The sequence below is a fragment of the Schistocerca cancellata genome, chromosome 6 (genome assembly GCF_023864275.1).
Source record: "Schistocerca cancellata isolate TAMUIC-IGC-003103 chromosome 6, iqSchCanc2.1, whole genome shotgun sequence".
NCBI classification, from domain to species: Eukaryota; Metazoa; Arthropoda; class Insecta; order Orthoptera; family Acrididae; genus Schistocerca; species Schistocerca cancellata.
In genome coordinates, this window is record NC_064631.1 from 175,082,577 (window position 1) to 175,226,755 (window position 144,179).

General features: G+C 41.2%; 1 protein-coding gene across 1 annotated transcript; it reads right to left on the reverse strand.

The window, feature by feature from the left end:
- Positions 1-41,154: 41,154 nt before the first annotated feature.
- LOC126191512 (probable cytochrome P450 6a14) lies at positions 41,155-108,208 on the reverse strand. The gene is made up of 8 exons (XM_049932407.1): positions 108,111-108,208; positions 75,840-76,069; positions 66,496-66,734; positions 60,905-61,167; positions 56,520-56,707; positions 51,373-51,594; positions 43,310-43,561; positions 41,155-41,407 (listed from the first exon to the last, which is right to left on the reverse strand). The coding sequence occupies exons 1-8, from the start codon at positions 108,176-108,178 to the stop codon at positions 41,235-41,237; spliced, it is 1,635 nt and encodes a 544-aa protein (XP_049788364.1). The 5' UTR covers positions 108,179-108,208; the 3' UTR covers positions 41,155-41,234.
- Positions 108,209-144,179: the final 35,971 nt, after the last annotated feature.

Below are 144,179 nucleotides of genomic sequence, written 5' to 3' on the forward strand. Positions count from 1 at the left end.
TATGTTTCCTTACTTTTGTTTCCTCAGGTGAAATTTTATGCAATGCAAATCCATTTTTGCAAGAAATAAAGCCTCAACACTTTCAGTATTATTGGTATAATCACCATCTTCCAGGTTCGAAATATCCTATAAGTCGTGCGCATCACTTACGTCACGTACAGCATTTACATGATCGTCTTCCCCATCTTTATCATTTCGTATGTAGTCCGAATATTTGTTACTGAAATCGCTGAGATCATCAGATTATTCCAATACTTGAAGAATTTCTTCTTTTGGCAACTTTCTCTTAGGTATGTTGTAAGTCTAGCGGCTAATACGTTTTTTAGCCACCAAATATCGTTCAACGGCGGGGCATTATATTGCAGAAACGTAAAGTCAACACTGAACTATAACTGCAGCAAAGAAATAAAAAAAATTTTAATGCTTCTGAGAAATGCATGAAGATTTTTAAAGATCAGTTTCAGTATTAAAAAAGAATATGAAATTTTAATACTTATCATTTATAGGAACAAAGCATAACGCTAGGAGAATGGCCAAGTGATGAAATCGCAGTACAAATAATTAAGGCTAAAAAAAAGAAAATAGAACATAATGAGCCTCGGAGACTCACCTTCTGTTTTCTACGGTTAAATCGTTTCCCCAATGCAGAATCTGTATCAGCTTGCCTTTTTGCAGCAACGGCAGACTGCTGCAGTTATTTCATCAAGATGTTAACAAAACCTGGCGAGATTTCTTGTATCCTATGTTAGGAACAGCTGGATTAAGGACTGAAACTGAGAATAGTGCCTCATTAATATCTCTATTAGGTAACGGTAAGACACTGTCTAAGTATTGTTCTTTTACTTTTCAACACTATGTTTGTTGTGGATGATAGCAATAAATTTGAAAATTAAAAGTAATATGGAATATATGTCATGCTGTGTGTGTGTATGTGTGTTCTTTGCTTGGAATTTTCCCACTTTTTCCTGCCATTGTTGCACATTACATCTGGGTCATAAAATTTAACCATCTGTACTGAGTATACAATGCCCATCTCCTGTTCGCCAGGGCAGCCATCAATTTTGGAAATGTATATAATAGAACGTATTTGTTGCCTGTTTCCATTCACTGTATTCTTCATCAGATAGCAACTGGAGAACTTTGAGAAGTATTACACGCTCCAGCTGCCGCGTATGTTTGTCTGTCTCCTGGTCCTCGTTAGGCAGAAAGGAAGGAAGGAAGATTGGGGTTTAACGTCTCGTAGACGACGGGGCCGTTAGAGACAGAGCACAGTCTCCCGATTGGAGAAGTTTGTGGACGAAATCGGTCATGTATTTGTCAAAGTAACGTTTAAGGAGACCACGGAAAGCCGGAATCTCGGTTGCTGGACGTGGATTTTAGTCTCTGGCCTCCGGAATATGAATCCAGCTCGTCTCGGTGGCTCTCGGTAGCGACTGATTACAACAGAAACAAGAATTGCCAGATGCCGATATCTACCAAACGTCCATCGTCAAGTCTCATTCCAGCATGTGAATACCAGAGGTTTGATCACTTGCGTGAAAATGAGTCTGCAGCGCAAGCAACAGATCTGATGCCTCATGCATCTGTTTTTCTTAACACGACATTGCATTCAGTCGTAAAGACAAGTTGCAGAGAATCATTGTGACAATGGAACGGTGGATATCCCATGCCTCAACAGATGAAACTCACTCCAGTGGTCGTATATTATAGGTCAACACCTGCTTGATATGTGCTGATGATGGTGGTGCTATTGTAGGTTTGTTGCTGCCTCGCAACGCTCCAGAAAGCTACGTATCACGTAAGCATTACCGCTAACTACTTCACTTCGTCTTGTGTTACAGAACAAGAGGTAGCTGTTAGATATCAGCACACAGAATTACGTCACTTTGATAAAGGTGTTTACAGAAGACTGTTGTCAAGAACTGTGACCCAGCACTTTATTTTGTATGAAATACCAGTGGCACTGATAACGACTAGACTCAGTCACTCGATAAAGAGGAGGAAGTGTTCGAGCAAACTTAATACGTAAAACATGCGTTGTTTTAAGCTGAAGTGAAGTGCAACAGTTGGTCAAAATATTAGGGACACAGTTTCTGTTTTATATTCAGAGATTTAAGGTGCCAGTTGTTTTGATCTTGCAAATTGTATAGCTTGAAGCATCCTGAAATGCAGGCGTAGGAGTTGTAAGCTTATACTGGGCTTGAAAATCAGTTCGTGCTCTACATTCACGAATGGGTGATAAATGACGTCGTGCCACTAATTAGATAAATGCTCCATCTCCTTCCCCTTACAACCTCCACCACTACCTGATCTAAAATTCAAATTTTGCCGGGGGTTTAAATTGCAGACTGCACAATAGGAAGAAAATCATTTCTGAAAAAGAGTAATTTATTAATCTCTAATATAAATTTAAACTTTAGGAAGTCTTTTTCTGGAGGTATTTCTCTGGAGTGTAGCGCTGAACGCCAATGAAACGTTGTCAATAAGCAGTTCATACAAGAAGGGATAGGAGATTTTGAAATATGATACTACAAAAGAATACTGAAGATTACATAGTGAGATCAAATAACAAAAGGAGAAGTACTGAATCACACCGGAGGGAAAAGAAGTTTATGCCGCAACTTGTCTAAAAAATGGTTCAAATGGCTCTGAGCACTATGGGACTTAACATCTGAGGTCATCAGTCCCCTAGAACTTAGAACTACTTAAACCTAACTAACCTAAGCACAGCACACACATCCATGCCCGAGGCAGCATTCGAAACTGTGACCGTAGCAGCAGCGCGGTTCCGGACTAAAGCGCCTACAACCGCTCGGCCACAACGGCCGGCAAGAAAGCACAGATCACATACATCTACAAGAAGATTAGCAGAGATGACCAACAAAACTACCAACAGTTTCCATGTTAACTGATCCTTCCGTTGTTTCTTGGCAGAACAACACAGTTATAAATAAAAAAACAATACTTTGGCTGTTCTACAGAGTTACAACAGTATTGTGTTTTTCATTTATATAGGTCAACGGTGGCTAATATGAGCCACATAAGCTAAAATTGGAATAAAAACTTTATTGTTGTTTCGAAATAAGCTATAACTGCATAAAATCTTTACTTGGATATTTGTTTTGGTGTAAATAGCGAAAAAATGATGTCTAAGTAGAATGACACACACCAACGAATGGTTTTCTAATACTTACAGTTCGGGATGTTAACAGAAGTGTCAGGTACTATGGACTATAAAACAAAATATAAGTATTTAAATAAAAAAGGTGTTTTAGTGGTTCACAAAACAGATAAATCTGTTTATAATTACGTGAAAAGTTCAAGATAATAAAGAACTGTTTGAGAGGCACCCACATGCCTTGCTCATACTGTGGCATCAAGCAGTCAGGCCTGCAAGATGAGTGGTCTGCCAAACGAGTGGACTCATTCTTATTTATCGAGTAACATGAACTCTAGTACTCACAAGTAAGTTACAAGTTATTCTCCTGTTGAATATTACGCAACGGAAACGGAAACGCACATCTGACTATTAGTAATTTACACAACTCTGACTGTTCACTACGCACTGGCAATACCACATTTTCTTTCTTATTTAACGGCTTTGATCAACACGTGGCCATCGCACTGAATATGAATAGCGCACACGTTATAAATCCTGGGTATCATGACAACATACCATTCGAAGGAAAAGGCCACCAATCTTTTTCTTTTCACTATCTTATTTATTCCGATAAATTCTATAACCTAAACACACAAATTCTATAACCTACAACAACAACACATGAGAAATTCCGCCCAGTGGACATGGCTTTACATTGGTGATCGTCTATCTTATGGTCTCGTAATTATTTAACGCTACAGTGCACTTTCTGGATAGGATGGTGGATCTTTTGCTATATCTCACACTTCGACTCTCACACCCATCATCACGAAAATTTCCTCCAAACCGAGTGGTACAAAAAGGAACATGCATAACCCACAGCCTCTGAAACTACCTTGCTACTCTCCCATGCCAACCACTCATACTTAAATTTCATGAAATACATCACACTGGCAACATACAATACAAAGAACAGTCACAACGTTATAATCACATCACTGTCAGCTTCCCACTTCAATTAGTATTTATCCTAGTTTCACACGACACTGCCCCACTTCGTAACTTTTCTTTCCTACTATGAACTCTGGAGGATATATGCACGTCTTCGTGTGAAATGCAAGCCAAGTGGCGTTGCTGGATAGACGGCTGACTCACCTTACTTCTCTCTCAGAGTATTATAGTTTGAATCAAGCGTCACACGGAAACGTAACACGCAAAGTAATATTAAGAACATATTCATCACACACGCGAGTGCTCAACTGATACCATGGACGAGTACTTCTCTTTATCCTTTGTCTCATACACAGATTGAGACTCACGCAGTACGCACCATGTGGAAGTACTCGTCTCTAATTTGAAGTCCTGCACACGCCATTTCTTAAATATTTCCAACTTATAGTACACACGCCAGTAATTCAGCTTAAGCACTCGGAAGTATTTCAACTTATTGCTACACGTGGTTTCATTGTGACCGTTTGTCACTTCCAAAGATTACTACGATCCCCTTAATACTACCTGCCTGACATTTAATTCTCCCCACAAAAGTTCCTGAAATAGAGAAATTATTATTCCAAACTACTCTTAAGTATTTCACATGCATACCATGTCTCCACTCTTTTGTCTTTACGGAGCACACCTAAGACAGGTCTTACCAACACTAGATCCAGCGGCTGAGTGCTGAAAAAATGACTGTTCTTCAGGTCAGCTGGCACCTCCGTCGAGGTGGGGGCGCACCATGTTACCGTATTGGTCAGCCACATTTCAGGCGCTCAAAGCTCAGGTAAATTTCATCTCTTTGGTTCCACCAAAGGTGACCAAGGGACCAATTCAGAGATGATCATACTGTATATTGCACATTCACTATCTGTGGTTAGCAGACGACCATACATTAATTCATTTCGCAGATCTCACCAAATTGGATGTAGGGATTTATTCTGTGGGAGTGCACATGTGATCAAGTCTTTCCTACACTGGTATCCGGCTTCGGTGTATTAAGTGAAATTGAGTTATTATTACAAAAAAATATGTTGTTATGACAAGAATAACGAAGAATATTGTACCTATTTTCAATGTCGGGCGGTACTGTACCCTTTCACCACCGGCTACCCATGCTGAAAAAAAATGGCACGGTACTATCCTTGCAATGCGAGGGTAGTTCCGAACATTTTTTTTAAGAAAAACTGTATTCGAACAAACGTAGCAAGTCATCATAATAACCAGGAGGTGACCTTAGCCCCTGGTGACCTCAAATAGACGACCAAATATTGTTACTTTACCAAATTATTGACACAGTTATTGCATTATTGTACTCTCCACAATCCATAGTAACGTACACATACAAATTTACAACAATCCACATGACAAATAAAACATTACATCATACAAATAAAAAATAATGTTGAGATAAAAATTTGCTTAGTTAACGGGATCTTTGTTATTTTTAAGAGTAATCCAAACTTCACTAATTCCATAACAAATCTTAAGCCATCTTTTGTAACTTAACCTTAGCTAGCGGCATTAACCTGCCATTTCTTCGTAACATTCATGAAATTTTGATTTGAAAAAAGCACATCTTAGGTGCCATAGATCTCTCCTGATTCTCTACAATTATATTACTGCCCTTTGCAAAATAGTTCTGGGAATATTAAAGCTATCGACAGCAATCCTTTCGGCTATTTCACCTTCCAAAACACCTGAAACAGATTGCTTCATTCCAGTCACGGACCTCTACCTTTTTTCGAACCTCACCGGTACGTTTCTTATACAACAAAACAAAAAAGTTAGCCTACTAACGTAGCGCACACCATCCCACTTTGATGTGGTCTATACTTCCCGGCTGATCTTCTTCTTCATGTGCCGTCTCCTCTAAGAAGGTTGGCAGTCATCATGGCAATTTCTGATCTTGATTTGGCTGATCTAAGGAGTTCTGACGTGGAGCAGTTGTACCAATTTTTTAAATTGTCAATCCAGGATGTCCGTCTTCTACCCCTCGTTCTCTTCCCACAAATTTTCCCTTCTAGTATTATTTGCAATATTTTGTAATTTACTCCCCTAATAACATGGCCTAAATATTGTAGCTTCCTTACTTTAATAGTTTTAATTAATTCTTTTTCCTTTCCCATTCTTCTTAGGACATCTTGATTAGTAATCCTCGACACCCAACTAATTCTAAGTATTCTTCTATATGCCCACATTTCAAAAGCTTCTAAACTGTTCATGTCCTTCTTTTTCAATGTCCACGCTTCCATTCCGTATAGTAATTTTGAGAATACATAGCATCTTAGCAACCTCATTTTTGTGTTTAAACAAATGTCTCTCGAACAGAATGCATTTTTCATCTTATTAAAGATACTTCTGGCCTGTCCTATTCTCGATTTAATTTCTTCTGAGCTTTCAATCTCCTCATTTACAATTGTTCCGAGATATTTAAATTTACGTACTTGATCGACTCTTTCCCTATTGATTGTAAGATTTTCTTGTTGGTGTGTTTTAGATATCACCATGAACTTAGTCTTGCTTACGTTAAGAGTCAAGCCAAATTCTTCACTTTTTTCTGCGACTTTGTCAAGAAGTAATTGTAGATCTTTGAGGTTTCCAGCTAGTAGTGCAGTGTCATCAGCAAACCTAACATTGTTAATGTTTAGCCCATTCACTTTAATGCCAGCTATTTCATCTGATAGAGCTGCCTGGAATATGTCTTCTGAATACATATTAAACAATAAGGGTGAGAGAACGCAACCTTGTCTCACACCCCTCTTTATTTCTATATCATTCGATAACTCATTTTCTACCTTCACGGTTGCGGTTTGATTGTAGTAGAGGTTATATATAATGCGGATGTCTTTCTTATCAAGTGTTTTCTTTTCTAACAATTCTATGAGATGATCATGACGAACTTTGTCAAATGCTTTATTATAATCCAGGAAGCACACATATAGTGGCTGATTAACCTCCATACATCGTTGCGCTAATATGTTAAAAGCAAACAATGCTTCTCTTGTACCGAGGGAACTTCTAAAACCGAATTGTGTTTCACTTATACCTTCTTCTACTTTTTTGTATATTCGTTGGTGTATAACTTTTAGAAATATCTTTAAGGTGTGACTCATTAAGCTTATTGTACGGTGATCATTACAAGTTTTGGCATTAGCCTTTTTGGGTAATGTAACAAAGGTAGATGTCAACCAATCCCTAGGAATAATTCCCGAATTATAAATATCATTAAACAATCCTGGCTGATATTGCATATTAAAACACCATAGGAAAAAACTGGACTGACTGAAAAAATGTCATTACTAGGATAAAATTTACGTTACACTACTTAAATATTAATGCTAGTATGATAATATTACATCTTACCTCTAAAAGTATAAACCGATGGTAAAAATTACACCGATCACCTGCTTCTACACTGAAAAACGAATAAAATTTACTTGTGACACAAACTCAGCAGCTGCAACACTCATGTTCAAGCAAATTTTGATGTCTGCGCATTATTCCAAGCCCTGCGTGTTCGTTGTTTTGTGGCAAACCCGAGAAACGAACAAGTGGTCCATACTATCCGCCGGTCCATAACAATTGACGTTTCCCTACCGACAATTTCATTGAAGTCCTCCCGTTGTAGAATCTCACAACATACTCTGAGCTCAAACATGTCTTTGTTGTTGTTGTGGTCTTCAGTCCAGAGACTGGTTTGATGCAGTTCTCCATGCTACTCTATTCTATGCAAGCTTCCTCATCTCCGAGTAACTACTGCAACCTACATCTTTCTGATCTGCTTAGTGTATTCATCTCTTGGTCTCCCTCTACGATTTTTACCCTCCACGCTTCCCTCCAATACTAAACTGGTGATCCCTTGATGCCTCAGAATGTGTCCTACCAACCGACCCCTTCTTCTAGTCAAGTTGTGCCACAAATTCCTCTTCTCCCCAGTTGTTTTCACTACCTTCTCATTAGTTACCTGATCTACCCATCTATTCATCAGCATTCTTCTGTAGCACCACATTTTGAAAGCCTCTGTTCCCTTCTAGTCTAAACCATTTATCGTCCATGTTTCACTTCCATTCATGCACAGACACAGACGTACATACAACAGAGCAAACGTGCTGCAATTGTAGAATATGCGGTTGGAGGTGACTGGATGCATTCGAGTTCAGTGCTATACTGTGCCGTCCGACCAGTAAAATTGTGTATTTGCGGTAGGTGTTGTCAGCTGTATTACATTTACAGGCAATTTTAGAACACGGAACGAGAAGCGATGTCGTGATCGCATGAATAGAAGTGAATAAAATCGATAGACTCACGGAAAATACGTATAAATTGAGGGAAAATGCGCGGAAATGCAGGGAAATTGAGGGAGTATTTGCACGTCTTCTGATTGGTGCAGAACAATTCTTATACGTGGGAACCAATATATGACAGCAGGAGGAATATGACAAAAAGTTGAGATGGAAGCACCGGGAACTGGGGAAACAATCTTTAATTTTTCGTCGAAGCAGCATTCTTCTGTATGTCTATTGAGGTAACAGTGCCACGCGCGAGTTGACTGCTGTCTTTGATGCTTTCCTGAAAAAAAGAGAAGCATCTGCCTCTAAATTTACTTACATCTGCGTTAAAGGATGACAAAGAGTGAATGGAGTGATCGGTTGAGATGGAGTTGTAACGAGGTAGAATTTAATTGTAGGCTGATGCATTCTGGAGAGAGATGGACATGTCGCTAGTAGGTCATCTGACCATTTTTTTTCGTTGTTCTGTCGGGATGCATCAGTTGTGTGACATAACCTGCCTTCGACTCGCGTTCAACTAATGACACCAGACACTAGAACAATACTTTAGAATTGATAGCGCAGTTGATTTACGTGAAATGCAGTAAACGTCGTCCGTCTGAATCTTCACCATGCATAAAAACCACCCTTTTCTTGTTCTTAACCGCCTGTTATATCATCACAACAGATTCATATCTACTATACACTGATAAGAAATGCTAACCTCCTCGCCACTCGCGCATCTGGAGAAATCTTGTGCTCTTGGATGGGTGTGGGATAGCATTTACAGCCTCAGTTTGCACTGTTCCTATACGAAACGTGTAATGTAGCGGTCTACTTCTGGTCAGCTGCAGATTAAATCGGTGCCAGTGCTACAGGGAGCTTTGGTCAAAGACAATGAGAGATCTTTAGGTCTCTAACTTTATCCTAAGAATGCGAGGATGCCCTGTGACAGCCATCCACATAGAGAAAGATCGTAAATTGTGCACTACGATCGAAGTACTTGAGAGATGTAGGTCGCTGACTGGCATACTTTGGTGTGTATGTTCGAGAATTAACAATGAATGAACGTACCGCACAGTCATCTACTTACTTTCGCGATGGTACTCGCAAAGTAGTGGAGGGGCTGTTTAGAGATGATACATAAACTGCTAAGCATGCTCCCACATCATTGATCGTGTTGAAATTACGATTAAAATGCTAAAATTGACCGCACTATCAACTATTATGCTTATTGTTATAGTATATAGACGGTGTCTTTTCCATCCCAATAGTCCACTAGTACACTGTTGGGTACCACATAATGATTGACAGACATCGCTTGTTTGAGATGAAGAAAGAGTCTTGGTGGAGGAGGCAACACCTTCCAGGGATGGCTACACCGAAACAGTGGTCGCGTGCCTGGCAGCAGTATGAGGAATCAATCAAATGGAACACAGCACCATCAGCTATCCCGTCACTGTGAATGATGAGTTCAAATGTAGAGGTCGTCAGTCACCTTCGGCAGCAGTTTGAAAACGTTCCACAATGCCTCAAAAGTCTTGCAGTTTCCTTATGTTGTGACTGTCTTTTATTTCAATCACCCAGTGTGTGGGTGTGTTGTGGAATCAGCAGCACCATCGTGATTTACACCATGTGATGTCTAGTTTTCTGGGGACCCAACGGACCAAAACGTGTTAGTGTCAGTTTAGAATCTGACATAGACGTTGAAGTCATGAAGGAAGAAAAAAATCAAAATGTGTGGCAGTGTACTTAGCATGTGTCAGCAGAAAAAGCGGTGTATCAAACAAAGAAACAGGGGCCCTCTGGGAGATGGTTCTCGTACAGTACAGGCGATGAAACTTTACACCGGTCTGTGCAAGCGACATCGATCACTGGTCACCTGCCCCACTGGATAAATACCTGTATATTTAATAGGATCGCTGAATACGCTCAATGCCGGCGCGCAGACGATATTCGTTTTCAATTTATCGGAAGGGAGAGATGCGGTAAAAATCTATCGGATGAATTTAGCGGTGCTTTTATATTTCATAATTTTTCTCAGTTGGATGGTACAGAATAACGATGGCAGAATGTTTGGGTGATAGACACGAGTGGAGGTGGACCTGCTTCGGACTGCAGTACCTGTATGATGTTGAGTCTTCCTAATTTTCCCGATAAGAAACACCACCGTAACTTTTCGTACTGTCTTTTACAGTACGTCGTGTTGCAGGAGCAGGTTTCGTGTGGCACTGACCTTACACATCATTCATGGGTGGCGGAGCTGTGACAACATGTTCCCATTTCCACCAAGTGGTCGAAACACGGTCCTATACCATTAACTCAGCTCACTCTGTTTCTACACAGGTTGCATAATGTGGTAGATATAGCTCTCTCAAAATTCTGGGTAAAATCGATCTCGCTGTCAACTGCGATGTGTATTACAGTACATTGTTCCATATCAACGGTGTCTTTCTCATCCCGTCCATCCACTGAGTACACTGCATAGTGATTGACTGACACCACTCATCTGAGACGGAGGAAGCCTTGGAAGAACACCAGATACATGCCACTTGTCGCTGTGGAGCATGGGATTAAATGTACAGGTCACCTTCTCCATACAGTTGTTTGGTAGCGTTCCTAAATGCTATAGACTGGTCCTATTTCCATATGCTGCGATGCCCTCCACATGTTCTTTTTGTCACCAAGAAGGTGAAAGTATCTCTTTTATTTGTACCACCCCATTCGTGTTGTGAACAGCACCTTCTGGAGATGGTCAACACCAGAACAGTAATCATATACATGACTGCAAAAAGAAGGAAAAATGCTTTTTGAAATGGAAAAACCGAAACATCCGCTACCTTGTCGATGGGGAAGATGAGGTCATCACGTTCGAATAGCTGTTGGAAGCGCTCTACAATACCGCAAACTCTTCCAGTTTCCATATGTTGCGATGTCTTCCATCGTTTGTCAATGAGAAATGTCGCCTCTGTGTTTCATTTCTATTAGAATGTGTTGTGGTTAAAAAATGTTTAAATGTGTGTGAAATCTTACGGGACGTAACTTCTAAGGTCATCAGTCCCTAAGCTTACACACTACTTAACCTAAATTATCCTAAGGACAAACACACACACCCATGCCCGAGGGAGGACTCGAACCTCCGCCGGGACCTGTGTTGTGGTAGCTGTACAGTTTATGCCATACCATATTCAGCATTCTGTGAGAGTCAGAGGATCGAAATGTGTTAATGTCGGTTTAGCAGCAGGTGACACGAATCTCTAAGTCGTGGGAGAGAAAACAAAGTGTATGGCAGTGTGCACTGAAAGGTGTGTTACAACCGAAAAAAACAATGTGTTAAACTGCTTATGAAGGAACAATACAGGAACGCTTTTGTGTGATTGTTGGATATAGTCATCCTACAGTACGGGTGATGAAACTTTACACCGGTAGAAGCGACTTGGATCACGACCAAGATGCAGAGGGACTGTCTATGTAAGAAATAGCGCTGGAGTTTTTGCTGTATGGGATCCTTTGCAGATAGGTTCGAAAAAGGTGACTCGTTTCGAGATAAGCCTGTGGCATGAATATGATTCAACAGTGGCTGTAATCTTTAAAAGACATCTCTATAGGATCCAATCCAAGTACGTGGTATAATGGATAGACTTGATTCCAAATCGCAGACAGCATTTCTACCCAAAAGCGTAACACCATCAGCGACTCGTGTGTGTGCCTGTAGACTCAAGACCGCTTTTTATGCAGGGTGACACTAACATAGTCGCTACGATCGTGTTTTTAATAGCGTAGTTCTTATGCGAAATGTATGGTGTGGGCTGTAAAATCCCTCTTCAGTCAGCTTCAAATGTCGGTTCTCAATAGTGTTCCTCGAAAGGAACATTGCCTTCCCTCCACAGATTCCCATTTGACCTACCTGGTGAGTGTAATGCGACTACTGCAAAAAAAGAAAAAAAGGAGAGAAAAAATTACTCACCATGATCAATTTTTAGCCTATCAAATTGATAACAAAGATATGCCAGCTGGTGTGTGGAGGAGATGGCTAGTGCACCACGTAATAGTTCTTGACAGACGTTTCTTTCTTTTTTTTTTCGTTGCGGCGATATCTTTTAACGAAATTTCAATCTCCCACTTACACAGGGTGAGACAGGCACTCACTATTTGTTTCGTAAACGCTAGTATAATATAGCATTGGACTGGTAAAAGGGGACCTGTCATAGTGTCTACAGCTACATTCTCTTTCATTATAGCTTGTTGTTGTCGAAAGTAAAAAGAATATGGTTTTTTTTCCAACATGTGAAACAATGGCTTAAAAAATTATCTGAAATGTTTGTAATACACACATGGATGACGGTTTATTTACACTGCACGCAAGAGGTGCTCTCAGGTCATTTAATTTGTTCACCAAACTGAAAGAAATTGCTTAATAAGGATTTTTTTCTTTGGAGTTTATGTTCTCGCTTTTCCTTTACTCCAGTGACGGTTTCGAGATAACGAAAACAATCTGCGGTGATCGGTAATTTTCGCAGCAAAATAGTCGAAGTTTTTTTTCCCTTGATTTTACACATGGTGGACATGTCTCCGCTGATCATTTGTGATTGGTGTCGGTGCGCTTTGTTGAACGTCACAAAATGATGAGATGCGAATTGTATCCTGCAGTCGAACCTAAAAACTATAGCGATTTTGCTCATAAAACTAAAATAAAGTGGACTTTGCCTATTTTCATGGAAAGAGGACATTTATTATCGTCGCAGTTGTGTTTTACTCTTTTTTTAACAGATTGTAGGAAAGAGTTGTTGAGGTTAAATAAAGGTGTTTTCCATTGTAGAACGAGAGGCCTATTGGAGACGTTGGGGGCCTGCTTAGTCAGTGTCAGGTGGCCGCTGCAGGTGCACTGCCTAACCTTTAGGGGCGGCCATGTCACTACTCTTTAGACCAGGGGTCTCCAAACGTTTTAGTCCGCGGGCCACATTGACTCCTCCACGATGTCATAAGGGCCAAGATCTGCCTACTGGGATTAAAGCACCTTAGCACTCCATGATCACCGTAATGAAAGGCTAAAGGAAAGATAAAATCGCAAAAATCTAAGGTTGTGGGAATAGCTAGCACTGAAACGAACTACGATTTTTATTTAATTACATAATTTTGATTGGTGGACGTACCTGACCGAAATTCTGGCGTATTTTATTCTGGAGAATTTCACCGACAAAAAAGTATGTCACTGCACATTCTTCCCGAAAGCGTCCTGCAAAGTTAAGGAAATCTCAAAATCATTGTTAGCAACACTATTACTGCAAGACGTAACAGAGGTAGAGTATGTCAACGCATTGTTATTTCAAGCGGCGCAACAATAAGTTTAGTTATGTAGTCTTGTAGTGAGTAGCAGAGCCAATGTCGCGGTGTATTGGTCGCGATAGGCCTCGATACTCAATTGTTGGCAGTATAGGTACCACCTCAAATATTCATACGCCGCTCCCAACGCTGTTTCCACTCCCGGAAGCAGTCTTGATACGCCTCTAGCTCGATCTCACGAAGCGCCCTCTGCGAATTTTCTTTTATCTCGCCTATCGTTACAAATCTTCGTCCTTTCAACGGGGTTTTGAACTTTGGAAATAAAAAAAATCCGCATGGACCAGGTCTGGGGAATACGGAGGACGAGGCAGCACAGTTATTTCGTTTTTTGTGCAATATTCAAGCGCCAGTAGGGATCAATGTGCGGGTGTGTTATCGTGATACAAAACCTTGAATATTGTCTCACCACATATCAGGCCGTTTCCTTCTCACATTTTCTGGCAGATGTTGCAACACGTCCCGATAGTACCATCGATTAACAATTTGTCCCTGTGGCACGAATTCATGATGAATTAATCCTTCAAAGTTAAAGAATGCCGGCGTCGCTTTGACATTTGACCTGATCTGACGAACTTTCTTTGGTCTTGGAGAACCTTTCCCGACCCACTGTAAAGACTGAACCTTGTCCTCAACATCATAACCGTAGACACACGTTTCATGACCAGTTATGATTCTCTTAAGGAACATTTCGTTCTCATTTGCGTGATCCAATAGCACTTCACAGATTTCGACGCGAGGTCTTGACTCATGAGCCGTGGCACGAACTTGGCAGCAACACGATGCATTCCAAGATGCTGTGTCAGGATTTCATGAAAAGAACCAACTGAAATGTTGAATTCTTCTGCAATCTCTCGGACAGTCAGTCTTCGATTGGCACGCACGTAGACGTCGAAGGGCGTCTTGAACGAGGGTCATCTTTAACTTCCGGGAACCATTCGTAACACCGAGTACGGCTTAAGCTCTTATTAGCGTACGCTTCCTGCAGCTTTTCGTGTGTCTCTGTAAAGATTTTCTTGAGTTTCACGCAAAATTTAATGCAGACGGGTTGCTCCTCTAGCTCTGCCCTATTGAAATTCGCAAACTGTGCAACACAACGTTCTACGCAATACAGCACTGAACAGTAGCTAACAGACAAACAGCAATGAAACCTCCATCAGTTACACATTAAACACGGGCGTGTGCAGGTATGCCAACCGTACTTCGCACCAACACAACACTGGCGCGAAATTATGCACGTTTCGAAATTTTTTGAACATACCTCGTATATCATTATTCACCATCACCTTTCGGATACTGCCGTTATCAAAACAAAAACTATGTATGAAGTCACTTTAAATTATGTTGTGATAATAGGCCACACCTAAACGCATAAACAAAAAAATTTCTGCAATAAGCAGACTGTTAGCTACCGAATAAAGCAGTGACAAAGAAGATGTGCTCATTATTAACTGCTACGAGAATAACCTGTGAATATAGTGTGTCGATATCGTTCACTCATTGTTGACTAATAATCTGGTTGACTACGAACACTGTTAATGCATCGTGGTATTTTAACATATTATTGCTATAGCTACTGGATGGTCTGTTCACAGAATGACACCGTCTGCCCGTCTACACTGTCGCATTCTTATCTTCTTATATTGCCGTGAGTCACTGACTGTAAACGCCACACCATCCTACTTATTTAATTTCTATTTATTTAAGAACTTGCTATCATTGAGTCCTGTAGTAGAAAGAACACTAATTATTTACCTATTTAAACTTGATTTATCAGTCATTCTAACAATTACTCCTCGGTAATCCTCACCAATATTTTGATAAACTACAGACTAAAACAGAAATAAAATAATGATGTCTATGAAGACGAAAGCCATCTATGTATTCCATTTCCGCTGCTACTGATATATGTTATTTCTGAGCAGTTACACACTTTGGCTTACACCTTCCGTATTCAGATATTTGTCAATTTACGAGATGCTTCCGCTGCGTCTTTGAAGAACAAGCCTTCCTCTTGGATCGCTAGCTTGCTGAAGAAATTCATCAGGTGTGGAAACGTATTCCTCCCTGTTGCGATGACGGTTAGGACTTGGCAACAGTAGGTTAACTCTGGCAATCCTATGATAGTCGAGATACTTCCTGGAGTGATATAGAATTTATCCTGCTAAATTCCTTTGATATTGTCTACGTATTGGAAATAAACATTCTCAACGATCATATGTATGTTTTTAGTTCTGGGAGGTCATGCCACTACAGCTCATATCGTCTTCATTGTGATCATATCTCTTAGCCATGACTAGCACTATCAGGGATTGATCCGTGCTGCAGCAGATCGCTAGGTCAGTCGAAACGACGTCGCCCCCGAATACCGAAGCTGCGGTAGGTCTAGGTTCTAATATCCCAGGAAATTAACATTTTAACTCTTATGTGAGAGATTCAGAGAGGTTCCGGTTGCTGAACATGGCAAATAATTCATGTTACAATCGTCCTACATGCCTAGAGAAAGCTACTATTCGACTTCACTTCTTCAATAACATTCATCCCGCACAGGGCACTGATGTTCAAATTTCCTGCCTTCGTCTTTCTGTTAAATCCAAAATTGCCACGAACCATTGCACCAGTCTCCTTGTTCATGGTAATTTTGCCCACTGTGGTAGATTACATACTTAGTATTCTTCATGTCATATGCTGTGAGAATACTGGTTACAACGTTGTTGTACACACTGTTTATAGAAAATATTACACGCTGAAGACGAAACTACAATTTTAAACAATCTCATGTTTGCCAGTGTGAGTGTGCAAACGTTCGTTGTGGATCATAGACTCTGGGTGCGATCCGTCGCCATCACTTGGGCTGCCGCCATGTCGCGTCACGTGACCTTACGTCGGCGGGGGATCAAGACAGGCAGCTGCGAGCTGTTCGTGGAAAGGTTTTTCCGAGGTTTTGATGTTGCTGATGAGTTATAAAATGAAGTAAATTATTTCTGAGCTTCCAACAGAATAATACTGTTAGCAGACCGATGAGTTGTAGTGTACTAAATTACGGAAGTATCGAGTTTAACATTGCCGGAACGGTAGCTCAGCGCGTTCGGTCGGAGAGCTGGTTGGTCTCTGTAATAAAAAACTGAGTGAAGAGGCCATTAACGAACTTCAACGCTTGTTTAGTACCTGTAGGCTTCAGGCAAACGTTTTAATAGGCACTAGCAGATCCTACTTACCCCTGATTGCGCCAAATGAAGAACATATTATTGCACCGTAGTCCAAGTTACACATTAAAAGTGATCTCCTCTCGCTACCGAATATACGTTAGGTTGGTCCGTGACGGAGGCTTAAGTGGCAACGTGTACGAACTCTGTCACCAGTAACCTTTCTTACATTACTATTTTTTATTTTAGTTACAGAGTCAAACACCATGCAACGTCACAGGGCACTTATTCTATGTTTTATTTCAGCTTCAGATGTTGAATACATAGGTTCTGGGTTCACGGTATTTGATCCTGCCTTTACGACATTGTTGTTGTTGTGGTCTTCAGTCCTGAGACTGGTTTGATGCAGCTGTCCATGCTACTCTATCCTGTGCAAGCTTCTTCATCTCCCAGTACCTACTGCAACCTACATCCTTCTGAATCTGCTTAGTGTATTCATCTCTTGGTCTCCCCCTACGATTTTTACCCTCCACGCTGCCCTCCAATACTAAATTGGTGATCCCTTGATGCCTCAGAACATGTCCTACCAACCGATCCCTTCTTCTGTTCAAGTTGTGCCACAAACTTCTCTTCTCCCCAATCCTATTCAATACTTCCTCATTAGTTATGTGATCTACCCATCTAATCTTCAGCATTCTTCTGTAGCACCACATTTCGAAAGCTTCTATTCTCTTCTTGTCCAAACTATTTACCGTCCATGTTTCACTTCCATACAAGGCTACACTCCATACAAATACTTTCAGAAATGACTTCCTGACACTTAAATCTATACTTGATGTTAACAAATTTCTCTTCTTCAGAAACGCTTTCCTTGCCATTGCCAGTCTACATTTTATATCCTCTCTACTTCGACCATCATCAGTTATTTTGCTCCCCAAATAGCAAAACTCCTTTACTACTTTCAGTGTCTCATTTCCTAATCTAATACCCTCAACATCACCCGACTTAATTCGACTACATTCCATTATTCTCGTTTTGTTTTTGTTGATGTTCATCTTATATCCTCCCTTCAAGACACCATCCATTCCGTTCAATTGCTCTTCCAAGTCCTTTGCTGTCTCTGACAGAATTACAATGTCATCGGCGAACCTCAAAGTTTTTATTTCTTCTCCATGGATTTTAATACCTACCCCGAATTTTTCTTTTGTTTCCTTTACTGCTTGCTCAATATACAGATTGAATAACATCTGGGAGAGGCTACAACCCTGTCTTACTCCCTTCCCAACCACTGCTTCCCTTTCATGTCCCTCGACTCTTATAACTGCCATCTGGTTTCTGTACAAATTGTAAATAGCCTTTCGCTCCCTGTATTTTACCCCTGCCACCTTTAGAATTTGAAAGAGAGTATTCCAGTCAACATTGTCAAAAGCTTTCTCTAAGTCTACAAATGCTAGAAACGTAGGTTTGCCTTTCCTTAATCTTTCTTCTAAGATAAGTCGTAAGGTCAGTATTGCCTCACGTGTTCCAGTATTTCTACGGAATCCAAACTGATCTTCCCCGAGTTCGGCTTCTACTAGTTTTTCCATTCGTCTGTAAAGAATTCGTGTTAGTATTTTGCAGCTGTGGCTTATTAAACTGATTGTTCGGTAATTTTCATATTTGTCAACACCTGCTTTCTTTGGTATTGGAATTATTATATTCTTCTTGAAGTCTGAGGGTATTTCACCTTTCTCATACATCTTGCTCACCAGATGGTAGAGTTTTGTCAGGACTGGTTCTCCCAAGGCCGTCAGTAGTTCGAATGGAATGTTGTCTACTCCGGGGGCCTTGTTTCGACTCAGGTCTTTCAGTGCTCTGTCAAACTCTTCACGCAGTATCGTATCTCCCATTTCATCTTCATCTACATCCTCTTCCATTTCCATAATATTGTCCTCAAGTGCATCGCCCTTGTATAGACCTTCTATATACTCCTTCCACCTTTCTGCTTTCCCTTCTTTGCTTAGAACTGGGATTCCATCTGAGCTCTTGATGTTCATACAAGTGGTTCTCTTATCTCCAAAAGTCTCTTTAATTTTCCTGTAGGCAGTATCTATCTTACCCCTAGTGAGATACGCCTCTACATCCTTACATTTGTCCTCTAGCCATCCCTGCTTAGCCATTTTGCACTTCCTGTCGATCTCATTTTTGAGACGTTTGTATTCCTTTTTGCCTGCTTCATTTACAGCATTTTTATATTTTCTCCTTTCATCAATTAAATTCAATATTTCTTCTGTTACCCAAGGATTTCTACTAGCCCTCGTCTTTTTACCTAAGTGCTCCTCTGCTGCCTTCACTACTTCATCCCTCAAAGCTACCCATTCTTCTTCTACTGTATTTCTCTCCCCCATTCCTGTCAATTGTTCCTTTATGCTCTCCCTGAAACTCTGTACAACCTCTGGTTCTTTCAGTTTATCCAGGTCCCATCTCCTTAAATTCCCACCTTTTTGCAGTTTCTTCAGTTTTAATCTACAGGTCATAACCAATAGATTGTGGTAAGAGTCCACATCTGCCCCTGGAAAGGTCTTGCAATTTAAAACCTGGTTTCTAAATCTCTGTCTTACCATTATATAGTCTATCTGATACCTTTTAGTGTCTCCAGGGTTCTTCCATGTATACAACCTTCTATCATGATTCTTAAACCAAGTGTTAGTTTACGACATAGTGGTATCAATTCGTTATTGTGGACTGGAAGACGTTCGTCAGCGAAGGTTACTTTTACCCTCAGAAAGAGGAAATGAGCTGTCTGCGGCCAGTGAACGTATACACGTCTTAGGTGTTAAAACTCCTCCCGAACAGACCATGAAGGCCCAAGGTACCGACCGGCCGCCGTTTCATCCTCAGCCCATAGGAATCAATGGAAGTGGATATGGAGGGGCATGTGGTCAGCACATCGCTCTCCCGGTTCGTATTTCAGTTTCAGAGACCGGTCTAAATTGTTAAATTCGGTATATGACATAAATGATCTGTAATCTTACATTTGAGAGCCTCAGGCGTATGGAACTGATTCGAAGAGTGCCGCATTGTTTGCGGGTTAATAGTTCACATTAACGAAGAAATATTTTGTTCACCTTTATTTACGTATATCATCTGCATTGTGACGACAGCTATGAAATGTGTCAGCTTATGCAAAGTATTAGCTCTCTAGGGCTTAACAGCATTTAAGCAATATCTTCTGCGTGTTATTGAAATTATCGCTTTGTTTATCATCGCGTTATTATAGTGATACGTAATGCACCTACAATAAATACTACATCACTTTCTTATCGAAATCGAGAGAGATATCGCGGGATATAGTATGTCGCCAGAGAGACTATGATAGCGTTTCCTCTGGCACGTTTATCGAATCAGTTGTTGTCTGGCATATTATAATACGGATTTTCAAATTCTGTATTTGCATCATTTTATGACCACGTAGCTTTTGTTCGTCCTGTCTGGTATGAGGAATATCGTAAGCAAATTAACATCGTCGAGGATAGGATTCTGAGAACAAAAATGTCAATATGGATTAATAATGTACGGACGACTCTGAGCAAACTATAATTCTTACCTTCGATTTATTATTTATGTTTCCTTGCAAGTGTCTGACTCGACTGTGCGGCTGGTCCCGGCGGAGGTTCGAGTGCTCCCTCGGGCATGTGTGTGTGTTTTTGTCCTTAGAATAATTTAAGTTAAGTGGTGTGTAAGCTTGGGGACTGATGCCCTTAGCACATAAGTCCCATAAGATTTCACACACATCTGAACATTTTTTGTGTGACTCGATACTAATAATTTATTCTAAATATTAATATTTACAGATTCTGTATTATCCACAAATTTAGATTTAATGGTGGATTATAGTTTCCATTCACTAAACTACCATTAATGGCGGATGAATAAATGAATGTTTCTTATTTGTTTAAATGACGTACTACAACAATCTTCATTCACTGTCTTCCTCTTCAAACGATGAAAGAAAAGGAATCAACACATGAATTATTATTCTTATGGTTGTCTCATGCCATCGCTAATAGCGCTACGTACTTCAACCAAGGGAAAACTACGTGATGAGCTACAGTAAACTTAAATGTCTGGCGATACAAAGTGTCCTCCAGAACAAATTTTAAATGAACGGTTCGAGTTAAGTCAGAATCAATATTTTAAATTTTTTAAGGAGGTGCATTAGTGATATGACATTTTGACGTCGTTTTTTACTATGTGGTGCATTAGCATACAGAAACTAAAGTGATTCTGACACTTACCGTCTCGTGTGAAACCAAGGAGGCAGTGAAATCGCTTCCGCCAGTCCTATCTGCACTTGCCCATGGCACATCAGCGACCGAAAACAGCAAGCAGTCATGGCGCACCGCTGCGAGGCTATAATAAACTCATCAGCGCGGCAATGTTTCCTCTCTCTGTCTCTCTTTTTGTACCTGGCAGTTCTTTCGTTAAATTACTTCGTACTTCACGTAATTGTGCGCACAGTTGTGTGGTTAAATAGTAGAAACAGAGAGTAGTTACTACTATAAAACGATTTAACGATAGCACACACAGTAGTTTTAATGACGTAGTACGTGTTTATGCCAAATGTGCTGAATTATTGTAACGAAATTTTAATGGCATGTTCTGTGACACTTTCTTCTGTTTCTCTATACGGTACAAATAGTTTTTTTTCTTTTTTTTGTCTGTTTGATAACTGAAGATGATTGCTTTAGCCGTCTAAACCAGTCATAAATTTATAAATGTGGGGTTAAGAAAATAAATTTTACATTGCTAATAGCTCTATTTATTTCAAAATTACTAATAACTATGTCATACGTGGAAAATAAAAAGATGTTATGTTGCCCCAACGTAGCTATAAATTATTCATTCTAGAATAATTTCTGCATACATTCTTATCTTCGTTTTCTCATTACACATTATTTTTCTTTGCTAAGACAGATATATGAAACTGAGACGTACATGAAGCGAAACTAGTAAATGTTATTTAAGAACTACTTTAAGCTTGTCATGCTTGCTTTTTTTACAGTACTATTTAAAATAGAAAGTCTCTTTACTACCTACTTCACTATTCAGATTTTCAAAGAAAAAATGTGAATTGTTAGGACATACTTTGACAAACACAAACAAAAAGAAACCTATCAGTACCAAGACGAAATGGAGAATATTATGACGTGAACATACATGTACAATGGAAACATTTGTGAAAAAATTCATTTCATGTCAGTAAATTACGAAATAAATAATTTAACAAATAAAATACTGAATTCAGATGGGCAGAAAGGGAATGTTGTGCAACAGATAAGTTCATTGCAGCCTCCAGGTGCCTCTTTTGATAGGATGGCGTTTCTTTTTGTATCTTGCATTTTGTTTGTTAAATTACTTTGTAATTTACTAAAGAGTATTTTCCATTATCAATAAAAAGCGTGCTTATTATAATTATTGTTTTATCTTCTTATATACTCTGCCTACATTTTATGGATTTCAGTTGTTGAAGTCTGCTACTACTATAAGTTAACCTGCCAGTATTCTCCTGTATATTGTTTAACTTTATTCAGTGACACTCATATTTCTTTCAGAACTACAGACAAGAACATCCATTTTTTAATCATTGTTAAATTTCTTTTACTGACAGTGTCAGGTATTTTCTTTATTTTTTGGGGTAAGGTTGTTGGAATTCTTGCTAGTCCTCATACTGTTATTTACTGTGTACTTACCGGAAAACAATCTAAAATAAACAACTGAGCAGCATCTGGAATCCTTCTTGCATCTCGATACATTGTTTTCAATATATCTTGTCCACCTCCATAGCTAAGTGATCAGCACAGTAGCATGCCATGAGAGGGTCCTGGGTCCGATTCCCAGCTGGGTTGGACATTTTCTCTGGTCAGGGGCTGAGTGTTGTGTTGTCTTCATCATCATTTCATCCTCATCGACATGCAAGTCACTGAAGTGGTGTCAGCTAAAAAGAATTGCATCAGGCAAACAGTCTTCCTGATGGGAGGCACTTGTCACATGACATTTCATTTCATTTCAACACATCTTTGTTATCAGACATCTCAGATGTCCTGATAACAGAAATTTGATGACAGTAGCAGTGGTGACAACAGCAATAGGATGCTCACAAGAATGTAGGTCTACTTTTCCAGCATTGGTCTTGTGCTGTAGCTCGGAGCAAGAACAGGTAACATATTGTATTTTACACAATAGTTCAATCATTTCAATTAGGATAATGATCCCAGAAACTTCTACGGGATGGATTCTGAAGCAAAGAAACATTTAGTACAGGAAGGGGAGAGAAGGTAAAAACATCCGAACTTAAAATCAGTAAGTTTAACCTACAGACATATATTATTCTGCCAAACTTCAGGAGGATACAAATATTTTAACAAGGCTTTTCATAGTCTCTTTATTTCACATACCAATTTTCATATATGTCTTTGGCCATGTAATACAAATTAAATATATTTTCTTGTTTCATTTTGAAATAACAGCACACTCTTCTTATGCGCAACAGTCCTCTTTTGAAATTATAAAATTACCCTATAAAGTAGCGTTTTTTCAAATACAGAAAACCGTTCCAATATATAAAATAGTTGTGTACATGGGAATAAGTATTCTGTTAATATTTAAAAGTTTTACAAACTATAAAATCTTGACAGAATTGTATGTGTCATATCTTAACTTTACTACACACCAATAATCAGGGAGTGAAACCAAATTAAGCAGAATTGTTATCTTACAAGTCAAAAATATTTTGAAACAGAAGCTATTAGCAAGTAACATAAATTTTCATTTTCAGGAAAGGGAAAATTGTTAGGAAACTGAAGAAAGTTCATTTGCAAACATCACATGTTCTATAGTATGTAATATATCTTCTTCCATTTCATGGTACAAGATGGTTCATGACTGAAGAAGTATAGCTTAACCACCCATATATTATTTTGTGGTCTGGCAAGACAGCCAATCCACTAGGAGGAAGCCGAAAAGCACGCGTTTAAGCTCATGCAGGCTGGCGTGAGGTCTGGAACAGGACAAGGAATTTATAGTAGCAAAAATAGTACATAGCTGCTGGAATACTTAACTTTAATCCATAATTGGTGAACATCGCTCTTGACGGTACATGTTTTACAGCATCAATAGTAACTGGTAATGGCGCCTTGCTAGGTCGTAGCAAATGACGTAGCTGAAGGCTATGCTAACTATCGTCTCGGCAAATGAGAGCGTAATTTGTCAGTGAACCATCGCTAGCAAAGTCGGCTGTACAACTGGGGCGAGTGCTAGGAAGTGTCTATAGACCTGCCGTGTGGCGGCGCTCGGTCTGCAATCACTGATAGTGGCGACACGCGGGTCCGACGTATACTAACGGACCGCGGCCGATTTAAAGGCTACCACCTAGCAAGTGTGGTGTCTGGCGGTGACACCACATATTATGTACCTAACTTACTGTACCAACCCAAGCTATGGCTCAGTCGACTTAAATGGCAAAGAAGCAAAAGAGAAAGCACACGTTTTTAATATGTTTGTGAGTTGGATATGCATCCGGATCTCTTTCTCTCCCCTGTCTCTGCCCGTCTCCAACTCCCTCTTTCTCTGCCCATCTTCTCCTACCCCCTATTTCTCCATCTCTTTCCCCTCTCTCTACCTCTCTCTCTGTCCATCACCTCCTCCCCTCTTCCTCTGTCATCTTCTTGCAAATTCATGTCCAGTGTTAGTATTCTTATCATAAACCAGTTAAGCCATAATTTCAACTTCCCTGTTTGCTAACAATGTTTCACTGTTGTATATTTGTAGATATATTTAAATATTAAGCAGTAGATAGTTTATATCTGTCTAATCATTTGTTACAGTAATTTATAAAAATTCGAATGAATTGGAAAGGTACATTTTGAGATTTCTGATGACAATGTTAGAGTTCAACATTGTGTCAAAATTTCAAAGTAATTGGTCAAGAAGTTTCGCAGATTAACTATTTAGAACAAGCCAACATTTTCCCTTTTATTATAAGTGTATTGTGTATATACCAGATGGCGTTCCAACAGTTATATAAAAGCACATGAGTATTCAAATGCAATGTTGTGTCAGAATTTGAAAGCAATCCATGAAGAACTTTCAGGGGTTTGAGGTTCTGAAGAAATAAACATCAACATTTGTACTTATATAGAAAGTGTAAATGTTATTAATCCCAAATCTCTGAAAGTTTTCCAATTACTCTGAAATTTCGACTCAATACTCTATTGGTATACACATTTTTTATTTATCTGCTTTCAAACATATATAATATATAAATGTTTGTATATTTTATAACAGGGAAATGTTATTACAAAAAAAGCTGAAAAAGTTACATCGACATATATTATACACCATATATTAAAGAATTAGGTACCTAAAGACAGGCCAGCATTAGAATTCAGTGGTGTGTCAAAATTTCAAAGAAATCTGTCAAGAATTTTCGGAGATTAGTGATTCTGAACTAACCAACAACTACATTTTTATGATGACTCACCTTTTATTACATATACTTCAAATGGCACTCCAATAGGTACAAAAAACATGTTTGTATTTGAATGCAATTTTCAACGAAATCTGTGAAGAATTTTAATAGATTTGAGATTTTGAAGAAATGAACATCTACATTTGTATTTATACAGGAACTGTAAACAACGTTTCTAATGGCAAATCTCCGAAAGTTTTTATAATTTTTCGTAAATGAAATAATAAGGTAACGTTTTAGAATATATATATATATATATATATATATATATATATATATATAAAATACATTTTTGGTTTGGTTTGTGATCCTACATATCCTTTGCTGTATCAGTATCATTGGATGCTCATCTGCCATATTGGGGTTGCATAATCCTGATGGAATATGTGTCATGTGAAGGAAAGGCGGAAATTTTCTGAGGTAGCTTACATAAACTAGGAAACGAATGCACCACACTGCAGAGGGCGAATGACTTCTGTGGGAAATATGTCAATGTATCAGTAGTGTACAGAGTCACGAAGTGGATAATTTTCCACAGACAGCTGAGTATTGTGTGAAGATCTTGAGCTGGAAATGTACGTTTTTAATAATGATGTTCGAATACATACTGCTAGTGGGAAGGAGATGTGGTACTGGTATTTTATTCGAGATAACCTCATCGCTTATTTAGGCTGGCTGTGGCAGCAGACACCTCTGCCTCTGGATTGCCGTGTAAGGGGGACGGGGGAGGGGAGCGATGGGCAGTAGGCGGTGGTGATGCAGCCAGTCCCAGCTGGTCGCACAAAGCGTCTCTGCTGCGTGCAGAGGGGTGGGGGAGGGCATTGCTCCTGTGGGTGACCATTGATCAAGCATCTCATTACATGCAAGCGCTCTGGCACTTGCGGTGCAATAAGAGACACTGGGTGAAGTATGGAAATAATTAATGACTTTCAGAGCAGTGCAGAGCTCGCCTATTCTTCCCCAGGTGGAAGGGGCGCAAGAATGCAGCATGATAGCGAAGAATATAGCTTTCTCTGCAAAAATGTTCCCGCTGTTATTTTTTTAACAAAGCGCAGTATAGTGATGTAGTGTTAGGGGATCTGATAGTTACGTGACACATTATAAATGCAGGTGGGAAGTTCGTTTTAATTGAAACGGAGAGTTGGTGTGTATATTGTTGTCAAATAAGAATTATTCAACGCTTAATATCCGAGTAATTTCTTAGATTACTGCAATATTTATAAGTGTGTATCCCTGAAGGAAAAAAAATGTAGCTCTTACTGGATGAAATCGATAAGATTTTGACGAAAAATCCAAAATTACTTGTGTCGTCTTAAAAAGTCGGTAAAATTTAGGTATTTGTGGAATAATTGCGAAAATCGATAAAATTTACACAAAAATTATAAATAGTGTCATATGTTTTTGATGGAGTAAGTCAATAAACATTTAAAGCTATGTATGTACGAGAGTTCCCTGAAAATCGATAAAATAGCACTGAAATTCGTATTTATGTGTGTTGCCACAAAATAAATCGGTACAATTAATCATGAAGCCCATATTTACGTGTAGCTTCCCAGAATATGGGGGAAAATAGCAACAAAACCCATACTTACATATATCCTCGTAACAAATGGGGGAAACCAGTAAATTACGAATGAAATATGCATCTCCTTAAAAAAATCAGCAAAATTTAACCATGAAACTATAAATAATTTCATATGTTGCATGAAATAGCGTGGATGTCATACATTTGCAGAAACTAGCCCAATACTACTGAGTGCTATTCTATGCTGGAGATTTGCAATATCACTCGAATTTACTGATGCTGCTGCTCCAGTGAGCTACACATTAAGAATGATAGTCTTAGGATGCTCGGAGGACACCAAGGAGTTTGGGGGGGGGGGGGGTGCCCAATAGCAGGGCAGTGGGGAAGTTGCTGTGTCATTTCTTTTGTTCATAAATTAAAATCATTGAAAGTGGTAGTTTTCACTTTAAGCTAAAAGTGTTAAACACCTAAGTGAACATGCTGACATGTTGCGCATACAGTATGGTAACTGTCATGACAGTTATTGACCATTAATTGGCATTATCATGACAGCTACTGCCCACTAATTATTAGCAAAACATGCACCTAAGTGAACAGTTTGTTTACTTAAGAGCCGTTAAATGAGGCTAATGCAAGTGGCTGGTTTGTTTACTTAAGACAATAACCCCTTTGTCAGAGGAATGGTATATCCTTCTTGTTAAAGAAAACCCGTCTGGTATTCTGAGAGTTTCTTTTGAGTAAATAGCAGTTGGTAACAAATCTGAATAATAATTACTCATTATCTTTGACATTCAAAGATTATGTTATCCTTGTGCTATACATTATGACCAACTGACAAGGTAACTTAGTTGTGATTCTGACATAGTGTTTATATGGGATAGGAATTCGAAAGCAAAAGATATTCATATATATATATATAATTTTTAACGACTTCTAAGAAAAGGAAGAAAGAAAGAGAGAGATTTATTGACAATTCACGGCTATTGCTATACATTATTACAGACAATTAATATCTCAATTGCAGCATACTCTTTGTCGTGAGGAAATTTATCGCATTGGATTAATGATAGTAATTGATTACGATACTTCAGATGAATTTCTGAAGATATCGTTTTAGAGTAAATTTTCGCCTAAGCTAAAGCGAGGTTAAGATTTTCACAGGTTAATTACAATTTTACATAACTTATTTCGGTTGCGAGTAGAATTTTTGTATCAGTTGAGGTTCCAATATGAAGCATTAAGCTGTAATATGTCTCGCTAGATACTGTAAGATCTTGAGTTTCGGAAAGCCTATTTCTTGTTATATGCTGCACAGAAACGGTACTTATCTTTGCTATTAGTGAAAAAGTAGAAAATATTTGTCTATGTGTAGGTTGGTGTCGTACTTTGTTCCACTCATTCGACTTTGAAAAATAGGCTGAAAACGGCCCTGAAACTTTCTGAGACTAGTTTTACGTTACAAATGAATAACTTCTACTTCAGTGTACGCACATTTAATCGTTTCTGCTGTGCTGGATGGCAAGTATGCTCACGCGTTAGCGCAACAGGAAGTCCAGTAGAAGGCACTGTGACGCCAGCACAGCGAGTCAGTCTGTCTTGCTATCCAAAAGTGAATAGTATTCGGGTTAACAATGTATAATTGGATGCAAATCCGTAGACGTGACACGCATGTACAGGTAAACAAATACTTATAATTTCAGAAATGCTGGATAATTATTTCAAGAGGTAGAACTTAACAAAGTAAGATAGGTAGATTGGTCTATCTGTTGCACTTACGCAAGCAGTTATTCGGCTTGGCATTGAGTCATACAGTTATTGGATATCCTCCTGAGGGATATCGCCAAATTCTTTCCAACTGGCTTGTTACATCGTCAAAATCCCTAGCTGGTGGAGGCCCCAGAGCACAATGCTTCAAATGTTTCCAATTGGGGAGAGATTCAGTGACCTTGTTGGCCAAGGCAAGTCTTGGGACCACGAAGACAAGCATTATAAACTCTCGTTACCTGCGGGTGGGCATTATATTGCTGAAACGTAAGCCCAGGATAGCTTGCCATGGTGAGAAACAAAACAGGGTGTAGAACATCGTCGACATACCACAGTGCAATAATGGTACTATCAATAGAAATGGCACCCCAAACCATCACACCTGGTTGTTGGGTCGTATGGCAGGTGACAGTCAGGTTGGTATGTCACAAATGTCTGAGGTGTCTTCAGACACAACTTGGGTCTGGAATTAAAAACTTTCTCTGTGTGCGGATGCGCATTATTTTGCTGAAATGTAAGGTGAGGACGGGTTACCATTAAGAGCAAAGAAACAGGCCGTACAATATCATCAATGTACCGTTGTGCTGTAAGAGTGCTTTGAAAATAATGGCATCCCAGACCTTCACTCCTGTTTGTAGGACCAAACGGCATACAACATTCATGCTGATATCCCTCTGTTATCTGAAGCGTCTCGAGACACGTCTTCGACCTGGAATCTCATTATATTGGAGAATAATTTTCTTCAGTGATGAGTCCCGCTTAGAAATGCGCCCAAGTTACAAGTGAAGACCTTTCTGGAGATACCCCCGGCTGCAGTGGGATACAACTTGACTGTCGCCCGACACATGGCTCGAAAACAACGGGTGATGGTCGAGGAGACCACTTCTTTTCGTAGCCGGACCCCTTTGGTTGTCATTCATGGTACCATTACGGCAGAGAGCACGCCGTCGATATTCTTCACCCTGTCTTATTGCTCTCCATGGCAAGCCATCCTGGGCTTATATTTCAGCAAGATGATGCTCCGTCCGCACAAGGCGAGAGTTTCTACTGCTTGCCTTTGTACTTGCCAAACCCTAACTTGGCCAGCAAGGTCTCCAGGTCAGGTCAGATTACTTCGTAGATAATACCAGCCACTATTTGCGCTTCAATTGATAGTACTGACAACGCAGATAGTCTTTCTTGGTACATCGTGCTTCTTAAATATGTCTTAATCAATTTTAACTTTGAGAAACTTCTCTCGGCAGAAGCTGTACTAACCGAAACTGTAAGCATTGTTCTGGTTGTTATGTACAGCTTTGGATATTCTCCTCCCAAATTAATTTCTAATATGAACTGAATAACTTGTTTTGCGTCTTTGATTCAGTCCTGTAGGTTGGATTTTAAAACTAGGAGTTCCTCATAATTCATATTCTAAATTAAACCAAATCGTTCAAAGCATTCGTTGAGCGCTTTGAATTGACATTCAGTGTCGACTATTATAGTGTCTATCATTTTGTTAAAAAAGCTAACTCTGTATTGCATTTCAGCTGATTGCATAGTTTCAATTTCTTCATAACAAAACATTCGTATTTGCTGTGCTATTCTTTTTTTTTTTAACTGAGACTCAATTTCGTAACTACTTTTTTCTACAGCTTCTGCAACGCTTGTTTCAAATCCTGTGTTACGGAATTCTTGGATCCAGGCACGAAATTAACGTAAAGTATCAATAGCGACTTCCAAGTTCACCTGAACGAATTGCCATAGTTTAGTCATATTGTTGACACATAGTAAAATCTCATACCACACGTGTATTGCAACAATAAACTCAAAAGTTAAAATTTCCTTGAAGACAGTTTCCTTTCCTTTCCTTACAGTCGCTAAGAGTTTCGGAATCATCGCTTCTATTTTTCCAGTCACTCACACTTTCGATGACATCATCAAACCAAAATAAAAAATATCGCTTTTACAGCTCCGATTCTACGTTGACATCGTGTTTCAAACAGAGGTTTCATTGTCAATTTCAATTTAGTTTTTATAAGATTCCTTGCTTGATTTTATAAAAATTTTATAAAAATTGATGAAGCCGAAGAACGTTTTAGCTATTGCGTGTTAGCGGCATCTAACAAAAGCAAATTCCAACAGTGACATCCACACGGCGTGAGTAAAACTCAAGGATTAATGTTGAGTATTCTTGTAACATGTTTATTAATGCCAACCATATCAGCACCGTTATCATATACCTGTCCTCGACAGTTCTGGATGTCAAGGCCATTATCTTCTAGTTCCTTTAAAATGGCATTTTTTAAATACTGTCTCATTGCTTCTGCGATGGGAATAAGCCATATGAAATGTTCTCCTATCTCTCCAGTTGAGGAATTACAAAATCTTCATGCTATTGACGTTTGTTCCACACAGCTCGAATCCTTGGTACAATCGAACATGTAGGCATAATATTTTGCTTGATTGACTCTATTTATAATTTCGTTATTAACAGATTTGGACATTAATGTAATTAATACATTTTGTATGTCGTGGCTCAGATAATGCTGACAAAGTTGCTTTTCTTTACCATGTTGCAAGTGCTCTTTTAGTGTTACATCATATCTGGATAACAATTGAAGAAAGTCTATAAAATGTTCGCTATTTCCGCTATCATTCAGGTTAAGGGATTCCCGATGCCATCTAAACGCTAGATTGTGTGAAGCTAAGTATTTTTTAATATCGATCAGTCTTTGAACATGTTATAGCAATACTTTTGTGGTTCCCCAATCGGTCTCTCGTTTTCCTTATCTATTGTTTTTCCGTATTTGATTCCTTTACAGAATTCTATCCATCTAATCATGCACTCCATGTGTCTTTGACTTTGTTCATGCCTTTGCAACATCCTACTCACATCTTTCCTGTCACAACATCCTTCTTCTACCATCTACCTGCAAATCTGAAAAAAGTGGAATGGAAAGCAATAAACTTCGTCTTAAGATATGGAGTTAGCTAAACATCTGCGATGTCGCTTTTCACTGTTATCCAATTTTCTCATAAAATGAAATTTAGTAAAATGTCTTTTTTGCATTTTTGGGGTAACTTTCATCAGGTTTCTCTAGGTTTTGTTGCGAACAATTTTGAATTAAATGATGATGCTGCGAGTCTCTTACTGGAAATACCCAGTTTCCCCGATGAAATTCTATAAATGACTCTTTTATATGAACGGTTCGCTCTTGATTACCACTTTTGAAGTCTTTATTGAGCTCACAATCTCGGATCACAGCAGTTTCACTCAACTCTGATGCTGTATCAGAAAGGGTAACTGATTCACTCGATCCTGCAGCTGGTTCTGTTTCAGAAACTAAAGACACCTGGATGGGAGCTTCATCAGAGGCCTCTGGAGCAGTTACACCTGCAGTTTTCTTAAGAAATTTCATCGTACTCGACCTCATAGCTCGGTTGGATATAATCGTCTCAGCCTTTCTTTCTCTTTTTGATGCACCGGATTGCCATTTTCTCCCTACGTCTGTCTCTTGAGGGTCCTCCAGAGATGATGATGTAAAAACCATTTTGTGTTAAGTACGTTGGTAAGTACAGTAGGTTACTTTTAAGTACTCAGTGTCATATTATAGAGCGAATAGGCTGTGCGATTATCATACATGGCAGAATTTTTTTTTATTCTATGGTGTACGATAGCAGCAAAATAAATACGCCAAGAAATGTATTTGTATACTGACTTACCATAGGTTGGGGTTTCTTTAGTATGTATGGCTGAAGTTGGTACAACCACACCTTCAGAGGTAAGATTTGTTCACTTGTACCAGTTCAATAACTTGAAAAAAGTGAAGTGTCACTTGGTAGGAGTGGTTTCAGAGACTGGAATTAGTAGCCAAGATAATGTTCATGCCTGTCTTGTCTCTTCCACAGAGCATTGTTGCATTTGCTTATTGTTGGATCGAAGCGTCACTTCGGAAAAACTCTGCGTACCAAGTGGGCCGCGAATATGGTATAAACAAATGTGTATTTTTAGTTTAGCATGCATCTTTCATTAATATGGCGCTCAACTTCCTCTCTAAGTATATAATTTACTAATTTATTTTACAATTCTTTTAGCCTGTATGAACGACTTTATACGAGAAAACAGTCACCTTCGAGTTCCATGCGCTACTGCCGTCTAGTGCGCATGCGCTGATTCGCGACAAGCATATCCCGCGCCAATTTTGTAAAGGCGGGTCCCGTTTTGTGCAGCGCGGCGCGCTCAGTGTGGACCCGCCTTAAGGCTAGGCGCAAATTGAGACGCGTATAGCGCGTGTGGCGCGACGCAGCGCAGCGCGCGTTTTTGTAACATCACAGGTTCAAATGGGACCGCGCAAATTGCGACGCGACGCGACTGGGACGCGACACGCGCCTGCGGCAGGTCGCGCGGCGTTGTGGTTGAGGCACAGTATCTCGCGCCGCGCGTCGCGCTTGCCTCGCTAGCATCGTGGGAAATTTGAGGAGGGGAGCGGAAAAGTAGCCCAGCCATATGCTCACATCGGAACGGCGCATATCAGCAGTGGTAGTATTGCCAATACGATAAATTTTGCCTTACTCTGTACTGTATGTTATTGCCTTTGGGTAGTGTTTCGTTTTTCGCCATTTAACCACTCCAGCTTTCTTCCTTAGCACGTTATACTTTTCTGTTATTTATATCTGCATAATTTTGTTTTGTTTTTCTTCTGTCAAGAACAATGTATACTTCAGTAACCGATAAGCCATTGGCCGCTGGAATTGCACCATATGCCTCCGTGATGTTTTCAGATCGCAAGAAGGGACAGAGGGTAATGAATAAGGAAAATAATGACGAGCGTTCCTTCAGGCGGAATGATAGGCACATGCCAGATACTGTTTACTCACCTAGGGCTTGCCAAACTGACAATGCGTGATCGCGAATAAAATGTTGTTATTGAGGAAAATAAACAATTGATCTGTCGCACAACACAATGGTCGGTGTATTGTCAGCAGCGAAGGAGCGACAGGTTAGCCATTTGTGCCTTGTGAGATGGAGTTCGAAAAACATTGTCATGAAAGTAGATCTGCCTTTGTCAGCAGCACATTTCAACAAATTAAATATATCTAATCATAACACTCTTTTAGGATATTCCTACTTTCGTAATATAATACCGACCATTTTCTTCATTTGTGTAGCCTGTTGTTGTATAATTAGTTTATTAATGCTGATAATGTCCATGCAACAATTGAAATGCTTTTTCTCATCACGGCGAATCAATTAAAACGTTGTTATTTGTGACTGCTTTTCGACTGTTTCTAGCTTGCAGTGGAAATATGTTGTTCACATGCATGTAGTACAGTGTGTCATATTACATTATTACATCCATATGGGACCTGGATAAACTGAAAGAACCAGAGGTTGTAGACAGTTTCAGGGAGAGCATTAGGGAACAATTGACAGGAATGGGGGAAAGAAATACAGAAGAAGAAGAATGGGTAGCTCTGAGGGATGTAGTGGTGAAGGCAGCAGACGATCAAGTAGGTAAAAAGACGTGGGCTAATAGAAATCCTTGGGTAACAGAAGAAATATTGAATTTAATTGATGAAAGGAGAAAATATAAAAATGCAGTGAATGAAGCAGGCAAAAAGGAATATAAACGTCTCAAAAATGAAATCGACAGGAAGTGCAAAATGGCTAAGCAGGGATGGCTAGAGGACAAATGTAAGGATGTAGAGGCTTGTCTCACTAGGGGTAAGATAGATACTGCCTACAGGAAAGTTAAAGAGACCTTTGGAGAGAAGAGAACCACTTGTATGAATATCAAGAGCTCAGATGGCAACCCAGTTCTAAGCAAAGAAGGGAAAGCAGAAAGGTGGAAGGAGTATATAGAGGGTTTATACAAGGGCGATGTACTTGAGGACAATATTATGGAAATGGAAGAGGATGTAGATGAAGATGAAATGGGAGATAAGATACTGCGTGAAGAGTTTGACAGAGCACTGAAAGACCTGAGTCAAAACAAGGCCCTGGGAGTAGACAACATTCCATTAGAACTACTGATGGCCTCAGGAGAGCCAGTCATGAGAAAACTCTACCATCTGGTGAGCAAGATGTATGAGACAGGCGAAATACCCTCAGACTTTAAGAAGAATATAATAATTCCAATCCCAAAGAAAGCAGGTGTTGACAGATGTGAAAGTTACCGAACTATCAGTTTAATAAGTCACAGCTGCAAAATACTAACGCGAAATCTTTACAGACGAATGGAAAAACTGGTAGAAGCCGACCTCGGGGAAGATCAGTTTGGATTCCGTAGAAATGTTGGAACACGTGAGGCAATACTGACCTTACGACTTATCTTGGAAGAAAGATTAAGAAAAGGCAAACCTACGTTTCTAGCGTTTGTAGACTTAGAGAAAGCTTTTGACAATGTTGACTGGAATACTCTCTTTCAAATTCTGAAGGTGGCAGGGGTAAAATACAGGGAGCGAAAGGCTATTTTCAATTTGTACAGAAACCAGATGGCAGTTATAAGAGTCGAGGGGCATGAAAGGGAAGCAGTGGTTGGGAAAGGAGTGAGACAGGGTTGTAGCCTCTCCCCGATGTTATTCAATCTGTATATTGAGCAAGCAGTAAAGGAAACAAAAGAAAAATTCGGAGTAGGTATTAAAATCCATGGAGAAGAAGTAAAAACTTTGAGGTTCGCCGATGACATTGTAATTCCGTCAGAGACAGCAAAGGACTTGGAAGAGCAGTTGAACGGAATGGACAGTGGCTTGAAAGGAGGATATAAGATGAACATCAACAAAAGCAAAACGAGGATAATGGAATGTAGTCAAATTAAGTCGGGTGATGCTGAGGGAATTAGATTAGGAAATGAGACATTTAAAGTAGTAAAGGAGTTTTGCTATTTAGGGAGTAAAATAACCGATGATGGTCGAAGTAGAGAGGATATAAAATGTAGACTGGCAATGGCAAGGAAAGCGTTTCTCAAGAAGAGAAATTTGTTAACATCGAATATAGATTTAGGTGTCAGGAAGTCGTTTCTGAAAGTATTTGAATGGAGTGTAGCCATGTATGGAAGTGAGACATGGACGATAACTAGTTTGGACAAGAAGAGAATAGAAGCTTTCGAAATGTGGTGCTACAGAAGAATGCTGAAGATAAGGTGGGTAGATCATGTAACTAATGAGGAGGTATTGAATAGGATTGGGGAGAAGAGAAGTTTGTGGCACAACTTGACTAGAAGAAGGGATCGGTTGGTAGGACATGTTCTGAGGCATCGAGGGATCACTAATTTAGCATTGGAGGGCAGCGTGGAGGGTAAAAATCGTAGAGGGAGACCAAGAGATCAATACACTAAGCAGATTCAGAAGGATGTAGGTTGCAGTAGGTACTGGGAGATGAAGAAGCTTGCACAGGATAGAGTAGCATGGAGAGCTGCATCAAACCAGCCTCAGGACTGAAGACCACAACAACAACAACATCCATATCAGAGTAATCACAGTGAAACTTCTATACTTCAGATCTTGGACGCTTTTTACCACAAGCACAAAGGGATCACACCTGTGGAGATTATCCCTTTCTAAATTTTTGTAACAGATCGTACAGATATGCTAGGTTACTAGGCAGCGAGAATATAACCTTGCTTTACTTTCCTGCCTTGATTCTTAATCACATGATTTTATAATATTCCTTGCTTCTTTATTCACTACCCTCTGTCCCTTCGATCTGAAAACATCACGGAGGCATATGGTGCAATTCCAGCGGCCAATGGCTCATCAGTTACTGAAGTATGCATTTTTCTTGACAGAAGAAAAGACAAAACAAAACTATGCAGATATAAATCACAGAAAAGTATAACGTGCTAACGAAGAAAGCTGGAGCGTTCAAATGGCGAAAAACGAAACACTACCCAAAGGCAATAAAGTTCAGTACACAGTAAGGCAAAATTTATCGTATTGGCAATACTACCACTGCTGATATGCGCTGTTCCGATGTGAGCATATGGCCGGGCTACTTTTCCGCTCCCCGCCTCAAATTTCCCACGGTGCTAGCAAGGCAAGCGTGATGTGCGGCGCGAGAAACTGTGCCTCAACTAGAGATGGGCAAAACTGTTCTTTTCAGAGATTGGATCAGAACTGTGCACTCTCTGAAATGAATTAGCTCTTTTTCATGACTCACCACTCATTTACAATAGAAAATAAATGGAAGGCACATTGCCCTTTAAACTTGGTTTATTCCAGTACTATACCTGTATTTTGATCTTATTTGATCCTATTTTGAAGTAACACAGATAATGAGTAAGAATTTTGTATTGTTTATTGAAATTTCCACGATATGACAAAGTTTTTGATTATTGATTTATTTTGCACTATCGTGGTTTTTTGGGTGATTGGAAAATGTTGTAACTTGAGATTTACATTAACAATATATTTGGCTATAATGTATTAAAATTTCATTAACCTCATACAAATACATCGCAAGCCATATATTATTAAAGTGAACGTTTCCTTCCGAAGACACCTAAAATCGCAAAATCCGTACCAGAATAAGAAAAAAAATATAAATTTGACTGTAAAACGAAATTGCTGCATATAGCCTTACGCATAATAAAACAAGGAAAATATTGGTGTATCACATTTTGCGATACGTTTATCGGTTCGCTCGTAATTAAAGCGTAAATTCGAGTGTCCATAATAAAAATCCTATAGTAAGAGGAGTCATCAGGAACCTAATCTAATCAGTTTAAACAAATAAAAATAAAATAAAAACAATTGATGTATACATAACATAATAATGTAATATACATAGCGGTATTACTACGAAGAACAATATCCAGTAGGGACGAACTCCGATGCAGAGGCGCTGAGTCGAGCAGGTCGAGCCGCGAGCTGTATTACTGCGTGAGCTGAGACTGCAGAGACCACAGTGACACCTGAGTCGCTTTGCTCAACACTCTGGCTAGAGTCGAGACAGTGGGGTGAGCGTTGAGCGGGCGAGTTCCGAGGGTGGGGGTGCGGTGAACTCACCCGCTCCAAGACAAATCGTCCGTTCCCTTGCGAGCAGGTTGTTGCAAGTAGTTCCTATGTTATCCGCTAGGTGGCTCTCTGTCCTGCTGCTCGCATCAACTGCCCAGAGGGCAGGACGTGCGACTGAAACGATCGCCGACAGAGTGCGATGCGAAGTTAAGCTGCGCCAGACACTGCGCGCGGCAGACGACGCACAGAGACGGCACGGCATATGTGGAACACAAAATCCAATGGGGCACTGCACAATGCAGGCAGCCAAGGTAGAAGCAGGGCAGAGGCCGGCGCTGGCTGTGTTGTGCGAGGTGCTGCTGATATGCTCTGTCTCTCTCTCTCTCTCTCTCTCTCTCTCTCTCACTCACTCTCTCTCTCTGCCGTGGGAAACGTTTGGAGCTACCGTTCTTTTTTTCTGAATCACTGATTGTTCACTCCTTTGAAAGATTCAACTCTATGAATTAGTTCAAGAGCGGATCCCCCATCTCTAGCCTCAACCACAACGCCGCGCGACCTGGCGCAGGCGCGTGTTTCGTTCCAGTCGCGTCGCGTCGCAAATTGCGCGGTCCCATTTGAACCTGTGATGTTATACGCGTCTCAATTTGCGCCTCTCGGCACGGACACGTTCTGGACATGTGTGTCCCGGCCTTTAATGTATACAGGCCTACAATAACTAGTCTGCGATCCCAAAAGTGTGCACCTTACATGCTGCAGCAAAAGTGTACCCGTCAGGTGCATCTTGTGATGGTGTTTAACTGTCATACTGTTGCCAGACGACCCTAGATAAATACTGCTACATTCCTACGGAAATAGAGACGGACAACTAAGTAGCTAGAATTTTAACAGCTTCAACAACTCTTTTGCGATGCCCCCACAAGTCGGGGCCGTCAGTCGTCATGTGTCCCACTCAATAATTTATTTCCCTGAGTTCACAGGAATATGAAAGTCCCATGTCTGTGAGGTGCTACGATCTAGCGTTGAATGTATCAACTGTTTGGAGCCAACAGACTTATTTTTTGGCACCTTACGCGTGATCTACCGCTTAATTGTTTCAGTTGCCCCTTGAGTGACTCGCGTTTTGGCGGTTATATGTAATTTTTTCCCTGCCTGCGATATATAAGTGCATTATTGTCTTTTCATATTATTTGCTTGAAATATATTGTTTTGTGAACGTATTTATTTATAAAACACTTTTAAATTCGTTTAATAATTATGGCCAGTGGTCGTAGAGAATTTTTACTTGCCCCTTTTGTTCACATTTACACATAAATCTTTACATTTATAGATTTTATTCGGTAATGTAATTGTATTTTATCTCCCTTGATTTCATAGGAAACGGCATACTCCGAAAACTCCCGGTTTGTTTTCCTTCTCTTTGTATTTCCCCCAGCTAAAAGTTGCCTTACAAGAGCAAGATGAAAAGAAAGTTGCACACATTTTCCTCCATTATTACAGGTACATATGATGAAACTGTCTTAGCATTGCAATGTCCAAAGGAAAATTGAAAGAGGCGAAGCCACCATTTGAGTGACCTTCTGCCAGTAGCATATCTTTCTCTCCTCTGGTTGAACCGCTCTGCATTTCCCATTACAGCTGTGTACTCTGCTACGGATGCAGGGCAATATATAATTGATGTTGCACAATCCCTATTTTTACTTGTGACGGATCTTATATCTTTCAAATGCTGAGCAGCTAACAAAACTGTAACTGGCTTATTATCTTGCCATTTTACTGCAAATACATAGCGTCTTGTATGGTGAGGATATACGCTTCTATACAGTTGGATAACATTTTCCAGCAAGGAACTCAAGAAGACGACTCAGGCAATGCAGCACGTGGAAACAAGAGATTAGGACTAATTTCATATGTAGCTATTGCAAAGTACCACCATTTATTCAGCCATATCTTCACAAAAATGTAAATAAGTACATTTTTGACATAGTGGTGCTTATTCTCTTCTTTTTACATATCCTAAGCCCTAGTAAGAAAATTATTTTAAGTGGAACGTATGTCCCACTGGACTCGAGGAGGAATAAGTTTAGGAAACAGTTTATTCCTCCTCATGTCCCATTTCAAAGAATTATAAAACTAAAATGTAAATATAAATGTCGTGTGATTGGGGCCTCCCGTCGGGTACACCGTTCGCCGGGTGCAACTCTTTCGATTTGACGCAACTTCGGTGATTTGCGCGTCGATGGGGATGAAATTATGATGATTAGGACAACACAGCACCCAGTCCCTGAGCGGAGAAAATCTCCGACCCAGCCGGGAATCGAACTCGGGCCCTTAGGATTATAAAACTGTAAACAACAATCGAAATTTAAAATCGTGGCCTGTCTCAGTATCCATTCCTAAAACAGAAATACAAGAAATTTTCATTAATTTTGTCATGAAATGGATGCTGCTGGAGGATCATGCTTTGTGCACAGGTAGATGACTTGTTATAGCTCATTTTTTTTAAAGTTAACGAAAACCGCTCCAGTGTTTAGCTGGCTGTCCGACATATGATGTTTCCTCGTAAAAACCTTGTTTACATCCAAATGCTAGTTTTCCTTTTCTGGTACTGATAACTTGAGATGATCAGTTTAAAAGTACTCTTTACAACACTACTTATTTGAGGAATTGAGAGATCTATCCCTGAAATTGTTAAAGAGTGACAGCAGCACGAAATCCGGGGATTTATGCTCGTCATAAAAGACGGTCTACTGATCGACATATTTGGTTACATTTTTGTGGCTTACGATTCAAGACGTTCTGTTTCAAGATAGTACTGTACCTTAGCAATAAGTGAAGCTGTTGAGCTCGCTTATTGGAAACGGCTAAATATACCACAGTGGTCAGTGTATGACCGGCAGGACGATCGGCACAAAATGTAGTTTGCTGACAAGTTCAGCATGCTTTTCCTATACAGAGCTCTACCGATTAGCCAGAGAGCCTACGTAGCCATATAGGAATGGTATTCGATTCAGCCTTGTTCCAAACAACACGACAATAGTGCTGCTTTGGTGTCACTGATCAGATCGATGTTTTGTTGTAGTCGGTAGGCGATTATATTCCACGTTGCGACCCTACGTGATTTTCAAGGTAATAGCGTAATGCGTGTTACGAATGTGTCATGTACAAAATGTCCTTACTGCTAGCGAGGTACATTGTCTAACCAAAAGCTACTTAATGTCTGAATAAGGAAAAATAAAACACACGCTTGAAGGAGAATACATTCTTAGACTATGGTCTTAAAAACTATGATACCATACACAAATATCATGCAACAGTGTTTTATTCTTATTAAGCTTAGGTATAATTACAAATCGTCGCACCTATATGCACCGTCCGTTGTACGGATTGTGAAGGAAAAGGCCGTTGAATTTCTACATGGCATGTTTTATATGGAACACTTACTGCCAGTGCCATACAGACACATTAAGCGACGACAGTCACTGTAAATGGCTTCTGCCCATTGAGTTGTGGAAATTATGGAAACTATTACCAGCAGGTGGACATCTTCAGCACAAACAATGAACCAGGTGCAATATCTTTATTACTTGAGGTACAATTATAATAATTTTAAGGCATTGTCTTTTATAAAGCGTCCAATAATACGTAACAAGCACTATACTTTGTTTCTCTTGCTCAGTCTCAACTGTATACCACTTTCAGGTGTGAGGATGATAGATCTGGGTTCAAAGGACAAATGGCGAACGGTCTTCTCACATGGTTCTGCCTTATAGTTTGAGAGTATGTTCGTAAGGCCGACCTTCGTTTGTAACAATCCAAATCGCATACCTGGAACAATAACAAAATATTAATCTATCACAAAGCGAAAAAGTGTCCAACTAAAACATCCATATTTCTTTACGTACTACACGAATATGTAACAAAAAATGGGGGTTCCTACTTAAATAAACGCAGTTGATATCCGTTTGACCCATGGCAGCGCCATCTAGCGGGCCAGCCATAGCGCCATCTGGTTTCCCCCTTCAAGCTAGACGAGTTACGTTCTTTGTAGTTTTTTCGTTTGACGCTTACTTCGTTAGATATTTGGCCCAGTCACTATCAATGGACCACCCTGTATATGTATGCTTCTATGTACTCGTATCTATTTAAAACATAGAAAAGAATCGATTCAAATGTGTCTGCGTGCTAAACCGAGTATCAATTATATCATAATCCCGTTTTCGTTGCATTGCACAACTGGCTGAAAGTGGTGAAATAGGTTTTTGAAGCGGTGAAATATTCAATTTCCTGAGTAAAATATTAGGCTAGTCAGAGGAAATCCATTATAGAAATATTGTCTTCACTTTGTGTTTTATAAACTGGAATGCTTTTTCCTAGCTGCAATTTACGTTTACTTATGGTCCAGGTGCGTTTTGCGTTTTACTTTAAGACAGCCCGGTGTTCAGCTAGTCGGTCGTGGGGAACAACCTAAAAACCACAGGCTGACTGGCTGACACACCGGCCTTCGTCGTTAATTCACCGGGCGGTTTTGATCCTTGAGCGGCGCGTCTCCTTGATTCCCTGCAACGGCGTACTAAGGCGCGCCGCTCTCTGGGCGGGTCGAGAGGAGAGAAGGAATAATGGAGAAAAACGGTTAAACCTTTCAGAAATACGAAACAGGGTCAGTCATGCTGTATGATACAATCGCAAATAACAGACTATTCGGACCTACGGTGTAAGAAATTAAGCTTCGGAGGGAATAACCAGATCTGCTAGGGAATCGTATGCACATGTAGCGAGCATCATGGTAGTAATCTGGAGTAAACAAAAAATCTTGAATGGAAAATTTTGTGTGAAGAAAAAAAGCATCCTTTGAAAGCTTCTTCAGTATTCCAAAAAAATGGTTCAAATGGCTGTGAGCACTATGCGACTTAACTTCTGAGGTCATCAGTCGCCTAGAACTTAGAACTAATTAAACCTAACTAACCTAAGGACATCACACACATCCATGCCCGAGGCAGGATTCGAACCTGCGACCGTAGCGGTCACGCGGTTCCAGACTGAAGCGCCTTTAACCGCACGGCCACACCGGCCGGCTTCAGTATTCCAAATACAAATCAACACATACGAGAGGTGAAGGGCCGCTTAATTACATGTCTTTCCACAAATGCGACCTCAGATTACCTATTCATTACAAACTGGACCTGTGTGAGAGGTGCTTGGGTCTATCTCAGACAGAATATTCCGAACCAGTAAAAATTGCCATCGACCCGGGAAATGCAGTACAGCAGTACTGGGAGAGACTGACTTGCAACTGCAGGACCCACCAGTAGGTAACAGCGAGGAACGTGACGTGAGGTACGAGAGTTTCGCTGCCACAGCGTAGAAGTGCCGTCAGCTGGGGTTGCGACTACAGTAGGCGCTTGGATTCAGATCCCCCAGTGCTGACATGTTCGTATAACGCGTAGCCCCTACAGTCGTAAATTTCCTCCAATTTCTTAAACGTATTCCGTCTACCCTTTCCACGGATATTTGCTCATCTACAGATCAAGTGAACATGACAGGGCAAGGGAAATTCCAAACGTCGCTCCTTTCGATGTAAGACGTCTTTCTCCCTCTGGCACATATTGTGACGCAAACAACAACCGAATCGTTTGTGTGTCGTGTATCGCAAGTTTTGGATGGCGTAACGGAGTTGGGATTCAGTGCACTGCAGCCAGGTTGCAGAGTGCAACCTGTTGCAGGACCCACCTATGCAGTTCCGTGGGCCGTCTCCGAACGGCAGGTAGACGTAGGGGTGCCTCTGGGCCTTCTGCTCCTCTGAGAACCTCTCGGGGTCGAAGCGCTCGGGGTCCGGGTAAAACTCGGGGTCGTGGTGCAGGTCGTACACAGGTATCGTGACAGCGATCCCTTTGTCCAGGACTACCTCGCTGTCGGGGATCTTGTACTCAGCATTACATTCTCTGACCAGCCCTGCAATTGGCGGATATAATCTCAGGGTCTCTGTAACAGAAACAACACAGTAAATTAGCAGTTATTTTTATCAGTGTCTCAAGAAACAGACATTGGTGGCGATATTGCAGCTGTGGTAAATTCATAACATCTGTTCGCGATTGAGGAGTCTTGCTGACATTATCTGCATTAGGTACGAAGACATCTCCTCTACTGATGATACTTGAAAAAATTTTTGGCGTGTGACTCAAACGCGGATTTCCCATTTGTTACGAGCAATCGCCTGAAAGACTTTGACTTTCCAAGCACGCTTCCACGATCGTCCCAAACTTTCATATTGTCTTCGAGCCCATCGGTGTTAAGTTAGATTTCCGCCACAGTGTTTTAAGGAAACAAACGCATTCAGTGTTAATATTACGAATGTCATTTTTCCTAACGAGGCAAGTAATACTAATTTTTAGCAATGTCTGACGAATCAGAAATTGGTGACGATCTTGCAGCTGTACTGAAGATTTCAAAATTGCATATAAATTTAATAATTTAGTATAGCTACAAGATCGCCAGCAGTCTCTGTTTCTTCAGACACTGTGAGGAATAGGTATACAAGCCTCAATGGCCAAAATTAAGATCATGATACTAATTTTGAATGCGTTTGTCTCCTTCAAACACTGTGCCGGGAATCCAAGTACAGTTGCGACCTATGAGGTCGTAGAAAGTTTGAGATACGGAAGTTTGAGCCTGGAAGCATGCTCAGATAGCTGAAGTACTTAAGGCGACCACTCACGACAAGAAGGAAATCTGGCTTCGAGTTCCGGTCTGGCAGAAATTTTCGTGTGTCATCACAATCTTCGTACCTAACGCAGCTGATGTCAGAAAGATTCCGCAGTTGCAAATAAATTTCAAAAATAACATAAAGCAGATTGCTGTATATTATGAACCAAAGTTTCTGACATTAGCGACACGAAGAAATGAAACTCTGCAACTTCAAGTTCCATCCCTGGACCGCTGAGACAAGATACTGCGTGTTTACCAAATTATCGAGCAATCTGTCAGCATTCCTGTAACTGTCGTGTATAACACTGATGAGTTTGATACCACACATGAGAAAAGCGTTATTGTTGGAGGTCTCAAAGGGATGTAAATTGTCCTGTCATTATCATGTTTCTTATCCTAGGTGTATCTGTTCTTCTATGTGACAGCAAGATGGATTTAAGCAGACAAACGGCTACACTCAGAAATATATGTTGATCGGAAGGAACTGTACACTTTTAGGAGGTAGTATTAAAAATTAATTCGAATAAAACGTTCCATATAACATGTGTCCAGTTTTCCTTGATTACAGATACTCAGTCGTTTGACTGTAGCTCAATCATATATTCACAGAAGACGTTAACCATGAACAAATAATTGAATTCGGTGTTGATTTCCATAATTACTAATTTAGAGTTTCCATGACGATGCCACACGTAGCTCTATCGATGTCGTCTTGGCATTCTTTTATGGTGGCAGGAGTTCTATTATTTACGGAGTATTGCCACACTGCCACTGATTCCTTTGATTATAAAATCAGTAATGACTCCATTTTTAAAGATAGAGGAGGACTCTGCATATTTAAAAAAAAAAACAATGCATTTAGTATTGCTGCGTAGTTTCTATGCAAGATACAGTGTCACATTTGTATTTTGCAAAGGTTATAGAAATCTACTGAAAACCTAAGCTGTTTGAACCAAGATTTTACTAGCAAAACTACGAGAATTAGAGAATTGTCAGGTAGGCGACGGTTAGTGTTATTGGAGGTAATTCAACACTGCACTGTTGCTTGTCACTGTTTAATACACTTGGTCTTCCACAGTATTAAAGAAACATCCATCTGCATTTCTATTCCTCGCAGATTATTATTGTTAAAAGATTGAGGCCAGTACTACACAGTTCAATATTATCACTAAACAAGTGACTTGCAATGTGGTATATTCCAAATACATCCTTCTGTATACAAGTATTTATTCTATGCAGAGCAATATTGTTGAAACATTTAAGCAATTAATACTACAGATCAATATCATCTTTAAACAAGTGCCTTGCAATATGCAATGTTCCAAATACATGTAAGTCACACCTCAATGGTACAGACTAACAACATTAAAGCATTCAGAACATAATTAAAGCAATCAGAAAGAGCCAACTTTAGGTGACAAATGACACACCACTAACCCAACATCATTAACAAAACGTTTCAAGGGATATAGGACTTAATATGATGTATACTATGGAAAATATAGAAATTCTTTACCACACTGCCTGTAAGCAACCCTAAGTAACACATAAATTATAATTCTGTGGCTTCGATAGGCAGCATTCCTTCCTACGACTCCTAGTGCATAGTAATGCTGTAATAATGTCCGTTATGACTCCTAGTAAAAGTGTAAGAACTCTGGAATTAATTCGACTGTCAGTCAGTGATGACTTGCGCCACCCCCATTGAGTTTGTAATGTCCTTGCTTCAGCGATAATTAAATTCTCCTACGTAAACAAAACGTTGATAAATGTTTAAATAAATAGTCCATGCAATATGCAGCTGTTTAAAACTCGTCAGTAATCGTTTGAAACCTGGTTTTATCTTATTTCAGCCCGTTTTACATTTAGCATAATTGGCTATACTCACTGCTACATCATACATTTGGCGGAAATTTTTAGGAACAATTTGGGGTGACCTTCAAGGCTAGTTCTACCATTTTGGACCAACATCTTTGCGGAAATCTGACAACCATGTAGGCTGTGTCTTTATCCCCCAACCAATAGGATAACTGCCCCTGAACTTTCCGCCAACAGGGGAAGCGGCCTAGTGAGGTGGCGGCGGGGGGTGGATTATCATGGGGGGGAGGGGGGGTGGTACTGATGAGGAGATCTGGCAACAACGCAGGCTGCACTCATAATGGTAAAACCCCATTACTGATAAATCTCATTAATGTTTACAGACTCGAACAGTTGGCACAACTTACCAGCAAGACACTTACATGAGTTACAGCGCTTACTTTGTACATTTCATTTACTTAATTAGTGACGTTTCAGTTTTTGAAAGGAAAACAGCAACTAGTTTTTGACTGTAGTGAGTAATTTTATGTTCTACACATATCACTGTATTTCCTCATGAGTAACTTTGACCAGCAAGTACAGCAAAGGAATTCAACCACTGCGGGATTTTCATAAAAACATGGACTACTATCTGCAAACAGCTGGAATCTCCATTGGCAACAGTTGGACAACTTCATATGAGTAGACGTCAATGTCACTGGTGGTCTAGTGACCGGTTGTCCCCGCTTCTCACAGACATTTTACGAAGTTTTCCAGTTGTATTGCCACCACTGATCGCAGATAACCCCTAGCAGGCACCTAATGGTCATCTGGTGGCAGGTGGCAGATCACACCCATACACGGACCAGATCTGTGAGAAAAGTCGTACGTGGCAGACGACCGACAGGTTGGACCCATACTTCCAGTGCTGTGATTAAAGCACTTCCTTTGGCTGATAATAATATAGTATCAAAGGTGCCTTCCTCACATGATCGAGCCATGATTTTTCCATTGTTGAGTTTTGGGTACTCACAGTGTCTGCTAAAGTGTAAGCAGCTCGAACGTTAGCGACGTGATCGTGCTCTTAAGCCTCATTTACACTTGAGGCAATTGGAAGTGAATACAAGCGAACGAGCATTCACAGACAATTCAAAGGTGTTTGCTACTGTTCGCTTGTAGTTGTGAACCAGCGTTTACACTGGAAGGGAACGAAGGGAAATGGGCGTGCCGTCCCGTCCCTACGAAGTACATCTTTTCTCACGCCAATAACCGTCATGCAGGTTTCACTTGATTCAACACTAGCTATAGCCACGGTGCAAACCTGTAACATTCAGGTGAGATCATTTTGCGCAGCGAGAACGCTGTTTTTGAAGAAGCGTGCAAAGTGACGTAGTAAAAAAGGATTTACATGTCTTAATTTATACATAAGCTTGAAACACGGAATTCCAGCTCCAGCGTTTCTTAGGTTTATTCCAGATCTTTCCGCTTGCTTCTGATTATATCAGAGGAGGAGATTTGAAATCAGAACACTAATTACCGGCGAGCAACGTAACCTGGAGAAACACTAGCATTTACTGGCATTTATTGGCAAATGCAGCTATTTACATTAGTAATTGTTTCACACTTCAGTAGCTGTTGGATATCAGATAGTTGCTGATGTCTGCAGTGACGTATGTGAAGCACTTCTAAGGAGTATAGAGTTAATACACCATGATTAATGAAATATGAAACATACATACAGTGTGTCACACAGAGTTCCTGTTAAAATTTCTTATACAGTTTGTTAGAGCGTGATCACAGGAAAACGATTTTTATTTATTGGATTATTATGTCAAAAACCTCTAAAATAATAGTGATACATTAATCATGTAATTACAGTTCCTGTGCACACAAACAATACGAATGCTCAGATACTTTCTGTTCTTTTATTTTTAATGAGCATAATAGATTCATATTCGTATTTATTTACTTTCAGTGAATCTTATTGTGCTGTTCCTTTTTAATGAAAAGAGCTACAAAGTTCGTGCTTATTCACTCTGTTCCCACCTGATGGAAGCGTCTAGTGAACCTTCGAGTTCTTCTGTAATTTTCGATCAGTCATATCTCGTCCTCTTCTTCGATATGTGTGCTGTAGACATCTTGGGTCCCATTAGCTTACAGCGCGTTTGTTTTAGCTTGAGACAACTATCTCGAAAACGTCGTATCGTAGATAAAAATGTTGTAGATGAAAAGTAAATATTACTAAAGGGGAAACATCTTTCTGTAGTACAATTGGGCACCTCCTGACCACCCCTTCTGCGTGGGCGGGGTCAAGTTTGTAACAGTACTTTCAAGTGGGAGTCACCCATTTTTACTGCATATTCGGATTCTAAACCCAAAAATACGAACGATTTTATCAATCCATTGTTTTTCATTCGTGTTAGATGGCGCTGTAATCGACGATTCTACATTTTATTTAGGTGTAAATGTGTTCTAACGGTTGATATATATGTTCAAAATTTACTTACAAATTAATTGTACAGTACGTTGTGGTTAGCCGTGTTAATGTCTGGTTAGAAACTAAGTTTAGTGAGATCGAGCAACAATAGTTTCCTGCTCCCATCGGGATGCTTAATATCCTTGGAAAGAGCAATCTGACCGCGAATATTTGGTGGTGCACTGTGGCTTAGAGTTGGTCGTCAGTGAAGAGGAGTAGATCTGATGAAAACTGCTACTGTCCTCATTACTGAATTCATCGATTTTTTTTCCACATGTGAATTATTAACCCACACTGGAACACCGCATACAGCAGTAGACTAGACAAGTTCTAAGAGATAACATCGTAATGTTCTAGCGTACCATAAGGTACCACTCAGTTCCTGCACGAGGTTATTGCACAATCTCAGCTCTCCTTCGGCGTTTTTTGTGTCGTTCTTGTAGCACAAGGTTCCCTCGAGAGTTGCTCACAGATATTTTGGGACGTTGGTGGTGGAGGAATCGACCGTTAAAGGTGAGATTTAGCTTTACATTGGCCAGAAGATGAAAACAGCTAACTTCCGTCTTCGTTGGATTTGATGTTAATCTCCATTGTTTGAAATACTCTTGCACTGTACTTAGGTGTGAAGAGAGTATCTCTTCACAAGCTTCAAGACTTCTCTATTGGGTGGCCAAAGCCAGATCGTAAGCATAAATAAACTTCCTCAACTCCGTCCCAGAGAGATCAGATGTCCATAAGTCTAACCGAACTGGTGCCAAAACAGTACCCTGGGGAAAATTATTACTAAGATTCTTCTGTCTGCTTAATCGATTGGCGAGCACTACTTGGAAGTATGTCTCAGATAATACGCTGTTTGTTAGGCTAATTTAAGTTCGGCAGTGTACAGCACTTGCGTGCTTGTACAGGAGAAATTGGTTTCATACTGTATCATAGGCAGCCGTAAGATCAGTAAAAGCCATTGCTGTTGTAAATATTTGTTGGAACCCAGTTTCTATGTATGAGGTTAAGCTGAGTACTTCGTCTGTTAGATCTGAATCATGCTTGTTTAATGGGGACAATTTCATGGATCTGTGGAACGGTTCTGTTAAGGATGAGTCTTTCTAAAACGTTGCAGCAGTAGCTAGAGAGGACGTAATGGAAGATAGCTACAAACTTTATGTGCTGCTTTAACATGTATCAGTATAGCTATGATTTTTGTTGTTTTGAGGCTTTTGGAAAGTTAGCCAATAGCATGATCAAATTCTGGAGCTTTGCCTCTTTTTATTTCTTTGAGTGCTACATTAATCTCATCTAAGGTGACGTCTCTGGAATACTCTGATTTGTCTAGTATCTTCCGCTTCAGGTTGCTAAGATCTTTCACAACAATTCTTGTGTGTGGCTTATACGGAAGTGCTCTGGAGAGTTATTCTATTTGCAGACTGATCTGGTGTTACTTCAGGATCTTTATGGGTAGATGGTCGACTTCCTCCTAGTTTTCTTAAGAGACTCCCTGCCGTACTGCTTGACCTGTTAAAATCTAGACTGTCTGTTTTTTGCTTTCAGTATTCTTTACTAGCTTTCTCGAGATGTTCTAGCAATTCCATAGCAGTTTCACAATCGTTGGTGGTTAAATAAGATGGATGCAGTCCTTCACGGTCATTTCCCCAGCCTGGCATATAGTCTTTTCGGAATCTACATCTACATCCTCTGGGCTTGCACTTTTTTGCTGTTCATAAAACTGTTCAACGAATCTGCCATAATTTTTACTTAATGGTGCAATCCAGCTGATCGCTTTATCAAGTTCTCTGAAGAGTTTATTCTAGTCAACTTTTCTGGACTTCCATCTTGGTCTAGAGACTGATCTAATTACAGAAATTTGTATTCTTACGTCAAGAATTACTGGTCAGTGTTGGCTATTTAGGAAGCCTCCAAGGACTATCCTTACTGCTCTGAGAGGTTGTTCCTGCGAACCCTGGTTACAATGCATACATAAAAGTTGAAATTCTCCTTCCATGCTGCAGATTTAAATGTTCCCTTGTACTTTGAGTTAGAAACTAATGTAACGTTATAATGTTCAGCCCTATTTACCTAGTTCTCAAAATCTGCGTACTGTTATTGTATTTCCACTTACAATGATGACTGCTGAAATCGCCAATGTACGGTATATACTTGGATGTGAGGAAACGGGAAAAATCTGATCTGGCCAGTTATCTATTGGAGACTTATAGACATTTACTACGGTAACATTCTCAACTTTATCTGAGGTAGTCTCAATATTTGTGCACGACATTTACAGATTTCACATATGTATTTTTAATATTGTTGCATATGTAAGTAACACAGTCCTAGGCCAAATGATATTTAACTCCCAGGACTTTGTAACCAGCTTTACAACGTACTAAATACAAGCTCCCCTCAGTACCTACGTATGTCCCTTGAATGACTGCCATATCCTCATTGACATCAGGTAGCACGCGAATGAAGCGTAGGGATTTAGACTAGCTAAGCCATTCAACGTTAGTCTTTAACATTCGAATGTTATGACCCAGATTTGTGGTTGATTTGTCCCGAGAACAGCTGTTGTGATGTAGTTGCACATTCAGGTTTAAGCCAGGAAATCTTTAACAGACAGGTCTAGCTGCCTGTTCTGATACTCATTTAGCGTTTTATTCCAATAAACAAGTAATAATGTCACTTCATGTTGATTGTGCCTGAGGGATGAAACTAAAACAGGGAGATATTTTTCTTCTCTACAGGAAGTGTGGAATTATTCACAGCTCTGCAGCACATTTAAATTATGTCGAACTTTTGAGAGAACATATACGCTCATACATACCTGCGACTACTTTGTCGAGGTAGGACATACTGTTGATTGCTTCGTAGGTGACTTGGCCATCGTGCTGCTTAAGGACTGAGTCAATCTCCTCCTGCAGACGCGCTTGGATGTCCGGATGGTGAGCCAGCTCGTGAAGGGCGAAGCTCATGGTGGTTGACGAGGTCTCGAAACCCGCGATGAAAAACACGAACGCCTGGGCTGCGACGTCGTCAATCGATAACTCTGAAAGAGAACGGTAAGTTTTACGTTCATCCCTCTATTTGTAAACGTTTTCAGAACCAAAGTATGAAATTAGTATTTATGAACTCCAGTAAATGTGGGGACGTCTGCTACTAAACTGTTCACATCAGAAAGGAACTACTGCGTATTCCCTTTTATATTTCCATGTCCGAACATCTGTAGCTGTTGTTTGCCACTTCAATTGCAATCGATTTGGAAACCACAAGGCTTCACTTTCAGGCACATAATCCGGGATTGAATGCGTCATATCTGTTGATTAATGGGCCAGCCGTTGTGGCCGAGCGGTTCTAGACGCTTCAGTCTGGAACCGCGCGACCGCTACGGTCGCAGGTTCGAATCCTGCCTCGGGCATGGATGTGTCTGATGTTCTTAGGTTACTTAGGTTTAAGTAGTTCTAAGTTCTAGGGGACTGATGACCTCAGATGTTAAGTCTCCTAGTTCTCAGAGCCATTTGAACCTTTTTTTTTATATTAATGGATGAGCTGCCTCGCGTTCACGTGATACATGTTTGCTTCTCATAATTCTTTTACAAGATGACTGTTTTTCACAGGTGACTTCCTCTTTCTCTGGACATATGGTAGCGAACTTTGGATGTTTAAGTAACATGAGATTAGTAGTCAACATTTTTGTTTGTGCCGCATTAGAGAGAAACAGAAGCTATGTCTGTTAAGTTTGTTAATACTGATCAAATTTCATATTAATGGGACTGAATTAATATGAGATAATCATTAAATTATAAAGATATACTAATGAGAAACTAATATTCTTTTATTTTAATTCTATCTTTCTGCAATCTCTGACATAAATGATTGGAACTGTTTGTTGTGTTACATTCACATATGAATAGGTAGAATTACAAAGTTTACTGTTAAACAAATTTTTACATGTCGTTTGGAGAACCATTTACATGTGACAGAGGGGTGTCAGGGTCTCTACTGATGTTCCGACTGCAAATTTCATTTATTCAACTGAGTGTAAGCAATATTACTTTGGATTTAATGTACATCCTACTGTGGGACTTAGAGTTCAAAACTTCATTGCTGAATGACTGAAGTTGTATTTGTGCAATCGAGTACTCATCTGGTTATACAATATATTTTTTACCAGTTGGTGAGTTTTGTATCATTAATGATGTTCACTACTGATGTTGCCTTGCGCTGTCGCAACGGGTGTTTGGCTACAATAGAGTACAGGGGGGTAACCTCATCAATTCCACAGTTCTATAAGCTATTGTGTAGCGTAACTGAATATATATTTCTTATAATAATGGCGTGTGACGAGGGCCTCCCGTCGGGTAGACCGCTCGCCTGGTGCAAGTCTTTCGATTTGACACCACTTCGGCGACTTGCGCGTCGATGGGGATGAAATGATGATGATTAGGAGAACACAATACCCAGTCCTTGAGCGGAGAAAATTTCCGACCCAGCCGGGAATAGAACCCGGGCCGTTAGGATTGACAGTCTGTCGCGCTGACCTCTCAGCTACCGGAGGCGAACTATATTTCTTATGTAACATATGTAATACGATAAGCTACTGTGTAGCATACCTATCTTTTTAAAATTTCTGTATTTATATGTAAGATTTTTCCTCGCCTCTTATTGTGTGTTTAAATGAAAATATAAACACGAGAGTTATGGGTCGTTTAGTTAGATGGGTAACTTGACAAGTTAGAGTAATGTCTTGGAGGCGTAATAGGTAGACTTTTTAGTCCTTATAATCGTACAATAACGATTAAATACAGTTATATAGGTCGGACTTGCAACAATGTAGCAAAAGTAGTAAGTAAAGGCCTCATTTAACCTCTGGGTAATTCCCTTGAAGAGGAAAACGGGCAATAACAGACCGATAGTTAAAGTGAATAAGTTTCGCTCGTCTTATTTTTATAGTTCGTTTTTTTGTTATCTCAGGATTAATTACGTTGACGTGTAATTTATTGTGCTTTACGTTGGGAATGCAGCATTCCTTATGACAAACACACGTCTGGGCCTCGCAATGTTTACTTATGTAGCATTCATCGTAATGTCATGTGGGTGAGCATCTGCAAATTGTGCCGCCAATAGAAAAGTGATTTATGCTTATCTTGTAAAGGACGACCTGAACTGTCTGCAGTCACAGCGGCAGTGAATTATACACTGAAGCGCCAAAGAAACTGGTATAGGCATGCGTATTCAAATACAGAGATATGTAAACAGGAAGAATTCGGCACTGCGGTTGGCAACCGCTGTATAAGACAAGTGTCTGGTGCGGTTGTTAGTTCGGTTACTGCTGCTACAACGGCAGGTTATTAAGATTTAAGTGTGTTTGAACGTGGTGTTACAGCTGGCGCACGAGCGATGGGCCGCAGCATCTCCGAGGCAGCGATGAAGTGGGGATTTCCTGTACCGTTTCAAGAGTGTACCGTGAATATCAGGAATCCGATAAAACATCAAATCTCCGGCATCGCAGCGGCTGAAAAAAGATCCTGCAAGAACGGGACCGACGACGACTGAAGACAATCGTTCAACGTGACAGAAGTGCAACCCTTCTGCAAAGTGCACCTGATTTCAATGCTGGGCCATCAACAAATGTCATCGTGCGAACCATTCAACGAAAAATTGTCGATATGGGCTTTCGAAACCGAAGGCCTACTCGTGTACCCTTGATGACTGCACGACACTAAGTTTTACGCCTCATCTGGGCCTGTCAACACCGACATTGGGCTGTTGATGACTGGAAGCATGTTGCCTGGTCGGACCAGTGTCGTTTCAGATTGTATCAAGCAGATGGGCGCGTACGGGCATGGAGACAACCTCATGAATCCATAGTCTCTGCATGTCAGCAGTGGACTGTTCAAGCTGTAATGGCGTTGGGCGTGTGCAGTTGGAGTGATATGGACCTCTGATACGTCTAGATACCACTCTGACAGGTGACACGTATGTAAGCATCTTGTCTGATCACCTGCATCCATTAAAGTCCATTGTGCATTCCGATGGACTTGGGCTATTCCAGGAGGACAATGCGACACGACATGCTTCCAGAATGGCTACAGAGTTGCACAGGAACACTCTTCTGAGTTTAAACACTTCTGTTGCCCACCAAACTCTCCGGATATGAACATTATTGAGCAAATCTGGGATACCTTGCAACTTGCTGTTCAAAAGAGATCTCCACCTCCACGTAGTCTGATGGATTTATGGACAATCCTGTAGGATTCATGGCGTCAGTTCCCTCCAGCACTATTTCAGACATCAGATGAGTCCATGCCAAGTCGCGTTGCGGCACTTCTGCTTACTCGCGGGGGCCCTACACGATATTATGCAGATGTACCAGTTTCTTTGGGTCTTCACTGTAGGTAAGTCAGCATATGAGCTGTAAGGTACTGGTTGAGCAGTTTAACCCATTCCTGAGATGCTACAGATTCTATACCCTGTGACCTAGAGCGATAGAAGCTCGCCACAAGGTCACGCGAATAAAAGGAAAACAAGGTCGCGAATAAAGAACAGCTTACTTAATGAAAATTACTAGGAGTGGTCCAGCTAAGCATGAAAGTATGGGTACCGCACCTCACACTGACATATTGATAACAAGAGTCACCAAATTATGAAAGGAAACCAACAGTCACTGCAACAGTCAAACTTAGTACTAAAAGACATCAAAAATATTTTACCCACCGAATCAGGAATACAGCCAGTTATTAAGTGAACAAGGGTTTAAAAATATGTACTACAGTCTCGGCCCAGGTGGATGGATGCATGAAAGAAACTATATAAAACTGCATCTTGAAAATATCCAGTGACTGCAAAAAAATTAAAGAGTTAAAGAACGATCGTGGAAAAGTGTGAATTAACACCAATTCTTTCGTCAAAGTGCATGGTAAGTGCAGCTAGCTGTCTGTGAAAATTAGATCAGCACAACAAAACCCTGATGCGAAGTAAAAGACATTGCGCTCACGTGCAAATACGGACCATGCTTTCCATTCTATAGGTGTAGGAGAGCAGAAGACGGCTGCAGTGGTGGCTGAGAAGTTCAGACTTATTAAAAAAATAAATAAAAATAAAAAATCCTCCAAAGAGCAGCAGTAGAAAAGTAGAGGCCTTTTCACACCTAATCACCATGAACAGGTGTTGTGTGTATCACTGTGACCCCAAGACAAAAGAGCAAAGGGTGCAGTGGAAACGTGTGGATTTATCATCGCAGAAGAAGGCGAAAAGCTAACCCTCAATAGGCAAGGTTATGCTGAGTGTTTGGAACTGCCATGATGTGGTGCTAACAGGCTACGCTCATGGGGACAAATTGTCACATGAGTTTATGGGAGGCTATGACTACGATGCGTCACGGTAAGCATTGTTTCTGAATGACAACGCCTTAACTCAATCTGTGCAGGATGCAGTCGGACATGTTGCTCCTTTGGGGTATCAAATTTTTCATGTATGTACGTAGACGTCCGCAACAAGGGGCGGGGGGGGGGAGGGGGTGGAGCAACAGGCAACAGGAGGCACGTAACCACCCCACCCCCCCTCCTTTTCTCCTCTCTGAAATCTGGAGTACATAATTTTCAGTCCCCTGGAATATAAGAAGTTTTTTGTGTCATCTATAAATTTTAGTTCATGCCATATCTCGAAAATGACCAACTGTTTTGTATAAGAAAATGGCAATTTTAGAGCCATGACTCCTCTGGAAAAATTTCTGCCAATGCCCATTTGCATGTATGTCTTCCGCTCGGTTGTGCTTTGTACTGAGTAGTTACCAAAGTAGAATGACGTCAATGTTATATAAAAGAGAGTGTGAGGGCTGGACAGATTTCCCAGGTCAAAGCGAAAATACTTCTTCTTAGTCAACGTCAACACAATGTTCCAACATTTGTTTACATTACAGCACATAGAGGTACAATGGACTGAATAAATGAACAAGCAGAAGTCGTTACTTACTCCAGGCATCTGCTTCCGCATCCTTCAGCTCTCCCCCCTTGTTGCCGTCGATGCTTCCCTTATTCTTGAGCTGGATCATCAGTTGCATGAAGTCGTTCCTCGTTATGTTGTTCTCCTCCCTGTACTTCACTGTCTCTCTCACCATACTACGGAAGTACTCCGAGACGAGTGAAGAACTACTTTTCATCCTGCGGAAATAGTAAACGACTTCCAGTTAAGGACCTACTCGTCACCACTAAATAACTGATCAGGTTTCCTAGAGTGACTGTGAGATTACAACATATGAACAGCAAATAGCCCACATGCTTCTGAATTTTTATTTCTATGGTGTGCGTCACGCGTAAAGGCGCGTCTGAGAGCAGCAAGAACGACAGAGAAAGAGCAATAGGATAGAATGGCGAGGATGTTTGCTTGCGCATAGTGGCAATGGCCTTCATTGTTGCCACGTCTTACAAACGTTTGACGTAGACAACGATGGACAAAAGTGCGGCGCCACTAATGTACGGCCGCCTCGCACTCTGGGAAAACATTTACCGCCATACAGCGCTGTCATGGCAACGTGTCCCAAGAGCTGCTACGTCTCATTGGTTACCAGAGGTTAATACAGGGAGATGCACAGATCTGTTCAAACTGTGGCAACCTGCAGCGTGAGGTACACTAGTCACTATACTCTTTCAGAGACAAACTCCATTACTCCAGCAAGAATCTTTCACTTTCTAGCGCACTGCGTGCTTTTGCGAAACGTCCTGGCAGATTAAAACTGTGTGCAAGACCAGGACTTCAGCACTGAACATCGTCTTCCCAGGCAATGCTTTTACCGCCTGAGCTACATACCACTCACGGGCCGCCCCAATGACTTCACTTCCGGCAATATTCTCTAATTCACAGACGCTCTCCAGCACGGCTTGCTGGACCAGCACTCTCAGAAGTGAAATTTCAAGTTTGAATGCCTGTTCAGCACACAGACTCAATCTGCCAGACAGTTTTAAAGACACATTATCAAAAAATGGCTCTGAGCACCGTGGGACTTAACTTCTGTGGTCATCAGTCCCCTAGAACTTAGAACTACTTAAACCTAACTAACCTAAGGACATCACACACATCCATGAACGAGGCAGGAGTCGAACCTGCGACCGTAGCGGTCACACGGTTCCAGACTGAAGCGCCTAGAACCGTACGGCCACACCGGGCGGCTGACACATTACCCCTCAACCTCTTAGCATCACCGACAAAGTGCGAACTATGGTGCAGGACGGTCTACTAAAGGTACATAAAGTTGCCATCCTGTGGGCATATCAGACGAATTAGTGCAGTGACGTTTACTTGGAGAGTTAATACTACATGACAAACTCGCCTGGATTCGAATTAGATTCCTGGCCTGGTAGGGGATTCTGTCCGCCCTGGGACTTGGTGCTTCCGTTGTCCTCATCATTTCATCATCATTCGGGAAAGTGGCGGGACTGGACAGTGGAAAGATTGGGAATTTGTATGGGCGCTGATAACCAAGCAGTTGAGCGCCCCACAAACCAAATATCAACAACAACAAAAAAAAAAAAAACTCCCGACATGCACAGCGACGCGAGAAGTGTGGTGAGAGGGCATGGGGAGAGGGCCACGATGGGCTGTCAGACTTTGGCCTGATCACTTGTTTGCTTGGACTGCCAGTCTGCACTGGTGTTAAGACCCATTTCCGCGGGCGACTTTCAGTTCTCGATCTATTACTCCTGGAAGTTGAGTCTACAGCAGCGCCCCCATACGTTTTATTCCCGAGCTGAGTCTCGCCCGTCACGAGTGGTCGTTCTTGCTTTACAAGCCAGTGGCAAATTTACATGTTCTGTGACAGCTGCACTGTGTGCAGTTCGACATCTGAACGGCGCAAATGAGGTTATGAGGAACCACCCTTCTTAAGAAAAATCGAAGTATAGTAATAATTGCCGTCTGAAAGCAGTGGGAAACTACAACCGTTAATTTCCCTGAAGACGTGAAGGCACAGAGAGCTGCATGAAACCAGCCTGCAGCACAGCAGACCTCTCAGTGATGCACAATGGCTGTTCTGTAGCGCCTGCCAATGGAGTTTGAAGAGCATCTCTGTAATGCTCTCGTCGTTACTAAAGAAACCCGTGAGTAAACACTCTGCGGCTCTAAAGAGAACGATTCATGTTTTGATGTACAGTTTGCTAGTAGCGTTTTGGAATTGAACCAGCGGAACATGTGCGCTCTAGGCGAAGATGACCAAGCCTGATGGACAATCTAACATTGCAACATATTCACTGTTTTGGTATAGCGAGAGCTTAGTTCACTTGGTAGTCTCGCCCATAGTTAACGGCTATTGTGAATTGTATGAGTTTATTTTTTTGTGTGTGTTTTGTTCTTGGAACTGCTGTGGCCGCGCTATGTGGTAATAAATCGAGCATCATACAGAGGTTAATTATTATTTCTGTAGAATACAGTTATACCAAGCCTACACAATGACTTTCGTGTTAATGGTATCTATTCTCCTCCGACAGCGACTGCTGGCTTCGGTTTATAAAGACGCGTCAGTGATGTAGGCACATCTAACTACTGTGGTTGCTGGGGATTATGATTCTTGTTGGAGGTGACACATCTCACCCGACACTAGGCTATAGTACAGTTGCATCTCGCAACGCGTCATGTACCTACACTGACGGAATCGGAGTACGTTACACCATCAATACCTTGGCTATAAAGCTACCAAAATGATAATTCAGCAGTTCACTGACTGTGGAATAAGTTGATTAAAATTTCATCCGTGTGTGAGCTTATTTTCAGTACAAAAAAGCAGTTCCTATAGACGAAGAACGGTGTAAGTACATGTTAGCTCTTGAGGGTGGCCAGGGCCGCATCTGTAGTGGAGCAGCGTGGCAGGAACAGAACAGCGCCATATGGCGAGCGGAGCAGCGCTGGCGACACAAACCAGTGCTGTCCAGTGCTCGTGATTATAGTGGCGCTGCAGGCAGAGCGGCGCTAAGCAAGTTGGACATGCTTGTTTCTGACACTTGCCACCAGGGCATTCGTGTGACTCCGGCGCCGTTAGTGGCAACAAAGGCAGCAGTCAAGGTAGCTAGACATAAAAGGTAGGCCATTCTGGCAGTGTCCGCTAACAATTTACCCACAGTACCCTTCGCGCTGTGACGTCACCGGGCAGAGAGCATTGAGTACAGCAGCAGTGTGTTAATTATACATAGACTTACTAAATAAAAACTAGACCGCGCATTGGCGCTAGTGTCGCGTCTCCACATTGAAACCGAGCGAGGTGGCGCAGTGGGTAGCACACTGGACTCGCATTCGGGAGGACGACGGTTCAATCCCGTCTCCGGCCATCCTGATTTAGGTTTTCCGTGATTTCCCTAAATCGCATCAGGCAAATGCCGGGATGGTTCCTTTGAAAGGGCACGGCCGATTTCCTTCCCCATCCTTCCCTCACCCGAGCTTGCGCTCCGTCTCTAATGACCTCGTTGTCGACGGGACGTTAAACACTGATCTCCTCCCCTCCCCTCCTCCACATTGAACGTGATAGAAGGCGCCATTTGCAGGGAAACATTGCGTAAACATGGTTCGTTCGTGTGCTAGTTTTAATTGTAACAGTAAGAATGGAGGCAAAGACGAAGACGGAAACAATGTTACATTTCACAGGACAGTCATTTCTGGTTGTTTGTTACTGTCTATTACTTGTATATAGTATTTTCATGGAGAAATAATACATCGTGAGCGTTTGTTTTTGTTTAGGTTTCCCCTTACAAATGATTTTCTAAATCGGAAATGGATAGTTGCTACTCGGAGAGAGAACTTCCAACCGACAGGAAATCATTTGCTGTGCTCTCTTCATTTTGAAGAGAATTGTTACATGGAAAATTATGTAAATAGACGTCAACTGAAGGACGATGCTATACCGACAGTACCTGGATTACCAAATCATTTGTAAATGGTCTGAAGTGCCATTTCTTTTCATAGCAGGAGCCGTTTTGTTGTCATCCGCGGCATCCGTACAGCACAGCGGTACGTCGACGATATTCTATAGGACACATTCTGAGGCATCAAGGGATCACCAATTTAGTATTGGAGGGCAGTGTGGAGGGTAAAAATCGTAGAGGGAGACCAAGAGATGAATACACTAAGCAGATTCAGAAGGATGTAGGCTGCAGTACGTGCTGGGAGATGAAGCAGCTTGAGTGCATTCATCCCCATGAGGGTCACGCCTCACACTGATTCTGACGATGGGCAGCAGTTCTGAATGAAATGGACGTTTAATCATTTAATACTCTTCATGCGATGAGTTTGACAAACATCGAACAGAGAGCACTTACCTGTTCAGTCAGTGCATAATCAATGGATCTGGTATGGGTCGCAGCCGTTCTGGTGATTACCTTAGTAAAGTCGGCAGTTTTGGATGTATGGAGGAGACGATTATGGCGAGGACGTCCAGCACACCCTGCGAGAAGATGCGCCGCCCCCACTGGCGGAACTCGTTCTCCGGGTCCCGCTGGCAGCTGACTTGTATGCCGAAGGCGACGGAGGCGATGACGTCGGTGGTGTAGCGGGCGCTCAGCTCCCGCATCTCCAGCGCCTCCCCGCGGGAAGCCGGACCCTCCAGCACCTCCGCCATCTCGCGGCCGCAGTCCGCCATCGTCTGCGAAGGCATGGGTGTACGTCTTAGCTGACATCGACTTATGTGCCTCTGGCCGTCAGCAGAAATTTCTCCAAGATACGAAAGTTGCCATTTTTCATACCACCGAATCGCTGCATTTGAAGATGAAATGTGCTCCAGTCACTAAATTTGACGAAATGTACACAAAACGTACTGTATACTAAACTGTTGTCGGTCATCACTTCAATATACAGGGTGATTCAAAAAGAATACCACAACTTTAGGAATTTAAAACTCTGCAACGACAAAAGGCAGAGCTAAGCTCTATCTGTCGGCGAATTAAGGGAGCTATAAAGTTCCATTTAGTTGTACATTTGTTCGCCATTTCAGCCAATAAAGTTTTTGGTCCCTTTTTCTTCGAAGGTGCTACTGTAACTGGACTACAGTATCTGGAGATGTTAGAGAATTGGCTGTTCCCTCAACTCGAAAAAGAAGCACAACAATTCATATTTCAGCAGGATGGAGCGCCACCACATTGGCATTTATCTGTCCGTAACTACCTGAACGTCAACTACCCGAGGCGATGGATCGGCCGCCAGGCAGCCCGTGACAGATCACTTCATCACTGGCCTCCAAGAAGCCCTGATCCTACCCCCTGCGATTTTTTCTTATGGGGGTATGTTAAGGATATGGTGTTTCGGCCACCTCTCCCAGCCACCATTGATGATTTGAAACGAGAAATAACAGCAGCTATCCAAACTGTTACGCCTGATATGCTACAGAGAGTGCGGAACGAGTTGGAGTATCGGGTTGATATTGCTCGAGTGTCTGGAGGGGGCCATATTGAACATCTCTGAACTTGTTTTTGAGTGAAAAAAAACCTTTTTAAATACTCTTTGTAATGATGTATAACAGAAGGTTATATTATGTTTCTTTCATTAAATACACATTTTTAAAGTTGTGGTATTCTTTTTGAATCACCCCGTATTTTTTAAGGTAGATTACTTTTATCCGCAATGCCAAGCCTGTTTCACCAGGAGGCCTATACAGGGTCAATAAGAACTCCATCAACCCTTATTCAGGGATACCTTCTGAGTATTTTGGTGTTAGGAACCATCGTCTCCAGTGGGTTGTTACATGGTTACTGCATTTCGCTTGGTTTGGGTATGCACTGTGCGTCTTGTTCGCTGACAGTACCTACTGTTGACAACAATAGTGATCTCTTTAAGTCATTGCCCTCACGTCTCCATTCAGTACTACAGCAGATCCTCGTTATTTTGAAATCGGAAAGACTGAAAACTTGGTTAATCCACTGCAAACGACAAATATGAAGAAAATAGATCTTGAAACATCTTAAGAATTGTCGAATAATTACCTACTTGTGTAGTACAGTCACGAAATTCATACTTTGTGTTTGACAATCTAGCATATTCTGATTATTCTCTAATCTAGTAGGTTCTTTGTTGCTGATGATCTGTATCTGCTCCGCCATGTTAAGGGTAAGCTCGCATCGGCGGCATCGGTAGATTTCCGTCATCAGTGAGCAAGTTCTGCTAACTGAAGTTAGTATAGCTGCGAACATTTTAAAAATCTGATCAGCAGTAGTTCTACGCTGATATTTATCCACTTACGCTTCAAACAATACGACATATGGTTAGTAACGTCTCACTTCAAAATTATCAGCTCAACAATCCAGTGCCAGCGATTCTCTCCCGTCTCCAGAGAGTCTAATTTGTTTATTCGACCTAAAATCTCACAGAAGAAGTGATATGTCTTTAGTATTCAGACTATTGCTTATTTGATTGAAATAATTCTGGACTACATCATAAAATAGATACGACAGGTAGCACATCTTAACTCTTCGTTGCCTCTTGGTACTCCTAAATACCACCTCTTTCAATCCTTATTTTCTCAGGATGCACACGTATTTCCCGTACCCTTGGGTGAAGTAAGGTTTAAGTTCATGTTTTTCTTGAGTCGGCAAAATTTCACTGCCTTCTAGATCTTATTTGCTGTCCAAAAAGTGTAATTATGTAGACTGCAGAAGATTCCCATTGGAGAGAGAGTATTTCTTATTTATAATGTCGTTCAGTTCTTTGTACTTTTTATGTTTATCAGTATAGATATGATGAAGATTGGCTTCTGTATTCTTCTTGTGCACCTCTTTTGTTAAATCTGTAATTTTTATCTACGACGTAAGCAAAAAATCGTGTGGTACTTTGAAGTACCGTCTGGCCACTTGGGCATATTTCGCATACTGCTGCATAAGCGTAGCTTATTGCTTTCTTTTACGTTTTTCGTTGTATTTTACTAGTTTTGTAGAGGTATTTGCGTAAAGATCAGACTACTTTTTAGTGGTCGCATGATTATAATTTTTGTAATTTTTTTCAGAGAAGTGCCATTTTTCGAACACCGAAAATAATAAGAGATGACGAAATTCTTCTCTTGCCAGGAGATAATCATGTTACAGATAGAGAGGATGATGAAGGCTTTTATACTGATGCAAGTGGCTTTAATAATTCGACTGTTTTAGGTTCTGGTGCGATTTCTGAAATTTTTTTAGGTTTTAGAGCGATTTTTAAAGATTTAGTAGACTGTGGAGCAGTGGTTTTTGAAATCAGTTTATCTGAAATTGTAAAGGATTCTGAAACTCAAGGGATAATTGGTTGCTTGCATGAAAACCCGTGAAAAAGTGAAAAGATATCTGAGCGCGAAATTGACAGGAGGTAGAGACAACGATCAGTTGATACTAACACCCCAGTCCACAGTAGCCCTGATGGTAAGTAGTTTTATGGCAGTTGATGTTTCTGTAGATTTAATTCTGGAAATAATGCTCATGTATTTTTCTTTCTGGACCCAATGGAGGAAACCTGGGAGCGTGTGAAACAGTTACAGATGTGATGCTAGTCCTTCTTTAGCCATTCTTAGGGGATGTAGTGTACCAGAGTAACCTCCATGTAACTCATAAGAACAAAATTTTGAGCCTCAAGAAGAAAGAGCTGATATCTTTCATTAGAAGAAATTTTTTCATGGGGTACCATAAATTTCCATAATGGAAACACTGTTGGTCGTCTAGTGATGACCTTGCTGTTCAATTGGTAAAGAAACACAATGACTTGTGACGAGTTCGATACAGTGATCTCTAATTTACATTGGAATGATATCTCCCCTGCATTGCCCCAAATAATACTGACAAAGCTAATAAAGTGCGTCCTATGATTTGTTTTACAAATAATCGTTCCGCAACATTGTATGACGGAACAGAAGCATTGAGTGTAGATGAGTCAATTACTTTCTTCAGAGGGAGAGTCCGACGAATCACTCCAACCCACTGAAGCCAGTGAAACGCAGTTAAAACTGTGGTGTGTTGCAGACCAGAAAGACTACATTCTTGCCGTTGATATTTATCAAGAGAGAAATGCAGCTCTGGAGAGATAATTTGAAAATTATGAATTAGGAGAAAGGGTAGTTTCAGGATTATCAAAATAGTTTTCGAGAAAAAACAGGAGACAGTACTTTGAACACATTTTACTTCCATTGCGCTGCTTGAAAGGCTAAAGCTAGAGAAAACTTCGGCTTATGGGACGATGAGGATCAATAGAAAAGGTTTCCCATCAGGCCTTTCGATTTCTAAGGAAATGAAAAGAGGTGACTTTGATTACAAGGTGTCAACCTCTGGAATTGAGGTATTTTGTGTAAAGACAACAAAGCTGTGTGTTTGGCTTGCAATTACCATGGTAGTGAAGTAATATTCGTGCCCAGAAATCAAAAGTATGGCACCAAAATCAACATTCAGTGCCTAATTGTAGTAAGGGACTACAATAATTGTTACAAAGGAGGTGTGGACCATTCCGAAAAAACTGTTTTGCTGAATTCCATTTAGTAACAGTGTAACTACCTTCTTAATATTCATAAATCTGTAGCCTTTGTGCATACTAACACATTCTGTTTTGTTAGTTACAATACGTGCTATACTGGGAACTGTAGATCAGTGAGTCACTGGACGGCCAGTTGGTACTTGGTGAAATAATAAAAAAATTAAGATAAAATTTTTAAAATTAATCTCTGTTATTTTATTACTACTTGCTGCTGTGTTCAATAAAAAACTGAAAATATATGTGTTTTTGATAGTTCAGGACACTAAGGGTTAAGAGGCTTAACTATTGCAACAGCAGGTTGTCCGTGCAACGTGTGTTGTTACTCGGAGTGTTACCTGATATGCCTGCTGATAGCTTTCCTTTGAAAGCCTAGCACCAGCACATGGTGCCTAGTGAAAACAATTGCAGATTGCGCTTCGTGCATCTCAAGCAAACTCATACTACCTCCACTAAGTAAGTGATCGATTATTTTTCCCTCATGAGTAATTGGCTGCTCACTAGACTTCATCACTGAAATAAATTTCATCATTTCCAGTTTCGCATACTACAAATCCATTGCGAAATGTCACAACTGCAATATCTACATACATGGAGGCTTGGAAATACAATAAAGTACAGTAAAACACTCCGAAGCCTTTATTTTCGTATCTTTGCATTAATCTTTCAAAGTTTACGTCCCAAAAAAATTTGCGTAAATTAGGAAACTATTTATTGGATGTTCTAGTAAGACTGCATTTGATTCTCGGTTTTGTGTAATATGAAACATGCGTATTGACGAGCCTAAACTCACTCACAAATCATGCGCAGCTGTCCAAATTTTGTCAGGTCAGTGAAATACGAAATTTATGCAGTGACTCGCAAACTTGTCTGAGGAAAGAACACATGCATTTTTTACAGAGCATACTCTTTCCTGTCGGAGCATGTTGGCAATTGATGCCTCAGCAAAAAAACAATGTATAAATACCAGACAACTACCAGCAGAAAGTAGGTGATCGTGTTGCTGCTGTCCTTTGTGTGTGTGTGTGTGTGTGTGTGTGTGTGTGTGTGTGTGTGTGTGCGCGCATGTTTTTAAATTTACCACCCACCATCTTTCATTCTTTTGCTTTCCTACCCATTTAACAAATACCATACATTCATCTCTTCATGATGTCTTAATGAATGGGGTGTGGCTCGTGATGTCATCAGTATGACTTCTTTGAAAAAGGGATGTGGCTTATGACGCCATCAAAAGTCAATGACCTCATCTCAAGATCAAAGACCTATGTCACGTGACTTCACAAATGTAAACAAAATGCACCATAGTTCTCATAGCCCTACTAACAGTTACTGTGGACAATAGCCTCTGGCAGCACAAACACAGGAGTGCAACGCCAGCTGCTGAACATGCCTCCTGAGGAAGATTAGGACTTTCAGTCAAATAGCATGGAAGCCACCTCGCGTCAACGTTTCTGTACTGTTGAACACAGAATATGAAAACTGCCAGCTGACTCACCTGGAACATCATCTTCATTTTCCCAGATGTAAATGTGGGCGTCAGCTTCACTCGTAGCCTCCGCCATTTGTCCCCACGTAACACGAAAAGATGGTGGTTCAGGGGCTCATTTTCATTTACTGGCACTGCTCTGTCTTGGAAGGTCCAGAAATCTTTGACGAGGATGCTGCGGATCAAATCTGGGTCCATTACCACCAGGCCTGGACGGTGGAAGAAGTACGTTCCGAAGAAACGATTGCCTGGAAAAAAAAAAAAAAAACTACATCTACATGGATACTGTGCAAATCACATTTAAGTGCCTGGCAGAGGGTTCATCGAACCACTTTTACAATTCTCTATTCTTCCAATCTCGTATAGCGCGCGGAAAGAATGAACACCTATATCTTTTCATACGAGCTCTGTTTTCTCTTATTTTATCGTGGTGATCGTTCCTCCGTATGTAGGTCGGTGTCAACAAAATATTTTCACATTCGGAGGAGAAAGTTGGTGATTGGAATTTCGTGAGACGATTCCGTCGTAACGAAAAACGCCTTTCTTGTAATGATGTCCATCCCAAATCCTGTATCATTTCTGTGACTCTCTTTCCCATATTTCGCGATAATACAAAACGTGCTGCCTTTTTTCAACTTTTTCGATGTACTCAGTCAGTCCTATCTGGTAAGGATCCCACACAGAGCAGCAGTATTCTAAATGAGGACGACAAGCGTAGTGTAGGCCTGTTACATTTTCTATGTGTTCCTTCCAATTTAAGTTGTTTGTAATTGTAGTACCTAGGTATTTAGTTGAATTTACGGCTTTTAGATTACACTGATTTATCGTATAACCGAAGTCTAACGAGTTCGTTTTAGCACTCATGTGGATGACCTCACACTTTTCGTTATTTAGGGTCAACTGCCACTTGTCGCGCCACTCAGACATTTTTTCTAAATCGTTTTGCAGTTTCAAATAACAGACTACATTGCTTCTAAAAGGAATATCTGTCATACTTTAGTATCTCCGCCTACCGCAAGTATCGATCATGACACAGACAGGCCACTGCCTCCGGCCGCAATAGGCATATCACGTTCGCCGCGCCACTCGTTCAGATACGAGGCCGGCCGGGCACCCAGCAATGACTCGTTCTGCTCTGTTCAGTCTCTGGTTTATTTTTCTAACACTATTAGTTGTACGTTATCTGTGATACACGGCACTCGGGATAGGTTTTCTGATTATGAGTAGGTCAACATACACCATGTGCATGGGTTCACTGAATGCAATAAAAGGAAAACACAGTGCAATGCTGACCTGTTCCGAAAGCAACTGAAGCTTTCGTATTACTTCTGAGGGTTGTTTCATTAGTGTGTGTTACATATTACAGACCTCTTTATTGATGTGGAGGTATTTTGACAGAGACGAAAGATGTTCTTTTTGTGGGCACATGGCACATAGGGCATACAATAAAGATCAGCAGTCATGTAGGAACCAGGGATCGCAAATGATACGAAAGGGGGCTATAGTCAGAAGAGAGCGTTGTTATACGAACACGAGTGGAGCGCATGCAGACCATCACCATTCACGCCGTGTAAGCGTTGGAAGTATGTATAGCGAATTGGCTGGGATGGGTTTGATTTATGCCGCGACCAACTGCAATGAACAAGAAGCTGTGCAATTGTATCATGCGAAACATCCCGAAAGAGAGATGCTGTGATACGCATTATTCGCCATTACTGCATCGCCGATTGTCTGAAACCGACTCGTTCGGTGTGCTCAAGCCGGATGCTGGTCGCCAACGAATAACACGGACAGTTACAGTGAAACAAAACATTCTAGAGTGTGTAATGGTTCTTTTATTTACGTGACCATTACGGTACTCCAACCCTAGTTCTCGATACCAGTAATATCGTACTACTTTTCTGCGAAGTAACAAACATATTTTTGTGACAATATTCACATGTGGTTTTATTAATGTATAGGTACTCCGATGTATCGATATATTACAGCGATATTGTGTGTTTTCATTTCTGTGAGACTTCCATAATCTTTGACTTACTTGTAACAGTTTTGGCGCGAATACGCACAGAGCAGTCTTTGTTTCACTTTGCAGAAGTTAAGTTGTTACTTCATCAGAAGTAAAAAATCTAAAATTACATCATGCAGTGGAGATTAATAAAACAATTGTGCCAAAGGCGTCGTCAATAATTAAGACATCTTCTCCATTTGTACAACATGACTATGGGCACAGGGTCAGTGCGAACAGTTTAGCACCAGTACTTCGCCTATGAAGTGGAAATTAAATATATGAAGATTGATACAAAACTCTTTTCTTGATGATGTGACAATTAAGAAGTATATGTGAATTTACGAGAAGTTTAATAAAAATGTGGATCGTGAACACCAAGTCAAAAATCATTTCTACCATACCACTGTGCTGATCTGGGATTGTTTGATCATTAAGAATTTCCTGAAAAACGCATTTGTTAGGTCTTCAAATATTGCTAAAATACAGATCTGGACCTTCTAGCAGTCAAAGTGGAATCACCCTAGAATCAACAAGATGAGCCATAGCAACTTCGACGAAATCTACGTGGGAATCCATTCAAGATAAGTGCCAAAATTAATGACTTTTTTATAGTGACTTCATTATTTCCATTCTGACGATACTATCCACAGTCAATAACTTTGTTGTTGCCCGATAAAGCGAACATATGCTGCGTGAGCAACATTATTAATCTGATTTCTAACCTATTTTGCAAGTGGTGATATTGTTAGAGGTGGGTGCAGCATACACCGTCACTAAGTACATGAGGTATATACCACGCCACTGATATCCTCATCCCCTCCGTCTGGCGCATTGTACACGACGAAGGACTGCATCCCTTTCATTTGCAATGTATCGGGACATTGCGACCGGGAGACTACAACGAACGCGTGGAATTTCCGTTATGGTTTATGCAGAACTCTGCTGCAGACCGATGGTTCACAGTGAGTGTCCTCTTCACTGATGAAGCTGCGTTCTCACTTGACAGTGTGATGAACGTTCAAAACCTGCATACATGAGCGGATGTGAATCCACATGTAGCACTTAAGCATGCCTCACAACGCAAATTCAGTGTTGACGTGTGGGCTGCCATCGTCGGAGATTGTTTAATTGGGCCGTACATTCTAGTGGCCGACTTCACGGTTGCACGTATCTCATACTCCTGCGAGAGGTAATGCCGTATACGCTGAAAGATGTTCCCATGGCTCTTGATCGCTGCATTCGATTTCAGCACGTCGGAGGCCACACGCACTTCAGCAGACAAGTGAGCGCACATCTGCAGGCAACTGTTCCCGACCACTGGATTGGTTGTGGTGGGCCGGTCTCATGACCGCCACGATCAGCCGATCTGTCCCCAACCGATTTTTTTTCTGTGGGGTATCTGAAGGGCCTTGTGTATGAAACAGTTGTTACATTGCCAGAGGACCTAGTGGGCATGATTGTTGTGGCAGCAGCATGTCTTCGAGATACACCAGGTAGCTGTGAGAGGGTGCGCCGTTCAATGCAGAGCCGACGTCAGGCGTGTGTCGATGCATCTGAACAAAACTTTGAGCATCTCCTATAGTGGGTGTCCATTTGTAACATGTGACTAAATAACTTCACCACCACGTAGTAGCCGCAGTTGGCCTTTGTGATCCCGGTTCCTATGTGTTACTGATCCTTGTTGTAAACCCAATATGCCACGTCAGCTTGTAAACATTTACTGAATCGCCCTTTGTAACACTCCCTTGTCGCACCCCCCGCCACGCGCACACAAATATCCTTGCTTCTATTACAAAAGTGACGATAATTTGATGCCTCAGGATAAAGTCTATCAACCATTCTCTTCTTTCAGACAAGCTGTGTTGAATGTTGGACGTCTATTACTCTGGTGTGTGCATACACAAGCTCTAATGAGTCTGAGATATTATTATCGCTAGTATTAGCGAGCGAGCAGTTGTCGAGGGGAGTCGGAAGTGTTCGGACGCAGGGTGCGGTGGAGTGAAGCTGCGAGGTCGCAGCCTGCCGTGATCGTTCTAGTAGTTCCGGAGGAGAGTTTGGTATTAATAGAAGGTTGTTTTTATTTTTGGTAATCTGCCTTTCCGCTGCTCGCAGTTGTTGGTTGCTTCGATACTGGAGAGAGTTTGTCAGATTTATGCATGCATACACTCAAAGTATTATTCGTATATTTGTTGTGGCCAGAAATGTTTTTATTGAGTATTTAGTATTGTGCAGTAATTAAAAGACATTTTGAGGTTTCTCAGCTTTTAAATCATCAATTTTCTGAGTATAGGAAAATTAAAAGTTTTTATCGGTTTCTTTCATTTTTCTTTACATCGCTTAAGTTGACCAAACCCCTCCTGATCGTTCAGTTTCTGTGTATAAAAATATGGCAGTATTTATTGTAATTAGTCATGCATGGCACCCTAAATGGCTCGCAGTATCGCTATTTGAAATATTTTTTTCATGTTTCTGATCACACAGTTGCCGCGGCAAGGCGAGGTAAATGTCTGTTGCGTATAAGAGCTTTGCAGAAATGTTGTTAGGAGATGTTAGAGGATATTTTAAAACTCGCAGACAGATGGTTGAGAATTGATTTCTTTATACCTCGTGACAGGAATAGTTTTCATACTGATCAATTATCTGTTTTATTGGTTCAGTCTCAGGATGGTATCGTTGTCAAAGACGGAACTTCGCACACAGAACTCCGTACAACTATTAAAATAATTACGTGCGCGTTTCAGTGTCACAAACCTGTTTTCACCCTAATTTGATTCAGAATAATTAATTACATGATCCCCTCATCTCATTTTCATCATTGTTCTTAGCTTTTGGGTCACCAATTAATATATTGGGTGCAGCCATGTAAAAATTCAGACACCTTCCTTTGCGACGAATGAAGCAAAATCAAATTAGCGAAGCGGAATTTCGACAAGGGGAGACCGCTGATAACCGCAAATACACTCCTGGAAATTGAAATAAGAACACCGTGAATTCATTGTCCCAAGAAGGGGAAACTTTATTGACACATTCCTGGGGTCAGATACATCACATGATCACACTGACAGAACCACAGGCACATAGACACAGGCAACAGAGCATGCACAATGTCGGCACTAGTACAGTGTATATCCACCTTTCGCAGCAATGCAGGCTGCTATTCTCCCATGGAGACGATCGTAGAGATGCTGGATGTAGTCCTGTGGAACGGCTTGCCATGCCATTTACACCTGGCGCCTCAGTTGGACCAGCTTTCGTGCTGGAGGTGCAGACCGCGTGAGACGACGCTTCATCCAGTCCCAAACATGCTCAATGGGGGACAGATCCGGAGATCTTGCTGGCCAGGGTAGTTGACTTACACCTTCTAGAGCACGTTGGGTGGCACGGGATACATGCGGACGTGCATTGTGCTGTTGGAACAGCAAGTTCCCTTGCCGGTCTAGGAATGGTAGAACGATGGGTTCGATGACGGTTTGGATGTACCGTGCACTATTCAGTGTCCCCTCGACGATCACCAGTGGTGTACGGCCAGTGTAGGAGATCGCTCCCCACACCATGATGCCGGGTCTTGGCCCTGTGTGCCTCGGTCGTATGCAGTCCTGATTGTGACGCTCACCTGCACGGCGCCAAACACGCATACGACCATCATAGGCACCAAGGCAGAAGCGACTCTCATCGTTGAAGACGACACGTCTCCATTCGTCCCTCCATTCACGCCTGTCGCGACACCACTGGAGGCGGGCTGCACGATATTGGGGCGTGAGCGGAAGACGGCCTAACGGTGTGCGGGACCGTAGCCCAGCTTCATGGAGACGGTTGCGAATGGTCCTCGCCGATACCCCAGGAGCAACAGTGTCCCTAATTTGCTGGGAAGTGGCGGTGCGGTCCCCTACGGCACTGCGTAGGATCCTTCGGTCTTGGCGTGCATCCGTGCGTCGCTGCGGTCCGGTCCCAGGTCGACGGGCACGTGCACCTTCCGCCGACCACTGGCGACAACATCGATGTACTGTGGAGACCTCACGGCCCACGTGTTGAGCAATTCGGCGGTACGTCCACCCGGCCTCCCGCATGCCCACTATACGCCCTCGCTCAAAGTCCGTCAACTGCACATACGGTTCACGTCCACGCTGTCGCGGCATGCTACCAGTGTTAAAGACTGCGATGGAGCTCCGTATGCCACGGCAAACTGGCTGACACTGACGGCGGCGGTGCACAAATGCTGCGCAGCTAGCGCCATTCGACGGCCAACACCGCGGTTCCTGGTGTGTCCGCTGTGCCGTGCGTGTGATCATTGCTTGTACAGCCCTCTCGCAGTGTCCGGAGCAAGCATGGTGGGTCTGACACACCGGTGTCAATGTGTTCTTTTTTCCATTTCCAGGAGTGTATTACAGGCGCATCACTAGCCAGTTATCTCACACCATAGCCCAGCTGGGCAACCTGAAGTGCGAAATCACGAATGCGGCATATCGATTGAACAGCTACGACTAAGATGGTCCAATTTCACCATATCCAGGCCGCAGCAATGTTCTGACTTGGGGCGTAGAATTTAGTATGGCGGCACAACAAGCACAAGTTAGTCACGTATAAATATTGCTCGTTTTTCAGTGGAGGTATTTTAGTGTGCAGCCGAGCAGCCTGGAGAGGGGCCCTATGTCGGACTCCCATCTGCTTCTCTGGCTGTTCTATGGAACAGGGAGTTCTACCTTGGGGCCTTGGACGCAGCACCACCATCCGTGCTCAGTCTGGTGAGGAGCAATTAGACGCATTCGAAAATCTGGTAATCTGGTGGGGTACCTTATGGGTTCACATATGCTGTGCAGGGCGTGCAGTCGCTCACCCACCATCACCTGTGCAGGCAAATTCCCCGCTGCCTACCCCTGCTGTGGGTAAACTCTGCTGTCGGGAGTTGACACTTCTGCTCAGGGTCTCTAGCATGATCAACCCCGCCATTGCAGTCTTTGGTCGGGGTTGCTGTGGCATTACTGGATTTGGTGCCATAAGATCTCATCCCAAGCTTTACTTCATAGTTTGGGTGAAACTGCATTAGCTGAGGTATAAGGGAGTCCACGTCTGGGAACAAGGGGAGCCATAAACCCCTTCCCCTTCAGGGAAAGGAAAAAATATAGTGTAGCCATGATTTAAAAGCTGGTATTACGTAGTTTTTTAACTGGGTCGTAGCTGAAACTTTCTTACGGATACTTACATGTCACCATTCACCTTCAGAAAAGTTAAAAACACCCAACACTCACAGGTTACCCGTCCCACCCTCCACAAACTATTGTTTGGGTGATCTTGGTGAGGAATACACAGTGAAAAATAGTGTTCACAACTCACAGTATTCTCTTTGTCAATAAAACTGAGTTCATTCATTGTTTCTTTAACACTGTGTCAGCTTAGTAATTGTTTATTATGGAATCAAAGTGCCACGGTGTGACAGCTCAAAGCGAACGATAACAGTAGCTCATGCTAAGTAATGCGTAAACCTCTAGTAAAAATGAAAGTAAATCAAAGTTCATTCAGTGTAAGTTTTAAATTAATGTTCCACACAACGCAGTTTTGTGACTGAAGTCAGCAGAGCTGTTCCGAGCATCATCATCGTCAGTTGCATAGTGCATTACCTGAAGACGGTCTACTACTAGAGGCCAAAACCGGTGACATTTTAATACATGAATGTGCAATCCAGACTATTTTTTTTACTAAATTTACTTTACTGATATCTAGCTGATCCAAACAATGCCATCTAAAATAATGCATAAATTTTGATTTAGATAAAATGGTTTTATGAGTTTTTTTCCCAAAATAGTACTTGCTTTCCGGATATGCCTCGCATTTTATTAATTGTTTACCTGTAGATCCACATTTTTATCTGGAGAATGCATATTATATGATGTATTTTTAAATATATCATGTTTACTAAAAATCTGCCATTACATTCCAATAGTATTCAATAAAACCTATCTGTATACATTTAGTTTGTGAAAATCGCACAAGGCGTTGTCGAGATACTAATTTTCAGAGTTCAGTATAGTTACAAAAGCTTTGAAATTCAATAACTTAAGAACTCCTTTTCAGACCGAAGGCGCGTTTTCACCTACATACCCGTCTTGTTTTTCTCTTTATAACTGTGTTATTAACTTTTCTATAGCTTGCTCGTTCAGTTTTCTTTGAAATTTGTTTTATTTCATACTTATGCTGGTCACTCAGGTCAGCCAAGGAGGTTGCCCTCTCCACGTTCTCCGCCAATGGCAGGAGCGCCTGGGTTCTTCCGACCATGTGTCAGAACATGGGCTTAGCTGCCCTCTCTTCTGTGGACGTGGTATTTCTAGTACTCACAGTGTCTGCCAGTCACTGAGACCCAACGGTGCCACCATCTACAGATAACACCTCAACACCAGAGTGGGGACCGCTCTGATCTCGGCCCACGTAGCCTCCATACCTCTGTAGCTGCAAACCATAATCAAACGTTATAGGGAAAACTTTTCAAAGTCACCTACAGAAATATTGTAGTACAATATGAAGGACTCCTGGCATCTTTATAGGATACTAGGCGGACCTGCAAGCCAGTGAATACCGCTGCACTCGAAACAATGGTCACAAGCAGTTGTTTATAAAATGTCATAGCACTAAACTATAGGACTCAAGGACTTAGCCACATATTAATGTATTAAAATTCATGACTTGTTTCAGCTTTGCAACCATCAACGCATCCAATGAGTACAGCAGTGATGTATATGAGTACAATCATAGTCAATACAGAACACTTTATTAACATAAAACGTGTAGTGGCTATATGCCATTGTGTCATTGAATCTAATGAAGGCTGCAAAACCAAAATCAGCCATAAAGTTTTTTCAACTAACGCATGACCTAGATATCGATTTCTACGATGCAATCCATTACAAAGGTCACATGCCTGCTCTCTCCAGTGGCCTCATTCCATGAAATGCTCAAGCACTATCAACTTTATACGAGTACAACCGTTATCATAGTGAGGTGAAGCAGAAATAGCTTCTCAAACATCCGTCGTAGTTGCAACACCTGGGAGGAGAAGTGTTACCATTTAGCCCTCCTCCACCTCTCCTAACCTAAAATACTGCTTGGGGTTAAGAAATTTTCGTCCGTCAAGTGGACTGACTGTGATATAAATGACTGTTATAGAGATGTTTTTTAAATAATAAGAGTCGCACTTTTGTTGGATCAAATGATACTATGTTACAGAGCATTTCCGGTAAAGACGAATGACGAATACCTGTTCCGTGGTGGGATTTAACTCAAAGGAAATACATTACCTCAATGACTTATCATGGAGATCACAATGGATTTAAGAAATGTTTTCATTTCATCTTACCTTTGAATTGCCGGTATAAGTCAGACGAGCCCACTGCGAACGACCGCTTGCCCAAAATAATATCTTTGGCAGTGCCAAAAGGGAACTGCGGTTCCTGGTAAGGTGCGCCCTTCTTCTTCCAGTACTTGTACGAGTGGGAGAACCACACGTACACTGCCACCACCACCAGCGACAGGCCTACCAACAGCTCGGTGAGCCACGACTCAGCGTAGAAGGCCATGCTGAAAACTCTGAAACAAAAGTAGCTGAATTGAGTTTTCTTGCTTGTCTGTCTAATCGCACCGCTCTTTCTTTTTCTATGAAGCAAAACAAACAGTCGCTGTCGACCAATAGACGTATGTCAAATGAGCGTGTGTGGTAAAGAAATAAAATTGGTGTTCGTAGGCATTAAGGCCATTGCTGCCATGTGTGAAAGAAGTTTTTACCGCTGTTGTAAAAATAAACGTCACCATCATCATCTTTCTACCAGATTAAAACTGTGTGTCGGACCGAGACTCAAACACGGGGCCTTTGCCTTTCGCGGGCAGGTGCTCTACCAACTGAGCTACCTACCGAAGCACGACTCACGACCCGCCCTCACAGCTTCACTTCTGCCACTATCTCGTCTCCTACCTTCCAAACTTCACAGGGCGGGTCGTGAGTCGTGCTTGGGTAGCTGAGTTGGTAGAGCACTTGCCCGCCAAAGGCAAAGGTCCCGAGTTCGAGTCTTGGTCCGGCACACAGTTTTAATCTGTCAGGAAGTTTCATATCAGCGCAAACTCCGCTGCAGAGTGAAAATCTCATTCTGGAATCTTTCTACCAAATAGCATGTTATCTTTTAATGTCCCCCTGCTCCTGCTAAGTTGGTAGAAAAATAAGCTCACTGGACGAATTATGTGTCACCCTCTTAAATAAACACACTTGTCTCTTTGGATCGCTGCTGGCGGTCTACAACTGGCACCAGACGATCATACGACCCGACATCAGTGACAGAAATCATGGCAGTGAAGTGGCGTACATGTCTGTCAGTGTACAGAATCAGCGCAGTGAGATAAGCCAAGTGGAGACAAGGCAGAAACGTGATATAGTGTTTGGAGGGGTCCATAACCTCATGATGAGTGCAACTGGCCGATTTCTTGATGGTCAAAGCATATTGTTAAACGTATCGAGAAAGAATGGTGTATTAATGCGGCTATGAAACTTGGCGTAGTAAGAGGAGCCTTCCTGACACGGACCAGAGATAAGTGCGACACTCTCTCAGTGACAATCGTTTCTAACGCAGCAGGGATTGCCCCTGTCATTGAAGGTAGGTGCATCACAATCAGCTTCCATGCGAAGATTGCGAAGTTGGAGTCAGGTACCTCGCAAAAGGCCATTCATTGTTCATGGCGGTAGCTAAAGCTACTTGAGGTCAATGAGTCGACAGCACAGAAATTGGACGGTAGCTAGTAGGAGACGTGTAGTTTGGTCCGATGAGTCGGGCTTTTACCCATTACCAAGTGATGCAGGACTACGAGTGCCTCAATGGCCCAACGAGGCTTATAACACCAAGTATGGGGAGAGTGTAGTTCAGGCCAGAGTTTGTTCTGTGATCTTTTCGGCTTGTGTTCCCTACAGTGGCTTGGCAACACTCATTCAAGTTACGATGAACACGAACTGGGATGTTTACTTCAACGTCCTCATGGACCAAATGTTGCCCTTTCTTCTACACTGATGAGACAAAAGTCGTGTAATACCTCCTAATATCGTGTCGGACCTCCATTTGCCCGGCGTAGTGCAGCAACTCAACATGGCGTTGCTGGAAGTCCCTTGAAGAAGCATTGAGCCACGCTGCCTCTACAGCCGTCCACAACAGAGAAAGTGTTGCCGGTGCAGGCGCTGACCTTTCGATTATGCTCCATAAATGTCCGATGGGATTCATGTCTGGTTATCTAAGTTGCGAAATCATTCGCTCGAATTGTCCAAAATTTTCTTCAAACAAATCGTGAGCAACTGTGGCGCAATGACATGGCGCATTGTCATCCATAAGAATTCCATAGTTGTTTGGGAACATGAAGTCTATGAATTGCTGCAAATGGTATCCAAGTAACCGATCAGAACTACGAGGGCGGTTCATAAAGTAACCTCCGATCGGTCCCAGTGCGGATTGTGGGGGGAGTAGCGACGTCATCTGTGCGTTCACGCACTCAACAGGTCAGTCGGCATCAAGCCGTGGTCGAGTGAACGTCGTACCTGCGCTAATTTTGTTTTTGTGGCAGTTTGAAATGTGTGCTGCAATAGAAAACACCGCCAAATGTGAAGTGCGTGCTGTCATAAGGTTTTTTACAGCCAAAGGATATTCTGCAGCAGCTATTCATCGTGAGCTTTGTGCCGTGTACGGACCAAGAGTTATGAGTGAAGGAGTTGTCCGTGAATGGGTACGTTTATTTAAAACTGGACGAGAAAACGTTCATGATGAAGAGAGGAGTGGTAGACCATCATTGGTGACTGACGAACTCGTTCAGACAGCTGATGCAAAAGTTCGTGAAAATCGACGTTTCTCAATGTCGGAGTTGTCTACTGGTTTTCCACAGATTTCTAAGACTCTCTTGTACGAGATAGTGACAGCAAGATTGGGTTACCGTAAGTTCTGTGCACGATGGGTGCCCAAAATTCTTACCGACCACCACAAAACTCAAAGAATGGCTTCTGCATTAGACTTTCTGTCACGTTATGAGGACGAAGGAGAACCATTGTTAAACAGAATCGTGACCGGTGACGAAACCTGGATTAAGTACGTGAACCCTGAGACAAAAGAACAATCAAAGATGTGGGCACATTCAAATTCGCCTACCAAACCAAGAAAAGCCTCGCAAGATTTTTCTGCCAGAAAACTGATGGCAACGGTGTTTTGGGATGCCAAAGGGGTGTTGTTGGTTGAATTCATGGAACGTGGTACGACCATTAATCAAGACGTGTACTGTGAAACAATAAAAAAGTTACGACGGGCTATACAGAACAAACGCCGTGGTATGCTGACTTCCGGTATCGTTTTTTTGCACGATAACGCCCGTCCTCACTCTGCTCGCAGAACAACGGCCCTTCTTGAGTCCTTCAAGTGGGACGTTATCAACCATCCACCTTACAGCCCAGACCTGGCGCCAAGTGATTATCACCTCTTCATGCATTTGAAGAAATGGCTCGGGTCGCAGCGGTTTGATGACGACGAAGAGCTCAAAGATGCGGTCACAGGCTGGCTCCAGGCACAAGCGGGTGATTTTTATGCAGAAGGAATTTCAAAGCTTGTGAAGAGATACGATAAGTGCCTCAATCGCTATGGAGACTATGTAGAAAAATAGTGCAAAGATGTAGTTGTAAGATGTATATATTAAAATATTTTTATTTAACTTCGTGTATTTTTTTAAATCATCCGGAGGTTACTTTCTGAACGGCCCTCGTATTTCCGTCAGTGAACGGTGCAATTGGACAAGAGGACCCAGTCAATTCCACGTAATAAACACAGCCCACACCATTACGCAGGCACCACTAGCTTGCGTTGTGCCTCGTTGACGGTTTGGATTCACGGTTTCGTGGGCTCAGCGCCACGCTCGAACCCTACCATCAGCTCTTATCAATTGAAATCGGGACTCATCTGAGCAATCCACTGTCTTCACGTTGTTTAGAGTCAACAGATATGGTCACGAGCCCAGGAGAGGCACTGCAGGCGATGTGATATCGGTAGCGAAGGCACTCGCTTCGTTCGTCTACTACCATAGCCCATCGACCTCGAATTTCGCCGCACTGTTCTAACGTATACGTTCGTCGCACGTCCCAGATTGATTTCTGCCGTTATTTCATGCAGTCTTCCTTGTTTGTTAGCACTGGCAACTCTACGCAAAACGCCGTTGTGATCGGTCGTTAAGTAACGGCCGTCTGCCACTTCGCTGTCCGTGGTGAATTCCCTAACGATTACCGAAATGGAATCTCCCATGCGTCTAGCTGCAACTGTCATTCCGCATTCAGAGTATATTAATTTCCGTCGTGCAGCCCTTATCGTGCCGTAAACCTTTTTACACGAATCGCCTGAATACAAAATGACAGCTCCGCCAATTCACTACCCTTTTGTACTTTGTGTGCGCAATACTACCGCCATCTGTATATTTGCATAAAGCTATCCCGTGACTGTTGTTACCTCAGTGTATATCTTCTCCGTGAGTATGCTGTGAATATTACCATCTTCCAAGATGACAACAGCCCTGTTTACAGGACTGCACGTATATATTCCTAGCTTGCTGAACACTCGTGCACTCTGTTGGGCGCTAATGGCCCGCTAAAGCATCCCAACTTAATCCGGCAGAAAGTGCGTCGGACTTTTTTGGATAGTGAGTGCAAAGTCGCAATCTACATCCCCATAATTTGGTACCTCTACCAGATTTCACTAGGAAGGCGTCAGTTTATGGTATACCTGAAGAAAGGTATGGACACTCCTACTCGCCGAATGGGGGCCATTGCCAGGGGTAGAAGCGTTAAATCCACATCTTCTTCTATACTCCGCAAGCCACTTCACGATATGTGGCGGAGGGTATTTTGTGGACCATTATCATTTACCATTTACCTGTTCCAGTCGCGAATGGCTCATGGGAAGAACGACTGCTAGTAAGTGTTTGTATGAGCTCTAAACTCTGTAATCTTATCATCATGGTCCTTCCGAGTGATATACACAGGAGCACTTAGTGTAACTGTTGGCTCTTCCAGGAACTTACGTTCTTGGAACTTTAGCAGGAGACCACACTGTGGCGCAGAAAGTCTCTCTAGCAGCGTCTTCCACTGAAGTTTGCTCAGTACATCCGTGACGCTTTCGCGCTTACTGAATGAAACTGTAGTGAAACGTGCTACTCTTCCTCGAATCTTCTTTATTTCCTCAAAAATGGTTCAAATGGCTCTGAGCACTATGGGACTTAACATCTATGGCCATCAGTCCCCTAGAACTTAGAACTACTTAAACCTAACTAACCCAAGGACAGCACACAACACCCAGCCATCACGAGGCAGAGAAAATCCCTGACCCCGCCGGGAATCGAACCCGGGAACCCGGGCGTGGGAAGCGAGAACGCTACCGCACGACCACGAGATGCGGACTTTATTTCCTCTATCAATGCTACCTGATATGGATCCCAGACTGACGAGCAACATTCACATATTAGTTGAACGAGTGTTTCGTAAGCCATTTATGGATGGACTACATTTCGTGAACGTTCTTCATATGAAACTCAGTCTGCTGTCTGCTTACCCGCGAGGCCTTGTTACACGATATTTAACTGGATGCCTACTGGGGGCTACCGGTTTTTCGCCGAGTGTGCTTACTTGTTAGTGAACACAGGTTGATGTCTTGGGCACAAAATTTGCGTGATGTCAACCCAGTGGAACATATATGGGACGTTATTTGCCTGCAGGTCAGCGACCACAAACCTCTGGTCCAAAAAAACTGGAACTGCGTGACATGTGCGTAGGAAACTGTTGCTACCCTAAAAATTCCATGAACATTCTCCAAAAGAAACATGGAAAGAAGTATTGAGAGATGCAAATAAATCATTTTTAAAAACTGTGATAATTTTAAAATAAAGAGTGTATGTGAAATTAATGTTTAAATCTGGCACTCTCATGGGTTGTGCGTTGGTTATCATCAGATACGTAGAAGAGCATACGTTTTAACCTAGCAGGAACTTTTAAATTAGTACACACTCAGCTGCAGGTGGCAAGATGGAGTCTGCAATCAATCCCCTAGCCGGTGACTAAGCCATTTCTCCGCAGTATCCAATTTTTCAGAGGCGCTGACTCCGCAAGATATGTAGAAGAACCTCTGTGAAGTTCGGAAAGTAAGACAGGCGTTCTGGGAGATCTGAAATCGTGAAGAGAGTAAAAGTAAAGGATCTGCTTTCGTGTCCAGGTGCAGTACATGGCTCTAATCTTGCAAGAAAAGTACGGCAGCGCACACACTACTGTCAGCCGACGGCTTCCGTCTGGAATCAACCCGCAGACTTTGGTTAGGCCAATCCTGAGTGTTGTAACTCTGTACGTTATTGATGGTATAACACAATAAATCGGCTAGCATATGCTAATGACGTTATTGTAATCAGTGGCACCAAAGAGGACTTGCAGCTCATAACAAGTTCCTACAGACCTATTGCAAGGAAAGTAGATTACATATTAATGAGGAGAAAAATGAGTATGCTCGTGAGTCTGTGGCCCATATATGTCACTCTCTGTTTTGTACTGATAATATCACACAGTTAAGTACGAAAGAACTGTTGCCGGTGTTAAGCAACTGAAGTACAAAAAATATCCGGAAATGCAAAAATAACAGATAACTTTTAACACACAAAATTTTCTTGCTGCTACCCGAGACTCTTTCCTCTGTACACTGAAAGTGGCAAAGAATAGGAACAGCAAACAGTTCAGTTAAGATGCCTGTTCATAACAGAGACTGAGGAAACTACAGAAGGAATGTCGAGTTTATGTAAAATTTATTGAAAAGGCACTTAAAATAATAGCTGAAGTCATCTGGTAGATGATATGAAATGTTTTGGAAAATAATGATGCTGTTCAGATAATGCTTTTATATATGACCAAAGTACACAAAATTCAGGATAGAGACTTAATGTCCATTCATCAGATTTTAAAAAACTTCGAGTGAGAATCCGTGAAGAATCTGTAGTGGAAGAAAAAAGATATCCAAGGCGTTCGATAACTTCAGAAGCCTGTATAGACTCACAAACATCAAAATTTAGTTCGCGCCAGTTGCAAGCCATAAAAACAGTCGAGGATTGAGCCTATGCTGCTGATTTTCTCCGACGTTATGTAACATTTATAATGAAAACGTACTCAAGGAGAGAAATAGTCAAGCAAGACAGGCCATTAAATTCGGTTATAATCGAAATGACGTCGTGCTAGTCTAACAACATGGTGTCCCCGCTGCGTCGCTGTTTCATGTATCTCTGTATATTCGGTATGCTGGCCAGAAATTCCGAAATGGTGTTTAACCAGTAACATGGTGTTTCGTTAGAGGTCAATGGCGCAATGATGTCTGAGCTTTTAGTATTAGTGGTAGAGGCGTTCGTCGTTTGCACAATGTGAATGCTAATGTAATCCATGACAGTAACTGAACACACAGGGAGAAACTGCAGTACAGTTTTTCAAAGCATCGTTTACACACCGTTGCTCCCGACGTAGATGATAAATGTGATCGTCGAACACGAAGAGCAGTAAGTCGATCACGTTTTCTGACCGAAACGCTCAGTGCACCACATTCCCCATTCATAGCTTAGTTGTACGTAACTTTTATCAGCGTAATAGATTCGAGATGTGTGCTTGATAAGTTGCATTGCTCTCAAAAATACAGCTCTAGCAGTTAAAATCTCACCAAGTTCCACAAGTACACTCCTGGAAATGGAAAAAAGAACACATTGACACCGGTGTGTCAGACCCACCATACTTGCTCCGGACACTGCGAGAGGGCTGTACAAGCAATGATCACACGCACGGCACAGCGGACACACCAGGAACCGCGGTGTTGGCCGTCGAATGGCGCTAGCTGCGCAGCATTTGTGCACCGCCGCCGTCAGTGTCAGCCAGTTTGCCGTGGCATACGGAGCTCCATCGCAGTCTTTAACACTGGTAGCATGCCGCGACAGCGTGGACGTGAACCGTATGTGCAGTTGACGGACTTTGAGCGAGGGCGTATAGTGGGCATGCGGGAGGCCGGGTGGACGTACCGCCGAATTGCTCAACACGTGGGGCGTGAGGTCTCCACAGTACATCGATGTTGTCGCCAGTGGTCGGCGGAAGGTGCACGTGCCCGTCGACCTGGGACCGGACCGCAGCGACGCACGGATGCACGCCAAGACCGTAGGATCCTACGCAGTGCCGTAGGGGACCGCACCGCCACTTCCCAGCAAATTAGGGACACTGTTGCTCCTGGGGTATCGGCGAGGACCATTCGCAACAGTCTCCATGAAGCTGGGCTACGGTCCCGCACACCGTTAGGCCGTCTTCCGCTCACGCCCCAACATCGTGCAGCCCGCCTCCAGTGGTGTCGCGACAGGCGTGAATGGAGGGACGAATGGAGACGTGTCGTCTTCAGCGATGAGCTGCCTTGGTGCCAATGATGGTCGTATGCGTGTTTGGCGCCGTGCAGGTGAGCGCCACAATCAGGACTGCATACGAGCGAAGCACACAGGGCCAACACCCGGCATCATGGTGTGGGGAGCGATCTCCTACACTGGCCGTACACCACTGGTGATCGTCGAGGAGACACTGAATAGTGCACGGTACATCCAAACCGTCATCGAACCCATCGTTCTACCATTCCTAGACCGGCAAGGGAACTTGCTGTTCCAACAGGACAATGCACGTCCGCATGTATCCCGTGCCACCCAACGTGCTCTAGAAGGTGTAAGTCAACTACCCTGGCCAGCAAGATCTCCGGATCTGTCCCCCATTGAGCATGTTTGGGACTGGATGAAGCGTCGTCTCACGCGGTCTGCACGTCCAGCACGAACGCTGGTCCAACTGAGGCGCCAGGTGGAAATGGCATGGCAAGCCGTTCCACAGGACTACATCCAGCATCTCTACGATCGTCTCCATGGGAGAATAGCAGCCTGCATTGCTGCGAAAGGTGGATATACACTGTACTAGTGCCGACATTGTGCATGCTCTGTTGCCTGTGTCTATGTGCCTGTGGTTCTGTCAGTGTGATCATGTGATGTATCTGACCCCAGGAATGTGTCAATAAAGTTTCCCCTTCCTGGGACAATGAATTCACGGTGTTCTTATTTCAATTTCCAGGAGTGTAGATTGCAACCGTCTTTCGTTTCCTGATAACCCCGGCTTACGTTTTTGGGAACTCCATTTGTTTCCGTAAATTTATATTCCTATCATACACAAAACTAATTTTGCTGTCGGATGCAGACCTGCAGCACACGTGGTGAATATCTTGCGCGATGTCACCGACTTCTTTTATGTGAGTGTTGTCTGGATGGTGACTTTAAAACAGCCGAGTCACCAACTTCAATGGACGCATTATATCCCATAGAAATTCTTTGCGCAATAATGATGACTTCCCGGTCGTCAGCAAAGTTTCTGTTTCCGTTTGCGCACAGTGTTTCGACGACCAATTCACTCCTCTTCTTGAGGTGTTCCGAGTTGTGTGTGCTGTTACGTGTATTCGCTGACTCGACTCCAACCATGCGTGATCTATTTGTTGGTGTCGTCTTGCTTAAGCTGAGACATTCCTTCCCGGTTTATTAGGTTCTGCGACATCTTTCTTTCGACAGACTGCTTAATTACTTAGTCCCAGAAAAATTGGCGTTTGAATCGCGATGTTTCATTACATGATACTATTCGAGTCAGTGCTCGGCGACAGATGATGTGCTTCGTTGTTATAGTCGGATATGTCGCCGATGTTCCTTCCATCTTTCCTCGGCTGTTCTAATAGTCTGTCCCACGCGAGACATACCACATTCGCAAGGAATACGGTAAGCACCCGGCTTTTGAAGACCTATACCGTCTTTTACATGACGCAGTACATGTTTTAGTTTTCTTGACGGGAGCGAAATACTTTATGAATCATTATAATTGAAGAGCCTATTGAAATGTGATAAAGAGGGACGAAAGGTTTCAGTTGAAACAGGGCTTGAGGTCTGGCAGTTACTTTATTAAGATCTGGCAGGTCACCACATCCAGAGCAGGGGAACGCTGAGAGAATGTGCGTTTCACAGAATATCACTGCGAGATCTGGACGTCAAAAGAGCCTCAAAGGGCATAGCGGGCGTCCGCAGTAGAGCTAACAATCCGCTATTAACATCGGCGCGAAGCCAGCGATAGTTCACAATCTGCTTGGAATCAAGGCGGCGATTACACGTATTTGCATATTCTGGAATATTCGATGTGTGTACAAACAGCTGCGCTCTCCATCCAGGAGTTCAGTTCTGTTCTGGCTGTACGCTGGTGTTCGTAGTAATTGTGCTCTCAGTTTTAAATGTGCTTCATTGACGGCTCTACTCCCGGATTTGGGCTTGAATGTGGCTACAGAGGTACGAGACAGTGCGAGAATGGAAATTCAAACTCGACTGAACACCTTGAGGTACACCACTAATCAATCACGCCGAGAAGTAATGAGAGATGAATTTTTGTGAAGTTTTAAATTCACCACCATATCGTCCCCAATTCTTCTCCTGGCTATTGGAAACGCAGGGACAGGAGCTTTTTGCCTCATGAGTTCCATATTATGTCTGTGTTCGGAGAATTAATACATGAGGATCACTATTCCCTTTACTTAATATTAGAATATAATAATTTCTGTTTTAGTATTAGAAGAAGTTAAATATTTTAACTAAGTAAAATGTGACATTACCTATGGATTTGATAGAGATGCGGAAAAGAAATTAGCAAAACTCTCAAATGTATGAGAATGAATGAATAGGTGCTTGAACAATAAAACGGATGTCTGAGATACGTTTGAAATTTTGAAACAGCATTACTGTTTCTACTTTAGTGTATGAAAGTGAGTTGTGGGTCGCAGTAAACAAGAGAGTGCACTACTGGCCTTAAAATTGCTACACCAAGAAGAAATGCAGATGATAAACGGGTATTCATTGGACAAATATACTAGAACTGACATGTGATTACATTTTCAGGCAATTTGGGTGCATAGATCCTGAGAAATCAGTACCCAGAACAACCACCTCTGGCCGTAATAACGGTCTTGATACGCCTGGGCATTGAGTCAAACAGAGCTTGGATGGCGTGTATAGGTACATGCAGCTTCAACACGATACCACAGTTCATCAAGAGTAGTGACTGGCGTATTGTGACGAGCCAGTTGCTCGGCCACCATTGACTAGACGTTTTCAGTTGGTGAGAGATCTGAAGAATGTGCTGGCCAGGGCAGCAGTCGAACAATTTCTGTATGCAGAAAGGCCCATACAGGACCTGCAACGTGCGGTAGTGCATTATCCTGCTGAAATGTAGGGTTTCGCAGGGATCGAATGAAGGGCAGAGCCACGGGTCGTAACACATCTGAAATGTAACGTCCACTGTTCAAAGTGCCGTCAATGCGAACAAGAGGTGACCGAGACATGTAACCAATGACACCCCATACCATCACGTCGGGTGATACGCCAGTATGGCGATGACGAATACACGCTTCAAATGTGCGTTCACCGCGATGTCGCCAAAGACGGATGCGACCATCATGATACTGTAAACACAACCTGGATTCATCCGAAAAAATGACGTTTTGCCATTTTTCGTTGAGTACACCATCGCAGGCGCTCCAGTCTGTGATGCAGCGTGAAGGGTAACCGCAGCCACGGTCTCCCAGCTGATAGTCCATGCTGCTGCAAACGTCGTCGAACTGTTCGTGCAGATGGTTGTTGTCTTGCAAACGTCCCCATCTGTTGACTCAGGGATCGAGACTGGCTGCACCATCCGTTACAGCCATGCGGATAAGATGCCTGTCATCTCGATTGCTAGTGATACGAGGCCGTTGGGATCCAGCACGGCGTTCCATATTACCCTCCTGAACCCACTGATTCCATGTTCTGCTAACAGTCATTGGATCTCGACCAACGCGAGCAACATTGTCGCGATACGATAAACCGCAATCGCGATAGGCTACAGTCGGAAACGTGATGGTACGCATTTCTCCTCCTTAACGAGGTATCACAACAACGTTTCACCAGGCAACGCCGGTCAACTGCTGTTTGTGTATGAGAAATCAGTTGTAAACTTTCCTCATGTAAGCACGTTGTAGATGTCGCCACCGGCGCTAATCTTTTGTGAATGTTCTGAAAAGCTAATCATTTGCATATCACAGCATCTTCCTCCTTTCGGTTAAATTTCGTGTCTTTTGCACGTCATCCTCGTGGTTTAGCAATTTTAATGGCCAGTAGTGTAGATTTCAGGCGGGAGAAATGAGTTTTGTGATAGCAGTAAAACGGTATAACAGGCTATACGTAAACAAGAATGATGATTTTGAATGAAATGATCCGCGATTTTCAGGTGATCTGTGCAACAGTTAATAACAGTTCACAGTCTGGTCATCTGGCATCCAAAAGAATATGCAGGTAATACATTTCGAAAGCAAAGGCACGCTCTTTTTGAAGAGGTTGAGATTTACTGTGCTCCAAAAGGATCGCCTGATTTCACGCTGAATGCACAGACAGATCTTCGACATGAGGGATTTTTACCAAATTTTTACTCGCTGAGCAGATAGGCATTATTCCCTCAGCCACTGTTTTATTATCATAGGTGTTTAGGTTCCCAGTTTAGCTTTTTTTGTACTATATTTTGTGAAACGGTCAAGCGAAAGGTCAAGCGCCTGCATGCCAGTCAGGAACGGTAGAGCAGACAGAGCTGTGAAGAAGACGTCAGGCAATTTCACGCTGACCGACCCCTCTCTAGGACGAGAACGCGACGGCAGCGGGCAAATGTCTAACAATTCAGTTGTAGAAGAACAAGATTCATCTTCCTTGCTTGTGAAGCACTTGGACCACTCATCACCATATGCTATGTCATAAAAGAATATCTTAAATGACGGGAATGCAGCACGACGCGCAAAGCTGCACACCTCGTGGTTTAGAAGCACTTACCTATAGCACATTCGTCCCTGAGCTGTCTCCACTTATTGGTCCGAGCTCTAATTCACATTCACTTGCCAGAAAACTCGACGCCCTCGCTCCAAAATACGAGTTCAGCACTACGCTCCTGGACACGTGATGTGACGCATTATTTTAATAGGTTGTTTCTGGGATAAAGCACAACGTAAAGAATGAAATACGAAAAACTCTGTCTTGGCCGAACATACAAGTAGTGCTGGCAATAACGTCACTCTTTCCAATAACATGCAAGTTCTAATTAAATTCAACTGTTAACCAGTCGTGCTCAAATACATCAACAAATATTAAATAATGATTAAAAGCATGAAAGATAGCATCTGTAGATGCTATAGTTCAAAAAGAAACCAAGTGAGATTTAAATGTCGCAATTATTAACAATACGGCTAGCTGTGATCACGTCAGTGCAATGGGGAGTATCTACCCTTGCAAATAACATGCCTAAGAAGCAGCATTTCAGTTATACATTAATGCCGGCCGGGGTGACCGAGCGGTTCTAGGCACTACAGTCTGGAACCGCGCAACCGCTACGGTCGCAGCTTCGAATCCTGCCTCGGGCATGGATGTGTGTGATGTCTTTAGGTTGTTGTTGTTGTGGTCTTCAGTCCTGAGACTGGTTTGATGCAGCTCTCCATGCTACTCTATCCTGTGCAAGCTTCTTCATCTCCCAGTACCTACTGCAACCTACATCCTTCTGAATCTGCTTAGTGTATTGATCTCTTGGTCTCCCTCTACGATTTTTACCCTCCACGCTGCCCTCCAATGCTAAATTTGTGATCCCTCGATGCCTCAGAACATGTCCTACCAACCGATCCCTTCTTCTAGTCAAGTTGTGCCACAAACTTCTCTTCTCCCCAATCTTTAGGTTAGTTAGGTTTAAGTAGTTCTAAGTTCTAGGGGATTGATGACCTCAGAAGTTAAGTGCCATCGTGATCAGAGAACCATTACACATTAATGCGGTTTGTCTTACACCAACCAATTGCAGACAGATGGAAAGGTATATATGTAGCTATATAAAACTATTTTAATTAAACATTATATAATATTTGTTCAATCGACACATATCACATCGTCATGAGTATAAAAATGAAGCAGTGAAACATCTAAACTAAACACAACAGACATCTGTGTCAGTAACATCAGGGAGCGACCCACTGCAGTAGCCCTTCATACTTTGATACTAGTGCCCACAGACTCAAGGTAGTCATTATTCAGTCGAAAATACTCAGGTCGTAACCAAGATATAGAAAATTAATCCGACAATTACGATTTATTTGTTTATGGTCTCCCCACTGAAGTTTTTAAAGCATGTTGTTCGTACTTGAGAATAGCGTTATAAACGAAGACTGTTTTTGAAAATTCCCTCATCTCCTTTACACATGATTCGCACACCCGCCATAGAATAAGAAAATGGTAGCACATTCAGAACAGATAAACAAGTGAGACGGTGGTACCAATAGCGCATGCGCAGTGAGGATGAAGGTCGAGCGCTGGCGGTATGTTCTCAGGCTGTATTAGTTTCTGAGTGTGAGTTAAGTAGGAGGGGGCGGGGGAGGGGGGAAGGAGAGGGGGGAGGAGGGAGGGGAGAGGAGACAGAGAGAGCGAGACAGAGGAAGAGCGCTGCCACACTCACCTGCACGTTGCCTCGTCTCCCAACTGGTTGCATCTATCTTTGGTATCTGTATATAAGAAGTCTGATAACGGAGCACATTATCTGTTGTCGAGATTACACTGTGGCAGCTAATTGCTGAGTCATTTGTTGTCAGCAGTGAGTACCAGAAAAATGTACACTGTCACAGTGACAAAGGCAAAATCGAAGCTAATACACAATTGACGCGTTGTCGGTGACATCATCCTTATTTTATATGACTTGTTAGATAGTTAGTGTCATACTCTATGACTCACTTGTGCTATTAAACGTAATGATGTAGAAAAACCCATTTTACATCGATAAGAAAGGCGTGCAGAGATCAAGTAAGATATAACGATAGACAGTAGCGGCACTGAAGAACAGAACATGTTAGGGCAAACCTAACACTCGAAGAAAGAAGGAGAAGAGCAAATTCATATGTAAATACTGCTGCTTGCTGATCATTTAGTGCTTTCTTTTACCTTTTACTCAGATGTAAATTAGTGATTCCTACCTAACACTTTTTATCACATTTTCATTGCTGATCCCTACCCAACACCTTTTACATCTTACGTAAGTAGAAATTCTGCTATGGGTTAGAAAGGGTTGTGTAGGAGAATTTTCTCCAGTCTGTACTCAAATTTGACTTTTCTGTATGTCAGATATTGTACGTATATCATTGGGTAGGTGGTCAAAAATTTTGGTGGCAGAATTGTGCATGCCTTTTTGGACTTAACGTGAAATAATTAACGTCATTATTCCTTCCAGTACTGTAATTACGTACATAATTGTTCATTCTGAATTACAGTGGGTTAATGTCCAACATTTTTCGTCGAGGTATACATATACTGTAAAGAAGAAGTCGAAATGCGTAACTCCTTAACAGAGGTCTCCAAGATGATTGTGGGTGAGCACCACACACTGTACATTTCTGAACAATGAAAACTTTCTTTCTGACATGAGTTCCCCAGAACACTGTTCTATAAGAGAGTAATGAACAAAAATGTTACCTTGCCGATTCGTTTTTCTCTAAGATTTCCTTTGATTCGAAGTGCAAATGTCACTCAACTGAGTTGTTCTAGGAGTTCAACAATACAAATAAAACAGTTCTCTTACTTACTACGAATAGTCCCCATCGCACGCCCCTCAGATTTTGTGGTAAATGGCCCAGTGGGTAGCTCGCCAAAAAGTGAGCATAGATCAAGCATGAAAACGGGAAGAAAGTGTGCTGAACTTTGAAAAATAAGAAGGATAGAAATAGTGAACGGGCCAAGTTCAAGACATGAAACATCGAGCGAATCGCTAGAGCCACAGCATCGTGGTTGTATGGTCGAGATGTCGGTCTTACAGAATATGAGTCACGTGGTAAGAACATATTACCGTCCTAAGTAGATGTGATGTAAAGTCAGAGCACGCGTGACGCCTCATGGACCTCTTACAGAAATGAAAACAACAAACAAATGGGGCTGAATTATGTTACAACAAAGAAATTCAAGAGTCAAAACTTCTAAAACGAAACATAAGAGGCAAAATATGTGACACATATGTAGAGCATACAGGGGATACGTACGTCTGGAGGACCCTTCCTTGCACCTCTATGTTGCAGACGTACGTTGCATCACGACACAGACACAAATTTGAATACAGCGAACAGACAGTTCATAATTTTATGGAAAAATGGGCACGAAAGAGATCTGAACCCAGACCTCCTCCTTCGCAATCCAACACCGCGTCTACATAACCACGATGGCGTTGCTATTCAAATGTATTAGGTATTGTACATCTTCAACTTGAATTACTCACAGTTCCTGTCTTGCTTCTTTTTTCACAGTTCAATACATCTTCTTCTTGTTTTCATGCTTGATCTGTGTTCGGTTATTGACGCACTATGCATTGGGCCGTCTTACCACTAAATCTGAGGGGGGTCCAATGATGAGTTTCCCTTCCTAGCAACAGTCGCAGCCCCCGTGATGCTGTACTTTATGAACGAAATACTCGCTTCAACAACGTTTTCTTTAATAAATTCTCATTAATAGGGACACATAATACACTCCTGGAAATTGAAATAAGAACACCGTGAATTCATTTTCCCAGGAAGGGGAAACTTTATTGACACATTCCTGGGGTCAGATACATCACATGATCACACTGACAGAACCACAGGCACATAGACACAGGCAACAGAGCATGCACAATGTCGGCACTAGGACAGTGTATATCCACCTTTCGCAGCAATGCAGGCTGCTATTCTCCCATGGAGACGATCGTAGAGATGCTGGATGTAGTCCTGTGGAACGGCTTGCCATGCCATTTCCACCTGGCGCCTCAGTTGGACCAGCGTTCGTGCTGGACGTGCAGACCGCGTGAGACGACGCTTCATCCAGTCCCAAACATGCTCAATGGGGGACAGATCCGGAGATCTTGCTGGCCAGGGTAGTTGACTTACACCTTCTAGAGCACGTTGGGTGGCACGGGATACATGCGGACGTGCATTGTCCTGTTGGAACAGCAAGTTCCCTTGCCGGTCTAGGAATGGTAGAACGATGGGTTCGATGACGGTTTGGATGTACCGTGCACTATTCAGTGTCCCCTCGACGATCACCAGTGGTGTACGGCCTGTGTAGGAGATCGCTCCCCACACCATGATGCCGGGTGTTGGCCCTGTGTGCCTCGGTCGTATGCAGTCCTGATTGTGGCGCTCACCTGCACGGCGCCAAACACGCATACGACCATCATTGGCACCAAGGCAGAAGCGACTCTCATCGCTGAAGACGACACGTCACCATTCGTCCCTCCATTCACGCCTGTCGCGACACCACTGGAGGCGGGCTGCACGATGTTGGGGCGTGAGCGGAAGACGGCCTAACGGTGTGCGGGACCGTAGCCCAGCTTCATGGAGACGGTTGCGAATGGTCCTCGCCGATACCCCAGGAGCAACAGTGTCCCTAATTTGCTGGGAAGTGGCGGTGCGGTCCCCTACGGCACTGCGTAGGATCCTACGGTCTTGGCGTGCATCCGTGCGTCGCTGCGGTCCGGTCCCAGGTCGACGGGCACGTGCACCTTCCGCCGACCACTGGCGACAACATCGATGTACTGTGGAGACCTCACGCCCCACGTGTTGAGCAATTCGGCGGTACGTCCACCCGGCCTCCTGCATGCCCACTATACGCCCTCGCTCAAAGTCCGTCAACTGCACATACGGTTCACGTCCACGCTGTCGCGGCATGCTACCAGTGTTAAAGACTGCGATGGAGCTCCGTATGCCACGGCAAACTGGCTGACACTGACGGCGGCGGTGCACAAATGCTGCGCAGCTAGCGCCATTCGACGGCCAACACCGCGGTTCCTGGTGTGTCCGCTGTGCCGTGCGTGTGATCATTGCTTGTACAGCCCTCTCGCAGTGTCCGGAGCAAGTATGGTGGGTCTGACACACCGGTGTCAATGTGTTCTTTTTTCCATTTCCAGGAGTGTAGTTTTAAAGTATCCGTCTTATTAACTATTTCCTCAACATGTGTTACATTTACAGAATAAGGAGTACTTCTAAATGTACAGAACTGAATATGTCGTGCCTCTTTGCCATTGGGAATGAAACCATTTGCAGAAAACCGCTCAATAATACTTTTAAGAACACTATTTAGGGTTTCTTCTGTTGCTGTATGTACGTTTTGATTGATAAAACACTTGCATCATCTATAAAGCACTAACTGTGCTTGTTTTATATCATTTAGCAGGTACCTGTTCGTATAGCGCAAAGGGCAGCGCACTAGTTTGTCACACAGGGACGTGAGCCAGATTAGTTACTCTGGCTAATACACCGGCCAACCCGAATGTCGTTTCTAGGCTGTTGCCCACACTCGTTTAGGCAAATGCTGGGCTCGTTCCAACTTCCCGTCTCACAAACATTAAAAAAATTATCATACACAGAACAAAGTTTACACAATTCAGATAGGTGGCACACATGTCTTCCCTGCCTTAGGCAGCTAACTACTGAACTAACACAAGAGGCATCAAGCCACAAAATTAAATAAATTCAGTTTACAAAATCTTGAGTACTGCAGAGCCCATCCTACAAGGGGACACAGTGTCCCACGCAAAGCCAGAACACCTTCCACTATGTGATTAAAAGTATCCGGACACCCCGAAAAACGTACGTTTTTCATATAAGGTGCATTGTGCTGGCACCTACTGCTAGGTAATCCATACCTCAGTAATCATTAGACATCGTGAGAGAGCAGAATGGGGCGCTCTGCCGAACTCACGGACTTCCAACGTGGTCAAGCCATTGGGTGTCACTTGTGTCATACGTCTGTACGAGAGATTTTCACACTCCTAAACGTCCCTAGGTCCACTGTTTCCGATGTGATAGTGAAGTGGAAACGTAAAGGGACACATACAACACGAAAAAGTGCACAGGCCGACCTCGTCTATTGACTGACAGAGACCGCCGACAGTTGAAGCGGGTCGTAATCTGTAATAGCCAAATATCTATCCAGACCATCACACAGGAATTCCAAACTGCATCACGATCCACTGTAAGTACTATGAGAGTTAGGCGGGAGGTGAGAAAACTTGGATTTAATGGTCGAGCGGCCACACATCACGCCGGTAAATGCCAAACGGTGCCTCGCTTGGTGTCAGAAGCGTAAACATTGGACGATTGAACAGTGGAAAAACGTTGTGTGGTGTGACGAATTACGCGACACAATGTGACGATACCATGGCAGGATGTGGGTATGGCAAATGCTTGGTGAACGTCATTTGCCAGCGTGTGTAGTGCCTACAGTAAAATTCGAAGGCGGTGATGTTATGGTGTGGTCGTGTTTTTCATGCAGGGGACTTGCACCCCTTGTTGTTTTGTGTGGCACCATCACAGCACAGGCCTACATTGATGTTTTAAGCACCTTCTTGCTTCCTACTGTTGAAGATCAATTCGGGGATGGCGATTGCATCTTTTAACAGGATGGAGCACCTGTTAATAATGTACGGCCTGTGGTGGAGTGGTTACAAGACAATAACGTCCCTGTAATGAAGTGGCCTCCACAGAGTCCTGACCTAAATCCTATAGAACACCTTTGGGATGTTTTGGAACGCTGACCTCATGTGAGGCCTCACCGACCGACATCGATACCTCTCCGAATGGAGCACTCCGTAGAAACCTTCCAGCACCTGTTTGAATATACGCCTGCGAGAGTGGAAGCTGTCATCAAGGCTAAGGGTGGGCCAACACCATATTGTATTCCAGCATTACCGATGGAGGGCACCACGAATTTTTAAATCATTTTCAGCCATGTGTTCGGATACTTTTGATCACATAGTGTACATACTTGTTAATTATTTCTAGTTGATTGCTTGTGTAGTAGCAACACTGTCTCGAAAGTTGGCTGCTTTTTGTTGGAAAGCTGAGTGCAGCTTTGTGTTCGTGCGTCTGTTGTGAGAAGCTCGTATTGCTGAGTTGTTACAGAAATGGGGCAGCCTGCATTAGAATAGCAAATTGATATTGTGGAGTGCTAAAGACAGGATTCATCAAAGGATGTGGAGAAATGTTTCAAGTGAAGTATCCTGCTAGGAGACTTCTCACGACTAGCAATATTCAAGATCTGTACAAATGGAGGGGTGTAGGATCTGTTCAGGATGTGCAGAGTAGTAAGCGACCGTCGGCGAGGATTTGTGAAACCAAAGAAAGAATTCGTATGGACATTAAGAGAAGTCTCCGCAAGACGGTAAGGAGTTTATCACAGAGGATTAGTGGATCTCGTACATTGAGTCATCGCGCACTAAAAGATATTGTAAGTAGGCTGTTTATGTTTTCTTATTGGCAACGTTACGTAGCGCTCTGTATGAAAATCACTGGCTGTGCGTGTGCAGTCTGTGGCCAGTTTGCATTGTTGTCTGCCATTGTAGTGTTGGGCAGCGGCAGCTGGATGTGAACAGCGCGTAGCGTTGCGCAGTTGGAGGTGAGCCGCCAGCAGTGGTGGATGTGGGGAGAGAGATGGCGGAGTTTTGAAATTTGTTATACTGGATATTATGAACTGCTATATATATTATGACTATTAAGGTAAATACATTGTTTGTTCTCTATTAAAATCTTTCATTTGCTAACTATCCCTATCAGTAGTTAGTGACTTCCGTAGTTTGAATCTTTTATTTAGCTGGCAGTACTGGCGCTCGCTGTATTGCAGTAGTTCGAGTAATGAAGATTTTTGTGAGGTAAGTGATTTGTGAAAGGTATAGGTTAATGTTAGTCAGGGCCATTCTTTTGTAGAGATTTTTGAAAGTCAGATTGCGTTGCGCTAAAAATATTGTGTGTCAGTTTAAGCTCAGTCCTGTATAAATTTTTCAAAGGGGACGTTTCAATATGAAGTGAAAAACATATCGTGTGAGCGTGGCACGAGAGTTGAAATCTGAGACTCAGGGGGAAGAAAAACAGAGTTTATTTCTGTAACTGCCTAAAGTAGCCTTTGTTCTTCTTAATCGTTCAAGCTACTTCCACGCCACATTTCATCGAGATGGGTTCAGTGATTTAGTAGTGAAAACGTAACAGAGTTACTTTACCTACACTGTCTAGTCCACCTCCGTCTTCAGGCCACAAGCGGCCCATCAGGACCATCTGACCGCCGTGTCATCCTCAGCTGAGGGTGCGGATAGGAGGGGCGTGTGGTCAGCACACCGCTCTCCCGGTCGTTACGATGGTTTTCTTTGATCGGAGCCGCTACTATTCGGTCGAGTAGCTCCTCAATTGGCATCACGAGGCTGAGTGCGCCCCGAAAAATGGTAAGAGCGCATGGCGGCCCGGATGGTCAAATGGCTCTGAGCACTATGGGACTCAACATCTTAGGTCATAAGTCCTCTAGAACTTAGAACTACTTAAACCTAACTAACCTAAGGACATCACACACACCCATGCCCGAGGCAGGATTCGAACCTGCGACCGTAGCAGCCTCGCCGTTCCGGACTGCAGCGCCAGAACCGCACGGCCACCGCGGCCGGCCCCGGATGGTCACCCATCCAAGTGTCGGCCACGGCTTAACTTCGGTGATCTGACGGGAACCGGTGTATCCACTGCGGCACGGTCGTTGCCACCTACACAGTACAGTCACATTAATCTGCAACCTGTCGAAAGGCTGGATAACCTCTTTTGTAGGGCAGAACACTTCGAGACGTGCAGGACGAGAGTCAGTAAGGTTCTGGAAGTTACTGACAGGGATGTATAGTCATGGCAGCTCCAGTGCCGTTGCCATCTGTGCTGGGCTTCTCGGTTGAGAATCCATGGTGCGAACAGCTTGATTGAGGTTTTCCCATAGATTCTCGATTGGGTTTAAATCCGCGGATATTGGCGGCCGGGGAAGTACGGTAAACTCATTCTAGTGCTCTTCAAACCACACACTTACAATGCAACTGTGTGACACCTTGCATTTTCCTGATGGTGGAGATCATCATCCCAAGGAAAAACGAACTGCATGTAGGGGACGGTATGGTCCCAAATGACAGATGCATTCCTGATTTTATCCATTGTGACTTGCTGAATGACGAAAACATTCCGCAGACCATAACGGTCCGTCCTGGCCTGCACCTTTCCGACGATTGTTTCAGAATGTTTGCTCTCAGACGTTTCACACCGTACACGCCAACGGCCATCTGTCCAATGGAGTATAAAACGTGAGTCCTCTGAAGCCACTACCTGCCACCACACAGTGAACGTCTAGCTGCGGTATTGGGGAACAAATTTCAGCCTTTGTTACCGGTGAACAGCAGCCAGCATGGGTGCATTAACCAGGCGACCTTCTGGAGAGGCCCATACGTAGCAACTTTCACTGGATGTTCGTTGAAGATATACTATTGGTATCCGCTTTGGTTCATCTGGGCGGTCAGCTGCTCAACAGTCATTCACTGCTGTCAACTATGGCCCATTGTGAACCACAGTTGCCTTGGCGCCAGTTTTGGATAGCGCTGTTTTGGCATGAAAGCTATGTATTAACAACGGTGGCACCCGAACGGTTTACAAACCTAGCTTTTTCGGAAATACTTCCATCCTTTTCTTGAAAGCCAATGAGAAGGCTCTCTTGGACGACACATAAATCGTTCCGTTTCCGCATTATGACAATGGCTGTGCTGTTTTTCGCGTCCTCCCGACATGCTCCATATACCCTCAACTGCTAATGCTGCACCTGTCGTCTAAGAGTGGTTATGCATGTTGACGTCGAACACAGGTGGTAGGCACATTACTGTGAGTATACCATACATAATACAATCTAAGACGACAAAAGCGATGCCTCACAAAGGAATTATCCGAATAGGACAGAAATCGGTAGATGTGTTGTACATGTACAGACTAACAATGATTACAGTTTCAGAAAAAATTGGTGATTTATTCAAGAGAAAGAGCTTCACAAATTGAGCAAGTCAGTAACATGTTAGTCCACCCTGTCCCCTATGTAAGCCGTTATTTAGCTTGACATTGATTGATAGGGTTGTTTTATAACCTCCTGAGAAATATCGCGGCAAATTATGTCCATCTGGCTCGTTAGATCGTCAAAACACCGAGATGGGCGACGCAAACTGCTTATAATGCTCCAACCCTTCTCAGTAGGGTATGATCCTGTAACCTTGCGGTGTTAGGGTTTGGCTGGCACAAAGAAAGCAGCGGAAACTCTCGCCATGTGTGGGTCGGTTTATGTTGCTGAAATGTACCGTCGATGTACCGCTCTGCTTTAAGGGTGTGGCGGATGACAGCCAAAGGGATCCTTCTGTGAAATGAAATGGCACCTCCTACTAGTCGGGCCATGTGGCGGGCAACAGTCAGGATGGTACACCGCTACCTGGGGCGTCTCCAGACACCGTTTCGCCCTTCATCTGGCCCCAATTCATAGTGGAACTCATCACTGACGGCAGCTATTACACCAGCCAATGACGTTCCATGCTGACTCCTTTGGTTGTCATCCGTGGCACGCTTACACTACAGCAGTACGTCGACGATATTCTGCGCCCCTTCGTTGCCTTTCATAGCAAGCCATCCTGGGATTGCACTTCAGCAGCATAATGCCCCCCCCCCCCCCCCGCAGACGGCGAGAGTTTCTACTGCTTGTCTTCGTGCATGCCAAGCCCAAAGTCCTACCTTGGCCAGCAACGTTGCCGAATCTCTCCCCAACTGTGGACGTTTGGAGCATTATGGGCAGAGTCCCCCTACCATCTCAGGATTTTGACGATCTAACGCGCCAGTTGTACGGAATTTGGCACGATATCCCCTAGCAGGACATCCAACATCTATATCTGTCTTTGCCAAGCCGAATAACTGCTTGCATAAGGAGAGACGTGGACCAATGCGTTACTGACTTGCTCAAATTGTGAAACTCTTTCTCTTGAATAACTCATCCAATTTTTCTAGGATTGTAATCATTTGTTTGTTGTACATGCACAGTCTTGGACAAAACGAGCGAGACGCCTCACCTTTCCGTTATGCTGATCCGCACAGATTTAAAGTCTGCTACAAAGCATAACAGGCAAGGCGACGAAGTGCTACCAACATTCTATGCACAGGTATGAAATTTAAAAACTATCCGAGCTTTGTCAGACTGTTTTCAATCATGCGTAAGACTATATTAATGCTGATTAGGGTGTTCAACACAACACGTAAATATAAGATATAAATGAATCAAGAAACGCTAATTAGTATGAACTATACTAATAAAAATGAATTTCAGCTTATAGAGATAACATAACTGTTTTAGTAAGACAAAGATGACCAGATCGTTACGAATTAGCAAAATATTATGCGCATTCGGTCGCGAAACCGTCTGTGTCAACGTTCAGACCAGTCATACTGGATTGCCGTTGCTGACCTACCATGAAAGTGTGCAAATTTAGCAATGCGTGACGATTCATAACGAAATTCAGTTAAACATAATTTAGTATCACACGTAAGCCAATTCAGTTATTCACAGAAGCGAAAAAAGTAGGCAGTAACAAGTATGAAATTCTACAAGAGCCGGCCGGGGTGGCCAAATGGTTCTAGGCGCTACAGCTTGGAACTGGCGACCGCTACGGTCGCAGGTTCGAATCCTGCCTCGGGCATGGATGTGTGTGATGTCCTTAGGTTAGTTATATTTAAGTAGTTCTAAGTTCTAGGGGACTGATGACCTTATAATTTAAATCCCATAGTGCTCAGAGCCATTTGAACCCTTTTTTTTCTACAAGATTTTCATATTTACATCCACAGGGCGCCAGTACAGAATAAAGGTAGCAATAAAACGTATTGGGGGCGCGAGAATTTCTTAAAATTGCTATACTAATAGTCTATCTGCCTCCATCGAGATTAGAACCCAAAAGCCGGCCGCGGTGGTCTAGCGGTTCAGGCGCTCAGTCCGGAACCGCGCGGCTGCTACGGTCGCAGGTTCGAATCCTGCCTCGGGCATGGATGTGTGTGATGTCCTTAGGTTGGTTAGGTTTAAGTAGTTCTAAGTTCTAGGGGACTGATGACCACAGATGTTCAGTCCCATAGTGCTCAGAGCCATTTGAACCATTTTTAGAACCCAAAACAAACCAGACCTCTCTTGCAGTGGCAAAATGATCTGCCTTTTCTGTTGCATACAGCTTTCTGGAATAAAAACATGAATTTTCTACCTTTATGTCACCGCTTATGGGACAATCATTCGGGATGTTTATCGAAAGAATAAAATACTGTTATTAGCGAGTAACTTTAGTAGGATAATTCTGCACCACCCCAGGAAATAAACGGCTACATAGCTGCCAAACGTTTTCTACAATGTTTCGAATTCTCCATTTGACTCGCTACAGCCAGAAAACGTTCATTAGCCGAACTGTTTCTTAAGCTAGCTAGCAATGGGAATGCTCGCACTTCTAAAACGCGGTGGCATAATTACTGGGATCTGAATTACCACGTGTATAGGCAAATGGATTTTATTTGCATTCCTTTAAACGTGATTTGGATCGAAAGCGTAGCTACGAGTAATTTGCAACTAGAACATTTCGAATGAAGAGTAGGGGGAATTATTTATGTGGCCTTCATCTTCATTAACTGTCACAGCTATATTCGTTGTTAGGATTTCGTCCTCAAAATCGGTAAAAATGGAACGTTACTAGTTTCACTTTCTTGACCGTCTATCTGTCTACCCAACCCTTAAACCCCGTTAACTTGGAGTACGGGTAGACATAATAAGCGCAAATGTATCGCACTTCCTGCGGTATACGGTCCCTTGGTGATGTAAAAAAGTGAGCTTCTATGTCAACGCAATCTAAAGATACGGCCGTTTATGTAAAGAAAATTTACACGAAAGGTCAAAAAATGGCTCTAGCACCTATGCGTCCAAACTGCTTATGTCATCAGTCCCCTAGACCTAGAACTACTTAAACCTACCTAACCTAACTCACATCCATGCCCAGGGAAGGATTCGAACTTAACGGCGCAAGCCGCCTCGTGGTCCGCGATATGATCCCGTTGAACGCACGGCTAACCTGCGCCGGCAAGCTGTTAATACCATCTAGTGTTGCTAAAAAGTTATTCACGTCTGGTGAATGATTTTCTACGCAGTTCATTTAAGACAGAATAACTAAAATATATTTGATGTTACGGAAGAGGAAGGACGCCTAATTGATTTCCCCTTGTCTTTATTTATGGTGTTACATTCGCAATCTGAGGATTCGTACTATCCATAAACACACTTTAGCGCCAAGTCACAGATATGTGAATACAAGACATTGGCTTATACCTGAGGTATTTCGTTTCCCACGAAGTGGTGGCAGACGATGCTGTGGCGGCTTCGAAGCGCGAGCTTCCCCAGTGCTAGCTATCTCAGCACATCAGCTGAGCGAACGTTTTCTTCCTGCTGCTAGTCTAATGGACAATGGCAACACCTACCATACGTTTGACAACTATGTGGCCATCGATTTGCGTTATTTAGTGGTTCATAATTATGTTAGTAAAGCCACACCATATTTTTATGTCCTTTAAGTAACATTTGCAACATGATTCGCATGAAGACGTAGAAAATGTATGTTATTTGGTCCAGGAAGCACGTTTCAACAGAAATTGCTACTTACATTGACATTTATGTTGCGAATTAGTCGTCTTCTCCATCACATGGACAGCGAGGATGCTCTGTTTTGCTGTAGTTGTTTCATAGGTTGGTGGTACTGTGTGTTGGTTCAAATGTTCAAATGCGTGTGAAAACTTATGGGACGTAACTCCTAAGGTCATCAGTCCCTAAGCTTACACACTACTTAACCTGAATTATCCTAAGGACAAACACATACACTCATACCCGAGGGAGGACTCGAACCTCCGCCGGGACCAGCCGCACAGTCCATGATTGCAGCGCCCCAGACCGCTCGGCTAATCCCGCGCGGCCACTGTGTGTTGATGGCGTTGCCAGTTTACATAATGCGCATGTAACACACAATAAAAGCGTTTTATGCCTACAGTGATCAGTCTACTTGAAAAACGTTTGTTGTCATCGTAATTTATATAACTTGCTCTTTGACTTCCAATTTGACAATTTGTGGAAAAATGTTTTACCTTGCTAGTCCTAGTTCCAAACATTGTCTGACTGAGAAAACGTAGGCATGAAGGAGTCAGTGAAAGCAATTATCCGCTATAATAGCATACTTTTGAATCCACTGGACACTTGAATTCTCTGTATTGATTCTGAGAGTTTTGTAATTCCTCTTTTTATTTAATGTCTCAGTGTCATCCGTGTGAATAAAATTAAAGGCAGTGGGATTAGGTTCCTGATCTATATACTGTCTATTAATGTTCTGCGCTGCTACGTAAATTTTAAAGGTTATATTCTTTACGTAAAACAGAGTATCGTTTTCAGTCCTAGGATAGACGATAAACTTCAGAATTACAATTACAGAATAGTGGCATATCAATTATGGCTCTTCACCATCAACAATAGTTGGTACCCATAGTTTTGTATTTGCTATTTAACCGTCGTCACCCTTTAGAGACCAACAAGATCTTTCCACAATGCCATTTTTGACTTGCTTCTTAATATGTCCTAAAACTACAGATTTGTTGAAAGTATTAAGTGTTAAATACGCTATTTCACGCTTCCAGTTATTCTTTGAAGCTTCTTAAAGCTTAATACCGTTCACTTTCACTGAAGAAAAGATACATAATAATAAAATGAAATCATAGTTTATAACCTCAAATCATAATGTGAATGGTTAAAATTAAATGAACAAAACATCATCTTCTTGTCTAAAAAACGTTACTGTTCCAGAGAATTTCGGCACCTCTCAAAATTTTTTACATCTCTGATGTTTAGCCACATGTGGACAAATAGTGGTTCTCAAGAAGCAGCACTGTTCAGCTGTCACAAAATAAAGCCTCAAAAACCAGTTGCCGGCCAGTGTGACCGAGCGGTTCTAGGCGCTTCAGTCTGGAACCGCGCGACCGCTACGGTCGCAGGTTCGAATCCTGCCTCGGGCATGGATGTTTGTGATGTCTTTAGGTTAGTTAGGTTTAAGTAGTTCTAAGTTCTAGGGGACTGATGACCTCAGCTGTTAAGTCCCATAGTGCTCAGAGCCAAAAACCCGTAAATAAAACTATTCTCCTACTGTTGCTCCGAATCGCTTATACAATCTCTCTCTGCTGCGACAACGACTCGAAGTCTATTGGGTGTTTGATTTTTCGCTTCTTTTTCGGGCCTCCTTACCTCCCCTTCTAACCCAACCTTCGCTTCATCGGCGAGTTTCTCCTCAATATTTTTCATTTGTGCTGAATTGCTTTTTACCCTTCCTGCATATACACGTGTGTCATGTAGATTTTAGACACTGCATGAATATATAAAGTGAATATTTCTTCTCTTAGCAAACTAAATATTACATATCTTATTGTGAATTAATTTGTTTGTCCAGATTCCACTTATTACGTTTCCTTAAAATTATAGGAGATATACGTCTGTAAAAAAACTTGAAGCATCTGTTGCAGCTGATTGGTTAAGGGCTGAAAAAAAACACCTCTGCTGATGCTACTTAGTATCGCGTATAGCCTCCTTCGGCTTCCACAACGGCTCGAAGTCTGTTGGGCACTGAGCCCACAACTCTAGCCACATAACTAGGAGATTCAAGTAACTCATTCCAAGGGTCATGAATCACATCAGAAAGCTGTCGGCGAGTTGACAGTGACTGTCCCTTTTCCCGTCTTACTCTGACAATTTCTGCCCAGATATTCTCAATGGGATTCATGTCTGCTCCATTCCATTAGAGTAATATTACTATGGTCGTCGAACCACCTCTTAATCACACGTGCCACGTGAATAGCCGAGCGATCTTGTTGGAACATGATGTGATCATCGCCAAATCTTGCTGTCACAGAAGGCAACATAACGTTCTCCAGAACTGATATGTAACTGCGCGCATCGAGTCTTCCTTCCACTTCCCACAGGAGCCCACACCCTTCGGCCGATATCCAAGCCCATACCGTTACCGACTCCCTGACACTCCTTCGGCAGCTGTAAATATTTTGGATTATACCGGGCACCTTTTGGTCGGTAAACAAATACTTTTCCGGGTGGCGCTGTAGAGAAAACTTTTTCGTCCGTGAAAATCACTCGCCTACAAAACTGGAGAGGTTTGACGACATTTTCAGCAGCAAAAGCAAGGCGGACTTCTCTGTGGGAAACAGTCAATGTCTCTTTCACAGCAGCGCTTCTTGCTCTCAGTCCACCTTCCCTTACACGACGAGTGACGGTCTTACTGTTAACATCGAGACCCAAATTCTGCTGAATTTGTCGTGCGTTGACAAATGGGCGGTTCTCGCTGAAACGGCGTATCTACCGACCCTGAGCTGCTGTTGTTTTGCGGCAACGGCCATGAGCCCTTCCATTCAGGTTACCACCCTCTTCCTTTCGTCTAATCCACCTGGCTACTGTCGACTTGTGAAGACCCATAGTTCTTGCTATATAGCCATCTGAAAATCCCTCTGCATGGAGTGCCATTATAGCGCCCTTGTCTGCCTCAGCCAGATGGCCCATCTAGCGTTGACTGAATGATTCGCCGCGGTTAAACAGCGCTACTAGGAACAACTGCCTCCTCCACGACTGCAGCCACAGCGCAATGGCTTAGTATGTGTAACACGGAAATCGATGGCATAAACGAGAGATCGCAAGCCCGTACCCGTGTCATTACATAGTGGAGCAACTTAGAATCTGTAATTTTTCTTAGAAGGGACTCGTCCGTTCATCTGATAAATATTACATGAAATGTTTACGTTTTGCATATACGGCAGGCCTAACGCAAGAAACATTTCTGAAATATCTGAGGCAACCTGAAGAACACTCCGTGAATTTTGGCCGTAGAAGGTTGCCTGATAAGAAGGAAAACGTGTTTATCCTTGATCGCCGTGTTTCCAAGTGGCGCAGATTACTCTGAGGCATACATAGTTCTCGCCGGGCATAAGAAGCGACTCGACTAACGAGGGGAACTCGCCAGGCGCCATACGCTGATTGTCCGGAAACTTTGCTCAGTGAAGGAGAGGACAAAATAAGCGAACATGTGTTCCGGCTTATCTGCAGACACTCGACCGTTTCCAAGAAAACGACGGTCAAAGTTATCAACTCGCTGTTGCTATAGTGTAGATACATTTTGCGCCCGAGAATGCAATTGAAGCGGTAGCTCTGTGGTTGATTCCCGAGTTCGAGACCATATTGTTTTTTCTTTATTATTATTTTTTCTTCCCTCTCTATCAAAATTATCTACGAATGTTTTTTTTCCAATTTATGTTGAAACAATGTTGTCGTTATTCGTAAATTAACTTTCTGTGTAATTAATGAATTAAAAAATAATAAACGAATGAGAAAATTATGTGAAATATTTCTGAACCTCCTTACAACCTGAAGGAACAACCGGGTTTCGAATTGGCAGCGCAAAGTTCTTAAGTCGCGACGGTAGCCGCTGAGCCACCGGTTCAATTGAATCCATACACGCTAAAAGGTATCTACACTGTAGCAACTGCGCATTAAAAACTTTGACCGTCGTTTTCTCAGAAGCGGTAGAATGTATACAGATAAGCCGAGACACGTGTTCGCTTATTTTGTCCCATTTTTCACTAAGCGAAGTTTCAGCAAGATCGGGGTATGACACTCGGCGGGTCCCCTCGTAAGTGGCGTGCGTTGCGATTCAGTTGACAGAATGCGTCCACTTTCCTCGACTACTCATTGACATGTTTGGAAACTTTCGTTCTTGTAGTGGCAGTCTGCATTACGGGGGCTGGTTTTCCAGACAACGGTCTGCTAATGGACTTTGCTCCTAGTTTATGTTACTGTGTAGTAGACCTACTGCAACGACTTGAACCTGAAATGTTTGTTTATTTGGATAGTCCGTTTCTTAGCTGTCATATTTCGCTATAATATTTTCCTTTGTTTCAATAAAGCAAGTTTAGATGACCACTGCAACTTGTTAACATCAGTAACAATTTAATACTTTGAAACAGTTACGTGTGGTGTACGAGGAGTGTACTCTGTTGAATATGGAATACATTAAACACGAAAGCTGCGTCCAGTAATAATAATTAACATTCTGTTACCTGACAAAACACAAGTCGAAATACTGTCAATTCATCTTAGTACGCAGTAAAACTTAAATTGGAACAATCGCAAAAATGGCTCTGAGCAGTGTGGGACTTAACTTCTGAGGTAATCAGTCCCCTAGAGCTTAGAACTACTTAAACCTAACTAACCTAAGGACATCACACACATCCTTGCCCGAGGCAGGATTCGAACCTGCGACCGTAGCTGTCGCGCGGGTCCAGACTGTAGCGCCTAGAACCGCTCGGCCACCCCGGCCGGCAACGTTCGCAAAGATATATTTGTGGAGAGGGCAAACGAAAGACTGCGTTTTATTGGCCGCACGGTAAGAATACGCAACAGGTCTACTGAAAACACTGCCACACTACGTTTGTCCGTGCACTGCTACAGTGTTTCTACACGGTATGGGATCCGAGACAGACGTGACTGACGGCGCACGCCAAAAGCGTCCAAGGAACGGTAACACGATTTGTAATGTCACGAAATAGAGGAAAGACCCAGATTTGATAAGAGAGTTGGGGGTGACATTCATGAAAATAAAAATGTTTTTCGTTGCCGCGAGATCTTTTCACGAAATTTCAATCGCCAACATGTGTTCTGAACGCCAAAAAATTATTTCCTCAGGAACTTACACAGGAAAAAATGACCATACTAATAATGTAATTAAGGGCTCGTAAGAAAAGATTTAAGTGGTCCTTTTCTCCCGCACACTGTTAAAGAGTGGGACTGTAGAGAAATAGTCCGAAGGTGGTTCGATGAACCCTCTGCTAGGCACGTAAGTCTGGATTGCAAAGTAATCCTGCAGATGTAGTCATGTAGATTGTAACCTCCCCGCAAAGAATAAGAATGTGAATGTGAGCCAAGTGTAACCTGCTCACAAAGAATATAGTCAATGAAAATAAGCCAAGTGTAACCTGCTCAAAGAATAATAATTAAATGAATTTTTAAATATTGTAACCTCTTAACAAAATTGATTTTAATGTAACCTCTGAACAAAATTGGCTCCCATTTATAGTCTCTGTGCAAAGAATGCATTCACACTTAATATTCCCACAAAAGTCTTTTCTCATTTAATGTCAAGTTCGCAATAGAACAAATTCCTAAACACCAAAAATAATAAAAAAAGTTTAGTAACCTGATAAATTTTATGAGGACAGCAACGCTGCCCTTCGGCCCTGTATTCTGAATAAAAAAGCAAAAATTCTTACCTCAATAAAAACCGCAATTATATCTGCTCTTAAGTTGTAATTTTTCGACACAGCTTTGTGCAATGCTGGTGTATACTTTTTTTATTATTATTATTGGAAGGAATGATCATGCATTTGAAATATTCTTTAAATTGAAATGAATGCTTTTCTTTAAAAGAGTTCTTTATATTATAAAAATTATTATTGGGGCATTTCTTTGAACAAATTAAATTACAATTAACATACATTATTAAATATGCGCAAGGCTGCTTCTTTACCTTCTACAACAATACTCATCCTCCAGAGTCCTGACCAGAGTCGCGAGCAGAGCACGCAGCCGACGCATGCCGACTCCCGCCAACTAGCACGGACTAGCGCGGACTGACCACTACTACTGTCGACTGACTACTACTACTACTGTCGACTCGCGCGGTCAAGCGCAGACTAGCAACAGCAACGATGAACTACTCTCTGGTCAGAGATTCTGTCATGCCTCGCCCATCGCCGGCAATGTATACGTCTTTCATAACCCTCCACTAGGGGGGGGCAAAAATTTGGCAGCGATGGTGAGTCAATTGGACTTGCCATGAGCAACAAATTTTTCTTAATTAACTAAGTTTACAATCACAGAATATATACAGATATATAGGTGCAGAACATGAAGTAAAATATAGTGCACATGCACTGAGTACAGAACATATCAGGCAATGACAAAATGTATACACAATGAATACAAAACATATTAACAAATGGCAAAAATGCACACGCACTGTAAAACTCTTTAGCATTTTTACAACAAATAAACATAATGAGTACAAATCATATTGACAAATGACAAAAGTGCACACGCACTGTAGTTCAGAACATATCAGCAAATCACAAAATGTATACGTAATGAATACGAATCATGTTAACAAAATGACGAAAGTGCACACGCACTGTAGTACAGATCATATCTGGGAATTACAAAATGTATACGTAATGAGTACAAATGGCATAAAGTGCACACGCACTGTAGAACTCTTTAGCATTTTTACAACAAATAAACATAATGAGTACAAATCATATTGACAAATGACAAAAGTGCACACGCACTGTAGTTCAGAACATATCAGCAAATCACAAAATGGATACATAAAGAATACAAATCATGTTAACAAAATGACGAAAGTGCACACGCACTGTAGTACAGAACATATCTGGGAATTACAAAATGCATACGTAATGAGTACAAATGGCATAAAGTGCACACGCACTGTAAAACTCTTTAACACATCAAGGAGTGAAATAAAGTGCACACGCAATGTATAAGTCTTTATCATTTTACAAGAATTTAAACGCATTGTATAAGTGTTTACCATTTTACAAGAACTAGGAAAGAAATGGGAAGGATTGCGTCATGGTTGTAGCACTTTAGGTTGCACGCAGCTGCACTGAAAGTCCATATCTTTCTACAGAAGCACAACACCAAGTTAGAGAATCTGAAGTTCTTTTCCCTGAAGTATTAATCAGTGTAGCCAAGACACTGAAATGTCGTAGTAATATTCCATGTTATCATTTTGGTAGTACATTAGGTACACCAAACAGTGGCACTATTATAACATCTCCATCGCTCAAGGTGGTGGACAGCATGTCGTGTCAACACCACGTTCTTGTAAGGTTCCCCCCACGTAGAATTAGTGCAAAAACCAAATATAGTGCTCCATGATCATGAGGATAGACAGGACAAACGGATATTGCAGTAATTCCAGGTAATTAGGTCAGAAGGTGAAGGACATTAAGTCACATCGTAGTCTTCATTGAGAATTACACTAGTCTAACAACTGATTTCAGTAATTGGTGGCACTCATCACCCAGTTACTGAACATTTCTGTACCATGTATGTAGTATTACAGAATAATGTTCATAAATCGTTTGTTTACAGAGAACATTGGCACTCATTGCCCAGCTACAAACCATCAGAAGTCATCATTCGAAACAGGAGCTAATAAATGGCATAGTATTAACATAATTCACTTAATTATAGTAATCATTGGCATCATAGGTCATCTTATTACAGTAATCAGTGGCATTCATTGGCCAGTTACAAAGCATTTTTTTTGTGTGTATTATTCAGAAGTGATCATTCAAAATGAGTTAATTATTGGCATAGCATTTATACATAATTAATCTAATTATAGTAATCATTGGCATCATAGGTCATCTTATTACAGTAATCAGTGGCATTCATTGGCCAGTTACAAAGCATTTTTTTTTTTTGTGCTAGCAATGCATTGCGTTGGGATCGATAATTAATAACAATATTTGCTTTTGAGTTATTGCTGCAAATGAAGATGTGTAACGTCATTCGTCATGAGTCAGCTGTAGCAAGGTTATGAAACAAGTAGAGTACATGTGATCACATTCATAAATGACATAGGTTTAATGAACACCTGCTTATAGCACATTAATTTCATGAATAATTTCTCCTGCAAAATATATAAAAATGGATTATTAAACTGAAAGAAGAAACGCATATTATGCTGAAAAGTAGTGAACTTCGAATTAACAGGTAGTGAAATGTGTATAAAAAATATATGTGTTCTCTAGCTGTCCTTTCCAAAACCTTCAGTCATCATACTATGCGATATAAGACATCCTGTCAAAACGAACTGCAACATATACTTAAATAACTACATAGCATAAATACATAAACTTCAACATTATCCTCATCTGTAAAGAAAAAAACTTCATTATCCATATTATCATAACTCCATTATTATCATCACCTGTAAAGAAAAACTTCATTATCCATAGTAGCATATTCTTCATCACCATTCATTATCATCTGCAAAAAAGTCACTTCATTATTCATTATACAACTATTCCTTATTTCTAGCATATTTCATCACTAAAACTAAGATGTGTAGTTCTGTCTGACAGCCTGCACCAATCGCCTCGTATTCTGAAAGAAAAAATTAGTTAAGACTGCTATTCTACGATGTGTATAGTATATTCTTGTTAATGCTTGTTAATTCTGATCCATTTACTCTTCCTCACGAGGTATTGCATCTTCTTTCGTTCATTCCGAAGGTGAAATTCCCATGTCTGTTTAATTTATATATATATATATATTTTTTTTTACACGTTGTTGCTTTCTGAAAATGATGAACAAAGATTAATGTCTTGCATTTAAATCACATACCCACTAAATAAAAACTGGTTTATAGTAACATAATTGAGCATACGGCATAGCATGACAGAAAACGTAATATGTCAAAAAAATAGACAGTGTTCAGAGGCAAAAATGTACACAGTATATCACAATGTAGCAGCAAAAAAAAAAAAAAAAAAAAAAAAAATATGTAAAATAGTCACGATGTTGAAATATCATAAGGCAAAATGTCAAAGTCAACTGGTGTTCGTTATATCTTAACTATTTCATAGTGCATACAAACAGAACAGGAAAACAATCGTACATACATAAAAAATGATGACAAGAAATGTGACCTTCTTTGTGTTCAGCTTGTATGTTGTGTAGTTAATAGAGGCGAGAATTGAAGACTTTAATGGAGAGAGAATTTAATAAAATTAATATGTCACTAGATAAAATTGCATAATTATTCATAAGATACGTAAGTTTATCTGGAAAAATGTGCACGGTCTGATGTGTAACGACAAGAAGAGCGACCTGCTAACCTTACCTTGCCGGGCACTTGCCAAAAAAAAATACGATAATCATCGTAAGTAGTCACATAAATATAATTGCATAAATGGTCATAAAATGTGTAAGTTCATCTGGAAAAATATGCACGGTCTGATGTGTAACGACAAGAAGAGCGACCTGCTAACCTTACCTTGCCAAGAAAAAATACGATAATCATCAGTAAGTGTTCATGTGAATATAATTGCATAAGTGATCATAAAAAAAATAGGAAATGGCATTACAGTTTGATAAATCATAAAGTATGTTCCTTCAATAAAAGGTTTGATGTTGGACACGTGGTGGTTCCCTTTGGTTTTTCTGGTTCTCAAAGTTTCGAAGTGTACTACATTGGGGTGAGGAATGCTGCGAATCCGATTTGGACCCGCGTATAGAAGCTCAAACTTACCGCATCTACTCTTTCCTCTGTTGGATAAATAGTGTGTACGTACTAATATCATCTGTCCAATGTGAAAGTCACGACGTGTACAAACCTGTTTTTGCTGTCTTCTCCGGCGCTCTGCGGCACGTTTGATGTTGTTCAGCGCAATATCAATTATTTCATGGTGTCGTAGTCGACGCGATGTAGGAAAGATTACTAATTCTTTAATTTTGTTAGGTGGTTCAACATTTTTCAGTATAACAGACGGAGATAGCATAGTAGATTCATTTGGTATGGAATTAATTACATCCTGGAATGAGAGTATGTGTGTGTCCCAATCAATATGTTTTTATGGCAGTATATTCTACACAGTTTACCAATTTCTTTCATTAATCGTTCACAAGGGTTCGAAGAAGCATGGTACCTGGATATATAGATCGGAGAAATGTTTCTAGCTCGTAACATACGTGTCCATATAGCAGATCGAAACTGTGATCCATTGTCGGAAATTACTTTCAACACATGCCCTACATGAAATAGAAAATGTTTTACAAATGGTGTGGAAACAGTTTTAGCGGTAGCTTTGCGTAACGGAGTGAAGGTAACAAATTTTGAAGTAAGTTCAACAGCGACAAAGATGTAGCAAAAACCTCTATTAGTTCTGGGAATCGGACCCAAAATGTCTACAGCGGCCATATGTCTCAATTTAACAGATACAATGGGATGTAATGGAGGAACATGTGAAGTGTCTGATTTGGCTTTCTGGCAGATTTTACATGACGCTAAAACTCGTTGTATACGTTTCTCCATGTTGGTAAAATAACAGTTCTGTCTCAGTATAAGAAAACATTTTCTGGCTCCATAATGTGCGTAACTTAAATGAGTATACCAGATTAATTTGTTAACAAGTTCATCAGGAATCCATAATAACCAATTGTTGCTGTCAGGATGAGAGCGGCGAAACAGAATGTCATTGCGTACAGTGTAATGGTTTCTAATGGTAACATTATTCTTATCTTGCCAAAGGTGTTTAATTTCTTTCCACACGTTGTCTTTACTCTGTTCTTGTGCTATGTCTTGTAATGACGACGAAATGAAATTTTCAAATGCAACTTGTTGAATGTACATGACGCTGAAATTTGCTTTGCAGAAGTTGGTTGCGATGTCTTCCTGTTTGTTGTTAAGAGAACGGGATAGTGCGTCTGCGACAATATTTTGTGTGCCGGGAATGTGAACAATTGTAAAATTAAATTCCTGCAAATAAAGTTTCCATCTACTTAATCTGTCGTGTGTAAATTTAGCCGAAAGTAAAAATTGTATCGCTCTATGATCTGTGTAAACGGTAGTGTGTCTTCCATAAAGAAAATGCCTAAATCTGGTAAAGGCCCAAACAACACATAATGTTTCCAGTTCTGTAACAGAATAATTTCGTTCAGCAGGTGACAGAATGCGACTTTCAAAAGCGATGTTTTTGATTACTGTAGAACCATCTTCTTCAATTTCCTGAAAAATATGTACGCCTAAAGCGGTGTTAGAACTGTCGGTGGCAATGGAAAATTTTCTGGTAAGATCTGGGTGCGATAAAAGTGGTGCATTCAACAAAGTATGTTTCAAATAACATTTCGTGACAAGATTCTGCGTGTCAAAAGTATCGCTTACGTTGCTGGAAGATGCAACCTGTACTGTATCTAGTCAAATTCTATCTGACGTGTTATTATTTTCAGGAGGATGCTGTGGCATTTCGACTATTTGTACTGTTCTGTTATTTCTTCCTGACGTATTACGTTCTGGATGATACCTACTGTCTGGTTCATTCATGATAATATGTTGTTGCTGATGTTCGTGCTACTGATAAGATCGACTGTTATTAAATGTACGCTGAAAATTGTGCTCATTATTTTTACGTCTGTCATGATAGCCATTTCTATACGGCGCATTGCGATAGGAATTGAAATAGTGTGTTTTCTGTACGTACTGATTTCCTTGTTGCTGTGCGTTACTATTTGTTGGGGCCGACGCTATACGCGTACGTGGTGAAACATTAAAGCTTGGTTGACCTTGTACATTACATTGTTGGTTTGGTATGCTAACCGTTTGGTTTTGTTGCTGTTGCGGAGAAAAACCTCTATTGTTACCAAAATGCGTTCGCTGTTGCTGATAATTTTACACATACTGATGATTACAATTTTATCTGTTATTAAAATTACGCTGGTAGTTCTGGAGTGCCTAATGAAAATTGTCACTTTCGGTAAAAATTTGTCATATCCGGTTTTCTTTATACGTTTCTTAATCCTAGATAGAGCAATAGTTGAAGAGCTGTTTTGATAGATATAAAGGATAGTAGAAGAGAAGGCAGCAGTGCAGAAAACTAAAGATGAAATAGCACTACTATGGCTCGGGGCCCTGTGCACGCTACGGCACATATTCATTAAAGTGTAATGAATCCCCTGAGGTCTATTACTCGCTGCAAATAAATTTTAGCTTCTGCGTTACAGCCAATGCCGGTGAAAATTCAAAAACAAATTGCTGTACCCATGCCAATTCTAGTTTCTGCATTACAGGTAATGGCGGTGAAAGTACAAAAATAAATCGACGTATCCAGTTCAAAGTGTGTACCTGTGCTCTGTCATTTTTAAATACCTTAGATTTCTTTACACATACAAATTGCTTATAATCAACGTTATCGTCACTGAATGTGTGAACAGGTTCAGGATTGCATAATAATCTATTTGTCTGTGTCTTTTCGGATTTTAAGTCACGTAGTCTCTGTAAATTACCCAAATTATACTGGCTGTGTGAGTGTGAGAAATGTTCGGAATGTGCCGTATGCTGTGACGTGTTATTAACTGAAATATTTTTTATCTCTGTCACTTCTTGCTGTAAAGTTGACAATTTTCTACGTAATGTATTATTAGACGAATCTATCTCACTGATTGTCTGCTGTAGATTTTGTAATTCAGGTGTTTGATTAAACGAAATCGGTGAAGTATCGTCTGATTTGTGGTCATTATTACTTTCAATAACGTCAATACGACTGACCAATTCATCATATTTTTCAGTCAGTACTTTTACCTGATCATCGTTTTTAGTGTCAAAAGCATTAATTTGTTTTTGTATTTTACGTGTGGTTTCGTTCAATTTTTTAACGTCAGCTTTGATGACATCGGAATTCTGTGTTAGTTCTAATTGTTCGAGTCTGTCTGTCACTGTTTGAAAGTCTACTGTGTGTGTATCTGTTTTTGATTTTAGATCGGAAATTTCATAACGCAATTCGGTGTTCAACTGTTTGATTGTATTAATTTCGTCTGATACTGTAGCAATATTGTTGTCTACGTATGTTTTTGCTTTCGTAAACAATTTACCTTTATCTTCCGGTCTCTGTGCGGTAATTGTTTCCATGACTTTTCGTTTTACTTTATTTTGTTCCTGTATAAATTTACGGAAACGCGTTTCACTGTTTTGTAGGTGGTGATTAAAACGTTCGTCAATTTGGCTGTTCTGTTGGTCGAATTTCGCGTCTACTTTTGCATCCAGTGTGCGCGAAAGTTCTGCTGTCATTAATTTAAACTCGTCACGTAACTGTGTTGCTTTTTCAGAGCATTGTTTACCGACTGCACTAATTTCGTCTCTAAGTGATTCTGTTGTAGCTGTTTGCATATCCCTTAATTCTTGAGCAACAGATCTAATTTCTTCACTATTTTTCCTAGCACAAGCCTCAATTTCCTCACGTAATTGTTCTTTAGTATCATGACATTGCACGGCAACGGCTGTAATCTGTTCACTAAGCTGTCTGGAATTGTTGTCTAATTTTTCATTCAACTGTTTGGAATTGTTGTCTAATTTTTCATTAATTTCATTAATTTGTTGTTTGAGACTTTCACTAAGTTGTTTGTGATTGTTCTCTTGTCTTTCATTCTGTTGTTTGGAATTTTCACTAAATTGTTTGCTGTGTTCATTAATTTGTTTAAAATTTTCACTAAATTGCACCAATAATGCCATAACTTGATCCATGCCAATATTAACTACTGTATTCTCTGTGCTGTGTGATGGTGTATGTGCATTTATCACGTTTTCTGTAACCATTTGGTCATTTTGTGATTCTTGAAAAGGTTTGCCAATCGAATGTGCACTGTTAGTCACTATCTCAGAATCAAATCTATCTTGGGTGCAGCTGCCCCCTGGTATTGTGGTAGGTAATTAATGAAATTGCATTAAAAATAATAATAATCAGTTACCTTTTTTTAAATTTGTTTTTAGTTAATTTGCCTTTCTTTCCTTCTGTACGTACGAACTTTGTTGTAGAACCTCTTATTTATGTGTGGTAATAAAAATTCATTTACACAGAATTAAGTACATTTAAAATTACGTTAATTCATATTAACTGATTAAGAATATTTAGTTGAGAATTAACTCCTTTACATAATTCGGCCTTGGCACACATTTTCTAAATGCAGTGTTTTTTTTTAATATTTACTGAATTCTTTCCCGGCGTTAGCTATGGAACACAAGACTGTCTCTATTAGCAGAAAATGGTTAAATATTGCCAAGCCGACGTTTAATTATCATTGATAAAACACACTTCACTATACATTTAAGTTATTTGAAAGAACCAAAATTGTTAAATTTCAACGTTAACTATCCGCCTATGAATGCACAAATGTGAAACTAGTAATAAATTCCGTCAGTCTCAGGATCGCTGTAAAAGAAAAACATTTTCTTAATTCACTGCTAATTTTTATCTGCTCCCGATTTACGTGTTTGGTTAATTTTTCTTAGCGGAACAATTTTTTAAATGTGCCGCCGCTGCAAATCGTTCGGTCGTGGCACAGCCCAGCAACACCGCTAAAAATGCTGAAAATTCTTTAAAGAAATATTATAGATGACATGGGCAAGCTAATTTACATTAGTAATACACACTTTTGTTAAATTTTAATGTATTTAGACACAACAATAATTCAACTTACATTAGTTTGTAATTTCTCCTCTAATGGCGGCTAAATCTAGATACAGACAAAAGAAGTCTACCCATTCATAAAATGCTACGTCACAGGTTCCTCTCACTTTCAGCTCTCCAGGAAGACGACAAAGAATACACACTACGTGGTGCTTTTTGTACTACTGCTGACTATTAACATCTCTTTGTAATCTTACAACATTATTTTCCTCTGTGGCTGAATTTTACATTTTTGTTATCGCAGATATTGACACATTTCGCAATTACATTATGAGTATAGAAATAGTGTAACCTCCCCACAATGATATCTACTGACAATGACAATTAAACAAAAATTAGCAATCTGACCCAAGTATAAGCTCCTCACAAAAAAATGAAAGTCGATTCAGTGATAAGAAAATCTCAGTGATAATGATAATTCAATTAAACCGAAATATCGGTCTTTGGCCCTGTGCAAAAATCAGAATTAAATTCTTACCTCATTGTAACTGCTAGTCAAATTTCTGCTCTTATTCTTGCGCACAGCTTGGAGGAACTGCATTGCAAATAATAATATCCCCCTTTTTTTTTTTGTAATTAAACTGAAACTTTTGTTTAAGGGAAGTGGAACGAAATTTAGTTCAATAAAATTGCTTTTGAAATCATAATTATTATTGGGGCACTTGTTGGAAATTAATTACAATAAATGAACTTTACATTATCTGATGATTACCTTAATTAACAATATACCTCATTCAGCATCTCGACCAGAATGCCATGTCGGCGCTCCCCGACTGCGTCCCGCTCGCGACCGTGACAGAATCAGACCACTACTGAACTGCTCTCAACGATAACTAACAGAGTACTGCCCTCAACTAGACAGAGCTACAGACTCGCAACGACTGACCGACAGACTGAGAACCGCTCGCAACACTCGCGCGGTCAAGCGCATACTCTCTGGTCACAGATGCTACAATGCCTCGCCATCGCTGCTATGTCACATACGTGTTTCATAACCCTCCACTGGGGGGGCAAAAATTTGGCAGCGATGGTGAGTCATTTGGACTTGCCAAGCGCGGCAAAATTTTTCTTTAATTAACAAACTTCTACAACTTACAGAATATTTAGATGTAGTACATGAATTAAATGTTGTGCACACGCACTAAGTACAAAATATATCAAAGACAAAATGTGAGTACAAAACATAGTAGCAAATCAGAAAAATGTATATACAAATTATTTGACAGATAACAAAGTGCACAGGCACTGAAAAAATTCTTTAGCATATTCAGAACAAATAAACAGACTGGCAAAAAATATTATGTTGACAAGTGACATGAGTGCACATGCACTGCAGTTGAGAACATATCAGTAAATGATGAAATGTATATACAATTAGTAACAAATGACATAAGTGCATACGCATTGAAGTATTGAATATACAGAATAGTACAAATCATATTGAAAAATGAGAAAAGTGCACAGGCACTGGAGTTCAGTAGAAAACATATTAACACACAACATAAGTGCACATGCACTGTAGTTCAGAACATATCATTAAAATAAAATACTAAAAAATTGTATATACAATATAAAAGACAAGAGTGCACATACTGTACTTGAGAACAAATCGAAAAAATGTCTTAGGTATTTTTGCAATAAATAAACATAATGGCAAAAATCATATCGACAAGTGACATAACTGTACTCGCACTGGAGTTCAGCGAATCAAAAAAAATGTATAGTCATGAACATAAATAATGTTAGCAAAAAAAAAATGATTTTCACTATGTGACAAGAATTAGGATAGGAAAGGGAAGGATTGCATCATGGTTGTAGCACTTTAGATTGCACACAGCTGTTCTGAAAGTCCATATCTTTCCACAGAAGTACAACACCAAGTGACACAATTTGCAGTTCTTTTCCCATCAGAATCCATCAGTGTAGCCAAGACACTGAACTCTCGTAGTAATATTTCATGTTCTCATTTTGGCAGTACATTAGGTACACCAAACAGTGGGACCATAATAACGTCTTCATCGCTCACGGTGGTGGACAGCATGTCGTGTCAACACCACGCTCTTACAAGGCACGCCAACGTAGAATTAGTGCAAAACCAAAGATAGTGCTCCATGATCACTAGGATAGACAGGACAAATGGACATTGCATTAATTCAGGGTAGCTAGCTCATGAGGTGAAGGACATTAAGTCACATAATATTGACAATTGCAGTTTTCATTAGTAGTTTGGGGCATTCATAGCCCAGTGATTGAACATTTCTGTACCAAGTATGTAGTATTACAGAAAAATGTTCATTAATTGTTTTACATAGAATCAGTAACCTTCTTTTCCTAGTTACAAAGCATTATTAAATAATCGCATTCTTTTCCAGTTACAAAGTATACCATAGTTAATTAATCATTTGTCATTTCAATAGTAATAATCATTAGCCTTCTCCTAATTACAAAGCATTATTAAACAGTCACATTCTTTCCCAATTATAAAGCATAGTTAATCATTTGTCATTTCAATATAGTAAGAATCATATTCTTTTCCAGTTACAAAGTATGGCATAGTTAATTAATCATTTGTCATTTCAATAGTAATAATCATTAGCCTTCTCCTAATTACAAAGCATTATTAAGCAGTCACATTCTTTTCCAGTTACAAAGTATCAACATTGAAAACAAGAGCTAATTAATGGCATAATTAATAACATAATTCATTGAGTGACATTAATTATTGGCACTCAGTGGCCATCAAGTATCGAATAGTATAAAACATTGTTCATCATTCAGTATTATTCAGATCATTAAGAAGTAATAACAATTCATTGAGTGACATTCAGATCATTACGAAGTCATTATTAAAATCAGCTAAATACAGTCATAGCATTAATAATCATACACGTTATAAGTAGTCTCATTACAATAAACAGTGGAGTTATTATAAGGGAAAGCAAGAAGAGAAAAAGAAAAAAAAATTGGTTCTGGGTTGTTCCTGTAAATGAAAAATGTGTAACGTCATTCGTCATGAGTCAGCTGTAGCAAGGTTGTGAAACAAGGCAGTAATGTGATCACATGTATAAATGATAGACACAAATGGGTAAAAAATGTAAATGCTAGTACAGGTATAATAAGTAACAGATTTAGTAAGTATCTTGAAAAGCTTCTGCTGGAAAAAAATACAAAATGGATTATTGACCTGAAAGAAAAAACGCACACTATGCTGAAAAGTAGTGAACTTCGAATTAACAAGTAGTGAAATGTGTATAAAAAAATATGTTCCATAGCTGTCCTTTCCAAAACCTTCCATCATCCTACTATGTAATATAACACCTGCTGTCAAAGCAAACTGCAACAAATACTTAAATAACTACATAGCATAAATACATGACTTCAACATTATCCTCATCTGTAAAGAAAAAACTTCATTATCAATCACTTCATTATCCATATTATCATAACTTCATTATTATCATCACCTGTAAAGAAAAACTTCATTATTCATAATAGCATATTCTTCATCATTATTCATCAGTATTCATTATCATCTGCAAAAATATCACTTCATTACTCATTATACAACTATTCCTTATCTCTAGCATATTTCATCACTAAAACTAAGATGTGTAGTTCTGTCTGACAGCCTGCATCAATCACCTTGTATTCTGAAAGAAAAAATTAGTTAAGACTGCTATTCTACGATGAGTATAGTATATTCTTGTTAATGCTTGTTAATCCTGATCCATTTACTCTTTCTCATAAAGTTATTGTATCCTCTTTCGTTTATTCCGTAGGTGAAATTCCCATTTCTGTTTAATTTATTTTCTTTACACGTTATTTCTTTCTGAAAATGATGAACAGAGATTAATGTCTTGCATTTAAATCATATACCCACTAAATAATTACTGATTAACGGTAACAGAATCAAGCATACAGCATAACGTGACAGAAAACGTAATATGTCAAAAGCATAGACAGTGTTCAAAGGCAAAAAATGTACACGGAATATCACAATGCAGCAGCAAAAAAAAAAAATGTAAAAGTCACGATGTTGAGATGTCATAAGCCCAAAAAATGTCAAAGTCAACGGGTGTGTTATACCTTAACTATTTCACAGTGCATATAGACAAAACTGGAATACAATCGTACACACAAAAAAATGGAAAATGTGCACGGTCTGGTGTGTAACGACAAGTAAAGCGACCTGCTAACCTTACCTTGCCGGGCACTTGCCAAGAAAAAATACGATAATAATCAGTAATTAGTCAGTTGAAATAATTGCATTAGTAAATGGCATCATAGCATGTTACATCATGAAGTGATTTCATTCAATAAACGGTTTAATGTTTGAGACGTGGTGATTGCCTTTCGATTTTCTGGTTCTCAAAGTTTCGACGTGTACAACATTGGGGTGAGGGATGCTGCGAATCCGATATGGACCTGCGTATAGAAGTTCAAATTTACTGCACTTACCTTTTAATTTGCTGGATAAATAGTGTGTACGTACTAATATTTTCTGTCCAACGTGAAAGTCGCGGCGTGTACAAACCTGTTTTTGCTGTCTTCTCCGGCGCTCTGCGGCACGTTTGATGTTGTTCAGCGCAATGTCAATTATTTCGTGGTGTCGTAAGCGACGAGATGTAGGAAAATTTATAAATTCTTTAATTTTGTTTGGTGGTTCAACGTTTTTCAGTATAACAGACGGAGATAGCATAGTGGATTCATTTGGAATGGAATAATTACATCTTGGAATGAGAGAATGTGTGTATCCCAATCAATATGTCTTTTGTGGCAGTATATTCGGCACAGCTTACCAATTTCTTTCATTAATCTTTCACAGGGGTTCGAAGAAGCGTGGTACTTGGATATATAGATCGGAGAAATGTTTCTGGCTCGTAACATGCGTGTCCATACGCTACTACGAAATTGAGATCCATTGTCAGAAATTACTTTCATCACATGCCCTACATGAAATAGAAAATGTTTTACAAATGCTTTCGAAACAGTTTTAGCAGTAGCTTTGCGTAACGGAGTGAAAGTAACAAATTTCGAAGTGAGCTCAACAGCGACAAAGATGTAGCAAAAACCTCTGTTAGTTCTCGGAATCGGACCAAAAATATCTACTGCGGCCATGTGTCTTAATTTAAAAGGTACAATGGGATATAAAGGAGGAATATGTGAAGTGGTGTCTGATTTAGCTTTCTGGCAAATTTTACAAGACGCTAAAACTCGTCGTATACGTTACTCCATGTTGTTAAAATAACAGTTCTGTCTCAGTATAAGAAAACATTTTCGTGCTGCGTAATGTGCGTAACTTAAATGAGTGTACCAGATTAATTTGTTAACCAGTTCGTCAGGGATGCATAATAACCAATTGTTGCTGTCAGGATGAGAGCGGCGAAACAGAATGTCATTGCGTACAGTGTAGTGGTTCCTAATCGTAACATTTTTCCTATCTTGCCAAAGGTGTTTAATTTCTTTCCACACATTGTCTTTATTTTGTTCTTGTGCTATGTCCTGTAATGACGATGAAATAAAATTTTCAAATGCTACTTGCTGAATGTACATGACACTGAAATTTGTTTTGCAGAAGTTGGTTGCTACGTCTTGCTCATTGTTGCCGAGAGAACGCGATAGGGCATCCGCTATAACATTTTGCGTACCGCGAATGTGAACTATTGTAAAATTAAATTCCTGTAAATAAAGTTTCCATCTGCTTAATCTGTCGTGTGTGAATTTAGCTGAAAGTAAAAATTGTATCGCTCTGTGGTCTGTGTACACAGTGGTATGTCTGCCATAAAGAAAGTGCCGAAATCTCGTAAAAGCCCATACAACACATAATGTTTCCAATTCTGTAACGGAATAATTTCGTTCAGCAGGTGACAAAATGCGGCTTGCAAATGCGATGTTTTTAATTACTATTGAACCACCTTCTTCAATTTCCTGGAAAACATGCACGCCCAAAGCGGTGTTCGAACTGTCAGTAGCAATGGAAAAATTTCTGGTAAGATCTGGGTGCGATAAAAGTGGTGTATTCAACAAAGCGTGTTTACAATAACATTCTCATGAACAAAATTGTGCGTGTCAAAAGTATTGCTTGCGTTACTGGAATATGCAACCTGTACTGTATTTAATCAAATTCTATCTGACGTGTAATTATTTTCAGGGAGACACTGTGGAATTTTGACTATTTGAACTCTTCTGTTTTTTTTTTTGTTGTTTTTTTTTTTTTTTTTTTTTTTTTTGACGTATTACACTATGTATGACACCTACTGTCTGGTTCATTCATGAAAATATGTTGTTGCTGATGTTCTTGCTGCTGAAAAGATCGACTGTTATTAAATGTACGCTGAAAATTGTGCTCATTATTTTTACGTTTGTCATGGTAGTCACTTCTGTACGGCGCATTGCTATAGGAATCGTAATACTGTCTTTTCTGTACGTAGTTATTTCATTGCTGCCGTGCGTTACTATTTGTTGTAGCTGGGACTATACGTGCACGCGGCGAAATATTAAAGCTTGGTTGACCTTGTAGACTGCATTGTTGGTTAGGTATGCAAAGCGGTTGACTTTCATGCTGTTGTGGTGAAAAATGTCTATTGTTACCAAAATATGTTTACTGTTGCTGATAATTTTACACGTACTGATGATTAAAATTTTGTCAGTTATTAAAATTACGCTGGTAGTTGTGGAGTGCCTAATAAAAATTGTCACTTTCGGTAAAAATTTGTCACATCGGGTTTTCATTACATATTCTTAATTCTAGGTAGAGCAATAGTTAAAGAGCGGTTTTGATAGATACAAAGGATAGTAGAAGAGAAGGCAGCAGTGCAGAAAACTAAAGATGAAACAGCACTACTACAGCTCGGGGCCCTATGCTCGCTACGGCACATATTCATTAAAGCGTAATGAATCCCCTGAGGTTAATTATGCACTGCAAATACTTTTCAGCTTTTGCCTTACAGGCAATGCCGGTAAAAATTCAGAAATAAATTGCTGTATCCATACTAATTCAAGTTTTTGCATTACACGAAATGTTGGTAAAAATTCAAGAGCAAATTGTCGTATCCAGTTCAAAGCTAGTTTCTGCGTTACAGGTAACAGCGGTGAAAGTACAAAAATAAATCGACGTATCCAGTTCAAATCGTGTACCTGTGCTCTGTCATGATTAAGTTCCTTACATTTTCTTATGGATAAAAATTGTTCGTAATCAACGTTCTCGTCACTGAATTTGAGAACACGTTCAGGTTTGTGTGAGAATCTGTTTGTCTGTGTCATTTCAGATTTCAAGTTACGTAACGTTTCAGATTTTAAGTCGCGTACTCTTTGTAGATTACCCAAATTATATGCACTGCGTGACTCTGACAAATGTTCGCTAAGTGGCGTCTGCTGTGATGTGTTATTAACTGAAATATTTTTAATCTCTGTTACTTCTTGCTGTAAACTCGACAGTTTTCTACGCAACGTATTGTTAGACGAGTCGATCTCATTAATTGTCTGCTGCAAATTTTGAAATTCAGGTGTTTGGTTAAATGAAATCGGTGCAGTATCGTCTGATTTATTATCATTACTACTTTCAATAGCATCAATACGACTGGCCAATTCTTCATATTTTTCAGTCAGTATTTTTGCCTGATCATCGGTTTTAGAATCGGACGCATTAATCTGTTTCTGCAACTTACGCGTAGTTTCGCTCAGTTTTCTAACATCAGCTTTGATGACATCGCAATCCTGTGTTAGTTCTAATTGTTCGAATCTGTCTGTCACTGTTTGAATATTTACTGTGTGTGTATCTGTTTTTGATTTAAGATCAGAAATTTCATCCCGTAATTCCGCGTTCAACTGTTCTATGGTATTAATTTTGTCGGACACTGTAGTAATATTATTGTCTACATACGTCTTCGCTTTCGCGAACATTTTACGTTTGTCTTCTTGTCTTTGTGCAGTGATTGTTTCCATGACCTGACGTTTGACTTTATTTTGATCCTGAATAAATTTGCGGAAACGCGTATCACTGTTTTGTATGTGCAGATTAAAGCGTTCGTCAATCTGAGTGTTCTGTTGCTCGAATTTCGCGTCGATCTTTTCATCCATTGTGCGCGAAAGTTCTGCTGTCATTGCTTTAAACTCGTCGCGTAATTGTGTAGCCTTTTCAGAGCATTGTTTAGCGACTCCGCTAATTTCGTCTCTGAGTGTTTCTGTTGCGGCAGTTTGCATTTCCCTTAATTCCTGCGCAACAGACTTAATTTCTTCGCTATTTTTTCTTGAACAAGCCTCAATTTCTGCGCGCAACTGTTCCTTAGTGTCATGACACTGCGCGGCAACAGCTCTAATTTGTTCACTTAACTGTCTGGAATTGTTATCTAATTTTTCATTTAACTTGTCTTGTTTTTCGTTCTGTTGTTTGACCTGTTCACTAAGTTTGTCTTGTTTTTCGTTCTGTTGTTTGAAATTGTTGTCTATTTTCTCACTTTGCTGTTGTAGTAAACTTCTCATAATTCGTACCAAGTCAAAATTAGCGTTTATATTCTCTGTGCTGTTTAGTGGTGGATCTGGAATTGTCTCGTTTTCTATAACCATTTGGCTATTCTGAGACTTACAAAAAGGTTTGTCAGTCGAATGTACACGGTCGGTCACTATTTCGGAATGAAATGGATCCGTCGTACTTTGTGTATCCTGTTCATTTTCATTAGAAAAATTCGTCTGTACATTACTTGAATTCTCCGAACCGGGTGCGTTAAGCTGGGCAGCGCTCATTACAATAGAGCGCTCCGCGTCATCAATTGTCGTCAAATTCACAGAGGAGACAATTGAGTTGGCTTGTTCATCATTAAGATAAAAGTCATCATTAGTGATTGGAATGCACTGATTGTTAGTGAACGCAGGATTGTCATCATTACATTGCGTGTCACAATTACTATCGTTTACATTATTTAAGTCGGTAGTTTCATTCAAAATACTTCGCGATACACTATTCACAGTCTTTCGCGGCATTTTTACAATAGTCACAAATATTCACAAAATAAATAAGCACAATGCAAAAGCAACACACAAATACAACAGAGCAACGAATTGTCGTTGACCTGTAGAAAGAAAGTCACAAGTTAATAAAAGCGTTGCGCCAAATCCTAATTATATCTAAGCAAATAAGAGCAGATATCTGACTACTTTTCGGAAGACTCTCAACGAAATACGATCCTGGACTGGGTGTCGCCAAGTGTAACCTCCCCACAATGATATCTACTGACAATGACAATTAAACAAAAATTAGCAATCTGACCCAAGTATAAGCTCCTCACAAAAAAATGAAAGTCGATTCAGTGATAAGAAAATCTCAGTGATAATGATAATTCAATTAAACCGAAATATCGGTCTTTGGCCCTGTGCAAAAATCAGAATTAAATTCTTACCTCATTGTAACTGCTAGTCAAATTTCTGCTCTTATTCTTGCGCACAGCTTGGAGGAACTGCATTGCAAATAATAATATCCCCCTTTTTTTTTTTGTAATTAAACTGAAACTTTTGTTTAAGGGAAGTGGAACGAAATTTAGTTCAATAAAATTGCTTTTGAAATCATAATTATTATTGGGGCACTTGTTGGAAATTAATTACAATAAATGAACTTTACATTATCTGATGATTACCTTAATTAACAATATACCTCATTCAGCATCTTGACCAGAATGCCATGTCGGCGCTCCCCGACTGCGTCCCGCTCGCGACCGTGACAGAATCAGACCACTACTGAACTGCTCTCAACGATAACTAACAGAGTACTGCCCTCAACTAGACAGAGCTACAGACTCGCGACGACTGACCGACAGACTGAGAACCGCTCGCAACACTCGCGCGGTCAAGCGCATACTCTCTGGTCACAGATGCTACAATGCCTCGCCATCGCTGCTATGTTACATACGTGTTTCAATATTACAATCATAAATACATCGAGAATATTACTACAGAAAATATTACAATAATAACGAATGTCCTTTACACAAAATTAAATAATATTTTTTGTTAAATAATTACAGTTTATACAAATTGCTTCATAGCGGCGTATATAGTACAATCAAATTTTAGTTTATTAATAGTGTGAGTGTTGCCAGGGAACTTAACATTGCCCCCTGGCAGCATTTGGCAAAGAGTTTCTATACTTTGACACAATGGTGCCAGTAACGTTCTTTACAATTCTGTATTTTTTTATGGAATGGCTCTTTTAATTAGTCCCAGTGTTATATATGTTCATGGCTCCCCCATTTGGGCGAAGGCAGACAGAAAACCTGTGAAAAACTGTGCCGGAGCCCAGCCATCCCAGTTGGTTCATGATTAATCTTGTCTCTTTAACAAGTCATTCTTTTGAATTGATTTAGCGGTTTGTCATCAACGGTTACATAATACCACAGTCACATACAGTTCAACGAAAGTTTTTTGTGTGTGATTAACAACTCGTTATTATTAATTTTGCGATATACTGCAAGATCACTTGTCCTAGGATATATCACTTAGTTTTTTGAAATCATTTAGCACAACGTCACTTTTCATAATGTTCCCACTACCTACGTGTTACTAATCCATCTCCTACACTTGTTAGTGTTCATTTTCTCTTGTCAATTTACGGGTAGACATAATAAATGTTCAATGTTTATCAAAAATGGAGTTCATTGACATGTTATGCAGTTTGTGTAAATATTTTGGAATATGTCAATAATGCTGTAGTTGGTGAGCGGTGCGGAGTGATTGTTGAGCGGCGCTCGGCGCGGCGCGTCGGCTCCGTGTAGGTCACCGCCCCCCGGTGTTGACAGCTACGGCGCGGAGAGGCGTGTGGCTGTATGGTCTGCTACGGGCTGCTGCGGCCGCTGCATGGCTGAGGTAGCCGGATGCGCGTTGTATATCAGCTCGCCCGTGTGACATCTTCTTGCAGTGCTCCAGCAAACATGCAACAAGTTCACAAACAGTGTACTATCCTTATGGGCATTTTTCCTGCTGTGGGAAAAAAAACGCACACAGTTATTGGCAGTTATTATTCAGTAGGCCTTCACTAGTCTGGTTTGCGCAATGTTTCGTTGTTACAGTAACACGTTTTATGGGCACACAATATTTTTTCACCATGTCATGACTTGTCATTAGTCACACGCAAGTTTTCACCTTAGGACAAAATGTATCTCTGTAGTCAATGCGCTTTCCTAGCATCCCTTGACACACAAAGAGTTATAGTTTGACACTAACTTGGTCCACCGTCTGCTATCGGCTCACTGTTCGTGTCGTGCTAGTTCCTTGTCCACTTGCACACACGGCGATGGTACAGTTTCTTATTGCTTCTTCAAAACAACCTCGTGACGTATTGCTGCAGGTTTAACAATCACTGTCTGTCTCTGCCACACAATACTGCACTTTTGTTTATGTTTTTTTCATTTACAATGTCCGTTGTGCAATTTTTGTAACAGCACATTCGTAACTTCTTTGTTCGCTCTTTACCAAGGTGTGTGATATTTGCGTACATCGTAACAAATATTAAAATTTCGTATTAGTTTGCCCAAAAATCATCTATATTTATGTTCGAGTAGATTTTATTTGTGCATTCCAGCCGGATTCAGGCATATTGTTCAATAACTCCTTTGAAATCATGTCTCACTTTACTTGCAAGGTCCTACGTAACTACAGTGTAGTCTCTGTAGGCTAAAATTGACTTGGACTGTATCAGGCTAGCTCCTTTTTACTGATTGGATCTGCACATGCTTTAATTGAAGCTTCTTTGTGCGTAACCTTGCGCTACTTAAATTTGCAATAAGTTTGCCTCCCATGGTGCCCTCGGTTCACTACTGGGTGCATTATTCTCTTTGATAACACTGGTTTGAAAATTGAAAATAAAGTTCTCAGGGTCTCATATTATTGATATTATTCTGGGTTCGAATCTGTCAATCTGACAGCCATACACACACACACACACACACACACACACGCACGCACACACACACACACACACACACACACACACACACACACACACACACATATATATATATATATATATATATATATATATATATAATAGGAAAATATTTGGCGCAACTAACAACAATGGAATATGGATCAAGAAACCTACAGAGGAACTGTACAAACATACGGAGACAATCACAGAAAAGATTAGAAAACGCAGACTACAATTCTATGGACACCTATACAGAATGCCATCACACAGGCTGACCAAACAGATCTTTGACTGGGTAACCACTAGAAACAACAAATGGGTGGCAGAGGTAGAAAACGACCTGAACCAGCTCAACATAACAGCAGACACAATAAACGACAGAATAAAGTTCAGAAACATCATTAAGAAAAGTAAACTACATGAGATACAATGCGACAAACGAACAGGCATAAAATGGACCGAAGAACGAAAGCAAGATCACAGCCAGAAGATGAAAGAAATATGGGCAACCAAAAAGGCAATCAAGATGAAGCCGAAGACACGAAGCCGACAAGAAGCATGGACAGAGGACCGTAAACAGAAACACAGCGAGCGAATGAGGGAAGTTTGGGCAGCAAGGAAGGCAGCAAAAGGAACTGGCCATGTAGTTTAGTCCAAATGCGCTCTTTAAGGGCAAAACACCAATAATAATAATATATATAATAGAAAAGATTGTACCAAGAAATATTCCAAGTTTGACACACATGTAGAATATTATGCAGTACACAAACTAATCACTACTAAAATGTTCCTCCTGACTGATCCCTGTCACAATTTGATACTATAAATAATTGCACTAATCAGGTTATCTGTGCAGACATTTAGAGCATGTTTAAGCTAACACTAATTAAAAGAAGACATAACACAAATAATCATAAACAAAAGAGAAAGTCAATCGTATTCTTATAACTAAATACTTCTACAGTAGTACATTATCTCTGCAGATCACACATCATTAATGTTCATTCATTTTCAAAAGAATGGTGTCCCTTTATTTACACATAACACATAGGACTGTTAGTCATTTACTGTAGGAATATTTTCACATCCTTACGCGGATACAGTCCTCGTACTCTCCCTGAATGGGGATCTGCTAAGAGATAGCTACACTCATGTGGCACACTTACTATTCTAAAAGGTCCATTGTACACCATTTGCCACTTGCTATTTTGTTTCAAGGATGCCGAGGACTTAGGATGATTGCGTAAGAGCACCAAGATCCCAACACTAAGTTTTTGATTATTCGTCACATGTCGATTATATTTTTCTTTCCTTTTCTGAGCGCACCTGGTAAGGTTGCACCCTGCTTTCCTTATCTTCTCTTCCTTAGACTCAGGAATGACTGGGACCTTAGGCAAAGGTGCCAGCCACGCATTCAGAACTCTATTATTATTCATTATAATCTCGTTTGGTGGATACCCCGTAGAAGCATGCGGGGTTGCGTTGTGAATTTCCAAAAATTTAGGTATCAGATCTGGCCATCTTGTGTGCTTACATGCAATGTATAACCTGAAAAATTTATTTAACTCTCCAAATGTTCTCTCTACTAAACTTGCTTGTGGGTGAAAACGGGATATTAGTATGTGCTTTATATCCTCTTCATGTAAATAGTTCTTCCAGGTATGACCTGTAAAATAGGAAGCATTATCCGATATTATCGCTTCAGGCTTACCCAACTGTGTAAAATATTCCTTCCCTAACCATTTAACTATTCCACGAGCGGTGGCTGATTTAAGGCAGTATATTTTTAAGTATTTAGAGAAAAGGTCATATACCGCTAAAATGTACTTTAATCCACTCCTGGCTCGAGGGTAGGGTCCTGCTATGTCTATAGATACTAACTGAAGTGGCCGCTGAGGCACTATAGGATGCAGTTCAAACCTTGTGGACTTATTTTGAAACTTAGCTTTTCGGCACAGAGGACAAGTCCTGATAATGGTGCGAGTCTGCTGGCTTATTCCCTTAAAGTAACAGTATCTGGATAAAATCCTTATTGTATTGCCTATCCCAGCGTGACCCCATGCTAAATGCGTGTGCCACACTACAGCTGGGATAGCCCCCCACCCTCACCTACCTTGGCCTCACCATTGACCGTCACCTCACCTGGATCCCTCATCTCCGCTCCATCCAATCCAAAGCCCACCACCGCCTCCGACTCCTCAAACTCCTCTCTGGCCGGACGTGGGGGTTGCACCCCTCTACCATCCTCCACACCTACAAATCCTTAATCCGTCCCATCCTCTGTTATGCCAGTCCTGCCTGGATATCTGCCCCCCCCCCCCAAACTCTATAAGTCCCTCCAGATCCTTGAGCATCATGCACTCTGCCTCGCCTTCCATATACGCCTCCCGTCCCCCACGCGGATCCTCTATGATCTCATTCCTTTCCCCCATCTGCTCCTATTCCTCGAACATATCCGCATCCTCTACACCTCCCGCCGTCTTGAACCCCCTCACCACCTGGTTGCTCCTCTCCACTCCCATCCCCACCCCTTCCACGTCTTCACCGTTGTGTCCCCCCTACCCTCCATCTCTACACCCTACATCTCCTTTCCCAAGGTGGCTTCCATCAACTCCCCCTCCCGGACGATGCCCTCTCTCCCTCCATTTATCCCTCCTATCAACTCTGATCCTCACCCCCCCTCCTTTCCTCCGTCCTTTCCCTGGACTCCCTCTTCCTCCCCCCTTCACTCCTGTGTTTTTTCCCCGCCTATCATCTCCTTTCTTCCCCCCCCCCCCCGAGTCCTTTTGTACTCCCCTCCTCTGCCTTCCCCAATCCCTGGCACATCTGCTCAGCACCCCCCACCCCTCTTCTGGATCCTCCTCTTCCATTGGCTCCTTTCCCCCCTCCCCCTTCTTTTCCTCTCCTCCCCTCCTCCCTTTTTCCCGTCATCTGACCAGTTTCCCCCCACCTGCTCTCGGGTGTGGTATGTCGTATTTGTGCCAACTTTTAGCGCAGTGTTTAAGTGAGTGTTCCGTGTTGTGCGTCCTTCCACAGTGTTGCGAACGGAAATCATACTGTCGCTGGATGTGCTTTTTATATCTCTTGCGAACAGAACCCAGACTGTCGCCGTGTTTTTTTAATTGTCTGTCTATTGTTTTTCTGCTTCCTGTGTGTTTTATTAGCTTCATCGACCCTGTGTTTTATGTTTTACGCTCCAGAATTTTCTGCCATTTTTACCTTTAAGTCACCGATTTTATCGCCAACTGTTATTATTTTTTATTATCTTCATCTTTTTAAAACAAATTCTGTAGGCTGAAGAGCGGCGTAATAAGCTGCTGCCAGCCCGCCCCCTTTAGGGGGAATCGAAACCCAATAAAGGAAAAAAAAAAAAACTGGGATAGGCTGTTGCGGTATACACACGACTCCACGGTCATTTGACACACCTGTTTTATAATACAGAATATTATCTAATATTTTGAAATTCTGAACACTTTTAAGATTGGTTCCTTCTTTAATTTTGCTAATGACATCTCGCCAAATCGGATCAGTTTCCTGCAATATAGACATATTCTTACACATATGTAAAAAGTCCCTCCTATGTACCTTATCTTGTACTAAGAGTATTCGATATTCCTCCGATTGTTCCAACATCTTTGACACTGAGGATTGCCCTAGTGGGAGCCTCGACAAGGCGTCAGCTACAACATTATCTTGTCCTTTTAGGTACATAATCTTAATTTTATATTCTTGTAATGCTAACCTCCATCTTAGCAAGCGGGTATGGTATAATTTGCAAGACATTAAATAGCTCAGAGCCTGGTGGTCACTGAATACTTTGATTTCTTTGCCATAGATGTAATAATTGAATTTCTTTACCGCCCAAACCACTGCAAGAACCTCTAACTCGGCAGCATAATATGCTCTCTCACAGCTCTTTAGTGTGCGGCTGGAAAATCCGATTACATTGATTGTTGTGGGGTCATTGCTCCTGTCCCACTGAAACAAACAAGCGCCCAGACCGTATGAACACGAATCTGTCACTATGCAAAAATCTTTTGTCATGTCTGGGTGTCGCAGTATGTTTGCATTCACCAAGACGTTTTTGATAGCGTCAAATGCGCGTTGGCATTCTTCTGTCCACACCCAGTGTGCATTTTTACGCAACAGGCTCCATAACGACTCGTAATTCATTAATTGGTTTGGAACAAACCGTCTAAAAAAAGATGCAAGACCTATAAACGCTTTGAGTTGTCTCTTAGTTCTCGGGCTAGGAAACCCACGAATTGCGTCAAGTTTTTTGCTGTCAGGTTTGATGCCTTGTGGTGTTATTATGTGACCTAGAAATTTAATCTGATTACGTCCAAATTTGGATTTCTCAAGATTCGCTGTTACTCCCGCTTGCTTAAACCTTTCTAAGACTCTACCCAGTAGTTCTACGTGTTCCTCCCAGGTGGCAGTAGCAATCACCAGATCGTGTACATACACTGTTACCCTTTGCAGCAAATCCGGACCTAAAACCACGTCGAGGGCTGTTATGAAAACTCCTGCACTTACATTTAGGCCAAAAGGTAGTACCCTAAATTGGTAGCTCCTTCCCCCAAATATAAATGCAGTATATTTCCTCGATTCGGGTGTGAGCAGGATTTGCCAGAATGAACTTTTCATATCAACAGATGTCAAATATTGCACTCCATGGAATTTTTGAATTTGCTCATCTAAGTTTTCCGGATGAGTCCTGACAGGTACAATAATTTCGTTTATGTCTCTCGCATCTAATACTAACCGTACCTGTCCGTCTGCTTTTGCTACCGTCACCAAAGGACTACTATAAGGGGACAAAGACGGTTCTATTATTCCCCACTCGATCAGTTTTCTAATTTCTTTAGCTACTATTTCCTTCTTGGACCAAGGAATGGAGTATGAGGCTCGACAGTAGGTTTTGTGAGGCTTCACCTCGATATTGTATTGATACCCCTTAACAATTCCTGGTCGCTCTGAAAACACATCTGCATAGTTAGATAATAACTGTACCAAATCCTGCTGTTGCATTGAGTTCAGATTTTCGGACTGTGATATTTTGTTCACAAGTGCGTCCACATTTGCTTTTAATTGATCACTTTGTACGTCTGGATAATAGAGATTTTGTCCTAGAGAATGATTGTCTAAATGCAGTATCCACTGATTCCTACATTTTATGTTAATAGCATTACAATTAGGCACAGGTACCTCTTCAGATCTGAGCATGGACAATTCTATCCTCCTACCCGCGTTCATCAAACTTAATTTTCCCCGAGAAAGGTCGATTACTGCGTCCTTTTCTCTCAAAAAATCTACCCCCAAAATGCAGGCTACCTTTAAACCCTTTACTACCAGGAATGAGCACGCTATGGCTTCTCCCCCTATATACATCTCTACCTGCACTTGGAGTTTAATTATTTGTCGCTGTGCACTGATGGCTCCAGTGACTTTGCAATTGTTCACAGGAAAAGTCAGCATACGCTTTTCTTTCCCCAGTACTCTGAATAAGTCCATACTCATGACACTGACAGTAGCACCTGTATCTAAGATTGCTTGCACATCAATATTGTTAATTTTGATCCCTATTATCGCTTGTACTTTGTCTTTGTGCTCCTTTATGCACGTGGGTGGTTCAGTTATTAATTCATGTCCCATCTGTACCCCGTCATTATACCTGAGGATACAGATTCCCGATGTTTTGTTCTGTGTCGGGCTGCTCTCACTCCAAACCTCAGCCGGCGATGGAGAGCGTATCTCGGCTGAATCTAGTTTGCTGGATTATTGCTGGTGGATGGGTGTGGCTGCTCTGTGTCGCTGACCTCCACTATGTGTAAGTTGTGTTGCGTCGGCCGCCACGGTTGCGCAATTGGCGCATTTTGTGGTGGCGGTCGGTTATTGTCATATCTTTCACTGTTTTGCCGGTCCGGACTGGGCCCCTGGTTCTGTGGCCAAGTTCGGTTTGCATCGTTATAGGTATTAGTGTTCCACGGCCCCCTGGCATTTTTCCATCTACTATTGCTTGGTGGGCCTGTTTCATATCGGTCCTCTGACCTCCTTTTCCGGTCATTATTCACCGGCGGACTATTGCCGTTCCGGTCTCTACCTCTATTCCCGTTTTGTACATAATCTTGTCTCCTATTGTTACCTCCGCCGTTTCCATTATTTGGTGGAGGCGTGTTATTTCGACAATTTCTGTAACCGTTTCCGTTACTTCTAGCCTGTTCAGAGGCTGCCTTAACATTCTCCTGAATCAGGTCAATTGAGTCCAGAACAGACAAGAAATGTTCCATGTCGTTCTCCGGTACGTGTATAAGTTTTTCCTTTACGTGTATCGGCAAGTGTGATTTCAAAAGTCTGATCAAATCCCGGGATGAAATCTGCTCGTCCCAGTAACGGGTCTTATTAATGTACTTCTCAAAATATTTTCGTAAAATTGCCTAATCGTGGAGAACACGGCTCTGGATTATATACCTCTTTCCGTAATCTCTCCTGAATACATGTTGACCAATATTTGGCCAAGAATGCCTTTTCAAATTGCTCATATGTGTCGCAACTGTCAGCTGCTTCGGTTGCCCATAATGCAGGATCTCCTTGTATGTAAGACATAACGAACTGTATTTTCTGTGTATGACTCCAAACGCTAGGCAAAATGTTTCTAAATCCCTTGATAAACACTACAGGGTGAACAGATTTCTTCTCCGTTGTAAAGATCTGAAACTGTCATTGTTGGACCTGGCTGGCGTGACACACGCCTGTGCGTCGCCGTGCAGCAAGCTGTTTTCCAGCTCCGCAAGACGACATTCCGCTGCCACAGCGGAATTACTTGAATTACTTGACTTGTGTCGATTTCTAATTGTTCCATCCTGTTAGCCAGTACACTAGAGATGGGCAAACTGAAACTCATAACTATTTCGAAACAAATGAAACAATACAATGTAATGTTTCGAAACGCTGTTTCGGAACAGTGAAACAGTTTGTGTTTTGTAATAGTATTGGAGGCGGGAACAAACTGCAGAAACAACGGATACGCTACTGGGATTCCCAAATTTCGTTAGTATGGATAATATATACCCGGCCTGCTAATATTCATGCACACATTGTGGAGCATAGGCACATTGACTATAGACTCATGAATAAAGCCACATAATTCGAAAAACTAACGAAATATAAGAGAAAAAATTTTTGTCCCTCAAGGTGTTTCAAATCATTACTATAAATCCACCATGCTTCCCAGCCCTTCCCGTTCACCATTACATCATCAATGATCCGTCAATCACATTGCTTGAAAGTACATCCAATTTACGTATATGTCTAAAAACTGCCACTCTACGCCTTTTCTAATTCAAAATGTTGTAGGTTTACTTGAGTTTTTTTAATGTGATTACTGTACATGAACAGAGAAGCATATTTTATAGGAGATGTGTAATTTAACTGAATGTTTTTCACACTTTTATTATTTTGAATGCGAATAGTGTGCTTTATTTTATTGTTTGTTAGTGTTTATAAAGCATATATTACGCCATTTCGGAATAGAGCAGTCAATTAAAACGAAACTTTATTTTCGGAAATCTTATGCATCATGCTGTTGTGTGTCAAAAAGATTTCGACACTCTTGAAAGGGTTTGATGAAGTAGTATGTTAAACTTATTTCCGTATCTGTGCTGTGCCCGAATCTCGTCCGAGACAAAGTGAAATGAAGCATCACTGTTTCGATACAGTTAGTCCGTCCAAGCACAAGTGGACTGAAACAGCGTTATTTTGAAACAACGATACAGTTTCTGTGGCTGGCTCGAGATCGAATCTGGTCCCGTTATCCGACACAGTGCGGAATGAAACGCCACTGTTTCGAAACAGTGAAACATAGCAATTTCGAAACAGTGAAACAGTTCCACGTATCGATACGCTGTATCGAAACATAGAAACAGTGGCCAAGTCTACAGTACACTGATTTCACCCACGATACTGGCGTTAGCCACCTGGATATTATCTACTCTTTCGCTCAGTTCTTGCACCGCTTTGGGTATGGTTTCATAGTTTTGTTTCAAACTCACAATCTCACTTTCCATAGCTTCCAAAGATTGCATTAACTGCAAATCTCTCTCATGCTGGCGTCGATCACGCTCTGCTTGTTCATGCATAAACGTAGCTTGGAAATTGAGCATGCGCTCGAACATAACTCTTAATGATTGCACTTCTGACACCCCACCACTCTCTGGTCCGTGTCTAGTGCTTGTGGGTGGTACAGTATTTCTACCTTCAACTGAATCACTGGCTGGCAGTGGCAACATTTCTTGCCCTTCTGCCCCCAGATCTCACATTGTACTTCCTGAACTACGACACTAACATTACTTTGTGCCCCACTTTCTAACTCGGTATCACTGCTTGCTAACCGTTGTTCATTATTCATGTTTATATCTTTCTGACTACGCAATCTAACCACAGTCAACAAAAGAAACAAAATCTGAACTAAAAATCCTAACACTCAGGTTTCACTGACATAATCACACAGGAAATGGTCATTTGTTGAAACACTCTTATTATATACTACGATGACTAACTACTGAAATGTCCTGTTATTTTAAAAAAAAGAACACTAACAACAAGCACACCACTAATGATTCGAGAACACTGCACTGAGGCTACTTTACTACCCACAGGACAACTACACTGTAGCTTTACCTTATGGTGATCTATCTTGGGTGCAGCTACCCCCTGGTATTGTGGTAGGTAATTAATGAAATTGCATTAAAAAAATAATAATCAGTTACCTTTTTTTAAATTTGTTTTTAGTTAATTTGCCTTTCTTTCCTTCTGTACGTACGAACTTTGTTGTAGAACCTCTTATTTACGTGTGGTAATAAAAATTCATTTACACAGAAATAAGTACATTTAAAATTACGTAAATTCATATTAACTGATTAAGAATATTTAGTTGAGAATTAACTCCTTTACATAATTCGGCCTTGGCACACATTTTCTAAATGCAGTGTTTTTTTTTTTAATATTTACTGAATTCTTTCCCGGCGTTAGCTATGGAACACAAGACTGTCTCTATTAGCAGAAAATGGTTAAATATTGCCAAGCCGACGTTTAATTATCATTGATAAAACACACTTCACTATACATTTAAGTTATTTGAAAGAACCAAAATTGTTAAATTTCAACGTTAACTATCCGCCTATGAATGCACAAATGTGAAACTAGTAATAAATTCCGTCAGTCTCAGGATCGCTGTAAAAGAAAAACATTTTCTTAATTCACTGCTAATTTTTATCTGCTCCCGATTTACAGGTTTGGTTAATTTTTCTTAGCGGAACAATTTTTTAAATGTGCCGCCGCTGCAAATCGTTCGGTCGTGGCACAGCCCAGCAACACCGCTAAAAATGCTGAAAATTCTTTAAAGAAATATTATAGATGACATGGGCAAGCTAATTTACATTAGTAATACACACTTTTGTTAAATTTTAATGTATTTAGACACAACAATAATTCAACTTACATTAGTTTGTAATTTCTCCTCTAATGGCGGCTAAATCTAGATACAGACAAAAGAAGTCTACCCATTCATAAAATGCTACGTCACAGGTTCCTCTCACTTTCAGCTCTCCAGGAAGACGACAAAGAATACACACTACGTGGTGCTTTTTATACTACTGCTGACTATTAACATCTCTTTGTAATCTTACAACATTATTTTCCTCTGTGGCTGAATTTTACATTTTTGTTATCGCAGATATTGACACATTTCGCAATTACATTATGAGTATAGAAATATTACAATCATAAATACATCGAGAATATTACTACAGAAAATATTACAATAATAACGAATGTCCTTTACACAAAATTAAATAATATTTTTTGTTAAATAATTACAGTTTATACAAATTGCTTCATAGCGGCGTATATAGTACAATCAAATTTTAGTTTATTAATAGTGTGAGTGTTGCCAGGGAACGTTACATCGGTTAAATTATTGAAGTCGGCTATTTCACTCATTGTACATCGTGATGTACTGTTAACAGTTTTTCGCGGCATTTTCTAATCAAAATTAAGCACAAATGAAACAAGGAGAGTGGAAAAATGCAACAAACACAAATATAACAAAGAGCAACAAATTGCCAATGATCTGTGAAAGAAAGAGTGACAAATTAGCAAATGCGTTGCGCCAGATGCAAACTACGTTTAAGTAAATAAGAGCAGATATATGACTACTTATCAGAAGATTCACAAAGAAATACGATCCTGGCCGGATGTCGCCAAGAGTAACCTCCCCGCAAAGAATAAGAATGTGAATGTGAGTCAAGTGTAACCTGCTCACAAAGAATATAGTCAATGAAAATAAGCCAAGTGTAACCTGCTCAAAGAATAATAATTAACTGAATTTTTAAATATTGTAACCTCTTAACAAAATTGATTTTAATGTAACCTCTGAACAAAATTGGCTCCCTTTTATAGTCTCTGTGCAAAGAATGCATTCACACTTAATATTCCCACAAAAGTCTTTTCTCATTTAATGTCAAGTTCGGAATAGAACAAATTCCTAAACACCAAAAATAATAAAAAAGTTTAGTAACCTGATAAATTTTATGAGGACAGCAGCGCTGCCCTTCGGCCCCGTATTCTGAATAAAATAGCAAAAATTCTTACCTCAATAAAAACCGCAATTATATCTGCTCTTAAGTTGGAATTTTTCGACACAGCTTTGTGCAATGCTGGCGTATATTTTTTTTTTATTATTGGAAGGAATGATCATGCATTTGAAATATTCTTTAAATTGAAATGAATGCTTTTCTTTAAAAGAGTTGCTTTATATTATAAAAATTATTATTGGGGCATGTCTTTGAACAAATTAAATTACAATTAACAAACATTATTAAATATGCGCAAGGCTGCTTCTTTACCTTCTACAACAATACTCATCCTCCAGAGTCCTGACCAGAGTCGCGAGCAGAGCACAATAAACTACTCTCTGGTCAGAGATTCTGTCATGCCTCGCCCATCGCCGGCAATGTATACGTCTTTCAAGATGTAACAACGAAATTATGTTGTAATTGCGACATGTGAGTTACATTTGATTTGAACTTCGAAGTTGTTTGCTGTTTATTTATTTTTTCCATTATTTTCAGCCATAGATAAACACATAGGTGCGTTAAATTGATACTGAAATAAAGTGTCATGCATGGACCAATAACAATAAATTCTTAACTACTTGTTATGGTACTGCATCTGCCAGCGTCTTCAGAAGTGGATATCGCATACGACGTACCTATGGTGTTTGTAAGTGGATATTGCACACGGCTTCGAACTAAATTCTAATGTAGCTTCATAAAAGTTCCGTGATCAAACGATCTGAGTTGCTGGCAAATACAGTTTATCCTCACTAGACAGTATATATTATCATTATACATGAGGTGAAAAGGGTTTCGCCGGCTGCGGTGGCCGAGCGGTTCTAAGCGCTTCAGTCACGAACCGCGCGGCTGTTTCCGTCGCAGGTTGGAATTCTAACTCGTGCGTGGATGTGTGTGATGTCCTTAGGTTAGGCAGTTTTATGTAGCTCTAGGCCTAAGGGGCTGATGACCTAAGCAGTTTGGTCGCATAGTTATTAGAGCCATTTTTTGACCTTTCGCGTAAATTTTCTTTACATAAACGGCCGTATCTTTAGATTGCGTTGACATAGAAGCTCACTTTTTTACATCACCAAGGGACCGTATACCGCAGGAAGTGCGATACATTTGCGCTTATTATGTCTACCCGTACTCCAGGTTAACGGGGTTTAAGGGTTGGGTAGACAGATAGACGGTCAAGAAAGTGAGACTAGTAACATTCCATTTTTACCGATTTTGAGGACGAAATCCTAACAACGAATATAGATTTGACAGTTAATGAAGATGAGGGCCAGATAAATAATCCCCCTGCTCTTTATTCGAAATGTTCTAGTTGCAATCGATACATCAGCATATTACTCGTAGCTACGCTTTCGATCCAAATCACGTTTAAAGGAAAGCAAATAAAATCCATTTCCTATACACGTGGTAATTCAGATCCCAGTATTAATGCCACCGCGTTTTAGAAGTGCGAGCATTCCCATTGCTAGCTAGCTTAAGAAACACCTCGGCTAATGAACGTTTTCTGGCTGTAGCGAGTCAAATGGAGAATCCGAAACATTGTAGAATACGTTTGGCAGCTATGTAACCGTTTATTTGTTGGGATGGTGCAGAGTTATCCTACTAAAGTTACTCGCTAATAACAGCATTTTGTTCTTTCGATAAACATCCCGAATGATTGTCACATAAGCGGTGACATAAAGGTAGAAAATTTATGTTTTTTAGTCCAGAAAGCTGTATGCAACAGAAACTGCAGATCATTTTGCCACTTTCATTGCGAAATTGCCGGCTTATTCATGTCTGGGGTAATAATAGAGGGCTGTTTGCCTGGGTTGTCTTCTAGCGTAGTGAAAGGTGTTTGCTACTGAATTTCGTTATGAATCGCCACGCATTGCTAAATTTGCACACTTTCATGGTAGGTCAGCAACGGTAATCCAGTATGACTGGTCTGAACGCTGACAAAGACCGTTTCGCGGCCGAACGCGCATAATATTTTGCTAATTCGTAACGATCTGGAGTACTTTGTCTTACTAAAACAGTTATGTTATCTCGATAAGCTGAAATTCATTTTCATTAGTACAGTTTATACTAATTAGCGTTTTCTCACTCATTTATGTCGTATATTTAGGTGTTGTATTGAACACACTAATCAGCATTAATATAGTCTTACACATGATTGAAAACAGTCTGACAAAGTCCGGATAGTTTTCCAATTTCACACCTGTGCATAGAATGTTGATAGCACTTTGTCGTCTTGCCTGTTATGCTTTGTAGCGGACTTTAAATCTGTGTGGATCAGCATAACGAAAGGCGAGGTGTCTCGCTCGTTTTGTCCACGACTGTATATCATATCTACCGATTTTTGTCCCTTCGGATAATTTATCAAGGTGCGTCGTTTTCTTTTGTTAGAGTGTGTTAGTGTGGAAATATGGATTAAGTACGTTGACAGAGAGGATACGTTTCGTGATTTCATAGATATACACCTACTTTAACTGGATTCTGTTCTTTGTTTTTTTTTTTTGTTTTTTGTTTTTTTTGTTTTTTTTTAATTGTGTTAGATTTAAACTGGACATCAGCAACGCAGATTTTGACTGAATTTGGTCTGATGTTAATTACTTTCCAATTACATCAGTTTTAAAAATTTCATAAACAATTATGAAAGCAGAGATGTATAAATATTAAAGGAATAGAATCCTTTTAAACACTTGAGGCACAAGTAAAACATTGTGCAGGTTTATTTCATGATGTCAGTTCCAAAAGTATAGTATTACTATCATTGCCCAAATTTTCAGCGCTTGGTATTGCTACTGACATATTTTTAACTTCCAGTTAATTAATGTGAACGTGAAATTGGTGGTAACAAACTTTAAAAGATGGAGAAAGGTCCTATATTTCACACATCCCCAAAAGTTTCGTACAGCCAAAGGCTGGAGAAAACTTTTGAATCCTGTTCAAGCAACAACAGGTAAGTACAGTTTTAGATTTTTATAAGTTACAACTGAAGATTACAATAGGAATTTACATAATCAGAATACCGCTGGCATCAACATTTGTGTTAATATTCACTGTTTGTACAAAAGATGTAGTGTATGTGTTGTGTCTAGACAAGACAGCCTAGACACAATGAGAGGAAGCCGAAAGGCACGCGCTTAAACTCACGCAGGCTGGCGTGAGGTCTGAAACAGGATACGTAATGAATGCTATAAAGAAAAGTACGTAGCTTCTGGAATACTTAACTTTAATCCACATGTGTAGAACATCGCTCTTGATGATACATTAATAGAATGTCAATATCAATTGAATACGGTGCCTTGCTAGATCGTAGCAAATGTAGCTGAAGGCTATGCTAACTATCGTCTCGGCAAATGAGAGCGTAGTTGTCAGTGAACCGTTCCTTGCAAAGTCGGCTGTACAACTGGGGCGAGTGCTAGTACGTCTCTCTAGACCTGCCGTGTGGTGGCGCTCGGTCTGCAATTACTGACAGTGGCGACACGCGGGTCCGTCGTATACTAGCGGACCGCGGCCGATTTAAAAGCTACCACCTAGCAAGTGTGGTGTCTGGCGGTGACACCACAGTATGCTTCTGACTTGGCATAAAATTGCAAATAAGAGTCTGTGGAGATGGGAGGCAAAACTTCTAAGCTCGTTTTTAGTCATTGATCATCTGTAAAATATTCAGGGCTTTACTCACAGTTTTTTATTCTTTCATTTTTATTACATATTTTTTATTTGCTCAAGAGGCAGTGTTTTAATCTCATTCTGTATTTTCTCAAGAATCATATCACAGCACATGGTAATAGTAATCTTTAACTATCCCAAGTAAAACTCAACTTCAAAAATCATTTCTCTCTTTTTATCGCCATACTCAATTCTCTTGCTAATGAAGTTTCTAAATCATTAGATAACATATTATTTGCGAAGTGTATTTAATACTTCAAAATATGGCTAAACAAACGAAAAAACAAACATATATACACTCATTCTCATAAATTAAGGATAATGCTGATACATGGTGAAACAACGCTCTGCTGGGTGATTTGCGGGTTTAAATCACCTCGGGGCATGACCATGCATTGCATTTGACCTGCGTTCTAGAGGTGGGTAGTTCGCGAACGAACGGATGCAAAGGAACGGTTCACCAAGATGAACGAAAGAACCGAGGAACGAATTCCAAGGAACGATCTGTTCATAGTTCACTTTGCTCGCGGCGGTCTACTTATAGTTCCCGGGAACGAAGAACGATCGGTTCATAGTTCATTTCGGTCGCAGCGGTCTACTTATAGTTCCCGGGAACGAGAACGATCGGTTCATAGTTCACATCGGTCACAGCGGTCTACTTATAGTTCCCGGGAACAAGGAAGATCGACTCATAGTTCACTTCGGTCGCGGCGGTCTACTTATAGTTCCCGGGAACGAAGAACGATCGGCTCATAGTTCCCTAGTTCACTTCGGTCGCGGCGGTCACTTTGGCAGTTCTCGTTCCAGCCTCGATCGCGTGCTCGTCTCAGTCTCGGTCTCCCTCGGCCGCACCCGCCGTTCTTCGCATGACCACCTGTCTCAGTTCCGCTGCCGACTGCTCCTAGTTAGTTCAGTATCCAGTTGTTCGTTTCGTTCGTTTCGTTCACTGCGCTCGCCCATTTTACATGTGTTCCAAACCGTTCTTGCACTTGGTTCATGCTATTCAGCGTCCACGACCGGTAATCAAAAGGTATTTTATAGTCACGTAAATTACATAAAAATTACGTTGCATCTAATAGGTACGTCTTTTCAGGTAACAAAAGGGCATATCAGCTCACTTCATTATATCG

Excerpts from the sequence above, each read along its gene's own strand:
- LOC126191512 (XM_049932407.1), bottom strand. The coding sequence starts at position 108,178 with ATGCGTCGGCTGCGTGCTCTGCTCGCGACTCTGGTCAGGACTCTGGAG. Across the intron at positions 61,168-66,495 it reads AAATGAAGATGATGTTCCAG|ACGATGGCGGACTGCGGCCG; the intron begins GTGAGTCAGCTG and ends ATGCCTTCGCAG. Across the intron at positions 43,562-51,372 it reads CCTCGACAAAGTAGTCGCAG|AGACCCTGAGATTATATCCG; the intron begins GTATGTATGAGC and ends TTTCTGTTACAG.